The sequence below is a fragment of the Gigantopelta aegis genome, chromosome 10 (genome assembly GCF_016097555.1).
Source record: "Gigantopelta aegis isolate Gae_Host chromosome 10, Gae_host_genome, whole genome shotgun sequence".
Taxonomy (NCBI): domain Eukaryota; kingdom Metazoa; phylum Mollusca; class Gastropoda; order Neomphalida; family Peltospiridae; genus Gigantopelta; species Gigantopelta aegis.
Genome location: NC_054708.1, coordinates 49,280,404 through 49,404,195, shown reverse-complemented (window position 1 = coordinate 49,404,195; position 123,792 = coordinate 49,280,404). Strand labels below are relative to the sequence as shown.

The 123,792-nt window shown below is 35.8% G+C and overlaps 2 protein-coding genes across 2 annotated transcripts in view; both read left to right on the top strand.

Annotated features, from left to right (window-relative positions):
- Positions 1 to 6,529: 6,529 nt before the first annotated feature.
- On the top strand, positions 6,530 to 99,699 carry LOC121382754 (protein unc-80 homolog). Its single transcript, XM_041512332.1, has 60 exons — positions 6,530 to 6,743; positions 17,263 to 17,311; positions 26,469 to 26,975; positions 27,620 to 27,705; positions 28,144 to 29,467; positions 30,380 to 30,648; positions 31,355 to 31,596; positions 32,540 to 32,721; positions 32,877 to 33,043; positions 33,845 to 33,968; positions 34,298 to 34,451; positions 35,218 to 35,445; positions 35,740 to 35,918; positions 37,060 to 37,275; positions 38,277 to 38,412; positions 38,905 to 39,144; positions 41,829 to 41,954; positions 42,666 to 42,791; positions 44,404 to 44,606; positions 45,886 to 46,092; positions 48,553 to 48,729; positions 50,278 to 50,416; positions 50,540 to 50,648; positions 51,217 to 51,289; positions 51,702 to 51,836; positions 52,338 to 52,524; positions 57,653 to 57,781; positions 60,302 to 60,436; positions 61,957 to 62,057; positions 62,756 to 62,842; positions 63,666 to 63,749; positions 64,010 to 64,078; positions 65,241 to 65,339; positions 65,878 to 65,974; positions 66,129 to 66,250; positions 66,740 to 66,817; positions 67,226 to 67,333; positions 68,117 to 68,161; positions 68,704 to 68,888; positions 70,158 to 70,356; positions 71,365 to 71,472; positions 72,413 to 72,523; positions 75,661 to 75,818; positions 76,396 to 76,509; positions 77,243 to 77,459; positions 77,590 to 77,669; positions 78,521 to 78,644; positions 79,209 to 79,248; positions 80,611 to 80,666; positions 81,649 to 81,801; positions 82,612 to 82,735; positions 83,843 to 84,052; positions 84,683 to 84,778; positions 85,243 to 85,328; positions 86,232 to 86,406; positions 89,387 to 89,551; positions 91,121 to 91,309; positions 91,970 to 92,113; positions 92,909 to 93,282; positions 99,245 to 99,699. The coding sequence occupies exons 1-60, from the start codon at positions 6,652 to 6,654 to the stop codon at positions 99,683 to 99,685; spliced, it is 10,380 nt and encodes a 3,459-aa protein (XP_041368266.1). The 5' UTR covers positions 6,530 to 6,651; the 3' UTR covers positions 99,686 to 99,699.
- A 16,214-nt stretch (positions 99,700 to 115,913) lies between these two features.
- Positions 115,914 to 123,792, top strand: part of LOC121383667 (thrombospondin type-1 domain-containing protein 4-like) — a 34,729-nt gene continuing 26,850 nt past the window's right edge. The window contains exons 1-2 of the mRNA XM_041513760.1: positions 115,914 to 115,975; positions 116,559 to 116,662. Of these exons, the coding sequence (XP_041369694.1) occupies positions 115,914 to 115,975; positions 116,559 to 116,662 (166 nt within the window). The remainder of the gene's footprint in view (positions 115,976 to 116,558; positions 116,663 to 123,792) is intronic.

The following is a 123,792-nucleotide window of genomic DNA, read 5'->3' as shown; positions in this document are numbered from 1 at the left end:
ATATATATATATATATATATATATATATATATATATATATATATATATTCGAAATGGAATACGGACATTTGCCCCCCAGGACATTTGCCCCCTAGTCCAAAAATGGATAGGTGGACATTTGCCCCCCCCCCCCCCGTCGAAATGATGGCTAGGACATTTGCCCCCCAGTAGAAATGTTAGCTAGGACATTGCCCCCAGTAGAAATGTTTGCCCCCCCAGTAGAAATGTTGGCTAGGACATTTGCCCCCCAGTAGAAATGTTGGCTAGGACATTTGCCCCCCAGTTGATATCTACTATATTGATAAAATGAAACAAAAACACTAAATATTGTGAACAACTTTATTTTCATTTTGAGCACATGTTGAAAAAGCACATTAGAAAGCACATGGGTTAGGGTTAGGGTTAGGGTTAGGGTTAGGGTTAGGGTTAGGGTTAGGGTTAGGGTTAGGGTTAGGGTTAGGGTTAGGATTAGGGTTAGGGTTAGGGTTAGTAATTTAAGTTGTTAATTAAACCAATTTTTATACTGGGGGGCAAATGTCCTAGCCAACATTTCTACTGGGGGGCAAATGTCCTAGCCAACATTTCTACTGGGGGGCAAATGTCCTAGCCATCATTTCGACTGTGATATGGTCCGTTACGGATATCGTTCTGTGGGATATTGTCCGTGTGGGTTACTGCCCGTGTGGATATTGTCCATGTGGTATGTTGTCAGTGTGGATTATTGTCCGTGTGGATATTGTCCATGTGATATTTTGTCAGTGTGTCATATCGTCCTGTGGATATTGTCTGTGTGGGATATTGTCCGTGTAGAATATCGTCCTGAGGATATTTTCTGTGTGGGATATTGGACGTGTTTGATATTGTCCCTGTGGGATATCGTCCTATGTATACTGTCTGTGTGAATATTATCCTGTAGAATATTGCCCTCTGAGACATTGTCCGTTGGAATATTGTCTGTGTGGGATATTGTTCAGGGTTACACTGGAACAAATTTTGATTTATCCAATTTTCATATATGTAGAAAATTTGATTGAAAATTATTAAAATGTGGTTAAAATATTGTCCTGTGGAATATTGTCTGTGTGTGATATTGCATGTGTGTGATATTGTCGTGTGGAATAGGGGTAACTTCGGACTTTGGTAACTTCGGCCTGGTAACTTCGGACCCGAGTAATCCCGGCCCCAGGTAATCTCGGACCCCATCGGCTTAGTTAAGAGGAATTCCGATGACATTTTTCTACTGGTCTCGACGGTGCAGTGCCTAAGCAAACGTCGGTCTTACAAGGAAGACAGGTACAGGGTTCGCATCCCGGTACCGGCTCCAGCCCAGAGTGAGTTCTTAAGGGCACAACGGGTAGATGTAAGACCACTACACCCTCCTTTTTTTCTCATTAACACTCTCAATAACATATATATATATCTACTAACAATTAACCACTGAGGTGTGTGCCATAACAGGGTTCGCATCCCGGTACCGGCTCCAGCCCAGAGTGAGTTCTTAAGGGCACAACGGGTAGATAGATGTAAGACCACTACACCCTCCTTTTTTTCTCATTAACACTCTCAATAACATATATATATCTACTAACAATTACCCACTGAGGTGTGTGCCATAACAAGTGTGCTTGAACCTTAATTGAATATAAGCACAAAAATAGTTGAAATGAAATACGTTTTTTCATTTTATGGCATATGCAGTTCAAACGTTCATTTCAATACGCATATTTCTCCAAAAGTATGGGACATATACCCAGTTGTACATATATTTTATTTCTAGTAAATAAGTTTCAATTTCATATATATCTTTATTTTCAAAACATTTAAAAATATTTTGTTAAGACAGTTTTTACCAGTTGTGTTTAAAATCCAGTTTAATAGTACATACTCTAGAGATATCTGAGGGACAATTATCATCATACTTTACGCGTCGTGAATATAAAATATATACTAACCAACTATATATATATCTGTGTGTGTGTGTGTGTGTGTGTGTGTGTGTGTGTATATATATATATATATATATATATATATATATATATATATATATATATATATATATATATTCCAAACGTAAAAGTAAAATCCAGAATAAATAAATGTTGCGTTTTTAAAAATGTATATGCTTACATCAATAAACTAAAACAATTTGTGATAACATCAAATATTATATAAACGATTAAGCACTATTTTTATTAATCAGTAATCTAGGCATTCAGTTTCTAAAATTAAACTGAAAGTTCACAGTTGTCAGAGAATTGTAGACCACACGTCCAGATTACAGTTCACATACACTAAATGACCTCTCAATGCATTATTCACCAATGGCTAAATTCGGATTGTTTGATAGGTATTAAAATGCCGAGGATTAAAACATGCTTAATGTGGGCATAGCATCTGATTAAAATCAGGAACACCTACCAAATCAAGCCATAGTAAGAAGGGGACGGGGTATGAGCAGAATAAATGTTTAAAAGTTAATAAACAAAATATACACAACAAAATGTACAATGAATATATAATAATGTTTAATTAAATAACAAACTCATCTTGAAATAATAATATCAGGTTGTTTTAAACAAACTTTCGTTTGCGTATAACCCAGATATAAGTTGCTTTCATTAATACAGAGGCCGAGATTACCGATACGAAAAAATTACCTGGGGCCGAGATTACTCGGGTCCGAAGTTACCAGGCCGAAGTTACCAAAGTCCGAAGTTACCACGTTCCGTCGTGTGGGATATTGTCTGTGTGGAATATTGTCTGTGTGGAATATTGTCTGTGTTTGATATTGTCGTGTGGGATATTGTCTGTGTTTGATATTGTCATGTGGAATATTGTCTGTGTGGGATATTGTCATGTGTGATATTGTCTTTGTGTGATATTGTTATGTGTGATATTGTCTGTGTTTGATATTGTCATGTGGGGTATTGTCTGTGTTTGATATTATCATGTGGAATATTGTATGTGTGATATTGTCATGTGGTGTATTCTATGTGTGATATTGTCATGTGGGGTAGTGTATGTGTGATATTGTCATGTGGAATATTGTATGTGTGATATTGTTATGTGGTGTATTGTATGTGTGATATTGTTATGTGGGGTAGTGTATGTGTGATATTGTCATGTGGAATATTGTATGTGTGATATTGTCATGCGTTATATTGTATGTGTGTGATATTTTCCTTGTAAAATACTGACTTTGTGGATATTGTCATGTGGAATATTGTCTGTGTGTGATATTGTCTGTGTGTGATATTGTATGTATGTGATATTGTAGAATATTGTTCTTATGGAATATTGATTTTGTGGATATTATATGTCGTGTGGGATATTGTCCTTGTGGACTATTAACTTTGTGGATATTGTCCGTGTGAGATATTGTCTGTGTGGATATTTTCTGTGGGATTTTGCCTTGTAGGATATTCCCTTGTGAGGTATTGTCCTGTGGAATATTGTTTTGTGAGATATTGTACTGTAGAATATTATCCCATTGATATTGTCCTGTGAGATATTTTCCTATGGGATATTGGGCTGTGGGATAATATCCTATTGGATATTGTGCGTGTGAATATTGTCCGTGTGGGATATTGTCCGTGTTGGGTAGCTTGACTGTGTGGGATATTTTCCGTGTAGAACAGAACAGATAGCCCAGATAGATGAGATGTGTGGCCAGAACAAGATGCTGTACATAGCACGAAAATTAAGTTACTGTGAACTGAAATAAAACCATACGAGTACTGGTTAAAACTTGTGATACGCTTCTTGTTAAACAGCATCACTAAAGCACATTGAATAATTAATCATCGACTATTGGATGTCAAACATACGGTAGTTGTAGCCTACATGTAACACGTTGCTTTTGGAGGAAACCGACTACATTTTTCAATAAATTGTAGGCTACGGGATCTTTTATATGTATTTTCTCACAGACAGGACAGCACACACTACTGCTTTTGATTTTCGAGTAGTGGAGCATTGGTTGAAATGGGAAAACCAATGCAGGGATTCTGCGCCAAACATTAGTAATGCATGCACAATAAACACGAGAAGACTTTATCGACATCTTAGCACATGGCTACATGTATTTCGACACTAGGTTGAGAGAGAGAGAGAGAGAGAGAGAGAGAGAGAGAGAGAGAGAGAGAGAGAGAGAGAGAGAGAGAGAGAGAGAGAGAGAGAGAGAGAGGGGGGGGGGAGACAGACAAACAGATGGACAAAACGAAAGACAGACAGACGGAGGAACGACTACCTCCACGTAAACTACTACCGAAAAACAGTTCATGTACCAGTCGTGGTGCACTGGCTAAGATGGGGAGAAAGAGTAGGAGAGGGAGGGATAGCAAGACTCTCTTTTTATGATGTGACCGGCCTCGGTGGCGTAGTGGTTAGGCCATCGGTCTACAGGCTGGTAGGTACTGGGTTCGGATCCCAGTCGAGGCATGGCATTTTAAATCCAGATACCAACTCCAAACCCTGAATGAGTGCTCCGCAAGGCTCAATGGGTAGGTGTAAACCACTTGCACCGACCAGTGATCCATAACTGGTTCAACAAACGCCATGGTTTGTGCTATCCTGCCTGTGAGAAGCGCAAATAAAAGATCCCTTGCTGCCTGTCGTAAAAGAGTAGCCTATGTGGCGACAGCGGGTTTCCTCTAAAAAAAAATCTGTGGTCCTTAACCATATGTCTGACGCCATATAACCGTAAATAAAATGTGTTGAGTGCGTTGTTAAATAAAACACTTCTTTCTTTCTTTCTCTTTTTATGAATGAAATCTTCAATACGAACACTTAACATTAAAGGGCCATGTTTATACATGTAGCATACACACGAAAAGCAACAAGTGGAAGCGAATACTATATCACATGGACTGGTCCCTGTATTCTGTGCAATAACATTTCTGCAACAATTTCCAAACACCACACACTGAATACACGGAGTGTAACAACAACATTGTTGGGAGTATGATGAATTAATGCTAAACAGCATGGTATCATCTATAAGGCATTGTTGGTTAAGTACAATCGTACATCAGCGTTTCAAATTTGTTGTTTTGATATCCACATACACATATATAAAGAACAACTTTAAAAATATCTTCGAAAAAAGAAAAAATGCATATAAAAGATCCTATGCTGCTAATGGAAAAAATGTGGTGGGTTCCTTCTAAGACTTCGTGTAAAAAGTTACCAAATGTTTGACATCCAATAGCCGATGATTTATAAATCAATGTGTTTTAATGATGTTGTTAAATAAAAACAAGCTTTAACTTTTAACTTTATATTTATAGATAGGCCTGCCTAATGTATGAGCAGCCATTGTGTTATCTCTAGACGTCCAACTTCTTATTATTGCTGAGCATTTTGTGCCACAAACGTGATAAAATAATTTAAAAAAAACAACCTCCAAGGACTTCTTTGAAATGCTTGAAAATTTAATTTGAACGAAGACATATACATGTATATAAATTATTATTATTATTATTATTATTATTATTATTATTATTATTATTATTTTTTTAAAATTATTAAATTATATTTTTAGACACTTGGCAAAACAGTGACTTTTGAATTGCTGGAATTTGTCCTAGATGGCATAAATGCCAAGCTGATGTATGACATTGTAAAATATAATCAGGAAATTGCCTGACACTCTAATACATATACAAATATGATTTAACTGAGAATTTCTGTACCATCGTTTTATACATATAAGCCTACATCATTCAATTTGTCTATTTCAGTATTCCTATATCAGTGTATATGAAGATGAACTTTAGGGGGCATTATCATATAATTTCCTGTCGTTACATTTATTTGTGATGAATAAAATACAGGGGCGGATTCAGGATTTTACAAAGGGGGATCTATAACATTCTGCATTCTTAAAAGGGGTTTACAAATTTACAAATTAAGTTTGTCGAAAGCAAATGACCCGAGCTCTTAATGGGGGTGAGATCTGTAAGGGGGTTCCGGGGCATGCTCCCAGGAAACAATGATATAAAGATGTTCAGAGACGCGGTTTCAGGCCAATTTATTGCGAATGGTGAATTAAAAAGTACCCCCAAAGTAATTAAAAAGGGCACTTAAAACGGGCGGGGTGGGGTAGGTATGGGACCCCTGTGATCTCATCTCTGAATCCGCCAATTCGAGAATATAAACATTGTAAAATGTTCTATCAATGTATCTCCTAGCCTTGCAGACAGACAGAGATAAATAAATAAATAAGTAAATAAATAAATGAATAAACACATTCCAGAATGTTGTCTTTGGGCCAAAATAATAAATAAATAAATAAAACACCCAATTAACTAAATACTGACGACGCTTAGATGATCGGGCGGCGAAACGTAAAACTTCATTATGTCGATTCATACATAATGTGTTGCACACGAGCCAATAATAATGAAAACAAACTGAGAATCAATACACGGTTGGATTTGTTTATTTAATACTACCATTTAGAAAGTGGTATATTATGAAGATGAAGATGATACGCAAGGATGAGCACGTCTAAAGATGATGCATAATACACAAATATGGCTTAAACTGTATGCCATTGTGTTTGGAATGGAAATGGTATGGACCGAGCATGATGTTCAAGCACATGCATAATTCGTTCGTGTTTTAGGACGCCTCTACGCAGCCTTCGAAATGGCGAAGAGAAAGAGACTTGGTGGAGACGATCTTGACGGGGACCAGTCAGTGCCTCTTCCCATCCAGGCGTTTTTCTGGAGGCAAACCAGGTAAATGGTGTTTAATTGTAATGTAAATACAACTAAAAAAAGAAAGGAAAAAAAAAAAAACGAAGAAGAGAAAAAACCCTCTAAAAATAAAATTAAAATAATATTAAAATGAAATATATTTAATGTGGGGGGGGGGGGGAGGGGGGGTTTTTTGTGTCACTGTCCCCATCCAACTGAAACTGGAGGGGCCATATCATGCCCCCACCCCCTATTTGAAAGTTGATATAAATTTGTATTTGAATAGATACAGTGCTGTCTGGTGTATGGGGGCACCTAAGGGTATAATATCCGCCCGGTCCCCCCCCCCCCCCCCTTTATTATTTTTAGTTAGGGTTAGGGCTAGGGTTGGGGGAGGGGGGGTGACCGGGTGGATATTTTTCTGCAGTGCCAAATCAGAGTTCGGGCCTACACTATAAATTGTTTTATATCTGTAGTAAATAAACATTTAAAAATTATCCATAAATGTAGACACCCGCTTTTATCCCAAACGATTTGCATGTCCGGTGATTTGTCGCAGTAGATGTGGATTGGTGAACCAGCTATTTATAAACCGCCCATGACCTCACTTTGTAGCCCATAAACACTACACTATTGTCCCAGGATTATTTTAGTACTTTTTTGTTTTGTTTTGTTAAAAAATATTACTATATGAAAATGACCAATGACAGATGACCCATCTCGTGATCAGTTTCGGAATTGTTTTCTTAAGTATATAGAGTGGCACAGTACTGCAGATGCATACATGTTCATTGTTATGCATGGCTAATATGCCTACATGGATTTTTGTTCTCGTTTAGATTGTGCACATACGTGGATCTTATTTCGCTTTTATTATTTTTTGTTTTTTTGTTTTACAATGTAACAATTGTGAACTGGAATGACTGGCAATTAAGGTATAAAACTTTTATTTTGTTTGCATTTGTCTGTGTTTTCCATTTCAGTTTAAATAAAAAAACCTAAAAAAAAACCCAAGTTACTTTTAAAGTCAGTTGTAGTCTTGTTTATTAAACTATACCAAGATGTGGATTCAGGAGTTAGAGGGGGTCTGGACTCACAACAAAACTCTCTCTTTTTCATTTATTTTAAAGGGCCCAACAACGCAATCCTCGGTCGCTCATAGGCTGCAACAGTTCGCTTCGAGAACCACAACTATAGAAAGCATATATCGATTTAGGAATCCTCTGCCAATTAAACAACTGTCAAAACACAGACAAATCAAAGTAAAAAAAACAAACAAAAAACCCCCCAACAAATTACTGTCTGGAGACTGTTAATTTTTTTATTCATTTAGCAAGACAAACCTTGACCCACCTATACCCTGCAATTGTAACCAGCAGAAAGCTCCCAAACCCACATGTACCTTCCATACCCACATTGCCTGCAAGGAACCACTACAACCCCAAAAAGACAGAAAACCATGTCATAGCTAGGCCTTTTAAAGTGCAACGTGTTGCTGTGTATATATATAGCCAATCCTTAGTTGCAGGCCTCCCCCCCCCCCCCCCCCCCCCCCCCTCTGCAAAAAATCCTGGAACTGAGCCTGAAACCATACATCTGTTATCAAATGCAATATCGGCCTGGTGAGATATAGCTACCCAATTGTACGGACTTACCCGATATGGTGTATGAAATTACCTGCCTGGTGTATGACATTACCCGCTTCCAATATGAGACAGTAAACCGTTCGTAAACAATTTTGAAACAGAGCATACTCCAAATGTTCAACATTTTATGCTTAACAAAAGAGAGATCACTTAATATTAGTATTCTTTTGGCATACAGTTGGTCTAGAGTGTGCTGTACATGAAATTCCATCCAAACCTGTACAGAATTACCTGACTCGACTCTACCGAGCAAATTTCAAAATAAAGAAATTTTGGTACTGAAATTTTTTATTTGCCATTTAGTAAAGCATTAACAATATATCTGATAGATGAAAAGAAGAGAGAGATTAAGATTAGGTGAAATTAGTGGGCGAGACTTAACTCGGGAATGCATTTTAAAGCTGAGTATGCCGAAAATACAGCTTGATATTGATATTGTATCAATACTGAATACCGTAGCGATACCGAGGTAAATCACCCCAAAAATACAGATACCGAATTTGAAATTACAATACCGTCCCAGGGCTCGAACTTAAGAATTTGTCTCCCATGGCAGTTTTTAATAGAATTGCCATGGATGAAACAGCCCACCAGCAGCAATTGTGAGCCTGCATATGGCAATATGTTTTTAAAGTGACATTTGCAGCAAATAAACATGACTGAAAGGTTATTTTGTTCTATGTAGACATTTCAAACATGCAAATGTTAAATAATGGCAGTTAATGTACACCAGGTGTATATATTTTGCCATGGTTGAGGAACTTTACCGATGGCACAAAAGTGCTGTCAGTGATGCTCTCTACCTACGGCAATTTATATCAGTGACGGCATGTGCCATCGTTAAGTTCGAGCCCTGCTGTCCAGCTCTATTAGCCAGCTGGCGAGTACAAAATATTGGGCCTAGCAAGCATAAACAAGTTAAACATGCCAATGGAATCCTCAGTTATTAATGTCTTAGTATTGAGCATAACAGAATTTCAAAACAAATCATGTTTACTTCCTATATTACTTCACCAAACTCCGACTTATATCATCTGACTTTGTTATAGGCACATGTATTTTTATACTTTCTTGTCTGCACCGGAAAGTCGGATAGCTAATGTCCATTTTTGTCTTTGATGCATTAAACGATTGCTATACAATAGCTAGTATTCTTTAGACTTGGTGTTGTGTTTATTCTTTTAAATATCATAAGCACTTTATTAGCACAGGTGTGGAACAGAATACGATCAAACATTGTACAAAACAAAACAAACATTAGAGCAACAGCATCAATATTTGACCAGTACATGTATATATTTTGAACATTCACAGTAGGGTAAACAATCTTTCCTCCAACAGCGCTATATAACAGACAATAAACTAAAATAAATTGTCATAACTTTAAAGGTGACTTTCACCTTGTTTATAATTAGAAAGTGGTTGTATAGTGGGTTGTCTGGTCAGTTATTGCATACTGTTTATTGTGGCACTCAGATCATGCTCTAACCAGGGTATAATGCATAAACAAACAAAACTTGGATCCATTTCTTTGTTTCTTAAGTGGTCAAATACTGGTGGCATTGCCATACATTTATGTAAAACAGTGGCGAGTGCACAAAGAGATTTGTCTAGTGAATATATGTCATTTACTAGCCAGCAGCAAGTGAATTAAAAATTCTGCATTGAGCCCTGATATGTAGGCACCTACGTAATTTAATGAGACCAATAGAGCATGTTGATTTATTAATCATCAGCTTGGATGGTAATTCTGATATATTGTCTTAGAGAGGAAACCTGCAGATGTTTTCCATTAGTAGCTAGGGATCTTGCACCATCCCACAGATAGGATAACACATACCACAGCCTTTGATATTCCAATCTTGGTTTACTGGTTAGGATGGAGATTGATCCTAGACCGACCGCGCAGCAGCATCAGTTGAGGGTTTTAGCACCTGGCCACGTCCTGCCTCAGTATGAAATGAAGGATATGTTTTATTTAACGACACACTCAACACATTTTATTTACGGTTATATGGCGTCAGACATATGGTTACAGATCACAGATATTGAGGGAGGAAATCCACTGTCGCCACTTCATGAGCTACTCTTTTTGATTAGCAGCAAGGGATCTTTTCTATGCACCACCCCATAGACAGGATAGCACACATATCACAGCCTTTGATATACCAGTTGTGGTGCACTGGCTGAAGGAAGAAATAGCCCAATGGGGCCTCCAACAGGGATCAATCCCAAACCGACCGCGCATCAAGCGAGTGCTTTACCACTGGGCTACATCCCAGCCCTCTTTATATGTAATGAAAAAAAAAAAAGTTTGTTTTATTTAATGACGCCGCTAGAGCACATTGATTTTTTATCTTATCATCGGCTATTGGACGTCAAACATATGGTCATTCTGACACTGTTTTTAGAGGAAACCCGCTGTCGCCACATAGGCTACTCTTTTTACGACAGGCAGCAAGGGATCTTTTATTTGCGCTTCCCACAGGCAGGATAGCACAAACCATGGCCTTTATTGAACCAGTTATGGATCACTGGTCGGTGCAAGTGGTTTACACCTACCCAATGAGCCTTGCGGAGCACTCACTCAGGGTTTGGAGTCGGTATCTGGATTAAAAATTCCATGCCTCGACTGGGATCCGAACCCAGTACCTACCAGCCTGTAGACCGATGGCCTGCCACGACGCCACCGAGGCTGGTTTATATGTAATGAAGTCTAATTACTGAATCAGTAGTCCAGCTTGCAGTCAGCCATGTGTGACAGTTGCAGTGTCTTGCACCATTCTTATCACAAGCTAACACAATCTAGTATCTACCATATAATACAAGCATGAATGGATCACTAATCTGATGGCCAACTGTTGCTTTGTTTTTATTGTTTAGATAAATTGCAGCGTTGACTGCATACAACTTTGAGAGTTGTTCTTGCATTATCACTTTGAAATTGCCAATGCTGGGTACACAACTATATTGCTATGTCGTTAGTGAGTTAATTTCAGTGAACCGGTCTTGGTGGTGCAGTGGTTAGGCCATCGGACTACAAGCTGGTTGGTACAGGGTTCACTCCAACCTCGAGCGAGTTTTTAAGAGGACTCGGTGGGTAGGTGTAAGGCCACTACACCCTTTTCTCTCTCACTAACCACTAACCAACTAACAACTAACCCACTGTCCTGGACAGACAGCCCAACATGCTTGAACCTTAATTGGATATAAGAACAGAAAGAAGTTGAAATGAAATGAAATTTCAGTGAAGACGTTTGTATCTCAGATTGAATTGAAAGGTATACAGTAAAGTACTTTTAAAACGAACACGCTTACAACAAACTACCGGTTAGAACGACCTGATCGTAAAGTCCAGATTTTCCCCCTTATATAGTATTAATAAATTTCAATGTATAGAACAAACTATGTATAGCGAACCAATTTGTTTGGTCAAAATTGTGGATTTCAGTGTAAATTAGTGCATATACAGCGAACCGATCATATATTTTTTTGTATCTTATTTGTATGTTATCAATCAGTAGCATTAACGGCAATGTATCAAACACGACTATACTGATAAGATCAGTCAGATAACGTCCGTATGTATTTACGTAGTCGATTGGCATCAATTAAGGGAGTAATGTATTGAACAATTAACTGTATGTTCTCACTTCACTGCTATTGTTCGCTTGTTTAAAGGGACATACCCTAGGTTTTAAACACTAAGGCATATTTGTTTACTATTTAGAGCCGTTTTTGATAACTGAAATCATAGTTTACTTACATTTTATTGTTTAGATTATCCAGTTCTGTCCATTCGAAGTGTTTTTGGTCATCCTGGTGTTTTTAATATCACAAAATGCATTTCTCATACTTTTGAAAACGCACGTGCGTCTGAGAAGTAACAGTTATAGATTTCAAGTTTAGTCTATTTTTGTAGGGTAATTCACTATTTATAAGTCACAGACTCATGATTCTCTCAATTGTAACTTTATCCAAATGTGTTACAGGTTTGTAGATTAACTAAACTTAGTGTTAATTTTCACGGGTTGAAACTAGGGTATGTCCCTTTAACTAAACTTAGTGTGCATTTTCACGGGTTGAAACTAGAGTCTGTCCCTTTAACTAAACTTAGTGTTAATTTTCACGGGTTGAAACTAGGGTATGTCCCTTTAACTAAACTTAGTGTGCATTTTCACGGGTTGAAACTAGAGTCTGTCCCTTTAACTAAACTTAGTGTTAATTTTCACGGGTTGAAACTAGGGTATGTCCCTTTAACTAAACTTAGTGTGCATTTTCACGGGTTGAAACTAGAGTCTGTCCCTTTAACTAAACTTAGTGTTAATTTTCACGGGTTGAAACTAGGGTATGTCCCTTTAACTAAACTTAGTGTGCATTTTCATTGGTTGAAACTAGAGTCTGTCCCTTTAACTAAACTTAGTGTGCATTTTCATTGGTTGAAACTAGGGTCTGTCCCTTTAACTAAACTTAGTGTGCATTTTCACGGGTTGAAACTAGAGTCTGTCCCTTTAACTAAACTTAGTGTGCATTTTCATTGGTTGAAACTAGAGTCTGTCCCTTTAACTAAACTTAGTGTGCATTTTCATTGGTTGAAACTAGAGTCTGTCCCTTTAACTAAACTTAGTGTGCATTTTCATTGGTTGAAACTAGGGTCTGTCCCTTTAACTAAACTTAGTGTGCATTTTCACGGGTTGAAACTAGAGTCTGTCCCTTTAACTAAACTTAGTGTGCATTTTCACGGGTTGAAACTAGAGTCTGTCCCTTTAACTAAACTTAGTGTGCATTTTCACGGGTTGAAACTAGGGTCTGTCCCTTTAACTAAACTTAGTGTGCATTTTCACGGGTTGAAACTAGAGTCTGTCCCTTTAACTAAACTTAGTGTTAATTTTCACGGGTTGAAACTAGGGTATGTCCCTTTAACTAAACTTAGTGTGCATTTTCATTGGTTGAAACTAGAGTCTGTCCCTTTAACTAAACTTAGTGTGCATTTTCATTGGTTGAAACTAGGGTCTGTCCCTTTAACTAAACTTAGTGTGCATTTTCATTGGTTGAAACTAGAGTCTGTCCCTTTAAAGCCCCTATCGCTTCCTTTACATTTTGCCGCCATTTTGCCGGTATCCAACAATAAGACTGATACATGCAAACAACTTGCATCTTATCAATCAGTAGCATTAACGGCAATGCATCCAAAACGACTGCACTGATGAGTCCAATCAGATAACGTCTGCCTGTCCTTGCGTAGTAGTTTGGTATCAATTAAGGGTTTCATGTATGGAATGATCAACCATCTGTTCTCACTTCACTGCTATTGTGTGCTTGTTTAAGTGCTGGTATCCAACAAGAAGACCGACACATGCAACTCACTATACAGTCATTGTAACTAGCGTTAAATAATCAGATATTTTGTTTTGAAGGTAGGTAATACAAATATTATGAAATGTTGAATAGTATTCGGTAGATGCGCAATCATGATGGACAGCAAATCATCACGTAAGAGAAAAGTGCTTGATCTAGATATGAAATTCTAAATTATATTAGTTATTAATTTGGCCGAAAATCAAAGAAAGATATATAGCAGCCGAATTTGATGTTCCAATTTTGTTTCAAAACGTGACTGACTGAATACTCATTGGATTCAACATGCTGTATTTATTTGCATATTTGCTTATATTGGTAATAATAAAGGAAATATTAAAAAAACACCCCACTAATTCTTGTGTTTATGGTGTTTAAATTTGAAAAATCCAAAATGGCCGACTTCCTGATTGAAAATGACTAATATCTGTAAATGTTTACAATGAACTATACTGCTATAATGAACTGATGTTCCAGTTCATTATAAGAGTACTTTACTGTATAAACATTGATTACATCATACATGTACCCATTTAATCTTACTATAGTAAGAGTACTTTACTGTATAAACATTGATTACATCATACATGTACCCATTTAATCTTACTATAGTAACAACATACATGTACCCATTTAATCTTACTATAGTAACAACATACATGTACCCATTTAATCTTACTATAGTAACAACATACATGTACCCATTTAATCTTACTATAGTAACAACATACATGTACCCATTTAATCTTACTATAGTAAGAAAGACTCTAATGTCATGTCCCTAGCCAGAAATGACGTCGTGTTCATAGCATTCCTTCAATTCCATAAAATTCAACCAACTTTCCAGATGAAGTAAATTGTGTTATTTAATTAAAGTTTTGTTAATCATAATATAGAAAGGTGGTATGTAATAAATTTAAATACAACCACATATCAGTTATTTTGCCATGTTATTTATTGCACTCGTTTATAGTGTGCAAGGTTTATTCTTGTGCGCTATAAACTTGTCACGTCATGTCACATTTTAGTCTGACTACTGTCAGTGTCACTCATATTTAGGAATACATTAGTGATTTATAGTACCTAAGTATGTTTACATGTGTATGTATATGTGTATACTTGTGTATGTCTATGTATTAGTACTATTAGTGTATGTGTATGTAATAGGGCAGGACATAACCCAGTGAGCCCGACTGATGCACAGTTGGTCTAAGATCAATTCCCATTGGTGGCCCCATTGAGCTATTTCTCATTCCAGCCAGTGCACCACAACTGGTATATCAAAGTCTATGGTATGTGCTATCCTGTCTGTGGGTAGATGCAGTATATTACTTTAGCAGTGCTCTAAGAATGCTTGTTTTTCAATGCTCTCTTGATTTCACAGTACGTCATCATTAAATGTTGTTTTAGGAGACTAACTTTAACAGAAGTGCTATTTATAACTTGTTAATGTCATTAATGTTGGGTCCTCCATTTGTTGTCATGGAGGGGGTGAAGATTACTACAGCTGTATGGAGAAATGCTTGTAGACTAATTTCTTCAACATCATTTCCTAAATGTTTTGTCCAATTCCAACCAAATTTTGTTTGTAGCTTCCTGGGGCGGGACGTAGCCCAGTGGTAAAGTGTTCGCTCGATGCGCGGTCGGTGTGGGATCGATCCCCATTGGTGGGCCCAGTGGGCTATTTCTTGTTCCAGCCAGTGGTATGTACTATCCTGTCTGTGGGATGGTGCATATAAAAGATCCCTTGCTGCTAATTGGAAAGAGTAGCCCATGAAGTGGCGACAGCGGGTTTCCTCTCTCAATATCTGTGTGATCCTAAACCATGTCTGACGCCATATAACCGTAAATAAAATGTGTTGAGTGCATCGTTAAATAAAACATGTCTTTCTTTCTTTGTAGCTTCCTTGGCACATGGAGAAACACATTTTTAACTTGGTAATTTTGACTCCCCAGGGGCCTGAGGGGCATTGGGGGGGGGGCAAAAAGCTGGAAAATTGAATAGATTTCGTATATGTAAATGTCTATAGAATGTTTATCTAATTTGGTAATGTTTTTAATGTTGGGTGCTCCATTTATCCCTTGAGAGTAAAGTGAAGTTTTCCTATAGAACTTTTATGTAGAGAAATGCTTTTAAACTGTTATTTCTTCAACTTCTTCTCCAAAACCAATTCCATCCAAATTTTATGGGAAGCTTCATTAACTCATGGAGAAACAAATGTATGAATTTGGTCGTCCTGACCCCTCCCCCAGGGACTTGAGGGATGGGGCCTAGAAGAGGACAATTAAACCAATTAAAAAAAATAAAAAATCTCTCACTACTTGACAAATTCTAACAAAATTTTGAGCAAGGATCTGAGTGGTAGGGCTCAAAAGGGAAACCTTAAGCCAATTAAAAAAAAACCCTTCTCATCTTCCAGAAATGCTACATAACCGAATAGTCTTGATATTTAAAGACCAATATATAGTTTACACTTTTATCTAGGTCTCACTACACAGATGTCATCTGCCATTGAAACCCGTGTTAAACTGCCCAACTTCAAGCGAAGATTGCCCATAGAACGGGTTCTCGTTGGCACTAACAACATACACCATTGCGAACATACATTATATAAGCATTTATTTTCACTCCGAGTGGCGTCGTGGCAGGCCATCGGTCTGCAGGCTGGTAGGTACTGGGTTCGGATCCCAGTCGAGGCATGGGATTTTTAATCCAGATACCGACTCCAAACCCTGAGTGAGTGCCCCGCAAGGCTCAATGGGTAGGTGTAAACCACTTGCACCGACCAGTGATCCATAACTGGTTCAACAAAGGCCATGGTTTGTGCTATCCTGCCTGTGGGAAGCGCAAATAAAAGATCCCTTGCTGCCAATCAGAAGAGTAGCCCATGTAATGGCGACAGCGGGTTTCCTCTCAAAATCTGTGTGGTCCTTAACCATATGTCTGACGCCATATAACCGTAAATAAAATGTGTTGAGTGTGCGTCGTTAAATAAAACATTTCTTTCTTTCTTTCTTTATTTTCACTCCAAAATTGAGAACATTTCTGTCTCAGTTTTTTACTATATGACCGCAGGTGGTTCATTAACCGATTCACTCCGGCTGTCACTTGCGCTGTATACCCATGTCCCAAAAGGTCGATGCACAATATTACAAAATAACATGGGCAAAATACAGCCAGAAGGCTTACCATTAAACATGCATATTGTTTTAATTCTTCACCATTTCCTAAAAGTGAATATGTGAACCATAACATGTGTCACAATTAGGAACTATAGTGGACCGTGATCAATGAACTCTCACCCGGAAGTCATCTGTGTAGTGAGACCAAAAAAAACCCTTCTCATCTTCCAGAAATGCTACATAACCGAATAGTCTTGATATTTAAAGACCAATATATAGTTTACACTTTTATCTAGTTTGTGAATGTTGTTAATGTCAGACCTCCCATGGAGGGGGTAAGTTTACTATACTTATATAATACATATTATAATAAAGAAATGCATTTGAACTGTGATTTCTTCAGCTTTACTATTGTAATATTTTAATTGTTTCAGTCCATTCATCCGACCCAACCAGTCAAATCTGTGTGAAGCCTCGTGTGTGGTAAGTTATACATTTTATCTCTAGATACATGTAGTGATACTTTCTTCAAGAATGATAACACAGGGATGAAGGCAACTGATGGGACAGACAATGTAAAGCATATACACTCTCATTTCTACCTTTTTCTACCTTTAGTCTCTATATGCTAGTATCATCGATTACTAGTAGTAGTAACAATTCAGGTGAAACTGTCTGCCTTTGCTGTTCCAGCATTTTGTCTTCACCCCTGTATTAAAATGAGATTTGTCCAGCCAGTGCACCTTGACTGGCAGTGCTCAATTTTAAGGATTTTGGTTGCTTGCCCGGAGGGCAAGTATGGGTTCACCTTGAGGTTGCCCCTCCAAAAATTTGGTTGCCCTGATTTCATCCGTGTTTTGAAACTAGAGTTATATTTATATTCCTATAAAACAGTAACCAACAGGTTTGGAATTATATGTTGTCAATGTAAAATGTAATATGTACTGTCTAACAATAAAATGCATTACTTTTTAATAATGTTTTTAAATGTTTGTAGTTATACACATGTACACATAGAGCCTAATTGCTTAAGATTGTTATGATTTGGCGACACATCAGCTATTTTCTAATTGAATGCACTCTATGTTCCAATCGAATGCACTGGAATGTTTACTATTCGGAATACTTCAGCTGATTACGATTTTTCCTAATGTCTCACAGAATCGGCCGAGGAGTTCCGAGTGGCAAACAAACCCACGTGATTTCGACTGATGCTTTAGTAGAGGGGATGATTTTTTGTTTCAGATTTTGCCACATTCCGTTTCAGATATTTGCAAATTCCGTGGGTTTTTTTTTCCTTTTTGTGTGTTAATTAGTGTCATGTTTTATTATAATAAACTATATCCATTTGTGTTTTATTGTTCCAGCACTGAGCTTGTTGGCTATTGCTATTTTTTAAATACCTGTAAACATTTTTGTTGACACAAACTTAAAAAAAGAAGAAGTTAAGTAATGTTTACTTGCCACTAATAAAGACTAAAAAAGTGATGTACCATATTTTCTGTCCTATTACACGCATTGGTGTATAAACCGCACCACTTGGTTTTAGACAAAGTTTCAACCTTCGTTCGTACATAAGCCATAGTTAAAACAAAGTTACAAACTTAATTACTGTTAATTATTGTTTGTATTTAATAATAATAAAGAGATCCATTCTCCCTTAAATTCAAACAATACATAATTGTTGATTGTGTGGCTTTCAGTTTCATTTCATTTAATGGATTATGGTTAAGATTCATAAACAAAGCACACATTTGACAAACCCCGCTATTTTCATGAAAATATTAACAAGAACTTGGTAATGCATTGTTTGTAATCTTACATTAGTTGCCAAAAATATATAAATAAATAAATACATGATAACATTTTATTTGGTCCAGTATGATTACAAAACGTGAACCAAAAAAACAAAAGTGCACAAGTAAGAATTACTAGTACCCACTCGATTACACATGTATGTTTCTCTGTATCCTAACTAGCGTGCCGTGTGCACAAATTACATATTCAAACGTGGTCGGGTCAAGCTGGATATAGGCCAGTGGTAGTGAACCGACACTAAGCACTGTTCTGTCGATCGTTTACAGTTTCGACATTGTTTTATAACTTTTAAATGAAGGCCTTTAAAAAACAAACAACAAAAAACAAACAAACAAACAAAAAAACAACAACAATTGTTTAGAATTATGTATTCAGACCCAGTTTAAGGATTCGCTGGGCCAATAGCACAAATAACAGCGGGGCCCAATTCCCAAGATATATATTTTTCAACCCCTTCGGGGAGAGGGGATAAATTACCTGGGGAAAATAAATGTACACAATTACTCACCGCGGGACCCCCTGAAGTGCGGGGACGTAGCATGTTCTACATGTGCTACTAGAATAAACCAGTAAGAAGAAAAGTAAAATGCTATTTTTGTGTGCAATTTAGAAAACAATCGGTTCAGAAATAAATAATGTGTAGTAAATTCCATAGCATGAAAAAAGGTGTTCCCTGTGGGAGCGACTATAAATGTGAATTGCTTCCATACAGACAGATTAACGAATATGCCCAAAGGTTTACGAAATTATGTTTTCCAACGAAAGTGTTGTGTAAATCGGTTATGCTTACGAATCGTAATAAGTATTATTAAAAAATATTGAAATTGAACATACTAGAAATCTTGTTATATAATCAACATTCTAAAATTGTATTAGTTCATGTTTATTTTTATATTTCAAATTAAATTTTACTGTGTAAAGTGACACGGGTAAACACTCAAATGCTTTTGTTACAAGCTTACAGCGTAACTTCCGAGAATGAACGGTTCTGGTAGTGTTTAGGCATACGAAAGTTGGCATACAAAAACACTATATGCGTATATTATTAATATTGAATCTTAAAAGTACCAAAAAGATTTATAATGGTGCTTGAACCAGAAATACAACGTTTGAAGGTTATTTATTTTTTTAAATCGCGAATTCTGTTTCAGTTACTAAATTCCGCGATTCCGTCCGTGTTTTTCGTGAATCGGAAAATCATCCACTCTACTTTAGATAACGACAGTTTAAAAGCGATTGTGGGCAAGGAAACTGCACATTATTATGCGACACAACTCCTTTTGGTGTTTAAACAAAAGTCAGTCGTCCGACGGGCAACTAGTATCATAGAATTAAGTTGCCCGACTGAATATTAGGTCGTCACAGATGACCGGACGACCGTAAAAATTGAGCGCTGCAGACTGGTATATCCAAGGCTGCGGTATGTTCTTTCCTGTTTGTGGGATGGTGCATAATATAAAAATTCCTTGTTATTAATAGAAAAATGCAGCAGGTTTTCTCTTTAAGACTGTTTGTAAAAATTACCAAAAGTTTCACATCCAATGGCTGGTAATTAATAAATCAATGTGCTCTAGTGGTGTCATTAAACAAAACAAATTTTAAATTTAAAATGAGATTTGATCTACCAGGTATACAATTTGATGGTAATTTGTTAAGAAACTTTTTTCATTAAAAAAAAAAAAATACCAAAACAATTAAAATAATGTTATGAGGATTGGCTTGGGTAAAAAAACATTTGACATGTGGCGAAATATTTTCATCATTTTTATTTTAAGGAAATATGGCAAAACAGAATTGTGAAGCTTGTATATTGAACTGGTTTAAAACAGTTTTGGCAAACAGTTTGCAACCTCTCCAGTAAAATAACGGACTTGACCTATGCCATTCTCAATTTGCAACATTATCCATGTCTAGCTATGTAACATGCTGCATATAATTTTGTCTGAAAGCAGTTTTTAAAGCACTATGTATTATATTGCACTGCACTTCATTCTGTGAGAGAATAATAGATTATCTTTAAGTTTTGTTTGTTCCACAGTAATAGAGCATTTGGTTTTGTTAGTTTTAAAATGATGACTTGTAGTAGGATTTTCACTGTAAAAGTTACATGAATGAATGAAAATACAGTAATTGTGTTATAGAAAAACAAGCCAATTTTAGACCTTAAATTACTAAACTAAAATTTCAATATCCTTTTTGTCCAATCTATATTTTATACATATATGTGTGTGTGTGCGTCAGTGATAGAAATAAGGAGAAATTTTCACTAGTCCACCAGACAAATATATCTAGAAATCTACTTGTCCACCAATATTTTCACTTGTGACTTGTCCAAACAAGTGGGTTTTTTTTAATTCAAGTAGAAAGACAATGTTTTTGACTGCTCAAAATGAAAATGCATTGGACATTTTTACTTTTCCACAGGACAACCATTGAGATACATTTACTTGTCCGAGCAGATTTGCACTTGTCAGGACAAATGGACAAGTACTTATTTCAAACATTGTGTGTGTGTATTTGTGCATTTTAAAAGCCATAAGTCTATTTTAAGATAACTTATGTTATATCTTATTAAAGATCTGCTCTAGAATATCATATAATGAGAACCGTTTCAGTAATGTACAAGTCCACTTTACAATCAAAATTAAGGATATATCTAGCCTGGAGTAAATGACCTCTGTATTGGTTGAAATACATATCTTCCAATATTATCCATGCAGATTCCTCAGATCCCAATGAGAATACAATATATTTGTTACTAACAGGTTAATGATGGTTTTATTTGTCAGCAGAAATTACAATACATTATTGCTTAAAATTACTAAATAGTATTATGTCATGTTCAGTTCATAATTAACGTTTTCAGTTTATATGTGTTAATTTTGTGTGTGTTGAGTGTGTGCTTGTGTTTCAATTTCAATTTCAGTCGTCTGGTAAAACTGTCATTATTTACAAAGCAACAGCTCAACTCTTTTTTCCTTTTAACGTGCGGTGTTAGATAATTTCCATTGCCATAGCAACACTTTTATTCCATCTATTGAGAACATGTTACTAGCTAGTCTTCTGTGTGGATCGTGCCTGTCTGGCTAGCTCTCAAGCCAGTCTCCAAATAAACCATAATATTGATTAGTTCTGTGCTAAATCGCACAGATCAATTTTTTTTTCTCTGCCAGCTTCTAAAGCAATAGCTCTGTAATACAGTACGGAGTAGTCAACATGCAAGCGCTAAACATGTCTTTAATTACGAACTGAAACGTTACAAATTCATTCGCCAAGTATCCAGCAGTAGTCATCTGAATATAGACAGATAAATGTATTTTATAAGACCAGTTTCAATATAGAACAGTCGTAGTCAGAGGATATATCTAAATTGATGTGCAATTAATATGCTTAACATTTCAAAACATGTCATCATGGGAATGTTGTTATTGTACATTAAGTTATAAGAAAAGGGTGTTTGGTGTCTAACGTATGGTTATTTTGACACTTAGTTGAGAAAGAGAGGAAACCTAGCATGACGATATAGGTTAACTGAACTGAAAAATAGCAATGCATCTTTTATATGCATTTACATTCCTATACATGAATTCCTATATACAGAACAGAACATAACAGAGGCTTTTGTTAGGAACTGGGTGAGACCGGACCCCCCCCCCCCCCACCCCCCCCCCCACCTCCCCACCTCCCCACCTCCCCACTGATCATCAACGATGATGATTCTATGATCTATCACACTTCAGGCGAGTGCTCTACCATCCTGCCTACTCAAGATGGCAGTTGGTCAGTACAGTTAGAGATGGGTAATGTAATTGGGAGTTGACATGTTCTTAATACGATTTTAAAATCCACAAAATTACACTGTACATTGCAACTTAAGGGGAACTAAACTCAAACATGAGCCTTATGTGTTGGAAAGATGCATACCTGGACAACCAACACATACTGACACTTTAAGAATTAAAAAATGCATAATTTTAGAATTAATAAAAAAAAACCCGTGATTATTCCTGCTAACTGGGGGCATCCATTTTCTTTTGTTTTTGTTGCATCTGGTACTCTAGCTTGGGGCGAAGTGACGTCAGCTCCTACTAACTCCTGTATGCACAGTGTAAACAAACGCAGTAATTTACGACAAGGCACTTAGCTTTCATCAACTTGACTTGTAAAACAACATAAATGACTTGATAACATAACTATATAACTAAATATATTTCAATTTGCATTAATAGAATGAAATGGGGTTATAGTATTTTACTCTCTTTAAAAATCCAAAGAAAAATGCTTACTATTAGGCCTATTGGTAGCGTATGTTGGAGCAAAAACGACCACTCACAATACCCAAGTGATAATGTTCTTTTCTTTGGGACTGTATAATTGGTCAGTTCTGTGATTTTAGATGGGAAAGTCTACTTAATCAAGTTTTACAGAATTATTTACAGTAATAAAGCTTGACAGCTAATAGTAGCTGATAATAGCTATTACCATTTTAGGGGTGGCAGATATTTCCCAATACCCTGTGATGTTAAAAAAATACCACCTGTACGTAATTTTGTGTCTAGACGGCAGTAATTAATGGTTTGTCTACCTACCAAGTATACACCTGCCAATCAGGAATCACAGGTAGTTGCCACTGAAAGTATAGATCAGTTAACTAAGAAAACACTCTGTTTATCATTTCAGTAATTAGGTTAATGTGTGGACAAAACATGATAGAGTTATTTGGACACTGACAGTGGTGGTTTATTTTGTATTGTAAAATAATATATACTTATTGCTGGCTTACTAAAATGGATATTATCACAGAACATTGTGCAAAAATCAGGTACATTTGTTTCTTCAGTTCTGAGACTAATTCCTGACATAACACATTAAATATTACATAACCACCTGCTCACCAAAGGGCATATTCACTGGGATGGTACAAAATGGATGTGACCGTTATATATAATATACGTCACATTTACCCGTTTTATTAATTAAATATAATAATATACTTGTTGATATTAAGCAATAATTGTGTATTATATGTTGTTGAATATGCATACCAGTCCAAAAGCCTTGCACAAGCACTCCTTTAAGAATGTACACACAATAATAATTTAATATGTTGGTTTCCTTAAAACAATTTTAATCAGAATTCCAGGTAATGTTTTCTGATCCTGTTTCTTAGCACATTAACACAAGAGATAAGTGTATTTAAGAGATCTTTTAAAAATACATTATCAGATTCACATTGTTAAAGGAATGCTTAAGCATGGCTTTTGGACTGATATGCATATTCAATGATATATGATGCACATTATTGCTTAATATCAACAAGTATATTATTATATTTAATTAAGAAAATGGTTAAATGTGATGGCTATTATATATATCTGAATACACCCTCTGGCGAGCTAGTGGTTATGTAATACTGAATGCGTAATGTCAGGTATAAGTGTCATACTGGAGAAACAAATCTACCTGGTTTTTGCAGGATGATAAAATAGACATGCATTGCAATGTTCTGTAATAATATACATCCCAGTAAACCAGCAATAAGTATATTTTATTTTTCAATGCAAAATAAACCACCATTGTCAAAGTGCATGGATTAACCTATGTACTGAAATGATACACATAGTGTTTTCTTAGTTAATTGGTCTATGTTGTTAGTTGCCTCTACCTGTGATTCCTGATTGGCAGTTGTATATTTGATTGGTAACCAGACGAGCCAAGTAAATGACACTGTCTAGACACAAAAATACATACCGGTATTGTGTAATATTACCTGTCGCCCCTAAAATGGTAATGGACATGGTTTATTACTGTAAATAGTTCTATAAAACTATTGATTAAGTAGACTTTCCCATCTAAAATCACAGAACGTAGTCCGAAAGAAAAGAAAATTATCACTTGGGTATCGTGGGTTGTCGTTTTTGTTTCAATGTAGCATACCAATAGGCCTGATAGTGTACATTTTTCCGTTGGATTATTTAACAGAGGAAAATACTATAACCCCATTTCGTTCCGTTAATGCAACTTGAAATATATTTAGTTAAATAGTTTATTATATTATCACATAATTTATGTTGTTTTACAAGTCAGGTTGATCAGAGAGAGGCACCTTGTTGTAAATTACTACTTTAGTTTACACTATGCATACAGGAGTTGGTCAGGAGCTGACGTCACTTCGCCCCAAGCTACAGTACAGGACTCCTCAAAAAGAAAAGAAAATGGCTGCCCCCAGTTAGCAGGAATAATCACTTTTTTTAAAACAACACTAAAATTACACGTTTTTCATTTGTTAAAGTGTCAGTATGAATTGGTGGTCCAGGTATGCATCTTTCCAACACATAAGGCTCATATTTGAGTTTACTCTCCCTTTAATGTTAAAAGGAAAGGAAAGAAAAGAATGTTTCATTACATCTAAAGCACATTTTAGACTATTGCTGTTTAATCAGTAACTATGACACTTTGTTTAAAGAGTGAGAGAAAAAAATATAGTCTGTCCCACAGAGAATGCCTTTTTTCATACTTTATTTATTTCTGAGCTGATTGTTTTCTAAATTGCACACAAAAATAGTATTTTTTTTGTTATTTCCAAAACACTGTTACTTTTCTTTTTACGTCAAACCAAATTGAAATTATTTACCAAAAACATTTTTGTAGGGTGATGGGATGGACTATAGTGCTGCTAACATGTAGTCTACTCCAAATTATTCAGCAATTATAGGGGTCTTTTATATTCACTTCCCATTGACAGAGTAATACATACCACAGCACTTGCTACACCAACTGAATTAAGGAGCAGTAGTAAACACCTAAATGAAAGAGAATCAATTCCATGACCTTGAGCAAGTGAAAGCTCTATCAGTGAGCTGTATTCATAACATGTACTAATGCCAGAAACTAATGGCATTGCTCAAGAAAGTTGTATACCTCAGGCTCTATATTCATAAAATGGAGTCAATATATGAACAGTGTTTGAATGTTTACATTCTTAACTACATTTAATTGGGCTTCCAGTTCTGGTGGAAGTGCAGGTGGCTGAACATCAATGGTTGGGGACTGTCAAATGCCATGTACAGTGGGTTCGAATCCTGCCAAGTGACACTTTGTGTTTTTAAATCTGATACTTGTGATACATGTATGTGCCTACTGTAAGTCTAATAGATAAATATCATCCGTTGACTTAAGAACATTTATACAGATGTTTCTCTTTAATGGGAGCTATTACTCTTATTCCCCGTCACTCTCATCGAACTAGTTCAAGGAGAGTCATTTGTAGCTTCCCTTGGCATGTCAGTTTATATGGTGTAAATGTGGTAATACATGTATTTTAAATGGCTCCCTGTAATCTGGGGGTGGGTCATATCCCAGTGGTAAAGCACTCGCATGATGCACAGTCTGTTTGGGATCGATCCCCGTCAGTCGGCCCATTGGGCTATTTCTTGCTCTAGCCAGTGCACCACGACTGGTACATCAAACGCTGTGGTATGTGCTATCCTGTCTATGGGATGGTGCATATAAAAGATCCCTTGCTGCTAATCGAAAATAATAGTTCATGAAGTGGCGACAGCGGGTTTCCTCCTTCAATATCTGTGTGGTCGAAATAAACCATTTCCTTCCCTATAATCTGCTAGGGGATCAATTAATCACTCCACTCAATTTTTTTCACAGCAAGGTCTGATTATGAATATGGAGTCAGAGCTTTTCATGCTGTCATGTTACATACTATATAAATGGGAAGAGACTATTATTTATTTGTAAATGTATCAATAAATAATTTGTATATGAATACAGTAGTTTTTAGTATTTTAATTTTGTTTTATATTTCTAGTCTTTTGAGAGAGTGGTTGTCCAGAATATTCTTCATGGCTTGTCTCCCAGCCTGTGTGAAGCTATCCAGAGTGTGTCTCGATGGAAGACCATCCAGGCTGCATTCCCACACTTAATGCACGCATGTTCCAATCTGCTGCTCCAACGCAAGCAGAACCACCCGGACGAACGCTTCAGCAACAGCGAGACCAAGCTTCTGTACACCCTGCACTGGATCATGCTGGACGCAGCCTCGGAGTGTGAGGACGCCGACACCGAGAAGAACATCCGGCGGCCGGGAGGATCCCAAATGTACATGCATCCCATCGGAACCATCCAGCTGTTTGTATACCTGTTCGCACCGCTCATCCACACGATGAAGGATTCCGACTTCGACTCTCTGAAGCTGGAGAACGGCCTGACATTGTGGCAGCCCCTGTGGGATTACCGACAGCCTGACATTCCCTGTTTCTCAACCCCCGTCAAACCACAGCGCAGTGTGCTCAAAGCTCAGAGGAATCTGCTGAAGGTGAGTTGTGTAGGGGACTGATTTCTGTGTCGTAACTTTACCAGCTTAAAACAACACAAGTGCTTTTGGTATTTTGACGATCCAGATTTCCACCAAAAAAACCCCAACACTGCAAGGGGAAGGAGGAGAGTGTGTGTGGGTAAATAAATGTGTTATGAAGTTGCACAGTATGAGCACAGAAGTGGTTGGTTATTGCTCCTCCTAAAAAAGCCAGGAATTGCAGTAGTAGTAAAATTTCACGATTCTGAACATGAACATTAAAATTGGCATTCTTCCAGAATTCTACCATGCAAAGTTGAGGTGGGATATCTGCCTAGAATAGTTTGAGGGTGGATCAATCCTGTTTTTATCCTCATTTGGGGGAAACCATGTCAGTTCAGAAAAGAAAAATTGTGCTGGTTCGTGTTTGTAGTATCTTAAGACCGCAACTAAAGCATTGCAGTTTTCTGTATGTCAGTTCAGAAGAGATCATGTCTTACATTTATGATGGTCATCCACTGGTTATGTGCATGTTTATCCTATTATGTTGTTGCCAGAGACCGTGAATATGATTGTTTTATTTCACAGCCCTTGGCTGAGTGATTCATATGTTCATTTTGGTATTTTAAGAAAATGAAGTTGGTTTTATTGGTTTTACATTTTAGGTAAACACAAATGCTGCGAATATTTACATTGGAAAAGGCACATCTCGAGAAAACCTGTATTTCATAAACCCTGACCCTCCAAGCAGGTAACTAAATTTATCTAAATTGTTCTAAATTCATATCACTATAAAATGAAGTCATTACAATTCATAACTATGTACACATAATTTGTTGTATGGACAGAACATATGATTGTGTTGTGTTGTTTTATGTTTATTTGATTTGATGTGATGCCATGCCATGCCATGCCATGTTATGTCATGTTATGTTAAAATTTCATTCCATGAAGCTAACAACAGTCTTAGGAAATTGAAAAACTGCTTTTTCAAAGTTATATGAAATGAATTTGATCATGTTAAGTTATAATACGTTTTAGATTTGTAAAATCTAGCTAATATGAACACAGATCATTCAAGAACTATGCCAAAAACATCTAACCAAAATAGTTCTTTCAGTGTTAATATAGTTATTCTTTTAGTAGAAACATGTGTTATAAACAATATTTAAAAATAAATAAATTTCAGAGCCAGCATCCACGAGTCCCAGTCCCCGCTTGCTCCCATTGCCAGAATGAGTGACATATGTGCCTTGTCGGCAGCTGCTTCTGAATCCCAGACAGCGACGATGGAAGTTCTTTGTGAGAACTGCAACACTGTGATGCCCCTCAAGACCAACGACGGTCCGATGATATGCAAGTGTGGCCAGAAGGATACCCTAGTTGCCTTTCTTCCCGATACAAAGACGTATGCATTCCACAAGTTGACGTCGGGTGTTGACAAGGACTACGTGAAGCAGCAGCTGGCCAGTGCCGTTGCCAGTGGGAGGACCGTCCCGGGAGCTGCGGAAGCTCCCGACCTGCTGAGTGCCAGCTACTTCGACGTGGCCGTCCTGCGCTGTCTGTTCTGTCTCAACTGGAACGAGGACGGGATATACTGGGCACTGCGGTACGTCCATCAGAGGACCCTGGAGGTGTGTGACGAGCAGAATCGCATGGAGCACATGGAGCGGTCTCGCAGCAAATCGCTGCCCATTCCCATACTGCAGGTTCTCCAGAGCAAGGCATCCTCACCAGACGACCGGTCGAGTGGGTTCACTCCGGTCCAGAGTCCCGATTCTCGGTCTCCGTCGCCAAAACTGGCTTCAAATGTGGAGTCGAATCATCCTTTGAGTATGGGAACTTGCAGCACTCCTGAAATACGGCGAGAACCACCATACAAGAAAATCCGCGTTGTTGAGCTGAAGCAGTTTTTTGATACAGGGAAGTCTCACTTGAGAAGGAAAGAAAATGGAGAAATAGAAGAAAGTGGATCGTTGTCGTCAAAAGCATCAAAACATGAGCATATGTCTGGGAGTGGTCAGATATTTTCACGTGGCACACGGGACGATTCGTCCAGTTCGTGTACGGTGTCCACAATGGACACCGAACCAGACATGATACGACCCAATTCGGCGATTGGCAGCTATGGTTCCAGTCATCAGGACGAACGATACGGAGGTTTGGTGTCCGCGTATTCCGCCCAGCGTAAGAGCATGCCAACACTTCCACAGTCGGACAGAGAGTCTTTGTGCAGCAGTGGATTACAGAGTGGCCAAGACTCGTCCAATTCCTCACAGAATGATCTTAACATTCGGTCTGAGGTCGTGAAGAAACCCATCATTACCATCACAGAGCACAGTCCAGAACCAAAGAACATGTCGTCATCAAACTATGAGCTGTCTGGACAAGCGAACCCGAATCAGAAAGAGTCGTCATCACCAGAGCTACCCCGAAGTATGACGGACTCGAACATCTGCTACAAGCATGATGATGAAGTCCAAGAAGTGTCTGGATCTAAGCACTACATTCAGGTAGAATCATAGAAGTAGTATTACAGCAATATCTCAGTTACTTGTTGATGTACTGTTTAATAGGATCTATCATTATTTCTACTTGTACATCAGAAAAAAACATAAAAAAGAGTGGTATAAAAAAAAACTAAATAAAAATGAGGAGAGGACAAAATAGGAATTGTTCTGTTTACCATGATCATGAATGACAAATATCTTTTTTAGGTAATTTTCAACACAAAATGTTTCCTGTTAATTGTGACACTGCTTATATCCTAGACCATGTTCTCACCACCTACAAATCATCTGAATAAAATAGAAATGTCCCAGTATGAAGTGGCTGAATGCAAATCCATAAGTAGTAGCAAATGTAAATGTCGGTCATACACAGCCATTATTTCAACCTGAAGAAAAATGCAAAATATTTCAGCTATTCTAGAGTAGATTACATAGAGAATAATACATGAGTGGCCGTTAGATAGCATTTTATCTCACGAGTTGTTTTAAAATGTATCTTACGAGCGAAAGCGAGTGTGATACATTTTTAAATGAGTTGTGAGATAAATGGTATCTAATAGACACGAATGTATTATTCTATTGCTTACATATCTTCAAAAAAAACCTGGTTTTAAGCAAATTTTAACATCTTTTTTGACTAAAACATATTTACAGCTGTTGCACTTGTAGCTGACTTAATGTCACAGACACATAATTGCCAGGTTAACTATATGTCAGTGTAATCGATTTCCACTGTGCTGTTTTTTTATTGGACATATGGCATTGGTGACCTGGTCATCACCTAGAAGCAGCCAGTTGTATGTCTTGAAATTGTTAACACCTGTACGTGTGTAAACAACTACTGTGTTATCAAAAATAACACACAGTGTTCTTACCAACGGGAATGTAAAAAATTATGTTTATTCTGTGTTGCAGGACAATGGTTACATCAACTATAAGGTCGTGCTTCGTGCAGTTCACTTTGTGTCAATGAACGAGCGATCGCCAAGGATCTGTGAGGTCCTTCTTAACATCCTCAACTGTCTCCTGGACCTTGACATTATTGAATCCAACAGAAACAGCACACCACTAAAGCCTCTTATTACTCCAGAAAGTCAAAATACGCCAGCAGCTAAAGCAGTTCCTAGTAGCAAAGACAATGAAGAGATAACAGCACACAGTCTTGCCATGGATAGCCTGTTCCGGTAAGTAACTCACTTATTAATTTTCAAGGAGTGGGATGCAGCCCAGTGGTAGAGTAGTGTTTGCTTGATGCACGGTCGGTGGGTCCCATTGAGCTGTTTTTCGCTCCAGCCAGTCCACCACGACTGGTATATCAAAGGCCATGGTATATGATATCCTGTCTATGTGATGGTGCATACAAAAGATCCCTTGGTACTAATGGAAAATGTAGCTGGTTTCATCTTTAAGACTATATGTCAAATGACCAAATGTTTGATATCCAGTAACCGATGATTAATAAATCAATGTGCTCTAGTGGTGTCATTAAAAAAAACCCCACTAACTTTTTAAATTAAATACTGAAATATGCCAAATCATGTTTTTCTTTCCTATATGATATAAATGAATGCATCTGTCATGTTCATATTTGTGGTCTTAAAGAATGCTTCCAACAAATAATATTAAGAGAAAAATTTTGTTTTTAAATTCTAAGGTTTACCAAAATGAGTAAAACTGTTATGTTTGTTTTTTACTTCATAAAGGTGTGATATAGATATAACCTTTCCAATGGCGGAAATGGTGATGACATCAACTTTTGCGTTTAAAGTTTATTGTTAAGATTTCATGTTTAGATCAGTTTCTCATAAACTGTAAGTCCTAAGTCAATGAAACTTCTTTTTAGTTACCACTGAAACATTTAATTCCGAGGATTTCTTGTATTAATTTCAGGATCTACCAGCACCTGGGCTGCCCACATGGTTGTGGTGATGGGATCATTGGTGCCCAGGGAGATCATCTTAGGATTAAGGGTCAGAACTGCCTGCAGCAGCTGTACCGCCGCAACCCACCTCTCTTCCACAAGTTCCTCCGTGACATAGTCAAGAACCGGCACTTGCAGGAAAGTGTCGACTTTCTACATGCATTCCTTGGATTCTGCGTTGATCCAACAACAGTTCTACAGTCACCATTACGTAAGTGGTCTTACTTTCAGTTGTGCCATTGTATAACTTATGGATTTTCACCATTTACATGTACTTACTTAAGGACATGGACAACTTAACCTTTTTAAAATTTCCATGGATTTATGAATTTTCACCATTAACATGTGCTTACCTGGAGACATGGACAATTTAACCTTTTTCAAATTTCCATACCCCTACAAGACACCCAAATATATTAAAGGCGCAGACCCTAGTTTCAACTCGTAAAAATGGACACTAAGTTTAATTAATCTACAAACCTGTAAGTGTAACACATTTGGATAAAGTTACAACAGAGTGAAAGAAGAGTCTGTGATATTAAAACTGGAAAATATCCTTAAAAATAGACTAGAACTCGAATCAATAACTGTTACTTCTCAGACGGACATGCATTTTTAAAAATACGAAAAAAATGCATTTTGTGATATTAGAAACAACAGGATGACCAGAAACACTTCGGTTCTACGGAAATGGATAATCTAAACAATAAAATATAAGTAATGTTTGATTTAAGTTATCATAAATGGCTCTTATAGTGAAAAATATGCTGTAGTGTTTAAAAACTAGTGTCTGTCCCTTTAAGTGATGTATTTAGTTTAAAAGTCAATGTGTTTGTTGTTAAGCCTTTCAAATTTTGCATATTGTAGGGATATTTTTGCATATGGTTAGTTGTAGTGTACAGTATATTGCACCTGGAATATGGTGCATCTGTAACCCCCTTCCAAAAACAAAACAAAAATGCAGGTGTGTCAAAATTGGCAGTTTGCAAATTTCATTGGCTATTGTAACTTATGTACTGTGTGCATATAATATATTTTAAATTAATTGTTTAGTAAAGTGCTTATATATCCACCTACTTTGAATAAGCTGCCTCCAACTTTGAAACACAGTAAACAGAACACACTGAATATTTTTTCTCTATATTTCTTTTCAGCCCAGAAAAAGTCTGTTTCCCAGGAAAACTTGCCAAGGAATAGCTATGCTAACAACTTTGGTCACAGTATGAATGGCGAGGGATACCGAGGTGTGGAGGGCGTGCTGATAGCAAATCTTTTAAAGCCATTTATGTCCAGATGTGTTGACTGTGTGTCAGAACTGTATGGCCATGAAAACATTGTAAGTGGCTCCTTTTACTATTGGAGATAACTGTATCATGTAAATAATAAATTCATCCAATAGCTGATACTTAATCATTGTGCTCTAGTGGCATCATTAGACCAAAGAAACTTCAAATTTTTCTTTATAATAAATTGTTTTACTTGTATTTCTAGGGTTTGTTTTGTGATGTTCGCCAGCTGATGTCGTATGTTAAAGAAGTCCATGGAGGTCAGTTCCGCAAGGTTGCTTTAAGCGGGTTACTCGATCCTCTTCAGAAGTTGAAACGGCGCCAAGTGGAGAAGGAGCGAGAAAACAGAGTCAAACCTGTCCGACCTGTCAGGTTGGTTCAAAAAGAATACATTAATTGTTAGACAATTTAACTGGCCAATATAGAGCTTGCTTGATGCACGGTTGTTTTTGGATCGATCCCATTCGGTGGGTCCATTGGGCTATTTCTCGTTCCAGCCAGTGCACAACAACTGGTATATCAAAGGCAGTGGTATGTGCTATCCTGTTTATGGGATGGTGCATATAAAAGATCCCTTGCTACTAATGGAAAAATGTGGGTTTCCTGTCTAAGACTATACTTTCAAATTGCCAAATGTTTGACATCCAGTAGTGAATGATTAATAAATAAATGTGTTCTAGTGGTGTCATTAAACACAATGAACAGAATTTTAATCTAAAACCCCAATCTGACTACTTGTTAAATGAAAAACACAAACACTGCAGTCATCTTTGTGCCTGAAGATTAAATGAAGGCCACATCAGTCAAATGCCTGCCCACCCACTCCCTCTAAAAACGTTCTGACCTAACCACAAGATATAAGAACCGTATAACTAAAGACAACTATTAAATGTAGTTGTTTGTTACGTTTTTGTATTGAGCTCAATAAAACTTGTGGTGCACCTTTTGATTTTAATGTTGTTAGTGGTTGCAAAACTAGAATTAGATTAATCATGACATCATTAATGAAAAGTTTTTTTTTTAACATCAAACAAGACTTTTGATTCAATGGATACTTTGATTTTACCAAATAACTAACAATAATTGTTTTGCCTTAAAAACTGAACAAGTGGTGGGACGCTAGATGTAGTCTACTGAAGTGTCAGGACGTTCTATTGTAAACGTGTATTTCAGTCGAGCGACGTCTGTCACATCTGAGAGTGGTGATGAGCTGAGATCTCCGGGCATTGTCAACTGTGAGGAACCACACACCAGTAGCAAGTCAAGGAGGTCACTGTTCAGAAAGAAAATTAAAAAGGTGAGTTATTATATTAGCTATGCCAGATTTAGAAATGAAATATTACGCTCTGTATGACCCAAGGAATTAATAATCTTGGGATATAGAAGATAACACTTGTAGAAACCTGAATCCAAATATATATACTCGGAATTGTGAACATTTTAACATGGATGAAAAATCTCATGGATTTTTTTCCCAGAATTCCAGAATTTAGAGCCGGCTAAAAACTGTTTCTATTTTTCTTCTTTGATGAAAATCCCTATATTTCAAAACTTCCAGATTGTTTTTTTGTCCACTATAATTTTTATCTTTGTTTTAACACATGTATTAATTTCTCTGTCCTTCAGTCCCTGATGTTCCAGTATACTGCGAGTGACTCGGAGCTGGTGGATGATTTGTGTCACGGCAAGCTGAGTCCACGGACCAGCATATCGGCTGCTGAAGATGATTCTCCTTCCGGCACCAGCACGCCCAGGCGCCGCTTCAGCAAGTTTAACTTAGGCAAGCAGAGTACTGCCAGAATTCACTGTATTTTAAAAATACTGGAAAAGATTTGTGACTTTTATAACTACAGCCCAGTGGTAAAGCACTTGCTTGATGTGCGGTTGGTCTAGCATCGATCCCTGTCGGTGGGCCCATTGGGCTATTTCTCATTCCAGCAAGTGCACCACAACTGGTATATCAAAGACCGTGGTATGGACTACCCTGTGTGGGATGGTACATATAAAAGATCCCTTGCTGCTAATCAAAAAGAGTAGTCCATGAAGTGGTGACAGCGGGTTTCCTCTCTCAATATCTGTGGGCCGTAACCATATGTCTGACGCCATATAACCGTCAATAAAATGTGTTGAGTGTGTCGTTAAATAAAACATTTCCTCTTCCTCCTCTTCATGACTACAATCATTATGGTAGAAAAGCAGCCTTATCTTTTAACATATTTCATTTGAAATGGAAATTCTTTCTGGTAATTGTCATAACTTAATACATTTAATGTAGTTTTTATTACATAATTATTTACAACGTCTTTTCAAATTAACTCAAGTTTTCTCTGTGATAACTTTACATCTCTCTTCAATGCAAGGTTACTGTTTAGGATTTGGTTAACAATTCAATGCCTTGTTTTCAACCATAGTATTGAAATTTTTTATAAGATACAAATAATTAATAAAGCAAGACAATTTTATTTGAAAAAGTATAGTTTGTGTAGAAAATATTTCTGGATATTGATGCTGGGGTAGTTGTCTTATTTTGTAATCTCCATTTACAGGTTGGAAACGGGGGGCACGCTCTGATCATGAAGATGACGGGCCAAATGAACCACCCCCTCTTGACCGCCGTGAGAGCAAGAGTGAAATGCATGTGCATCAGCGCAAGGGCAGGATGTCCTTCAAAGCAGCCAGTCATGCAACCTTGACCTTCCTTAGTGCAAGGAAGAGATGTGAAGATGGCACGAAGGCAATGGGCAAGCATATTTCCAGACGAAACAGCGTTGATGGTAAATGGATTCAGATTGAAGTATTTTATTAATACAAAGCATAAAATTCACACAAGGATATATTTTGGTAAACAGCACTACCTAGTCTAAAATAACTGTGAAAAATGAAAAAAAATTTATCCAGCTAGACAAAAAGATCTTTAAAGACACTAGGTATAGCTAGACATGGTCATGGAAAAAAAAAAGTGCCATAATATTCTGTAGACACAAGATAGTTTTCCATTCGATTCACAACTTTGTGCTTGGAAAGAGAATTTTTTTTTTTTTGTATCTTAATTGCAATTTCTGTTTCAGATATCCGATGCCCGAAAACTGGAATGACCAGGGATATGATTATTCCACTGATTCGTGAAAAGAAACTTGTCGACAAATTTCTCATCAAATCTGGGATGCTACGGTTTTCATTCTTGCTTGAATGTTGCCATCCTGGATCCTTCCCTGATCCCCACCTTGTAGCAGCCATGTTAGATTTGGTAAATATTAGCCTAAAAAACAATTCTGTGGATTAAAAATTTGCTAGTTTACAAATGCTGTAGCTGTACACTTCTGTTCTTCATTTAAGGATTGTCTGTTATTTCTTTTACGTTCATCAGGGTATGAACAGAAAAAAATCATCCGCAAACTGTGTGAATTGGCGAAGCCGTTCTAACATAAGTTTGCGGATTTTTTTTTTTTTTATACCCAGTTGAACGTAAAAGAAATAACAGACAATACTTAAAATTAAATTTGAATCATACATGCTAATAATAACACTAATAAACGTCATACTTTATTTTGAATTATTTTTTATCCATAAACATCACATATGACGTTCCCTGACGATGTAATTTTTACGTTCATCGAAAAATGAACAAACTCCCATTGCTACGTCTGGACCAATGACATGACGTTACGTTGTAATGAATGTAACAGAAATTTAATTATTTATATGTATCAGTCAAAAAGGTAATTGTATGTAAAACATTATAATGGGAACTCCATTTACTTGACCGACTCCAAACCCTGAGTGAGTGCTCCGCAAGGCTCAATGGGTAGGTGTAAACCACTTGCACCGACCAGTGATCCATAACTGGTTCAACAAAGGCCATGGTTTGTGCTATCCTGCCTGTGGGAAGCGCAAATAAAAGATCCCTTGCTGCCTGTCGTAAAAGAGTAGCCTATGTGGTGACAGCGGGTTTCCTCTAAAAAAAAACAGTGTCAGAATGACCATATGTTTGACATCCAATAGCCGATGATAAGATAAAAAAATCAATGTGCTCTAGTGGCGTCGTTAAATAAAACAAACTTTACTTTCCATTTACTTGGTACTTAAGATCAGGTAAATATATATATACATTGAAAGATTGTTGTTAATAATTAAAAACAGCTGAGATTGAATGAATGAATTTTTAGGACATTCAGCCACAAATTTGCTCTGTTTGGTGAAAGGTAAATGAAACCAAAACAAATTGTATAATATTGCTTTCTTTGAAAAATAGGAATAGATCGCAGCTATTTGCAGTTCTGTATCTTTGTGGCACACCATGTTTATTATACAAACTTACTGTAAATGTCTAGCTTAGAACTTTATTTTGCTATCCAACTTTGTTTGAGCATTCACTTGTGTGATTTCAGGAAGCACCAGTGGCTGCGAGAGCCTCCCTGCTACTGGAGTGTTCCCAGTTCATTCATCGATGTAACCGTGGAGACTGGCCCAACTGGATGAAACTGAACTTGCCAAGTTTCCGTTACACTGTATCTGCGCTACAGAACCGAGGACAACCATCAGGATATCGACGAAATCTTTTACTTCAGCGAGCAGCGGGAAGACTTTTTTATTCTTGGGCTGAGGTCAGTAATAATTTTGATGATTATATGAAGAGTTAAATTTCCAAAATGCAATATATCTGTGTATGTCTCTTTGAGTAAAATATGATTTTACTACAACATGACATAGTGTATATCACACGAAGAAGAGTTTTAACACCCTGTTCAATGGGCATATGTCATGTTTTGACAAAAACTTTGTTGTTGTATTGTTGTCTTGTATTAACATCAGTACACCTTCACTGTTAACTCCAAACTTTCGAAATTGCTATTTATCATCCATTAAAGGATTTTGTAGGAGATATCGCTGGTACTATAATTTGTGATATCTCCTGCGATATCTCCGCAGGAGATATCTCTTCTTATGATCTTGATTGGTCAAATTTTAATCACAAGACAATGTTTTGTTACATCACTGTGTTTGTTTCAGCGCTAAACCTACCATTAGTGACCTCACACCACTGCTGTTCTGCTAGTTAACGAGTCTACCGCTGACATTCAACCCACATTACTGACATTGTTTACAACTGTCTCAAATGAAAAGAATGATAATGGATGATAAAAAGAATACCCCCGCTCGTGTCCTGTGATGTCATAATTTATCAGCACTCATTGATAAAAGTATAAAATCTTCGGCAAGCCTCGGTTTTCATACTTTTATCAACTTGTGCTGATAAATTATGATATCACAAGACACTCGGGGAGTATCCTCTATATGTCATGTTTTGGAAATTATTACTAACCATTACTATCTTAACTTAGGACTGTATGTAAAAATATGTCATGTCAGTACTGGATTTGTTTCTCTTAATTACAGTGACCTTTTTTAATGATCTATGTATGGAGAGTGCCCTTTAAAAAATATTATTGCAGATAGAATAAATATCTATGGAACTTGAAATGGACTATTCATTACTGCCACAACACAATATTTTATGTTATAGTTTGAATGTAAATTTGTCAGTCTACTGTGTCCATAGCACTTTGTTCTGGTGTGAACTTGGATCTTGATTATGTTTTTGCAGAATCTTGGAAACCAGATGGAGTATATTTTGGCCAAAGAGCACACAGACCGACTTGACATCATTAATGACATCAAAGATGAAGCCAAGAGAAAAGAACTCCGAACTGAAGATGAAGAAGAAGACTTTCTAGATGAAGGTAACGTGAAGAACTGTGTTAAACAAAAATGAGTAATTATTTTATATTGATTTTGAAAAAAAATATAGTAAGGTACACCCAAGTTTTGTAGAAAAAGAAAAACAAGTTTTGGCATTAAAACCAAATAAAAAAAATTGTTTTCAATAAAAATTTAATTTCTTTGAATGAAGTTGTGATTAATTCTTGAGATGAGTTTATAGGCTTCAAAACTATTAAAAATTAAGTCTCTAGAAACAGTTTTGTGATGATGTATTATTATGTGTAATCAAGAGAAAACTGTATTTATTTATTTTTTAAATTGATGTGTGCCATATTATAAGCAGCTTATATGAAGTACTGTGAAAAACCCCAACAAAATTCTTTGTATAAACAGCAAATGCATAAGGGCCAAATATTTTATTAACCCATAACAGTCATAGTTTTTCTGTAATTAACCAAACCAACATTTCTTCATGCTATAATGGAAACTGATGGATAACATTTTATTTTCAGCATCTGTGAACCACAGTGGAACAGAATGTCCGTATGCCCTCAAGATGCTGGCTTGTCTGGTCTTGTTGGAAATCACGACTTTCCTGCGGGAGACGTTTCAGTACCTGCCCAAGTCGCGTGGTCAGAAGCGTGAACACCTGTGGGAGAAGACGATGACATCACGACGCTTCAGCAGCATTGTCAGCAGTCCGGGCCACTCTGACAAGAGTTCTGAGAGCAATGTTGCGGAGTTGCAACAAAGTACTGGTAACTTTTAGCAGCTATTTCTGTTTAGTTTTATTTATTATTTTTAAATTCAAAGTACTGGTAATATTTAGCAGCCATTACTGTTTAGTTTTATTTATTCTTTTTAAATTCAAAGTACTGGTAACATTTAGCAGCGATTACTGTTTAGTTTTATTTATTATTTTTAAATTCAAAGTACTGGTAACTTTTAGCAGCGATTACTGTTTAGTACTTAACTTTTAGCAGCCATTACTGTTTAGTTTTATTTTTAAAATTCAAAGTACTGGTAACTTTTAGCAGCCATTTAGCAGCTGGTAACTTTTAGCAGCCATTACTGTTTAGTTTTATTTATTATTTTTAAATTCAAAGTACTGGTAACATTTAGCAGCCATTACTGTTTAGTTTTATTTATTATTTTTAAATTCAAAGTACTGGTAACATTTAGCAGCGATTACTGTTTGTTTTATTTCTTATTTTTAAATTCAAAGTACTGGTAACTTTTAGCAGCCATTACTGTTTGTTTTATTTATTATTTTTAAATTCAAAGTACTGGTAACATTTAGCAGCGATTACTGTTTAGTTTTATTTATTATTTTTAAATTCAAAGTACTGGTAACTTTTAGCAGCGATTACTGTTTTTTATTTTTATTTTTTATTTTGGTAAATTCAAAGTACTGGTAACATTTAGCAGCGATTACTGTTTAGTTTTATTTATTATTTTTAAATTCAAAGTACTGGTAACATTTAGCAGCGATTACTGTTTAGTTTTATTTATTATTTTTAAATTCAAAGTACTGGTAACATTTAGCAGCGATTACTGTTTAGTTTTATTTATTATTTTTAAATTCAAAGTACTGGTAACATTTAGCAGCCATTACTGAGTTTTATTTACAAAGTGGTAACATTTAGCAGCGATTACTGTTTAGTTTTATTTATTATTTTTAAATTCAAAGTACTGGTAACATTTAGCAGCCATTACTGTTTGTTTTATTTCTTATTTTTAAATTCAAAGTACTGGTAACTTTTAGCAGCGATTACTGTTTAGTTTTATTTATTATTTTTAAATTCAAAGTACTGGTAACATTTAGCAGCCATTACTGTTTAGTTTTATTTCTTATTTTTAAATTCAAAGTACTGGTAACTTTTAGCAGCCATTACTGTTTGTTTTATTTCTTATTTTTAAATTCAAAGTACTGGTAACATTTAGCAGCGATTACTGTTTAGTTTTATTTCTTATTTTTAAATTCAAAGTACTGGTAACTTTTAGCAGCGATTACTGTTTGTTTTATTTCTTATTTTTAAATTCAAAGTACTGGTAACTTTTAGCAGCCATTACTGTTTGTTTTATTTATTATTTTTAAATTCAAAGTACTGGTAACATTTAGCAGCGATTACTGTTTAGTTTTATTTATTATTTTTAAATTCAAAGTACTGGTAACTTTTAGCAGCGATTACTGTTTAGTTTTATTTCTTATTTTTAAATTCAAAGTACTGGTAACTTTTAGCAGCCATTACTGTTTGTTTTATTTATTATTTTTAAATTCAAAGTACTGGTAACATTTAGCAGCTATTACTGTTTAGTTTTATTTATTATTTTTAAATTCAAAGTACTGGTAACATTTAGCAGCGATTACTGTTTAGTTTTATTTATTATTTTTAAATTCAAAGTACTGGTAACATTTAGCAGCGATTACTGTTTAGTTTTATTTATTATTTTTAAATTCAAAGTACTGGTAACATTTAGCAGCCATTACTGTTTAGTTTTATTTATTATTTTTAAATTCAAAGTACTGGTAACATTTAGCAGCCATTACTGTTTAGTTTTATTTATTATTTTTAAATTCAAAGTACTGGTAACATTTAGCAGCCATTACTGTTTAGTTTTATTTATTATTTTTAAATTCAAAGTACTGGTAACTTTTAGCAGCCATTACTGTTTGTTTTATTTCTTATTTTTAAATTCAAAGTACTGGTAACTTTTAGCAGCGATTACTGTTTAGTTTTATTTCTTATTTTTAAATTCAAAGTACTGGTAACATTTAGCAGCCATTACTGTTTAGTTTTATTTCTTATTTTTAAATTCAAAGTACTGGTAACATTTAGCAGCCATAATTGTTTAGTTTTATTTATTATTATTATTATAAAATCTTTTTTAATATTTAATTATTAAAAACAAATATATTAACCCTGCTTCTGCTCTGTTTAAAAACAATTTCTGTGAATTCCATTCAGCCATTATTGAGTGCCATTATTATGATATAGGGAAATATTTTCAATAATATTTTTAAAACTTAGAATAACTTAACAGGTAAATGGTTCATGATATTTTTTAAAGAGACCAACAAAAAAAGTTAAATATTGACTTTTCATCTAATAGCCAATTTGTACAAGAATGCCTGAATTTAATAAAGTTATGAGGTGTTACGTGCAATGTTGTGGCACACAACAAGTAACTAATTCTACCTGAAATTAATCAAAATCAAAAGCAGTTTCAGAAATTTTTAGACATGATATTTTATTATCTGCTACATCTCGATATACTTGACATGTTTTTTTGTTTGTTTTTTTGTAAAGGTTATATAGGTTACTATTGTCAGAATGATAGCACAGTGGCAAAATGTTCTCTTCAGTAAATTGTATTTAAGATCATGTTTTTTTTTTTGTTTTTTTTAAATTTCATTTGACTTGTATAATTCCAGTTGGAAGTCCAGGAGACCGGAAGATCAGTTTTGCTGTCCTGACTGAACGATCTGATTCATTCCATAGTAGCACCACATCAATATCTGTGCTAGACCCAGGACAGGTCGATGATAAAAAAGAGCGAGGTAAGTTTATAGAATGTGTTTACCATTGTGTCTTTTATCTTGTATTTGTTTGTGAAGGGCAGTTAACGTATATCACTGTCAACTATATTAACTAACCTGTCACTCTTTCAATGTTTTTTTTTATCAGGATGACACATTGATTCACAATAATTTCTTGATGTTTATGGTGTTTGAAATATTTATTGCAAATCTTTGATTTCTACCAGATTCCTTTATTTTGTGTAAAATATTTCTCCAATTTAGTTATGTATGATAAATATATAGAGGATATTTCATGTTTTTTGTCAAATATGATTCATATCTCATCGAGTGAAGTTCGCAATCATATCTCACGAGTGCGACGAGTGTGATATGATTGCAAACTTCACGAGATGGGATATAAATCATATTTGACAAAAAACATGAAACATTTTCTATTTATTATATCACTTTTGGCAGTTTACCTTTATTTTTAAACTGCCAGCAGCAAAATAGTTCCTGCTTTCTTACATTAAAGATAACACTTTCTACAGTGATGATAACACATTTTAGAGTGAAATAGTGAAATTTTCACTCTAAAATGTGTTATCGTCACTGAGTGACTGATAACACTTTTATTTCACTGATATTTTAAGATATTTCACTAAATGTTATATAATAAATTGTCTCTATATACGTTATTATTACAAGAAATTGAGATATTGCCAGTGATTTGTGGATTTTTATCTTCAGGTCGTAGACTGGCTCAAGGAAGACAAAAACTGTTAAGACATTTCCGACGAGGATCGGGTCAGCACAACTCTAGTTTCCGACATAATCGCAGCTTCAAGCTGAAAAGACCAGAAGGAGGTGGAGGAAGTAAGTTTTCTAAACACTAGGTGTTGTAGGGTACGAGTATTCAGTCTTCTTCTTCTTTTCGTTCGTTGTCATCATTTGAAGATTGTTGCGTAAGCCCCCTATTTCTATTTTGCACCACTTCGGCTAGAGCTTTCCGACTTTGGCTGTGAGTTTTGTAGAGTTATCTCTCTTAGATTGGTTGCTTTACAGGGCTGATGAATCCATTTTATCTAGTGGGTTGGTTTGATTTTGTAATGTCCGTCTCCTAGATGTCTTGCCTTCCAAGGCTGATAAATGGCATCTGTCCAGGTTTTACTTTAGAGTTTTCCACCTCTTAGACAGATTGTCTTTTATGACTAACATACTCTGTCCGCCGTGCTATTTGTCCATAGCTGGAGCTGGATTAGTGAATGTCAGAGTGGGTCCATACGTCGATGGGTCATGCACACAGCACCTCTGGGGCTCCAGCTGTTCCGTGCTCCCCCTCAGTCTAGCCTGAGTCCGTAAGGGCCCAGTTACTGTGTTAGCAGGGGGCACTGAGAGAGTCTTGCCTGCAGAGAGGTTATGTACTGGAAGAGTAGGGCTTCTGTGCCTGAGCCTACCTTTTTGTCGTTAGAATATTCGGCGGCTGCAGCTGAAAGCAAGAAGGTCAAGCCAACTACTTAACTATAGCACTAAACACATCACACAGGCCTGTGGTTATCATACCACCACACCACCGAGTGTTCAGTCATTTCGACTGCTGTAATCTCGAGTACACTAGATATCTTGAGGTTGAAAAATGGTTCTAAAGCATAAATTACACCAACAGTTATGATGTTTTACCTTCAACCACTGACATTTTGGTTGGTCCTTTTGGTTGTTGTCTATTATATCTGGGTACAACAGTGTTTATCCATATCTGATGTGGGGTTTCCTCTCTAAGACTTTGTTAAAATTACCAAATGTTTTGACATCCAATAGCTGATGATTAATATATCAATGTGCTCTATTAGTGTTGTTAAACAAAACAAACTTTAACTTCTCCTGTGATGTTAGATACAGTGGTATCCTTAAACAACCATTCATCTTCTTTCCTTTGATGTTAGATACAAAGATATCCTTAAACAACCATTCATGTTCTTTCCTGTGATGTTAGATACAAAGATATCCTTAAACAACCATTCATGTTCTTTCCTGTGATGTTAGATACAAAGATATCCTTAAACAACCATTCGTCTTCTTTCCTGTGATGTTAGATACAAATATATCCTTAAACAACCATTCGTCTTCTTCCTGTGATGTTAGATACAAAGATATCCTTAACCAACATTCGTCTTCTATCCTATGATGTTAGATACAAAGATATCCTTAAACAACCATTCATCTTCTTTTCTCTGTTGTTAGATACAAAGATATCCTTAAACAACCATTCGTCTTCTTTCCTGTGATGTTAGATACAAAGATATCCTTAAACAACCATTCATCTTCTTTCCTGTGTTAGATACAAAGATATCCTTAAACAACCATTCATCTTCTTTCCTGTGATGTTAGATACAAAGATATCCTTAAACAACCATTCATGTTCTTTCCTGTGATGTTAGATACAAAGATATTCTTAAACAACCATTCATCTTCTTTCCTGTGTTGTTAGGCATCAAACAGATGGGCAGTATACGGTCGCGGAAGGTTAGCAGTCAGTCGCTGCAGTCGGAGAGTAAATTTGTGGAGGAGGAACCGGCAGCAGAAGACACTGAGTCAGTGACGATGATGAGCGACGACACACAGGAGAGTCCGGGAGACAAGGAGCAGGAGGTGGAGGACGAGCAGCTCTTCACCAATCTGCCGTGGATTAAAGTACGCTCGGACGTCTTTTTATCTCATTTCAACATTATTTCCGGGGCGGGACGTAGCCCAGTGGTACAGCACTCGCTCAATGCGTGGTCGGTGTGGGATCGATCCCCGTCGGTGGGCCCATTGGGCTATTTCTCCTTCCAGCCAGTGCACCACGACTGGTATATCAAAGGCCGTGGTATGTACTACCCTTCTGTGGGATGGTGCATAGAAAAGATCCCTTGATGCTAATCGAAAAGAGTAGCCCAGGAAATGGCGACAGCGGGTTTCCTCTCTCACTATCTGTGTGGTCCTTAACCATATGTCTGACGCTATATAACCGTAAAATAAAATGTGTTGAGTGCATCGTTAAATAAAACATTTCTTTCTTTCAACTTATTTTCGTGCTTCAGGGGTGGGAATTCTCCTCTGATCAGCTGTTTTCCTCTCATGAAACAGTGCGTTTCCTCGCATTTTAAATCGTCCTTTCCTAAATGTGTCTGATGACATAAATTTTAACCTAGGATTTCAAAATTTCCGGGACCCCTCTAGATTTCCTCTTTTTTACAGTTGACCAATTCCTACCCCTGGTGCTTATATCCAATTAAGGTTCAAGCACACTGTCCTTGGCACACACCTAAGCTATCTGGGTTCTGTCCAGGACAGTGGGTTAGTTGTTACTTGGTTAGTGGTTAGTGAGAGAGAAGAGAATGTAGTGGCCTTACACCTACCCACTGAGCCCATAAGAACTCGCTCTGGATTGGAGCCGGTACCAGGTTGTGAACCCTGTACCTACCAGCTTGTAGTCTGATGGCTTAACCACTGTGTCACCGAAGCCGGTGCTGTCTTTTAACTAACAAAGCTGTGTGTGTTCCTTTATTGTTTTGATTGAAGGTCATTAATCTATGGTGTTAAAAATGACTGTCCTGTCTTGTTTTGGAATAGGTGAAGTGTTTTTATGAAATGCATAAAGTCTACAATTGAGAAAAATGGAGAGAACCAGAGATACATAAATAAAAGATATACAGTGTTAAGAGAAACTTAGATGAAAAAACAAACATGGAGGGAAACTTAAAAGTGCCATGATATTGATTGTTGAAGCTTGTCAACACACCAAAAAAGTGCAAAATCAATTAGTATTGTTTAAAAGTATTTGTAACATTTCTTTGTTTTCTTTTCAAACTCTTTGTAAATAAAATGTGTTAAGTGCGTTGTTAAATAAAATAGTTCCTTCCTTCTTTTCAAACTCAAACCACTGATCCCATCAACTTAACAATTTTGAGAGAATTTGTTTGTTTTACAGGTTGTCATCCAGCTCGCCAATCTGTCAAACTTTATTTGTAACCATGACAACTACTGTCACCCTAACTGTTACGAGCGACAACGTCGCAGCTGCTCTCGTCTGATCACAGCACTGCGGAAAGTGTACGAGTCGACAGAGGAAGAAAAAGTGGAGCAACAGAAAACGGAAAACAAAAAAGATAACTTGAGAGATAAACTCAAGCGGAAGGTATGTTGATGTTGATGCTGCATGCTGCGTTTGCTGTGCATGGTTCTGTAGTATTCTTCATAAATTAAGTACAAACATGCTGACCTCAAAACCACTCAAATGTTCCACTTGAATTAAATTAAAATAACTTGAAATGCATTTCTGAGTATCCACAGCTCTTCAGCAGCTGTTATTAACATTACAGTAGTGAATTAAAAAAAACCTCACTGTACATAAAAAAAAAAAAAACTGTTGTAGCCACATTTGTGAGATCTACAGCCCTGACTGATGGTCCTATAGTATACTGTATATAAAACTTGCATTAACTCTAAAGAATGACATTGAAAACATACAGACTGAAATTAAGTTGAACAGAAAATGTTTTGGTAACGAAAGTACTGTAAATCAGGAAATGTTAGCGAGCATAAAATGTTAGCAAATTTAGCGAAGCCATACAAGACGCTAACAAAAAATTATTTCATGACGCTAAATTTAAAGAGAGATACAACAGACTGTTCCAAAAAACATTTGTGCGATTGTCTTGTCTATGATTAACTGAAGACACAACAGTGGTTACGTTATTGATTAAACCAAAAGGATAGCAACAAGAGTTAGTTATCATGCACATTACTGCAATATTCTACTAAATCCAAGATGTCTGTAAGCTGCATAATCGTCAACATTCGTCAAAAACATTATTTCAGCTGATCCTACAACTTAAGTTTTTTTAATTTCTGATATGATAACCTCGCTAAAGTTTTATGTCGCTAATATGTCACTTATTTGGATTTCGACCAGCCTCGGTGGCGTCGTGGTAGGCCATCGGTCTACAGGCTGGTAGGTACTGGGTTCAAATCCCAGTCGAGGCAATGGGATTTTTAAACCAGATACCTACTCCAAACCCTGAGTGAGTGCTCCGCAAGGCTCAGTGGGTAGGTGTAAACCTCTTGCACCGACCAGTGATCCATAACTTGTTCATCAAAGGCCATGGTTTGTGCTATCCTGCCTGTGGGAAGCACAAATAAAAGATCCCTTGCTGCTAATCGGAAGAGTAGCCCATGTAGTGGCGACAGCGGGTTTCCTCTCAAAATCTGTGTGTCCTTAACCATATGTCTGATGCCATATAACCGTAAATAAAATGTGTTGAGTGCGTCGTTAAATAAAACATTTCTTTTCTTTATTTGGATTTCGCTAAATTTTAAGATCGCTAATATTTTATGATTTACAGTAACTTATTTAACAGTTAACCAGAAACACAAGCGAAAAGTAAAAAAATATATCCTTTCTTAAGGAAACCACTAGTTGACCATGTGACATGCATGTTTATATTTAGTCTGTGGTCATCAAACAGTTGGATTAACACGTTTTAACACATTCTTTCATAAAGTTGATGGGTAGGTACCTATAAATGTCTTTTGTCTAATTTGACACGCATCATATGACTGGGATGAGCATGCATACATGTAGTTGCATTTTCTTGTTTATATAGTGGGTAATGGACTTTAACCAGTCAAGAAATATAGATATATTTTCAACAGAATCTTAGTTTAAATTATGTAGGTTAATGAAACAGTACATATCTAGAACTGCCAGTGCATTTTTGTAGTCATGCTTCATTGTTCAACCTGTCATATTTTAAGTGAGAGAGAGGAGACCAAAATGAAAACAGTATTATAAGTCAGTCAGTTATATATTGTTTGTGTTTATGTGCTGAAAGTACACCCTGAGACCAAACAAAATATTTTGAGATCTATTTTGCTTATTACATGTACGTTCAACAAAACTTGTACCAGTAATTTTACTAAACTACTTATATTGCAAGCTTTCGCTATCAAATTTAAGGAGCTTTCCACAACTTTTAACATTGTTGAAAAATTTGTTGAACACAAAGTATTGAGATCTTGAGTTAATTGTTTATTAATTGTATTTTCTATCGGAATCTTTTCAAATCTAAAATAAATAAAATGGTCACTGACAGTTCCTTATCCTAAATATATTTAATAGTTTCTTATGTACTCAGCAGGGGTGTTGGCAAGAAACAATTAAAAAAAGTATTGATTTTCATTAAATCATATCCAAATTTCATGTATTTTATCAAACATATTGATCTTTGAATTGCCTGAAAGTAAATCATATAGCACTACTCACATAGATATATTTGAAAAATGTTCCATACTTCTTGCAACAAAAGGAGGGATACTCCATTCCACACTCATACCCTCCTCCTTCCCAATGTTAAATTCCTTCCGATGTACCTATCAAACATTTTTTTTCGAACCATTGCTTGTTTATTATTTTCACAGAAATAGAACATGAAATTCGTTGGCAAGAATGACTGTATGTTTGCTTGTTTAATAGCTTTGCTTGTAGTTGTATGTTGTAAACTAGAGTGAATTAATGTAGAAGCCTCTCCTAACAGCACTTGCAACCACTGCCTGATGCCTCAGTAGTTTAGGTAGCATTTGACTTATTTTTCAACAGGAATCCATCTTACAGATATCCTCTCCAGTCCGGCGAAGGGAGAGCACTCCATTACTGGAAAAGATAAAAACGGATGTGTCTATCACAAAACTGAAACTGAACACGACGTGGAAGAAAGAAGATCGACCCAAGGAGGTCAAGGATGACCCTCCGATACTCAAGTATCTCACATCACAGGTGGTTCATTCACTCATTTGTTCAGCTAACCATTTTTTTTTAACAGTGAGTCATAAATTACTTATTGTAACTATAGGATTATGGTCTTCTGTTTTTACCTAAACCTGTTGATCAGTTAAGCTGTATCCTAACCGGCTGTGATCGATGCGAGCGATTATTTTAGAAATCATTGATTTCAATTGCAGTATTCTAACCGGACGCGTGCATCGCGACATATTTATCTGTCACGTCACATGCGTGTGGTTAGGATGCGGCAATTGAAGTCAATGATTTCTAAAATAATCGCTCGCGTCACTTGCGGCCAGTTAGGATACAGCTTTACAACCAGTTTTCTTATATCTAGTTGAAGTTAAAGGTTTGTTTTTTTAACTATCCCACTAGAGCACATTGATTTATTGATCATCTGCTATTGGAGGTCAAACATTTTGTAATTTTGATATATAGTCTAAGAAAGGAAACCCACCCATTGGGCTATTTCTCGTTCCAGCCAATACAGACTGGTATATCAATGGCCATGGTTTGTGCTGTCCTATCTGTCAGATGGTGCACATTAAGGATCTCTTACTACTATTTGAAAAATGTAGCGGGTTTCTTCTCTTAGACTATATGTAAAAATTACCAAATATTTGTGATCAATAACCGATGATGAATAAATCAATGTGCTCTAGTGGTGTCGTTAAACAAAACTTTAACTTTATGAAGCCGTGTTTTTAACAGTGAGGTATAAATTATTTATCGTAACCTATATGGTTATGGTCTTCTGTTTTTACGTAAACCTGTTGATCAGTTAATATCAATTTTCTTAAGTCAACTGCAGGATGTCGTTTAAAATGTGCTGTGGTATTAGATATTCTTTCCCTTTTGTTTCATCCATAAACATATAAAAAATAACATCTCCTTATGCCATGTTTGATAGATCTACTATTAAGTTTTTAACTTGACTTATCTTACCAAACAAACAAAAATAAATAAATAAATTTAAAAATTCACTATGATTAATAACAAATGTGAACTCAATATATTTTATATCTTTAAAAAAAAAAAATCATCACAAAATATCTTAAATCCTATTTAGTTAGAAGTAATCTAAGTTACATAGGTTTTTTTCTCTTTGGCTTGAAGACACTTGAGCCGTACCAGCAATTAAATAATAATTCCATACTAAACTGGCCAGGATCTAGCTTAGTTGGTAGAGCATTCACCTGAGGTGCTTGCATCATAGGCTCAAACCACCTCAATTGATCCATTCTGTGATTGGATTGTTTTCCTGTCACAACCAGTGCCCATGACTGGTTTATCAAATGTTATGGTATGTGCTATCCTGTCTGTGGGGAAAATGCATAACAACGAGCCCTTGCTGCTAATTAAAAAATATAGCAGGTTTTCTCTAAGAGTGTCGGAAATTACCAAATGTTTGACATCCAATAGCTGATGATTAATAAATCAGTGTGCTCTAGTGGTGTCATTAAACAAAACAAACTTTTAACAAACATCTGGTAAGCTTGCTAAGTTTAGTTAATATTATTCTCGACTGTTGTATCACTGCAGGCTCAGCGACTCACTCAGTGTCCAATGGCTATTTTGACCAAGGCAGCCCCAGTGCTGCGGGTGGAGAACTTCATCGACATCATGCCTGTAGCATGGGAACTTCTTTTAGAATGTGATCAGGAGCTAGCTGCTGCTGCAGGTAAAACATGTTTTATATTTTTGTTTGTTTATTTCTACACTATTACAGAATTAGAGGTGTGAAAGGGTTTCCTGAATTTATTTTCAATTCTCTGAAGCTTGAAGTTAAAGTTTTTATTTGCAGCCACCGTATTCCTGCTGTCATCAGTGAAGTCGCCAGACAAGGCTCGCAACATGATGGTCAAGGAACTGCAACATGAGGAGACCAGTCAGAGGATCAGTGCCATTCTCAAGTTAGTCTTTCTTACATATGGGGGACGGGATGTGGCCCAGTGGTAAAGCTCTCACTTGATGTGCAGTCGATCTAGGATCGATCGCCGTTGGTGGGCCCATTGGGCTATTTCTTGTTCCATCCAATGCACCACAACTGGTTTATCAAAGGCTGTAGTATGTGCTATCCTGTCTGTGAGATGGTGCATATAAAAGATCCCTTGCAACTACTGGAAAAATGTAGCAGGTTTCCTCTCTATATAAGACTATATGTAAAAATTACTAAATGTTTGACATCCAGTAGCCGATGATTAATAAATCAATGTACTCTAGTGTTGTTGTTAAAGAAAATAAACTTCTTCTTTTTCTTAAATTTGATTATCAATTACTGTATTATCTGGCTGATATTGTAAAATAAATATTTATGTCAAGTGCTGACAAAATAATTTACTCACCAAAAGATAAGTATTTTGTAAATTTTAATTGCTATTGCATAGGCGAGTGTTTTACGTGCAATATTGCACACTGTAGCTTTATGTTATTGACCAGATTAGTGGGTTAAATATTAAACTACTATCTACATGTTGCTAGATTTGGTGCTTTGTGGAGGTTCAGATATCAAGTATGGCCACGGATGGAAGAAGGAGCCAACATGTTATTCAAGGTATATTATTCTTAAACTGCTTTATTGTTGGTACAAGTAGTCTTTTGAGTTAATTACAAAGATATTCAACTTCAAACAGTGGTTACTGGGTCAAATTAAAATAAAAAAGTGCTTAAGGAAGATACAAGCAAAAATCATGTATCTGTTCTTGAATTTGGTTTGAATCTAACGCTGAGGTTATGTTCTTTTTTTCTAGTGGATTCTTAACTTAAAAAGAATCCATAAAAGGAAGGAAGGATTGTTAATGGTTGAAAGTAAGTAAAGACAAAAATTATATTGAGATAGACATAAAATTTAGGGATACTATTTGCCGATATGTCCTTTGCTTCTTTCATGTGCAGAGATAAAGCTTGAATATGCTATTTGTTTAAATCTAATTTAATATTTTGTTTCTGCTAATCGGTTTATTCAGGTTCCGCCCCCAGGAATTGACTTCACTTTGCCATCTCCAACTATTGGCTTGCCAAACTTGACGGTTGTCGATCCTCCGTGGATGCCTCATTTCAAAGCGAAAATTGAGGAGGTCACTTTAAACCTAGAAGATTCTGTAAGTTCTTAAAGCACAGTGTTGGATACATTTTAAATATCTAAACATGTCGAATTGATAATAATCAGGGTTGTTTTTTTCTCATAATACATCATTCTTATGTTGTGGCCTATTCGTTTTATAGTGAAACTATGTGAGTTTGTTAAATTGCAGTTGTGTTTTGAATTAACAAAAATTATGAAATGATGGTAATTTATCCTAATTAGTTATTTTAACGTTATCACATCAGTGGATTGTGGATTTTGCCGACAGATATGAATATCTCTTCAGTTCCTAATTAAAACTACACAAATCTATCTCCAGGTTTTTACATGTGATAGAATTTTATTTCTTACTCACTGGACTGAGTTAGCCATCCTGGGACAAATTTTTGTGTGAGGGCCGAGGTTTAAAAAAACTAGATTTTTTCTCTCGGGTTGGAATTACCTTGTTATACCTCACCACGATGATAGATTCTATTCTGTACCTTATTTATAAAAATGCCATGATAACTGTTGTTAGAAATCCTTGGTAACTGCAACAACAACAAGACGAAAACAGCAGCAGGAAATGATACGCAGGGCATTCCAGGCCGAAGAAGAACGGAAGCGAATTGGCCGTGAGAACTTTCCGATGACGTCCGTGCCCGTGGTCCAGCTGGCCGCGTACGAGCCAGTGCTGCACCACGCGACCGAAGACCACGAGGAAGGTACAAAGGTTGAGGCTCAGGAACGAATGCACTTCCACGGCTACCGGGGATCATGTCAGTCACTTACAATCTTAACAGTAGCAGCGCTGTCTACTTGCCAAGGAAAATGTCCCTTATCGATTAGTTCTCTGTCTCTCTCTCTCTCGGACAGCTGCTTTATTCTACAGTAATCTAATCTCAGGTGTGAGGTAGTTCATAAGCACCAGATTAAGGGAGGTGAATGTAATCATTAATGCTTAAACAGTTTTATTTCATTTGAAAATTTATATTTTAAAGGAATTGTAATGTAAAAAATTTCAGATGTGAAATTAATAAAATTAGCAGTTGTGGCACTATTACACTATAATAAAACATGAATTTAAGCATTATTTTTGTTTGTCTCTTATCATACAAAGATACAGGAAAGTTATAACTTTTGTTTTGATTTCAGACATTTTAGGGGCATTAAATTATCTATTTGCAAAGATTTTAAAACTTGTTTCAAAACATATTTTAAATTATTAACAAAGTTGGATCTTTTCAAATTGCATGAGCTCCATACTTACAAATACTAAAATTATTAAAATGATTTTTAAGCATAATGGACAGTTCCTCTTGGCATTAGTGGGCGTACAGAAGTAGCTAGGTTAGACTAGAAGTAGGTAGTAAGTTACAAAACAGGTAGTAAAGGTAGCGGTAGCATAGAACCCAAATTAAAGCCCTGCTTAGATAGATAATGTAAACTGGACAAGCTTCAAATGCTGCTGTATACATATTCTGTTATACGTTTATCACACAGATAGTGCTGAAGCTTCTGCTTGCATTTTTGAAAGCTGGAAATTTAAAAATTAACACAATATGACCATTCTTGCCTATTATATTCCTTTTTCAATTTTGTTGCATGGTATCTTTATTTTGTGAATTGGTTTTGAACATAAATTGAAAAAATATAATCAAATTGAGTATCAGTGCAAGCATTATTTAGAGTTCCATTAAGTGGTCAGGTTGTGTTTTTCCCATCTTACAGATACATTTAAGCTATATTGTGTCTAATAGTATATGTAGCATATTATTTGGAGCTTTTCCAGCGTACATGTTGCTTTTCTTAATACTTATTAACCAATTGTGAAAATGATTTGTTTATAAAAGTCCCTGATAAACTTACTGAAATTATTTTTCAGGCTTTGTCTTCCTATTTATGTTACTAAATTGAATATATGGCAAATCATATTTTAAAGGTAGTAAATTAAATTTAAAATAAAACAAAATTTTATGTTAATTAAACATTATATACAGTTAAAAATCATGCATAAAATATTTTATTCATCCTGGAGTATGTTGCAATATTAATATTTTAAAATGATATTTTCCGAATAAAGCAGCTAATATTGGCACGGGAGTGATTTTTGTAGTTTTGTTGATTGTTTGCTTAAACATCAATACAATTAAATACAATTCTGGCCCCAAAAATGTTTTTAAAGTTGTGTCTGCCTTTGCAGCTTTGAATTACTCCAAAATATTTTCATTGTTGAGAGCAACCAGTTGACCTTGGGTGTTAAACTCCTAATGGTAGACTTTTCGACTGTACTGTTAATGTTTGTGTAAGGTTACATGGTCCAATGCCAGTATGGTAGTGACATTTTAAAAACACTATGACTTGATGTAAAGTATCCTCATTATATCATTGATATATGACAGTGGTTAAATGTACCTAGTACATTTACTTTCTGTCCTGTATGTGCTAAATTAATGATAATTGTGTTAATGCACGGACTGCTTGTATGTCTTCAAACAAACAAACAAATGTTGACGGACCAGAAATATATAAATTAGGGAATGCCACTGAATTGTCTGTCCCTACTTTGGGCGTTGTGCCCAGTACCCACAATTGGAGTTTCAAAGATGAAAATGCTTAGAAAAGAAAAGGAAGAATTAAGAAGAAATGAATGCAATGATTCATTCAGGATTGCATTCAGGTTTTGTTGAGAGCACCTGTTAACAGTTTAACTTGTTCCTGGCATATCACTTTCATGTTTTATTACACCACTCAGCATTTGTATCGTTTGAACACAGACATGTAAACTACCATAAATTAGAGAAATATTTTTGGGCATCTTTAACCGTGTAAAAGAGGCTGTCCAAAAGTGGTCATCAAAACTTTAAAAATGTATGCTTCATGACCAGAACCAATACATTATATTATATCATGTATAATTTAATACATACATGCAGATCAGTTCCAAAGATCTGTGATCAGTGGATTTGTAGTGTACACAGAGTGGTCCTGTTTGTCTTCATGTTGCTAAGTAATGCATTCAAGACTCTGTCCATTAAGGGTTTAGAACACAAATGCCTGATGTTGGCAGGACTCCCTGTCTGTAAAGCGATGGTCACAAATTAAGTAATGTAGTTTAAACAAATTTTGTTTTCATTATGCAATTAAAGCTGCAATCTGCGAGTATATTTGTAATTATTAAGCATTTAGTTTTCCACATTAAGATTTCCCCATAACATGCAGTTATTTAATTTAAATTGACTTTTGTCATCAATCTAGGTGACAAACAGTAAATTATTAACCATTACAAAGCTGGGAGATGTTCTCAGCGCTTTAGTTATATAATGTACTATAAAGATAGTGATGAGACTTTTATATTATTGTTATACCCACTGACAGCAAAAAACACAGGTTTATTAAAACGTACAGTTATGTATTAGTAGAGGATGTTAAAGGATTTGCAGGCAAGATTGCAGCAGCTTTAAGTATGTCATGGTTTACGTTAAATACATTCCTTATTTACTTGCACACACATGGGGAAGAAACTTAGCGAATCAGTTGATAAATCTGTAATAAAAGATAATATATGGTGCATCGTTAGACTTTTGCTTTAACCCTGTTGTCATAAATGTTGCACAATGTGTATGTCTCCTGCAACCATTGCAAATGCCCGAATTCCATTGTTGTGGAGAAATTATAACAGTAATAATAACAACTGGCTATTCATACTACAATGTAATGATTTTCTTTTGGAAGTTTATTGTCTGTAAAATTGTAAAAGTAAATTTTTATTGGACACTGCATTGTTGTGTTTAGTAACAAATAAGAGATAAAATATGTTATATTTGAAATATCAGTATTTTAATCCAGTTCCATTTTGCATAACTACCATTTTAAATAGAGATTTTTTGTTTTGCTGCTAACAGGAATTAGGTGATGATTTTCAGAAACATATTATACAACTTAAAAATAATGGCCCAACCAAAATTTAACAAACAAAAAAAAAAGAAAAAAAAGAAAAAAGGATGCTAAAATAGCTTATTTTCATTTCAAATATATATATATATATATTTTTTTTATTGATGCTTTACATTGTATATATTTGAAAGTATGCTTTAATATCCCTCCCCCATGCAATAATGACTAATTGGTTGTTGTTTTCAAAATACCCATGTCTGAATATTAACCCAGTCAGTGGGACTGCATTCAACAGATGCTGTTTCAAAATACCCATGTCTGAATATTAACCCAGTCAGTGGGACTGCATTCAACAGATGCTGTTTCAAAATACCCATGTCTGAATATTAACCCAGTCAGTGGGACTGCATTCAACAGATGCTGTTTCAAAATACCCATGTCTGAATATTAACCCAGTCAGTGGGACTGCATTCAACAGATGCTGTTTCAAAATACCCATGTCTGAATATTAACCCAGTCAGTGGGACTGCATTCAACAGATGCTGTTTCAAAATACCCATGTCTGAATATTAACCCAGTCAGTGGGACTGCATTCAACAGATGCTGTTTCAAAATACCCATGTCTGAATATTAACCCAGTCAGTGGGACTGCATTCAACAGATGCTGTTTCAAAATACCCATGTCTGAATATTAACCCAGTCAGTGGGACTGCATTCAACAGATGCTGTTTCAAAATACCCATGTCTGAATATTAACCCAGTCAGTGGGACTGCATTCAACAGATGCTGTTTCAAAATACCCATGTCTGAATATTAACCCAGTCAGTGGGACTGCATTCAACAGATGCTGTTTCAAAATACCCATGTCTGAATATTAACCCAGTCAGTGGGACTGCATTCAACAGATGCTGTTTCAAAAGGAGTACAAAATGTAGTATTGTTACTTCCATAACTGGGAGAAAATACTATACAAATATTTTATATCGTCATTGAAACAAAATGCTGATTAATATAATCTATTGCTTTACAAAATTAGTTGGTTTGCTTTACCTCCTGTTTTAAATAAATAATATATATATATTCTAGATTTTATTTCATATTTTAAAGCATTGTTTGCTGATTTCGTTTGTTAAAAGTAATTTTTTTTTTTTTATAACCCATCCACTTTCCCCTCGTATTCTGAAATGTGTGTTCTTATAAATAAATCCTTTGTAAATTAATGAAGTAGTAAAATAACAATCACGTTTACATACTAACCACTACCTTTGTGACATGTAACAAGATGCATGCTTCTTGATTGTGGCATTTTTGTGTGCCCTTCTTCACTATGCTGTTGTGATGCGCCCCACGGCACTGCGTAATGTTCAGACATGCCTTGTAAACCTTCTATTAACCTTCTTATGTTTGTGATACCATGATAACAAGGCTTAGTTAACGTTCCAAAATTAGTTGTTTTTACTATAGCAGTACTTGCTTCTCCGATTTTACCCAAAGTTACTCATTGTTTTCAATCCTTGTACTTTTATCACTTAAAATATATTAACAAGTCTGCTCTAACCACTAGTTAAAGCTATTTAATGTTTTCCATACCAATAATTGTTACCACTTGTATTTAAAGTATCTAAACAAAATTGTTCCAACCACTGGTAAATAAATATTAAAATAAAAAAATTTGATTTATAAAATACATAAGTATATATTTACTTGATATATAAAACTTTTTCAAGTTTTCTTTTCAGACTAAAAATTTCAAAAAATAAAATAAAAATTGGTCTTATTAATTGTATTCTAATTTGTGCTTTCTGTGACTTCTTGTCATGGTGTCATTAAAACCAACAACCTGTTTCTTTTTGACGGCGTTGTGAGAATGGTGGACAAGCGATGTGTTTTGTCGATTGTGCTCACACCACCAATATGTATGCTTGTGTAATTGGCACTGCTTTCCTACCACACTAGCAACGCAAGAAGAAATTAACCTGGCTGCCAGACGTGTCTCTCTTGCTCCCGTCAATCGGGCAAATATCCAAAGTCGTAGCATGTCATGGAGAAATGGTAGCTTGCATTGGGGACGACTTGGCACTGAAGGTACCTGAAGTCATGTCATAGTCATGTCATAGATAGTCATGTGGTAACTGGCTTTTTCTCAGACTATTTTTGACTTTATTTTAAAAAATGCATCTTTTTTATTAATTGTTTTTTTGAAATTCTGTGATACATTTTCAGAAAAGGAAATATTTTAATGTTCTTTTTACCCTATGTTGTTGTAGCCTTTTATGTACACATTTTTATTATTTGTTTTTAACATCATAATTGTGGTAAAAAGCATGGTGAATTATTATCAGAGGATTATGATTAAAATAAAATTGGTTCCCAATGTTGATACTTTTAGGTTTTTGTGAAGTTATGGCCTGTAGGTCATCCTTGTTTCAATTCATATATAGGTATCATTTTTGACAGCAACTTAGTCTTATTTCATAGGTTTATCATTTAATATGACAAATTGTCATATCTGATGTTGCTACATCCAATTTTCATAGAGACAGATTCATTATGGATTTTGGGAGATTTCAAGTTTAAACTGTCGCAAAAGAAACACTTGATCAAGCAAAAAGGTGTTTCTTTGTGAAAGCCTTTTTTTTAAAATGGGTAAAACAAGGTTATCCACTTCAGTGTGTGTTTGTTTTTTTAGCTTTATGTGAATTTGATTCAGCCAGAATACATATTCTTTGAATGCTGATTTTACAGTCGTTAACAATCTACTAAAATGTGTTTGTTCATAGACTAATTCACCATTTGACTAGAATCACTAATCCTATATTAGAGCATGCACAACGTCTAACTAATAGTAATACTAGTATGGTAGTCTGTTTAATCTTGTTGATTTATATAGACAGTGTCATAGAAGCATTTTATTATATTTTTATGTTTAGATTATGTATTGTACTTTGTAACTTGAAGCTCATTATATATTCTTTATTGACTTATCAGAATAGTCTTGATTAGTAAAAAATCTTATCAGTGTTGTTTAATTTCTCAAATGTGTTTAGTTATTTTGATAAATAGAAGCTGAAATTATGTCTTTATATGGTAAAACATACTACAGTATTGCCACTTGCACATTGTATAGTAAAATATACTAGTTTTGCCAATGTTTGTGTTTATATGGTAAATATACTACAATATTAACAGTGTATTGAGTTATACTGTGAAATATATCAAGAGTATTTCTACTTCTATGTTTAGTAAACTATATTGATACCACAGTATTACTATTTCTATTTTCACTTTAAAAATATTGTCTGTTTTACAACAATTAATTTATGATGGTCTCTAGTTGAAAGTTGGATACTGCCATTCCCCTTTGCATGTATGTTAGTTTAGTTACTATGTTAGAATAAGTTCAATGCAAAATGTCCCAATATCAGATAAATTGACCACTGCCAGTATCTGAATTATAAGTCAGCTACAGATAATCAGTATATTGGGTACATTGACCAAATTTTTTTTAGTTACCCACTCTGAATTCAGAGCACTGTGTTATTTTGCAGTTAAATGCCATTTTCAAGTGTCACCACGCAATATCACCATATCTACAAGTATTACTACTGAATGTATTAGTTACTTAATGGTTGGTGTTAATATTAATTATGAATGGATATTACTTATTAATGTTGACATTGATAGTGACAGTGATATTTATTATTTTAAATGGGTATTAATTATGAGTGGATTGTGGTGGTCAGAAAGGCAGTACTTAAACACGGTCAGTTGTATTAAAAGTCCCAGACCCTAGTTTGAAGCGGTGAAAATGGACACTAAGTTTAGTTAATCTACAAACCTGTAGCACATCTGAATACAGTTGCAATAGAGTGAGTCTGTGATGTTGAAATGGGGGAAATACTCTCTAAAAATAGACTATAGCTGTCCTCTATAATATTTACTTCTTAGTGGTGCGTGTGTTTTTACAATTATGACAAATATATTTTTGGGTATTACAATCACCATAAGGGCCAGAAACACTTTGGATGTACGAAAATGGATATTCTTAACAAAATGTAGGCAACTTCAAATTTAAATGATCAAAAGCGGCTCTGATAGTGAATAATGCATCATAGTATTTAAAAACTAGGGTCCGTCACTTTAATTATTTGGAATGGCAGTGTTGACTGTAATATTAATGGCAGTGATATTCCGTTAATTACTGGTTAATGCTGTTGTTATGTGCAGCACCCACGTACACGTTCTCTGTTTCACCATTTCCTTTCACTGTGTATTTATAGTCGCACAGTTTCTTTCTGGTGTTGTCAATACATGTTCAGTGTCAGATTAATAACACAGATTTACAAAGAATATAAACTTTTGTGATGAAATCTACTAATGTTTTGTAGGTCTTCCTACAAAATTATAGCATTCTAATTCATTTAGTAGAGTACTCCATTGAATGTTCATATTACAAAGCTATGTAATTTTGTATATATGTGACCTCAAATTAAGAGCAAATGTTTTATAATGCCTTCAAACTGGATCTATAGTTTTAATTTCTAAACATCATCTACATGTAGGTAACAGGATGCTTTGTTATTGTTGACCTTTGACCTTCTCCAGGTGATGAAGATCGCCTTGATCATGGCCACCATCTGCACATAACCCAGACATTTTTCCCATCATGCATTTGTGCGACCGTCCTGCCGATACTGCATCTCCTTGTAGACCAGGATGTGAATGAAGATGGTATTGCAGGTAACTGTTGACAATGTTTTTGTTTTTTTTCAGGATTTAGTCTGATAACATCTTTATCAGGTGCAGATCTAAAGGAGAGGGGGTGATGGGTTTTTGCAATCTCTCCCCACACTTTAAAGTAGTAGGTGAGATGATTGGCTGGGTGTTTCTGGATAGGACTTTATTATTCATGTGATAACAGAAGGAAGGAAGGAAATGTTTTATTTAACGACACACTCATCACATTTTATTTACGGTTATATGGCGTCATACATATGGTTAAGGACCACACAGATGTAGAGAGAGGAAACCTGCTGTCGTCACTTCATGGGCTACTCTTTACGATTAGCAGCAAGGGATCTTTTATATGCATCATCCCACAGACAGGATAGTACATACCACAGCCTTTGTTACACCAGTTGTGGAGCACTGGCTGGAACGAGAAATAGCCCAATGGGGCCACCGACGGGGATCGATCCTAAACCGACCGCACATCAAGCGAGCGCTTTACCTCTGGGCTTCGTCCCGCCCCATGTGATAACAGATGAAAATGCATATAAACATAAACTGAAAGGACAGTTGATTGTTGATGTTGTTATAACATAATAACTGGTATTATTACATAATGAAAATACATCTGTATTTTTATTGGTCAAAAACCCAGTCACATGACCTTACGTAAATAGTGATATTGCCCTGAGACAGTCCCACCGGTCTGATCAAAAGTGATATTGCCCTGGGAGATTTAACCAGTGAAAATAAAGATGAAACGTAACGCAACGTCAACTGCTAATTCTAATGTACACATCCACAAACTTGTGACAAAATGCTTTGCTGTCCTTCAATAAAAAGATAACATCTTTATTTATACCGAGTTTAATTCCGCAAATATAACAAAGACAAGGTCAGTAATCGTCAAATTGTGTAAGGAATATCTCGCAGGTTTAAAAACATACATGATACATTGAAATGCATTTGGGGATCGGCACTCTTAGGATTTTATGTTACAAATAAAAAGTGCATTTGGAGGTAATCAGTAACTGTTCAATATAAATGTATGCTCAGATTTATCACATCTTGTGTTTTATTTTGGTGTTAATATGATTTTGACATGAATTTGATTTTTGTCTTGGTAATGGTTCAACTGTTAATTCCCGCATTCCTCTGCGTGTTATACGTCATAGGATTACGTGACGTCACTAAATCCCATCAGTTTTAGCGCATTGTGGGAAAATATAAGCATTGGTGTATTTTGATTCTGATAAATAAAGCAGGAATGTATGATTCTTATGAATAACATTATGTAATAAAACAATTATTGACTACATTTTGGGCAATATAATGTTTTATGGACTGAAGAAATTGATAATATAAGCAATTTCTTCGTTCCATAAAACATGATATTTGCCCTCAATGACGGTCAGTAATTGATAATAATTTATGCTAATACACAGTCTTGTGAAAATATATCAAACAGTATTTATTGGTTATTTTGTCTTTTTAAAAAATAGCAATTTGTTTTTAATTATTCAATATTTCAGTTTCTGAGGTTGCAACCAAGATTATTTGGGGATGCATTGTGGAAGACCCGATTTTGTTTCTTCGACATTTTCTTGAAAAACTGACCAATAAAGACAGACAGGTCAGTGCATAGAAAAGATGAAAAATAGATGATGATTTCACTATTAAATATAAAAAACAATGACTAGTTAAGAAAGTTTTTGTGGAAATTATAAGATTAAATCAGTTTTGTTAAATTATGTAACATAATTTATTTATATTTTTAGTTAAAAAACATAGATACTGAATTACATGAAGGTTAAACATCATTCACTTTTGCATGCATTTCAATACCATTTCTATGTCAGAATATATTCTGTGAAAAATACAACAATGTCGATATTTTTAGGAAGTACAGTCCCTTGGTAACTAACATTAAACAAAAGAAAATCAGTATAGGTTGATTGCAGAAATTTTAAGTTGTGTACCTTCAAGCTAGAGTTGCATATCATTTTGTTATATAAGTGGTGGCACAGTTATCATTTAGTAATAAAAATAAGTAACTTCAAACCAGTGAGTTACTTAAATACTAAATTGTGATAATTCAGTTGGAAAATGATACAAATGATGACAAATTACAAACAGAGCAGGAATTTGGAGCGAATTTAGTGCGTATAAACCAAGACCGTAAACTGGTGTAATGTTCATGGTTTTAAGTACGTTATTGTGTTATTCCACTACAAATATTGTTATAATGATAGATTTCTTTGTTAAACAACAGACAAGATCGTTGTAGGACGCTTGACGTATCATACTATGTGTTTTGTTTTTCTGTTGCAGGAAGAGCTGTTGTTCCTCTTGAGGAAGATGGTGTTATTTTTCGGACAGCTTCCTGCACAGACAGCCCATTCCATGTTTAACTATCTGGTAAGATGTTCATAGCACTCAATGATCCCAGGGGGTTAGGGGGCCAGGGGGCCATCGGCTAAGCCCAAAATTACTTTAGTTTGACAGCAAAAAGAATGCATGTTTTAACATGGAATGACCACAGGCTAAACATTTAATTTTCAAGGAAGGTGCTTGCTGCAAACTCTTTAATGTCTGACTATTTATGTTGGTCTTTGTTTGAAATAATTGTCTTTGTTCTTACTCCATTCTGTATGCCTTACACATAAGAACATAGCCTTAACACCCAGTTATAAACAAATGCCTAGAAGTAATTACTATTAGATAACAAAAAAGTAAAGTTTGTTTTATTTAACGACGCCACTAGAGCACATTGATTTTTTATCTTATCATCGGCTATTGAACGTCAAACATATGGTCATTCTGACAGTTTTTTAGAGGAAACCCGCTGTCACCACATAGGCTACTCTTTTACGACAGGCAGCAAGGGATCTTTTATTTGCGCTTCCCACAGGCAGGATAGCACAAACCATGGCCTTTGTTGAACCAGTTATGGATCACTGGTTGGTGCAAGTGGTTTACACCTACCCATTGAGTCTTGCGGAGCACTTACTCAGGGTTTGGAGTCGGTATCTGGATTAAAAATCCCATGCCTCGACTGGGATCCGAACCCAGTACCTACCAGCCTGTAGTTTGATGGCTTAACCACGACGCCACCGAAGCCGTTATATATTAGATAACAATGCAGTGTAAACCCCCCCCCCCCCCAATATTTGATATGGATATTAACTATCAAATGTGTTCTGAGGTTTGAGTTGCTTGATTAAACTGATTGTTGTTTCAGATTGGCTACGTGATGTTCTATGTGCGATCTCCGTGTGAAGGCGGACAGGAAGCAATAGCAGGAGCACTCTCGCTTCTTTGGATGGTATGCATCGTACTTCTTGAAGATATCTTGTCATATGGTTAAATAGTCTATCTTTTGGAATATAATAAGGATTTTGAACACAAATTCCTCATTGATTTGAAAAATTAGTCTGGTGTTGGCTTCAGACTGATTGTGTGAAAACATTTTGTTACTCTTAGAATATTTCTCATTGCTATTCCATTGACACTGGTACAACAATAATAAAATAATAATGTTAGCTGTGTTATTTTATTTTATTAAGTGTTGTGTTTCTTTTGCAGGTGACTCCATGTGTGGAAGGAATCTATTTTAAAGATCTGAAGCAGACTCTTAAAAAGGAACAGTGTGATGTAAGTTGACAATATATGTTGGTCCCTTCTATCTCAGAAATTAAAGTTTTCTGCATTTATCCAGAATTCTGGATTTTTAATTGTCAAAACAATGTTTCCAGATGTTTCCACTGTTTGTCAAAAATATTTCCATATTCTCCATCCACAACATAAGATATGATTTGCCCTTCTGTATTCGGCAGATGCTTTGCATGCAATCTGAATGGGCAACATCGTTATTTTATATTGGAAATGTTTGCTTGTCAAAATTACTGAGTTACTGTTTGCAGAAACTAGATTTTTCCACGTCGGCTTATACTCAGTTGATGGTACCCCCTCAAACAACCTCCATTCTACAGAAAAGAAATAGCAAATGAAGACCATTTGAATATTTGTGTGCCAGTTTGCTTGCCAGTCTCATTACCTGACCACTAATATTAAAATTTCCAGACACTTTTTTTTTTTTTCTCCATAATCCACTTTCATGTCTTCAACATCAAGATAATAAAGTTTGACACTTTTTTTAAAAGGTGTTTTCTTACATTCTGGAATCCATGTACTCCAGTTTGCAATAAGGAACACTTTATATAACGGTCAGCATACCACGACTTGTATATTAAAGGCCATGGTATGTGCTGTCCTGTCTGTGAGATGGTTCATATGAAAGATCCATTGCTACTAATAAAAAAATGTAGTGGGTTCCTTTCTAAGACTGAAAATTACCAAAAGTTTGATGTCCAATAGCTGATGATTAATAAATCAATGTGCTCTAGTGGTGTCGTTAAAAAAAAAAAACTTTAACTTTTTAATTTTATGACATAATGAAACAGGGAAAATGTCTGAGCCAAAGTAATGTTCAAAACTGTTAACAACCCTTGGTCTTTTGATATGGCCCATTGGGCTATTTCTCGGTCCAGCCAGTGCAAAACCACTGGCATCTCAAAGGCCATGGTATGTGTTATCCTGTCTATGAGATGGTGCATATAAAAGATCCCTTGCTACTAATGAAAAAAATGTAGCGGGTTTCCTCTGTAAGACAAAATGTCAGAATGGCCGATGATTAATAAATCAATGTGCTCTAGTGTTGTCATTAAACAAAACAGATAAAATATTTTGATATGTGTAGGATAGTCACATCTAATGGTATTTTCACTTGTTACACGTTTTTAATTATAATTTTCAGCCCTACTTGCTGGTATCGGCCAATGTGGCTTGTGCAAAGAAGATTCTTGTTCATGGCCCTGATCTGTCTAGTATTCCATCTCAACTTCCTATTCATGAGGTGAGTTTCATTCTTCTTAGATACAAATTCTTCACCGTTTTTCTCCAGTGCTCTTGCTGTTGTTTGCTTTTGATGAAATAATGAAATCAGGGCTTCTAGATTATGGTAGCCCCACTCCCATGGCTAGTGATATTCAATGTTGGGCTAGTAAATAAATACTATTGCCATGCCCGACGGCTAGTGAAAAAAATGTTCAGTCAAATTTTGCAGTTAAGTCTGTTTTGTAAATATGAATATCCTTTCCCACCCCAACCCTCAATGTTAGTGTTTTAAAGCTCCATCTCCCTGTTTAGGTGACATATCTGATTATTACTGTTGCCCGGTATTTAGTAAATTTAAGTAAAGTAGGGCTAGTGAATTTTTAATCGTGGCTAGTAAATTTTAAAATCACTGATCCCATGGCTAGTGGATTTTATAAAATTTCTAGAAGCCCTGGAAATACACCATTTCTTTTAACTGTATGTTTACAATTTGAGAAAAATGAGATTGACAAAATTAAAAATGTTAGTAATATACCAGTATGATTGTTATTATTCAGGATACCCAGTTCTGCCACATTCTTCAGGAAAGCTTGGAGTTCTTCAACATTCCAGAAGACCAGCATGATTCTCATTTCCTCGTAGACACGAAAACACGTCAGTATTACTTTAAAGAATGTTTAACTTTGCTATATACATCAATTTATTAGCAATTGGACTTTATTTTAAATCAGAAGGAAATAGTTGCATGATTTTTATGTTGAAGTCATTGGAATCTAAAGTTTACTAACAATAGTTTTTCCTGTTGCAGATGAACCACAGAATATGAATGCCTATGTGAGGGATTACTACTTCTTCCGACGTAGTTTCTACCCTCAACTTAGCTTGGTGCACATGAACCCAGACAGTGCCTTCTTGGCACTTCAGAAACGAGTGAGTTGGCATCAGTATTTGTGGGGTTTTCTGCATTTTTTTTCTTTCTTTTCTTTTATTTTGACTTTCAGGCAGGCCCAAACAAGATGGGTGCCCCATATACTGACATAAGCCTACCTATTTAAAGTTGAACTGGGTCGTCTTAACTGAATAAAATTAAATATATATAGATAAAAGAAATCTATGTTGTTATGGTCGGTTATGGGTGAATGAATTTGCTAATAAAACATTTTAAAGATATTTTTTTTAAACGTTAGGTGTTGGTGCATAAAGTAAGCTTAATTACAGGTTTGTTTTTGTTTTTGTTATTTGAGTTTGTTTTTGTTTTTTGTTTTTTTTTCCAAACAATGATGTTTTTTTATTAGGCAGTTTTATGAATACAAAAATATCTGATAATAGCCAAAGTTAGCAGTATTCTTTTTTGGGTGTGGATGGAATTTGTCATGATAAGTTTCACATCAGTTTTCATTGTATTTCCTATCTTTGCAGGTTTTCACACTGAAGTTTGTTGAGGTTGGAAAAGTGTTGTTTACAGCAACAGTTCTGGAAAGCACATCCAACCACCAGGTAAAAGGATCTTTTATTTCCTTTCATATATTGACCTGACCAACTTTAGTGCATTGGCTGTCAGGATATTGGACCAGTCCATAGAATAATAAGGGGTGCATATGCACTAATGTTAGAGGTCAGGTCAGATATTTCTTAAACAAACAAAACACTCAAAAGTTTCCATTATTTCTAACCAATTGTATGTTTTTACATCGTTTCTATATGATATGATAACACATTGTGACTGACATTTGAATTCATTTATTGATTTTCTGCATGTGCCACTTTTCACATGGTCATATGTTTTGTAAGAACTCCAAATCAAATAACATAATAAAGGACAAAGTATAATCCTTACAGACACTTGGGTGCATAAAACAGTATATGTTATGTTTCATTATGTTATGTTCAAAAATGTTATTTCAGATACAAAATCATGTGGCATTTCTGCATGAAGAATTTCTAAAGCATCCAGCATTTCCACGCAAGGCGTTAGAAGCCGAATTTGACATGTATCATGGAGCCTGGGGCAAGGTATTAATGATTCACAGTGTTACCAGTTAGTATTGGGAAAGAAACCACTGGAATTAAAGAGACGGTCTTGAATTTGCCACTATGGTAACAGCTCAGAAATGGCAGCAACTGAAGACTCTTTTAATGTTTTATATTTCTTTCTAAGCAAGTTCTTGTCATCATGAACAAATAGTACCCAGGTATTTTGTAACAAAATATCATTTATTACACAAAACAATTTTGCTAAATTAAAAACAAATTACGCCAGTTGTTTAAAAAATTCGCAATTTTCGAATTTGGCAAGTGCCAGAGATAGCTCTGATTATAAGTAGGATTTTTTGTGTGGATTTACTAATGATTCCACAAAATAACATGCAGTGTATTTTGAATAGTGTTACAAATTTACCGGCCTCGGTGGCATCGTGGTAGGCCATCAGTCTACAGGCTTGTAGATACTGGGTTCGGATCCCAGTTGAGGCATGGGAATTTTAATCCAGATACCGACTCCAAACCCCGAGTTAGTGCTTCGCAAGGCTCAACCGACCAGTGATCCATAACTGGTTCAACAAAGGCCATGGTTTGTGCTATCCTGCCTGTGGGAAGCGCAAATAAAAGATCCCTTGCTGCTAATCGGAAGAGTAGCCCATATAGTGGCAACAGCGGGGTTTCCTCTCAAAATCTGTGTGGTCCTTAACCATATGTCTGACGCCATATAACCGTAAATAAAATGTGTTGAGTGCGTCGTTAAATAAAACATTTCTTTCTTTCTTTTTTTTACAAATTTATTTTTATTATATTTTTCAGGAATTATACGGATTGGATACACTCCACAAGTACACATGGGCAAAGGTACATGTATTGTAGTTTAAAATATTGGGTCAACTAGTAATATTTAGAACTTGAAAAATACAGTGTTGAGTGGTTGTTGATTATTAGGGTTGATTGCTAATTTTTTTTTTTTTTCTTGCACACACATTGGTGAGAACATTATTCACTATTTTTATAACACATACTGTTAACACATATACATGTGATAACAATATCAAGACACAGTTGATTTTAAAATGCAGTAAATTATTACATGCAAACACATACCGTATACTCTTCCAAGATAAATCTTGTTCCAACCAGTGCACCACAGCTGGACAAAGGCCGTGGTATGTGCTTTCCTGTCTGTGGGAAAGTGCATATAAAAGATCCCTTGCTGCATTAGGAAAAACGTAGTGGGTTTCTTCAGATAACTACTAGTCAGAATAACCAAATGTTTGACATCCAATAGCTGATGATTAATAAATCAATGTGCTCCAGTGGTGTCGTTAAACAAAACAAACTTCCATGATAAACACACAGACATTTTAAATTGTAATTAATTTTTAGTGTTGATTTTGTAGCTGATGACCACCATGTTCAACTCAATGTCAAGCACGTTTGCCTGGTCAAACGATTTGCCATTGTTCCTGAATGTGATCAATGGAACAATTGTCTTACTGTTTGAAGACACTGCCATACTGCGATACTGTCTGGCTTCCATCGTCAACACGTCCAGACACTTCAAGCACATATTTTCATCAAATGGGTAAGTATTACTAAAGATTACACTTTGATAACTACAGTAAAGTACACTTATAACAGACACACTTAGAATGAACTACTGCATAGAACGAACTGATCGTTAAGTCCCATTTTATCTCCTTATACATTAATAAACAAATTACGCAAATGTGTACAACGAACTACTGCTACAACAAACTAACTATCATGGTCCCTTCTGGGTCATTATAAGAGTATTTTACTGTAATTATAAAAAAATAATCACATCTGCAAGGTCGTTAAGATTGTATAGAAGCCAATATATGTTTGTGTTCTGAGATGTCATTACGCATTACACGTTATTAATCATAATTCCTCTCTTTGAAATACCTACATTTACTATTAAAATGAATGTCAGAATTGCTGTTTATGTTTTCATCTGAAATGACTCGCATCCATTGTAAAAATTAGTTGTTGAACATTGCTGCAAAACATGGTGGTGTGTCATTAAACATTGATTTATTCCATTCCAAGTCTATAGGGTGTATACTAACAAATCGAATTCCATAGATGACAGTAGTAACATATGTGGCTAAAACTATTTGAGTACTTTTTATCACAGGTACCCCATACATGTTTCAAGCACAAGACTACTTGTCACAGTAAAAACTGTATACATTTTTTGCCCAAATGAAACTTACTTTCTTTACAACCAACACACTCACATTTATCACCAATCACAGGACTTGTGGTGTTCACTTCTTTATCGATAGTTGGGTGCACCTTGAACTTTGTCCCAGCCGGAAGTTATTTGGTTTAGTACTACCAGTAATACCCATTAGTTAGGTGATGAAAAACATTCAAAATTTCTCGAATTATTGATTTTGGTGCCATATCAAAACTGTTCCTGTCTCCTTATTCCCGGCCAAGGGGCAATAATAAGCTTATTTGGTAGATCGCTCACCTGAGGTGCTTAGATTGTAGGATCAAACCCCATCAGTAGACCCACTGTTTTTTCCCCAGTCTAGCCAGCGTCCCATGATTGGCATATTAAAAGTAATGTGTTTATGGGAAAGTGCATATGAAACATCACTTACTGCTGATGGAAAATGTAGTGGGTTTTCTCCAAAGACTATGTGTCAGAATTACCAGATGTTTGATATCTAGTAGCCCATGATTAAGTGGAGTTGTGAAACAATACAAACTTCAATGTTTATTATTCCTTGCAAAGTTTTTGCCATTTTCTGGACCATATTATTTTCATCTCTGATCAGTAGTGTTTTATTTGTTTTTAAGTAATGGACATGTGTTTCAGATTTCTGTATGTGATGCCGACATTGTTGCGAGTGTACAGCAATAACCAACCGAACCTGGTGTTGAAGAAAGCCATCCACTTTGTGTGTCGACAGTTCTACATTCTTCACCGCAAACCGTTCATACTGCAGATGTTTGGCAGTGTGGCACCCATTCTGGACATGACATGTGCTGCTAATGGGCTTATTGACTGTAATAAGGTTAGCTATTGTTCATAACAATTTGTACAACAAATCAGTAAGGATAGATATAGTTCATAATGATTTGTACAACAGATCAGTAAGGATAAATATAGTGATAAAGATTAGTACAACAGATCAGTAAGGATAAATATAGTGATAAAGATTAGTACAACAGATCAGTAAGGATAAATATAGTGATAAAGATTAGTACAACAGATCAGTAAGGATAAATATAGTTGATAAAGATTAGTACAACAGATCAGTAAGGATAAATATAGTTGATAAAGATTAGTACAACAGATCAGTAAGGATAAATATAGTTGATAAAGATTAGTACAACAGATCAGTAAGGATAAATATAGTTGATAAAGATTAGTACAACAGATCAGTAAGGATAAATATAGTTGATAAAGATTAGTACAACAGATCAGTAAGGATAAATATAGTTGATAAAGATTAGTAGAACATATCTGATGTTAAATTTCAGGAAGTATAAATATTTTCGTTTTATTTGTGTAGTGGTTTAAGCTGAAATGAAAAAAGGCAAAATGCCTACATTTGGTCAGAAAATCAGTAGCTAAATTCCAAGTTTCAATGAGCCAAAACGCCAAAATGATGGTAGCTGTACAAACAGCATGTGGTTATCTCATTAGCTTTGTGGTGATTTAATACTAGATTCTATTCAACAAATTCAGTATTAATTTGCATTTGGTGATTTCGTGAATGAGTTTAAATTCAGTGATATTGCATTCAGTCATTAATGTTTGCTCCATTATGTTTCCAAATCTCTATTATGCGTAACATACATGACTAAATATAAACAGAAGAACAATGTAAATTTGCAGACGCTGATAATGTGAAATAAAATATTTATTTAGTTCTTGATTCTGCAGCTTGCCATGACAGGTCCAGCTAGAAATAGTGTCCATACAGAATCTGTAGCTTAGACTATTATATGGACTCGACATTCTATTTGTTCACCCATAATATTAACAAAAATGTTGTGTTTTTTTGGTGTTTTTTTAGGTTCAGCCAGATGCATTCTTTAAGCTGCTGGTATCTCTCGAGAAAGATTGTCCTGATAACCTTGGATTGCTGGACCTTGTCAAAGGACCTAAACCACCAACTGCTCTGGTGAGTTGTACCACAGTATTAACGTTACTGAAGACAGTACAGTAGATTAAGCTTCTTTTCTAGCATTATAAGTAATATTTACTGTGAGAAAACCAGTAAATGTTTTGTGTCAACAGTTAGTTTCTTTATGATGTTTAGTAACAAGATATAGGTGTTACCTTTTTGATTGCAGAAAGAAAGAAAGAAATGTTTTATTTAATGATGCACTCAACACATTTTATTTATGGTTGTATGGTGTCGGACATATGGTTAAGGACCACACAGATATTAAGAGAGAAACCTGCTGTCGCCACTTCATGGGCTGCTCTCTTCGATTAGCAGCAAAATATATTTTATATGCACCATCCCACAGACAGGGTAGTACATACCACGGCTTTTGATATATCAGTCGTGGTGCACTGGCTGGAATGAGAAGCAGCCCAATGGGTCCACCGATGGGGATCGATCCCACCCCAACCGTGCATCAAGCGAGCGCTGTACCAACGGGCTACATCCCGCCCCACTGATTGCAGCAGTGGCGGCGACAGTGTCATCTTGTGCTTCAAAGTTTAACATAAACGTTTCTCACAAGCTATAAGTCCTAGGTCAGTGAAGCACAGTGCACCGAAAAATGTTTATAACAGTCGAGACATTTAATACTGTGATATTCTTGTTGATAGGGCCATTTCATACAAAGGTCTACTTTTGGTCCTGTCCAGAACACTTATGTTTATTGCAAATGATTTTAAAATGTCTGAACATTATAAAAGATGGAAAGTTGTGTAAATACAGCTATGGCCCGGGTATAAGGACTAAATCGCACAAGTTTGAATCAGTGTTCTAGTTTTAAAAATGATTTGCAATAAACAGAATGTTCTGGATAACTCTACAAAGTCTATAATAGATTTGTTATTGTGTAGTTTATTTATTACATTGTTAAGTGTTGTGTTTTTTTCTTCAGGACTTTTGCTACGAGAATGACCCAGACACACTGAACATGCTGGATATGATAGACATGTGTATAACGGTGATCGCTTATGCTCCCGAATCTTACCGGAGCAGTCAGATGCTGGTAAGTTAAGATTGGTATATCAAATTTCTACCTGAGAGGTATGTCAAAGTATGTGGTATGTTCTAGCCTCTGTGAGAAAGGAGTCTTTGTTCAATGACATTTAACAATTCCGCAGTACATTTTAAACTCTGGTAATTTTGTGTCTATCACATTGTTATTATGACATTTGGTCCATATAGTCAGTGAAGAAACCTGCAGCCACCAAATAGCCTAATCCTGCTAAATAGCAACAGTGAATGTTTTATATGTGCATTCACACAGATAAGACAGCACATACTGTAACAATGGGTCACTGGATGGGATTGTGTGGGTGATGGGTCACTGGATGGGATTATATGGGGGGTGGGTCACTGGATGGGATTGTGTGGGTGATGGGTCAGTGAATGGGATTGTATGGGGGATGGGTCACTGGATGGGATTGTGTGGGTGATGGGTCACTGGATGGGATTGTGTGGATGATGGGTCACTGGATGGGATTGTGTGGGTGATGGGACACTGGATGGGATTGTATGGGGGATGGGTCAGTGAATGGGATTGTATGGGTGATGGGTCAGTGAATGGGATTGTGTGGGTGATGGGTCACTGGATGGGATTGTGTGGGTGATGGGTCACTGGATGGGATTGTGTGGTGGATGGGTCACTGGATGGGATTGTATGGTGGATGGGTCAGTGAATGGGATTGTGTGGGGGATGGGTCAGTGGATGGGATTGTGTGGGGGATGGGTCACTGGATGGGATTGTGTGGGGGATGGGTCACTGGATGGGATTGTGTGGGGGATGGGTCACTGGATGGGATTGTATGGGGTATGGGTCACTGGATGGGATTGTATGGGGGGATGGGTCAGTGAAGGGTGACAGATCCTACCACCCATTATACAGCTCAGGCAAGCACTCTACCACTGAGCTACATCCTTCCCCTTAATTTAAAAGAATTGTATCTGGATTGCAGCAGTTTTTTGTTCTCATTCGTAAGATAATATATCATAGTTAGTATTTGATTCATAGTGGCCGTTTATCTTTCCATTTTACATAACAATTTTACTGAATGTCACAAATCTAAAAGTGAATAATATTAGTATTTTGGGAAACCAGAATTTGTGTTTGTATATTAACCTGTGTCTTCCCCACCCACAAAATACATCAAGTAATATATATATATATATATATATATATAAACAAAAAAAGAAACTTCCGATTTGTACATATAGTATTTGTTGTGTTAAAGAATTCATTGTGTAATGAAATTATATAGGTAGTATTAGCCTTGAGCTGTATTATCAGGATTCATGAATGTTATCGATTATTTTTGAACTGTTAATCGTCGACAACGTGAAATTCAATTTGCACATGCATGCATGGTTCGACATGTCCCGTGTAGTATTCGGTCAATTTGTTTTACTTGTCTTACTGACATTGTTGTCAAGTGAACGAAAACTCTTCAAAATTTGTAAAAAAATTAAAGTTTTTTACATTGTATCATTTTTAGTATGCAAAGAATACCCAATAATTTACGCGAATGGGTGATTGGCATGCTTGATGCTGGCATGTCGACAGAAGACGTTGCAAGGCATGTTGGGAGTTCTAGTCGAGCGATACGAAATCTTCGCGTAAGATTTCGGACGACAGGAAGCACCAACGACTTGCCACGTCATGGACGTCCACGTGTTACAAAGCGTGGTCAAGACCGCTATATCATGAACACGCATTTGCGCAATCGATTCCAAACTGCCACTGCTACTGCTGCTAACACACCTGGGCTTCATAATAACCGAATCAGTGGGCAAACTGTTCGTAATCGTCTGCGGGAGAACGGTTTACATGCACGACGTCCTCGTCGGATGCATTTTAACGCAACGTCATCATCTAAATCGTCTTAATTGAGCACGTGTACACACTCGTTGGATACGGCGATGCTGGAATACCGTTCTTTTTTCGGATGAATCCAGATTTTCTTTACAACGTGGTGATGGCAGGGTGTGCGTCTACCGTAGGAGAAATGAACACTATGCTGACTGTTGTGTTCTTGAACGAGATTGTTTTGGGGTTGGGGATTGTGTCATGGTCTGGGCAGCCATTGCCCATGGTTATCGTTCACCACTAGTCGTCATTGATGGCAGTTTAAATGCTCAACGTTACCGCGATGACATTCTCGCTCATCACGTCATTCCTCTGTTCCATAACAACGCCAACATCTCGATTTTTCAGCATGATAATGCCACCTCTCATACAGCTAGAGACACTGTAAATTTTCTTAGGACAAATAACATTGATTTCATTGATGACTGGCCCGCTAAAAGTCCTGATCTCAACCCCATCGAGCATGTCTGGGATAGTCTGGACAGACTATTAAGGCGTCGTCCCAACCCACCCACTAATGTCAACGAACTTCGTCAAGCGCTCATTCAGGAATGGAACAATATTCCACAGGCAGAAATCAACACTTTAGTCAATTCTATGCGCCTGCAATGCACTGCAGTGGTCAATTCAAGAGGTGGTCATACCCGTTATTAAGTTTTTTTTTTTTTTAACCCCTACCACACTTGGTAAAAAATTCTCCCAGTTTCTGTTAACCTATGGCCATGATTTTTGCACCAAACGATGCATCATGGAACACTCTTTAAACACATATATAACAATTATTCCCCTGGTTTGTTTTCATCAAGTTATGTTCAAGCAAAGTTAGCGGAAGTTTCTTATTTTGTTCAGTATATATATATATATGAAGGGTCCACAGGAATAATCTTTGATGATGATGTCTAAACAGATAGTATTATAAAAGTTGTGTATGTCAAGGTCACAATGACACACTAAAATTAAACATGGTAGGCCATTAAAAGTAGTTGGTAAATTATGCTTTCTTAGGTATAAATATTCCACGATTGCAGAGTTGTAAATGTTAAAATTTAAAAATATCACCTTAACAAAAATGTGACATCACAGGTTATTCCCTATGGACCCTTCATATGTTTTAATCCATCCGTCTGTTTATTTCTTGAACACTCCTATCACCCATTTAAAAATGAACTGTTTTCATTGCATTCCAGTTCTTCAAAAACAAAACGATTTGTCCAGGCAGATATTTTTCCATAATTAGTTAGATGTAATTAATTTATGTTCTTGTGGTTTCAATGTTTCAGATAATTCTCGAGGTGATCGTGCCCAGGTTTCTACAGAACCTCAAGAAGGAAACCACCCAAAGAGACAACCCAAGTTCTGCTCGATCCGAGATTGCTACTATTTCCAGTATCGCCACAAGCTTGAGAGCTCTGATTGGCTGTTGTGAATACTTTACAAGGTAAAGTTTGATAATATTATTGTTTAGCCTTTACAAAGTAAAAATGCGAGATATAGGTTTTACATTTCCAAGCCACTATTTCCAGTGTTGCCACAAGCTTGAGAGCTCTGATTGGCTGTTGTGAATAGTTCACAAAGTAAAGTTTGATATATTATTGTTTAGTCTTTATGAAGTAAAAAGGCGAGATATAGGTTTTACATTTCCAACACTGATGGCTACGGCATCAACTTTTGCATTATGTTTCACATCGAGATTAGTTTCTCACAAACTATAAATCCTTAGTCAGTAAAACTTGGTTTATAGTTGCATCTATGAATTTTCATCACAGTGCACCGAAAATGTTTATGGTAGGTGAGACCTTTGTTTCTGCAGAATTCTTGGATTTCTTTTTACAATCCTTTTTCTACTAAAAACTTCTTTAATTGCTTTCTAGCCTTACAGTTAAATTTTACTTAACTTTTGTGTAAAGTTATCTTCGAGAAAGACAAAGCTATGAAAATTGCTTTTTTCTGTATCATTTATGAATAATGCTTGATTCCATTAACCTTAAAAATGTGACCTTCTTTGGAATTTCTAGAAACATGGCTATACCACAGCGAGCCTTTGACATAGTGACTTCCAACCTGAAGCCAGTTCAAAACCACAGTGTGCATTCACTGACTGGTGACGATCGGGAAGATTCACATGCAAGGTTAATAGAAGTATTTAATATTGGTGATATTAAAAATAAGTGTAGGGTCATAATTTTGATTGGTTGAAAAAACAAACATTTTTTTCTTTCTAGTAATCAAGTGATTCGTTCACTTTCTCAGTTTAATACCCAGTAGCAAATGCATTTCCATGTGTTAGGATGTGGTTAAACATTCATTTATTCATTTGTTTGTCTATTGGCTCATTTGTTCTTTAATTAATTAATTAATCATTCCATTCATTCATGCAATCATTTTTTTTTTTGGTACATTAATTGCTTAAATTAACAAAATATACAAAACAGATTTTTTTATTAAAAACATATTTTATTGCATAAAATACCTCAAAAGGATTAGGCACAAGTTTGCCAACTTACTAGGCCCTCTACTAAAACAGATGGTAACCGATGTAGTTGATAATTTAAAAAATATATTTTGAATTTCATTTTGTATGCATTATCTTTACATCAAGTGTATTTTTATTATTTAAAAATTTAAAATAAACCATCAACATTAATTTTCTAATCTTTACGTCAAGTGTATTTTTATTTTAAAATTTAAAATAAACCATCCACATTAATTTTCTAATTTTCTTATTGTCGGATTCCATTCTTTGAAAGCCTTAGTATTTTACATTAGGAAATAATGTTATAATATTGAAATGTGAACTTTAAGAAAAAAAATCTATAAATATATTTTAATGTATACAAGTCATATTGCATGTTCTTTTTGCAGTTATACTCGGCATATGGAAGAAGGTAGAAAAAAGACGTATGCTCCTGATCCAGAAGATATTGAACTGCGAAATGAATTCCGCAAACCACGGGACTCACTGCTTGCCATTTTAGCAGAGTTTTACACAACATGCGTAAACCGACTACGGGAAATACGGAAAATTTTAGCCGATCCATCCTTCAGACCACCAGAACTGTTTGACCACAAAACTCACAATGTAAGAATTAGGTTTTAGTGTGTTTACTATTAGAAAACTATTCGTTCTAGTTTTAATTGCATTGTAAAAAATTGTGAGTTGTCTGAATTTATTGTTTGTGTGGTCTTACACCTTTTTTTTCATATTTCAGCGATTGGCTGAGATTGCACACACAATGTTGAAGCTTGCCCCGTATGATCCATTAACCATGGCATGTACTGGATTGCAGAGGTATGTTTAGCTTATGTTAAATATTTATTTATTTTCACGAGAGCACTTAATATTTCCTGTCTTACTGAACCAAGAAAATCATTCTCTACCAGTATGTCTGCTGAGCACCAAGACAGATTGTCAAACATTTTGGTAAAATATTTCTCAAGCATTGTTAAGAAGAAGAAATTTGTTTCGTTTAACGACACCACTAGAGCACATTGATTTATTAATCATCGGCTATTGGATGTCCAACATATGGTCATTTTAACATACAGTCCTGTAGAGGAAATCTGCTACATGTTTCCATTAGTAGCAAGTGATCTTTTATATGCACCATCCCACAGATAGGATAGCACATACCACGGCCTTTGATATACCAGTCGTGGTGCACTGGCTGGAATGAGAAATAACCCAATCGGCCCACCGGTGGGGATCGATCCTAGACCGACCACACATCAAGCGAGTGCTTTACCACTGGATTACATCCTGCACCCTAATCATAGTCAAAGTCAGCATAATGAAAATCATCATTTCTCATTTTCTGAAATCTACATTACCTTTAATGCTATAAATGTGTATATATGTGCTTTGTATATGAATTTGTATTGCTGTGAATGGAGTATCAAAAAGAAACAAACAATTTATCTTTTGTATTTACACACTATTCTTAAAAGATTAAAAAACATTGTAATGAAATAGCATTTATTTTTCTAAGAATATTTCCAGTGTATGTAATTTTCTTAGAAATTATGTTACTTTATCAGTTGTAAAATGTATTGCCTGTTGCTGAACAAAGCATTAGTAAATTTAAAAAAAAAGAAAAAAAGTTAGTAAGTGTTATTTTATGTTTTAAAATGTTGTTTTGACAGATATATGACTGAAATCTTACCAACAACTGACTGGTCTCAGGAACTCATACGACCGGCTTTGAATCTCATCTTGAGACGCTTGGATCGACTCTTCACAAAGGTCTACAAGAAATCTGTACTTAGAGTGAGTATTTCATAATTAACAAAAAGTCTGACCCTTTTGGAACATGCAAACACATCGAGCAAAATTGAACACTTGACTTTTTAAGCAAATCTAACATAAAGATGATCTAAGTAAGACTAGATACCATATTGTAAAATGAACACAATCTACTTCATAAATTCCAGTTCCGTTAGTGTATAGAAATGTGCATAGGTCTGTGGATTCCCCAGGTTGTTTACAGGCTGAGTGCATTCCAAAATACATTGAAGGTCAATTCATAACGATGATCACTGCAGGTTGATAATGGCATTGTAAACTCTAGGACTTATTATTGACACAAATTGATATATTTACTACTCTGCCATACCATATTAATATCTAGATGAAGAACCTGTTTGGTTTTTTTTGAAAGCAATACATCTTAATCATTAATGAAGAAAAATTGTAAAGATAATTGGTGATGTTCATTTTGTTTTATTACTTTGCCATACTACTTTAATATCTAGATGAAGAACCAGCTTTTAACTTGAAAACAATACATCTTGATCAGTATGTAGTAAAATTCATCATTTTCTTTTGTTACAGAAACAGGTAGACTGGGAAGCAGCTGCCCAGATACTTCGAGGTAAAGTAAAAATGCTGAGATCCAGTTAATCTTGTTATTCATGTAGGATGTAACCCAGTGGTAAAGTGGTCGGTTTGGAAGCGATCCTTGTCGATGGGCCCATTGGGCTATTATTCGTTCCAGCCAGTGCACCACAACTGATATATCAAAGGCTGTAGTATAATAGAATCTATCACCGTTGTGAGATCTAGATAAGGCAATTCCAACCTGAGGGACAAAAACATTTTGTCCCGAGAGTTGGAATTGCCGTATTATCTATACCTCACAACGGTGATTGATTCTTTTTCTTGCCCATTTAATTACAGTAACAAAACATTAATTTTGTAAGCTACGTATGATTTGTTTATTGTTGAATGATTCTTAAACATTTCACCTACAACAAACAATGGAACTCATTTAATCATTCGCTGAAAAATGTAGTCCAACTTTTGCAATGACATGAAAATGCAACAACTTAAGAATAAATATAAAGTTGACAATATTTTTAAAACTGATGCAACGTGAAATGACAAACAGAATTTTGAAAATCATGAGTTATGACGTCAATCGTCATAAAACATGAGTTATAACATCACGCGTATGTAGAAATCGTCTAACCTCGGGTCGGACAGATTTATCTAACCCTAGGGTCAGACAGATTTTTCTAGCACCATGCAAAAGCTGGATAACCCTGTCCAGTGGGCAAGAATGTGCTATCCTGTCTGTGGTATGTGCTATCCTGTCTGTGGTGTGTGCTATCCTGTCTGTGGTATGTGCTATCCTGTCTGTGGTATGGTGCGTATAAAAGATCCCTTGCTACTAATGGAAAAATGTAGGGGTTTTCATCTCTGAGACTATATGTCAGAATTATTAAATGCTTGACATCCAATAGCTGATGATTAATTAATAAATTTGCTGTAGTTGTGCCGGTAAACAAAACAAACTTTAATGTTATTCTTGTATGTCATACTTTTAAAGAGCCTATGAAGTGACAACATTACAAGAAAAACATGTTTTTCTTTTTATAACCTTAACTCTGACCCATAAGGGGGGAAGTGTCTAAGGTCAGAAGTTGGATTAAGTATTCACAAAAAGAAAACAATCCAAATTTTCTTCAATTCTTTTAGACTTCCTTAAGCTTAGTTGGAAATGGACCAAGAGTATTTATTAGTAACTTACAAGAGTTATGTAGAGAAAACCTGTCATATTGTGCTGTGTAGTGATGGAAATCAACACGCTTGGTATTTGTTATAAGCAGAGACAGAAGAACAAAAATAGAAAAAACATTAATGTTAAAAAAGAAGAAAGAGTAGTACTGTATGTATTACTTCACTATCTTTACTTCTTTTTTTAATTAAACATGCTTTTTGTGTTATTTTTCAGGGGTGTATTTGACTTTGAGGAAGTTTCTGTACATAGCTCACTTGCCACACCTCAAGGTATTTCTCCTACCATTTTTCCAAATGATTAATACAATAGAAAAGTACACCATAATAATAAATAAAAAATTTATATTATTACTTACCATACTGGAGATCAATGTTGAAAAAAAAGAGTCTTGCATTGCTTGCCATCTTTGAAATATCTTCGAAAATATCTAACAGAGCTTAAAGTCATAACAGCATAGGTAATAAAATGAGTAAACCTAAAATTACCTACAAATAAATACATTTCCTTTGTCCCAAAAAGTACTTTTATTACATATCTATTGATTCAATCTTACTACAGTGATAAAGACATTTTCAATCCGTGGTATAAATTTATCTTGTATCACACATATTTGCGATCTGGGCAGGAACTTGTAAATGGAGAATTCTTTTTTTTATTTTTACTGGAGTTGGCGTATTTATTACTTTGTATGATTTACAAATTTTCAAAAATTACAGAAGATTGCCGCAGAGTATGATTCTTAACGTAAAGTAAATCCATGAAAGGAGGATTGATTAATAGATTTAAGAAAGAGTTGTTATAACGTTACATTAAAAACTGTTTTTGTAAAACATAAACGTAGGTATGTAATAAATACAGAACTTCACATACATTGTTTTCGCTTCCTATCTATTGCTCTCATTTATTTTGCACAAGAACATACCATTCGACCACTGGTTGTTACGATATTAATGTTTAGTATTCTAAGTGAGTATAATTATCATCAAGTATTAGATTAAAATGAATCTTGTTATCCATGATAATATACCGTTACAGATATCTAGAGTTGGGTGGGGGTGAAGGCACAATCTCTAGTAGGAGGGCACAGTCTGTAGTGAGGGAACCCAGGCCCCTACCCCACCCCGGCCCCAGTCCTATTGGCTTGCATTTAATTCGTTCACATTAGTGCATTTTAGCAATTTCGTTTTCTATTCACATATATTGACATCTATAGACAGCTGTGTATTGATAATAATCAACGTTTGTTTTCAGACCCTGGTGAATGTTCTGATTAGCATCCTACTGTCTGGAGGAGTTTACACTGACAACCTGGGCAATGTACACAGTGCCTATGATAACGATGTGCCTCCAATCTTCTGCTCCTCCGTCGTCAAGCTGGTTGCCATGCAGATGATGGCACTTGGGGTTAGTGTTGAAACAGAATATTGTTTACTGTTAACGAAGGTTAAAAAATGTGTGCATATAATTTTGTGTCATTTTCACCCGAACCTCAAGTTATGAAATTTATAGACACGTTCCAGCAATTGCACCACAACTGTGGTATGTGCTATCCTGTCTGTTGGATGGTGCATATAAAAAATCACTTGTTTCTAATGGAAAAATTATGCAGTTTTTCTTGCTAAGACTATGTCAGAATTACCAAATGTTTGACATCCAGTAGCCCATGATTAATAAATAATTGTGCTCTAGTGGTGTTGTTAAACAAACAAAACAAAGGTTATACACACACATTATATGCATTGCAGATACCAATGGTTCTTTCTGAAATTTACATATTGAAAACGTGCTAAGTTTGGTAATCACGAAAAAAACATGTCGCAATATTAATCTGGTTTACAGTAATTTTCTTTTTTACTGATATCGTAAAAAAGACTATATACAGTGAAACATATCTCAACCGGATCCTGAAGAACCCGGAATCCTGGTAAAACTGACCAAGTTTCATGGTTTCGAATTTTCTAAATTCTATGACGCGATCCTATAAACACCAAACCCTGTCTAAATCAGGTGATCCGTTTTAGACAGGTTACACTTTATATACTTTTTTGTCAGAGTTTGTCAGGGTGATTAATAATATAGATGACTATGATGTTGTTTTTGTCACATGTATTTTGAGGTAGAGGATGTAGTTCAGTGGTGGAGCATTCACTTAAAGTGTGATGGGTTCTATAATCTATTCCTTTCCTTTACATACTTGTATTGTGTGTTTGGCAGGATCAGTGTTCCCTGGAGCAGATCTGTGGTGGCCCAGCTGCGTTTCAGACGTCCGACCGTGTGATCAACCTCCTACTGAACTTCATCCTTCCACTGTCCATCAGAGTCGGGTGTGGGCGCAGAGGTGAGTTACATTAATACTCATATAATAGTTACGAAATTTTACTTGTAAAATGATAAACAATTATCACATGCAGAATCATTGTCTTTTTTTTTTTTTTTTTTTTATTGTCCCCAGAAACATAAGCAAGGTCAAGGTTGGGTCCTTAAATTATTGCTGTACATGATATTGTATATACATAAACTATACATAATTAAAGCTATACACTCGTATATAATGCATTTATTAAATAATATATGTATACATATATGCATGTGCGAGTGTGTGTGTGTGTGTGTGTGTGTGTGTGTGTGTGTGTGTGTGAGAGAGAGAGAGAGAGAGAGAGAGAGAGAGAGAGACAGACAGACAGACAGACAGACAGACAGACAGACAGACAGACAGACAGACAGACAGACAGACAGACAGACAGACAGACAGACAGACAGACAGACAGACAGAGAGAGAGAGAGAGAGAGACAGAGAGAGAGAGAGAGACAGATAGGCAGATAGACAGACAGACAAACTCGGACGTGTGTAGTAACAGGGATGAAGCCGAAGATAAACAAAAGGGAACACAAAGGGCGTGAGACGTATGCACACATGCATAGTATTCAATATTAAGATGAAACAGATAGGCTTAACATAATACTGTAAAATGGGATATTAGCAATGCAAAAGCCTTACATAACTGAAGGGGATGTCTGTGTGGGGTGCCAGTGTTACTTTGCATATTATTAGACACAGTAATCAAACACATAGGCTGCTTCAGTCAAACATTGGTTATATCCTTAGATTTATTTCACTTTTGTATTAAGGTGTATATTCATGAAAATGCTGTTTTGGTCTATAGAATTGTAACATCACTTTGTAAAACAGCTACAAAAGACAAAGCATACCTCAAAACAGTGAGAATAAAACCATATTTCTTAGTAAGACATTAAACATAAAAATATTCTTTTTATCATTACCAAGGTCATGTCATGGGGTTAGTGAAAAAGAACATAGCAATAGAATATCTTCTCCAGCTATCAAAATAGGGTACATTTAATGTTTTGGTGGGGGAGGCAAGGCCCTTATTATTACTGATTACACAAAGCACTAGTCAAATACTTCTATATTTTCTCCTTTCAGATACTCCAAAGCTATCGGAGACTGATGTTGTGTTTGTTCTGAATGCTGTGATAGGGTTGTTGACCCCAGCGTACCACAAGCCCACCATTCAGAACAGCACCAAGATTCACATTTCTGTCAATGAGTACAGCCGCAGTGGTAGCATCTCTCACGGGGAAAAGAGCTTCACTGGAGTCAACAATGAGCATCAGTTATATGTGGCATTTGTAGGTGAGCATCTGGAGGGGGGTTACAGAGTGGGAGTAGGAGGCAGACAAGCAGTGGATCAGGTTTTGAAGGAGGGGGTTTTATGTATTTATTTATTTAGGTATTTTTAAATTTACATTGGCATAATGATTATTCATCTGAAGGGAAAATGATCTAGCTCAGTTGGTAGATCACTCACCTGAGGTGCTTTGGTTGTGGGATAAAAGGACTTAGAAGAACCATTCTCTCTTTGGGGTTTTGTCCCATCCCGACCAATACCCCATGACTGGTGTATAAAATGCCATGGTATGTGTTGTCCTGTCTGTGGGAAAGTGCTTATAGAAGATCCGTTGCTACTGATGGAATAATGTAGGTTTCCTCTAAGACTTTAGCAGAGCTATCGTATGTTTGATGTCGAGTAGCCAATAATTAAATAAATCAGTGAAGTCTATTCGTGTCGTTAAAACAAACGTTTTGGTTCATTTGTTAAAATCATTTTGTTTACATAACTTCAAATTTCTTGACACAGTTAATTTGTTATGGTAAACATTTTAACTAAAAATTAATTTAAAATATCATTTTTGTTTTAGTTGTAGTTTTACATAAATTTGGGTATGTAAAATATTTTAAAATATGAATATATTTTTGTTTTAGGTCTGGAGATTCTATTGATATGCTTTGATCGACAGCTGGCTCCAGAATGGCATAGAGTAGCCAAATGTATACAAAGGCTTGCCACGAAAGGAAAAGGTAACATTTGGGATATGATCATTGCATTTTGTTGTCATTTCTAACATATAGCAGGACATTTATACCAACAAATATTATGTTATACGTTGTAAGCCTAAGCAACCAGGGTTTGACCAAGTTAATTATAATTTTCTTTCATTTACATAAGTTACAGCCCTATCACTTTATCTCTGCACAATGCAGAGTCCAATGGACATTTGGCAAAATAGTGATTAATTCCATGAATCTCTATCTAGTGCCTCATCTATAGGACAGCCATTCCTGGGGAGATCATTTACTGGAGATTTCATCTTTCTTGCACTACCACAAAGAGGACTGCCACTCATAGACTAGTTTACTAAATCCAAACTAGCACTGGCCAGAGCTCATTGGAATAGGTACAGTTGTAATGACATCCAGTCATGAATCACTGTCATAACAGTCTGTAACTTCTTTAATAGAAATAAGTTTTCTTCTTGTTCCAGGACTGCCACTGTGGAAGTTCCTCGACTTCATTGTCACCCACCGACCATCCCTGTTCCTGCTGTTGCAGACATTCATTCAGTTCAGGGTGAGCATTTGCTGTACCATCACACTCCGCTGAAGCTGAAATCAAACAACAGACATGTTGATTAGTTTTTGTATTTTGTATAAATATTACATGTCCTTTACATTTGAACCATGATGAATGTTTTTGTCTCTACTACGTAGTTCCAGTTTGCTTCAAGTTGAAACTTTCAAAGAATACTTTACCATTGAAAGTGCAGGAATATATATTTTACAATACCGTAACACAGAACATTGTCTAAACATTTTTTGTAACATGTTGTGCAGGGTTAGATACCTGAATACAATAGGGTTTTCTCAAAATGATTGCCTTGTTATCTCTCAAGGATATTATATAACCATCTTAACGATGTTCAAAGCTATTCTCAAAGCCTGACACTGACATGGTCTGTAAAAAAAAACCCTTAGAAAAGTGGTTACCAGCATCATGATACTGTTAAACACAATTCATTGTATTCAGTAAAATGTAGTTTTTGTTACAGTGCAAACCAATTTCATTTTACCATCTGGCTTGTAACTAATACATTCATTCAGCTCTCCTCACTGATTCTAGATAAACCAAAATGTCACACTTTCTGAAACTTACTGCTGCAATGTAACTCAATTGTACATCAAAGGCCATGGTGTGTACTAGAAGATTTTCTGTCTTTCAGCCAGGTGTCAAAATGACACTAGCTATAATTTAAAATGACTATATCATAGACACTAAATAGCCGTAGTTTAAATTGGACATGTTAGACACCAAATAGCTGTAGTTCAAAATCTTCTGAGGTGTTGTTGAACAAATATTCATGTCATTTTTCCTTTTTGAAACTTACTGTTTTCAATTGTTGGAAAATTGCATTAATCACATGAATATGTTAACCATTTGGTTTCGTCCTGACTAATTGAACTGTTTGCTGTCTAGATGATGCGAGTGAACTGCGATACAGCTCAGGAGTTCTATCTGCAGACGACCATCAAAGATAAGCTGAAAGGTTTCAGCTACATTCATCCCAAGTCAGTTGGGACGATTCTGCTGCATCTGGCGACAGACCTGAAACAACTGAAGGAGGAGATCTCCCACGTTTCTACAGGCATCAGTGAGTCACATGTCTATGGTTTACTCTTTTGAGAGTGGAGGGCTCAGTGGAACCAGGCTCGCCTGATGCACGATCCATCTAGGATTGATCCCTGGACTATTTCTCACTCCAGCCAGTGCTCCACAACTGGTGTAACAAAGGCTGTGGTATGTACTATCCTGTCTGTGGGATGGTGCATATAAAAGATCCCTTGCTGCTAATTGGAAAGAGTAGCCCATGAAGTAGCGACAGCAGGTTTTCTCTCTCAGTATCTGTGTGTCCAACACCATATAACCATAAATAAAATGTGTTGAGTGCATCGTTAAATAAAACATTTACTTCCTTCCTTTTGAGAGTTGGGGCGAGATTTAGCTCAGTTGGTAGAACGCTCGTCTGAGGTGCTTGCTTCATAGTCCTGATTGAATCGCCTCAGTGGACCCCTTCTGTATTTGGGTTTTTCCCCCCCCCCCATCCCAACCAGTGCCCTATAACTGGTATATCAAAGGCTATGGTATGTGTAGTCCTGTCTGGGAAAATACATATAAAAAATACAGCTGGTTTTCTCTAAGACCATATGTCAAAACCACACAGTCTTTGACTCCAATAGCCGATGATGAATAAATCAGTGTGCTCTAGTGGTGTTGTAAAACAAAACAAACTTTACTCTGGTGTAAGTCTGTTGGTTCTTTCTTACTGTTTACTGTTGTCTTCTAATGATGGTTTATAACTGATTAAAACAAAACAAACTTTACTCTGGTGTAAGTCTGTTGGTTCTTTCTTACTGTTTACTGTTGTCTTCTAATGATGGTCCATCAATTTAGTACATAACACTAGGTTTATAACTGATTAAAACAAAACAAACTTTACTCTGGTGTAAGTCTGTTGGTTCTTTCTTACTGTTTACTGTTGTCTTCTAATGATGGTCCATCAATTTAGTACATAACACTAGGTTTATAACTGATTAAAACAAAACAAACTTTACTCTGGTGTAAGTCTGTTGGTTCTTTCTTACTGTTTACTGTTGTCTTCTAATGATGGTCCATCAATTTAGTACATAACACTAGGTTTATAACTGATTAAAACAAAACAAACTTTACTCTGGTGTAAGTCTGTTGGTTCTTTCTTACTGTTTACTGTTGTCTTCTAATGATGGTCCATCAATTTAGTACATAACACTAGGTTTATAACTGATTAAAACAAAACAAACTTTACTCTGGTGTAAGTCTGTTGGTTCTTTCTTACTCTTTACTGTTGTCTTCTAATGATGGTCCATCAATTTAGTACATAACACTAGGTTTATAACTGATTAAAACAAAACAAACTTTACTCTGGTGTAAGTCTGTTGGTTCTTTCTTACTGTTTACTGTTGTCTTCTAATGATGGTCCATCAATTTAGTACATAACACTAGGTTTATAACTGATTAAAACAAAACAAACTTTACTCTGGTGTAAGTCTGTTGGTTCTTTCTTACTCTTTACTGTTGTCTTCTAATGATGGTCCATCAATTTAGTACATAACACTAGGTTTATAACTGATTAAAACAAAACAAACTTTACTCTGGTGTAAGTCTGTTGGTTCTTTCTTACTGTTTACTGTTGTCTTCTAATGATGGTCCATCAATTTAGTACATAACACTAGGTTTATAACTGATTAAAACAAAACAAACTTTACTCTGGTGTAAGTCTGTTGGTTCTTTCTTACTGTTTACTGTTGTCTTCTAATGATGGTCCATCAATTTAGTACATAACACTAGGTTTATAACTGATTAAAACAAAACAAACTTTACTCTGGTGTAAGTCTGTTGGTTCTTTCTTACTGTTTACTGTTGTCTTCTAATGATGGTCCATCAATTTAGTACATAACACTAGGTTTATAACTGATTAAAACAAAACAAACTTTACTCTGGTGTAAGTCTGTTGGTTCTTTCTTACTGTTTACTGTTGTCTTCTAATGATGGTCCATCAATTTAGTACATAACACTAGGTTTATAACTGATTAAAACAAAACAAACTTTACTCTGGTGTAAGTCTGTTGGTTCTTTCTTACTGTTTACTGTTGTCTTCTAATGATGGTCCATCAATTTAGTACATAACACTAGGTTTATAACTGATTAAAACAAAACAAACTTTACTCTGGTGTAAGTCTGTTGGTTCTTTCTTACTGTTTACTGTTGTCTTCTAATGATGGTCCATCAATTTAGTACATAACACTAGGTTTATAACTGATTAAAACAAAACAAACTTTACTCTGGTGTAAGTCTGTTGGTTCTTTCTTACTGTTTACTGTTGTCTTCTAATGATGGTCCATCAATTTAGTACATAACACTAGGTTTATAACTGATTAAAACAAAACAAACTTTACTCTGGTGTAAGTCTGTTGGTTCTTTCTTACTGTTTACTGTTGTCTTCTAATGATGGTCCATCAATTTAGTACATAACACTAGGTTTATAACTGATTAAAACAAAACAAACTTTACTCTGGTGTAAGTCTGTTGGTTCTTTCTTACTGTTTACTGTTGTCTTCTAATGATGGTCCATCAATTTAGTACATAACACTAGGTTTATAACTGATTAAAACAAAACAAACTTTACTCTGGTGTAAGTCTGTTGGTTCTTTCTTACTGTTTACTGTTGTCTTCTAATGATGGTCCATCAATTTAGTACATAACACTAGGTTTATAACTGATTAAAACAAAACAAACTTTACTCTGGTGTAAGTCTGTTGGTTCTTTCTTACTCTTTACTGTTGTCTTCTAATGATGGTCCATCAATTTAGTACATAACACTAGGTTTATAACTGATTTAAACAAAAGGTTTTATTTTATTTTTAATGTAGGCTACATAGTTAAAATTCATTAATAATTTTCTCTGTTCAAATTCAAAAGAACATAGATTTTTTTTTTTTAAGCTTGGATGAAAGCTTGTGTACTGGACAAAAATGTTTGATTTTGGGTGTTTTGGTTTTTTATCAACACCTGACATATTTTTTGTTTATTTCTAGGTGGTTACAGGTCAAGGACAGCAACGTTTGCCACAGACCGGTCTGATTTCACTTGTAACCAGATCCCAGAGCGCCACCGGCAGACTAGCGTCACCGAGTTTGCAGCAGAGATTATCGGCGTTCCAAAACCCAGTCTGGGTGGTATCGGCAAACGAGCCAGTAGAGGTGAGCTAAAAACAAATGTTAACCAAATAAAGGCCCCGTCGGTGGGCCCATTGGGTTATTTCTCGTTCCAACCAGTGCTCCACAACTGCTGTAAGAAAGGCTGTGGTGTGTACTATCCTGTCTGTGGGATGCTGCATATAAAATATCCCTTGCTGCTAATAGGAAAGCCACCCATTAACGACCGTGCACTTGTCAGTGTGGGTGGTCCTTACCAGAGTTGTTTGATTTAAATTATGATTTAAATCACTGCAAAACAATCATGCATTTCGATTTTTTTTTTTTTTAATTATGTTTCATTTGATTTTTATGATTATTGCATTTATTTTTATTGATTATTTTGTAAACGTTATTTATCAATTAACTTGCAGTACAAAAAATTAAGTGTTATTTAAAATCAATTGTTACTTACGCTAGATAATTATTTTTACATATATTTATAATTGAATTGCAATTAGATTTCAACACCATGTAGTCTAACAAGTCGATCAGTGACAATTCCCCCAAATCTATGGTTGGGATGATCCTGGGAGATCAACACAATAGAAGGTGTCAAGTGAAGCCACTCTGCTTCAATGTGGTAAATTGGATGAATTTGGGGATGCTCTAGAGTCAGATCTAACAGATGTGACTTGAAGTCACTGACTTCACGTGTCAAATCACCTTATATAGCCATCCTGGCTAAACACCAAGTACTTACACATAAACTCAATAATCACCAAAATGCATTTTGTTGCCTCATTTCTAGATGTTCGAGGTATTTCCTTTCAGAATGCAGTGAAGCTTCCAAATTGTGTATTTAATAGGGAGCAAGTATTCAATTCAGAAGCTCCAAATTAAAGTAAAAAAAAAAAAAAATCAAATAAATCTGATTTAAATTTAAAAAAATCTGATTTAAATTTTAAAAATCCGATTTTTTTTATTTAAAAAAAAAATTCATGATTTTTTTCAACCCTGGTCCTTACTCCCACCCACCTCAAACCCTTTCCTGTCCTGGATAGAGGAGCCAGCATAAGACGACACCACGTCAGGGCCTGGTAACACAAAGCACTCGTAACACTTACCGTACGTCAGATGTACACCATACATAATGTGTGGCGTACGTCTGATGTAAGTGTTACGAGTGCTTTGTGTTACCAGGCCCAGGTGTGCACTGTATCAGCTTACTCTGAATGTACATGTTAAGCCCTTTGACCTGATCTAATAGGAAAGAGTAGCCCATTGCGTGATGACAGCAGGTTTCCTCACTCATTATCTATGTGGTTCTTAACCTGTCTGACGACATAACCATAGTTAAAATGTGTTGTGTACATCGTTAAATAAAACATTCTTCTTTCCTTCCTTCCTTCCAGTTAAAGAAGTTTGTGATATCAAGGTTCTTTTAAATATTTAATTCTTATGTATGAGGCATATGTTTGTTACAGTCAATTGGAGCAGTATATTTCAGTTAAATTCCTGTATTTTGGAATGGGTGTGGGTGGGGTTCTTTAGCACTATTATTTACATTGTGTTATATTGATATCAATTGTTAATAAATAACTTGGATTCAAGAAGCACATGGTGTATTTTCAGGCACTATCCTTTCTCAGTCGAGCATTACATCCAGCCCACCAGTGAAAACTGTTACGATTGGATCAAGTAATGGCAATGGGAGTCCATCCATTGGCCGTCGCAAATCGAGCAAACGTATCACAGCCAAGGAAGGCAGTAGGATCCTTGAGAAGTTCAGTCGTAAAAGTACGATAGAGGATGAATCCCCAGGTATTACTAGTTGTAGTCCGTAGGGATTAATATTTCATGCAAAACTGTTGTTCTGTTCGTGCATCAGTGATGCAACTTATAATTGACATGTACCATCAGTTTTAAATAAGAATTGTTAGCCATTTTTGCAGAATTTATCAATGTATAACAATCACAAATTGTATAAAATCATGTAGTGTAGTGAAATGATTTTATACTAAATTTGTGACTGTTGTACATCGATAAATTCAGAAAAAACAATTCTTATAATTACAGTTCAAGCACAACTTAATTAGTTAAAAACACACTTAAATCAGTTCTATGTAATGGCGTCCCATTTGGCATAATTAGATCCCATTTGACGTAATGCCATCATTTTCTATGGTTTATTGGAGGATAACATTCAGGTTTTTTAGTGACATCGTCCAATCAGAATAGAGTAAATTGTATAAGAGTGGAAAGTTTGTAATTATATTTAAATGTTGTAAAGTGTCAGGTCACCAAAACTTCATATATTTAAAAAATCCAGGTAATTATTTTCTTTTTTAATGTTGGACACTTAATGTGCAGCACAACAGTAGTCAAATTGAAATCTCTACCTGAATATTCTTCCTGTTCTTGTTCTGTATAGTTGAACAAATATTTTGTCGAGTGTGAGTTCAATCCTCGTTTTATTTTCAGAACCACCGACACCAACCTCACCATCTCGTTTGCAACGTCAACCAACGATCTGTTTACGAGGTCATCTGAGCAAACAGTCTAGTCAGGAGGAGCCTGCCAGAGTTATCTTTGAGAACGAGGAGGAAGACACGGCTAATGGAGGAGGTAAACAGATTTTACATTTACATCACTTTGAGCAAGGAGCTCCAGTGCCAACTAGTGCCCCATGACTGCTGTATCAAAGGCCATGGCATGGGCTGTCCTGTCAGAGAGAACGTGCATGTAAAAGATCCTTTGCTGCTAGTGGTGTCATTAAACAAAACCAAGTTTAACTTTAATAAGAAGATCTGTGCAACTTGTTCAAATAAAGTTGATTGTTGCAGTGATTCCCCAAGTCCCAGTAGCTGAAGGAAAATATATTTGGATTGAAGTCTTGTAACAAGTAGATCAAAGTTTCAGTCTGGTTGTTGGATTTGTGGGCATAATGATTCACATTTTCTAACCTTGTAATGGGCTAAGTCGTACTAAGCTAAAAGGTTATGTTAATGTATAAAAGAAATAAAAAAGCATTTTGATAAAAAAAAAATGTTTTCATGAATATTTAACTTTACCTTTCTGGGCCCATATTTTCGAAGCCATCTTAGCGCTACGAAATCGTAAAACCGTCGTAGGTTGTGACGTCACTACAACACACGCCATAGTGATGTCATAGCTTATGATGATTTTACGATTTCGTAGGCTAAGATAGCTTCGAAAATATGGGCCCTGGTCTTTACCTTTCTGGTCTTAGCCCATTCAGTCTATCTTTTTCCAAAACAAAGTATTCAGTGGAAAATTATAACCTGTCCATAAAGTGGGCAGGTCCCAAATGATTATATAAGGTAGAGGTTAGGTTAAGTATTCATTTAAAAAAAGAGATAATAAAATGTTCTTCTATTTTATTTATTTTCATTTTGGCAGCTCGCGGAAGAATCCACGATGAAGATGTTGTTGATGCCCTGATCACTGTGGACACCGAGCCTCGTGAACATCGTCTTCAGCGACAGGACGCCAAGAGTCGGAAGACGTTTAAAATAAAACGCCAAAAAACGAAGTCGACTGCTGTGCGCCGGTTTATGTCGACACGTCACGGTCGTCCGGCCGACTCTAGCGATGGCGATGCCGGAAGCAGCGAAGACTCCCCGATTCGGACTGCTGCATCAAGGGCAACGAGAGCACAAAGGGCGACTGGCACGGCAGTGGTGTTTAACGACCACAAGACGTTTAGTTTGAGAAACCCGGCAGCTGGTCTAGCCCGGTCAGTGGAGACTATTCCTGAGTCGATGGAAATGAAGGTACATCCAAACGCGGCTAGAGTTTAGCTTGTCGCATGCTGCTTTGAGGCATGCTGTGCAAGAAATAACTGTTTATCTTGTTACACAGTGTGTCCAAGAATTACTTTTTCTAGAATTATCATAGGGAATGGCTTGGTTTTGATTTGAGGTCATATTACTAACATGCTAGCTATTGTACAGGATAATATGAGACACTGTCCAAGAATGGATTTGCTTGAGTTACAATAGGGAGTGGTTTGGTTTGATTTGAGATTAAACTACTAACATGCTAGTTATTTATAGGTTATGTGAGACATACTTTTCAGTAGTTTCTTGGTGTGGTTTTATTTTCTGCTTAATGAACTTTTGTCAAAACAACATTGGGATCAATAATTTACATCAAGGTCACTAGTTATAGTTGAATTGTTTGTTGGGTATTCACAGGTTTTAAAAGTGACAGACCGTAGGTTTTAAAAACTACAACTTATTTTTCACTATTCGAGCCATTTTTGATAATTGAAATTGGACATTACTTGCATTTCGTTGCTTAGAGTATCTATTTCCGTACATCCAAGGTGTTTCTAGTCATCCTGGTGTTTGTAATACCACGAAATGCATTTTTATAATTCTAAAAATGCATGTACCTCTGATAATTAACGGTCATGGATATGAGCTCTAATCTATTTTTAGAGGGTATTTCCCCATTTCAACATTACAGATTCTCATTTCATTCTATTGTACATATAACAGTATCGAGACGTGTTACAGGTTTGTAGATTAACCAGACTTAGTGTCCATTTTCATGGCTTGAAACTAGAGTCTGGGACTTTAATCTCAGTTGTTTTAATATCGTTTTACTGATATTTCATACTCTGGTGTTATGACACAATGATACAAAAAAATAAATGAAACCTCAGACAACAGTTTTAATTCTAGGTTTAAAGCTGTTGGTTACCTCGATCCAGTCACCTGACTGGTATTAACCCATCTGGATACAACTGCTTTTCACTATATTATGTTTTTCTTTAAAGGAGCAATTTGACGCTCTGTATTATTGGTCTGCTGAAGTGCCAGAGTTGCCTTGTCAGAAGGCATTGTGCATTTGGTACTTACTTTATTAAATAAATAATCAAACTGCTGATATTTTCCTCCAAATTCATTTATTAAATGAAATGTCTGTGGTTAAATGTACTTGTTGAAACCAACAAGTTTGTTAACATTTGGAGTCAATTCTTTCAATCATTTTTAACATAATGCATCGATATATCAGGGCTTCTAGAATTTTTATAAAATCCACCAGCCATTGGATCAATGATTTAAAAAATTTACTAGCCACAATTAAAAATTCACTAGCCCTACTTTTCTTTAAGTTAATAAAAATTTACTAAAGAGGGAGATAGAGCTTAAAAACACTAACTTTGGGGGGTTCGGGCTGAGGCAGGACATTCATATTTACATAGACTTTACTGCAACATTTGACCCAAAACAATTAACTAGCCATCGGACATAGCAATAGTAGTTATTTACTAGCCCAACATTGATTATCACTAGCCGTGGAATGGGGCTACCATAATCTAGAAGCCCTGGATATATGTCAAATACTTTAAATTCATTTGCCTATTATTTTTTCAATGGTTGCTTTTGCAGCCTAGGGTGCAAGTTCTATAAATATATGTTAACGGATAGCTTTTATCTTTGTGAACTCTTAAACCTTGGTGCTCTTCTTTTTGGTGCTACATTTCAGCTGTAGGGATCACAATAAGAAGACAACTTTTGGATTTTGTTTTTGACTTTGTTAGTTAAACTCAGGGGTGTTTAAATGGGATACTGAATTAGATACATCATTGCTGTCATTAACAAATGGGCTAGAAATAGATTCTGAAATAGTGTTTGTATTGACCTTCCGTCCATCTGGGTTCATTAGCATTATTAAACATAGAATTCACAATGTAGGTGTGCAGTGTAACAGTTAGGTTGTCATAACCTACTTTCCATGTTAAGAAATGTGAAAACCCCACCTGTCCTGATGTTGATGTGATATCGAGTTGGATTAAGTTGCTAAAATATGGTAGTAGGTAAGATACTAGTAGTATGTGAATGACTCTGCCTGATTAATTGAGCAGGAAATAAATGGTTACAAAGGACTCAGTTGTAAGTAGTAAATTAGAGAGATCAACTTTGCAAGTTAAATTTAACACACCAATTTAAAATTCAAATTTCTTGTTTTTGTTTTTGTTTTATCTAGTGTCCTTTATTGCTAAGAACCATCTAAGAGAAACTGGCCATTAAACAAATAATACTTGGAACTTACAGCTATAGTGACAGGGCTTTAGATTGCACCAAAACTGAGGTGATAAAGGTTGTGCCCAAAACATGTATGCCCAAAATTAGTACCGGTAAGCCCAGTTTAAGTACAAACCAACTAAGCTCAAACATTTCACCTCACAATCAATGGAATGTTTAAGCTGTAATTAGATTAAAATAACTTGAAATGCATTTCTCAATATGTACAACTCTTTACCAACCATTAGTGACATTACTGCACTAAAAGTAAAAAGAACTTGGTGTGCTCAGAAGAGACAAAAAACCTATTGTGCCCAAATTAGTAAGATCTAAAGCCCTGAGTGATAGCTACTTGACAATCTTGGCTGGTTGGATAAAAAGAAACACGAAGAAGCTAATTGTACCCACAAAACTCCTGCCCCGGAATTGGTCACTGGCGAAGTCAGAGGCTAAATCTGGGGTGGGCGTGCCTGAACCTTGATTGGATAGGGGCACGTAAATAGAGTCCCACTCCTACAAAACACCTCCCTCCTGCTCCGGAATTAGTCACTGGCGAAGTCAGAGGCTAAATCCGGGGTGGGCGTGCCTGAACCTTTGTGGATATGGGCACGTAAAAAGAGTTCCCATCCCATCCCATCCCATCCCACAAAACATTACTGATTATATTTATACATTACTAATTTTATTACTGTTTACCTGGATATATAGCTGTCCTTACTACCGGTGTGTTTTTCTCTATTGCACATAGTAATTCAGAATAAGTTAACTTGCAGGGACTGCCTTTCACAGATTAAATTCATACTTTGGTTTATGTTCATTTGTGTAAAAAGTTTCCACTTGGATATTTATTGGTTCTTACTTTGGTTAACTTAGATGATGTAGTTACTGGTGTAAAACGTAAAAGAGAGAGGAACAGGTGTAAAAAGTAAGAGAGAGGAACAGGTGTAAAGAGTAATAGTAACATGTGTAAAAAGTAAGAGAGAGGAACAGGTGTAAAGAGTAATAGTAACAGGTGTAAAAAGTAAGATAGAGTTACAGGTGTAAAAAGTAAGAGAGTGGAACAGGTGTGTAAAGTAAGAGAGAGGAACAGGTGTAAAAAGTAATAGTAACATGTGTAAAAAAATAAGTGAGAGAAGAATAGGTGTAAAAAGTAAGAGAGAGAGAAGAACAGGTGTAAAAAGTAATAGTAACAGGTGTAAAAAGTAAGAGAGAGAAGAACAGGTGTATAAAGTAAGAGAGAGAAGAACAGGTGTATAAAGTAAAGAGAGAGAAGAACAGGTGTATAAAGTAATAGTAACAGGTGTAAAAAGTAATAGTAACAGGTGTATAAAGTAAAGAGAGAGAAGAACAGGTATAAAAAGTAATAACAGGTGTAAAAAGTAATAGTAACAGGTGTATAAAGTAAAGAGAGAGAGGAACAGGTCTGCTTGTTCTGTGATGATGGTTTAGTACCCCATTATCAAATGAATTGATTTTTGTGTGTAGTGTTTGATAGATAAGTTGTTGTCTTTATTTCCCTGTCTGTTGTACATGTTAAATTTTTGCAACAGGCTTACATCATGCATAGACATACACATTAATATATGGCAGCTGCAAAATGTAAATTTTCTACTCTTTTATTTATATCCTAATCATATGCATTTCAGCTTTGCTATTAGTGTCTAAACATAGGTTTACAAATTGTTGTGAATTAATGTTGAATAGAAACTTATTATTCTTTAGCTTTGAATTATGTAAAGGGTATTTCTGTTATTCTGATGTTTGTGATAAATGGTTGTGATTTGTTAATAGTTTATACAAAATTTAAGTTGTTACAGAATTTAGGTTTTATGTTATATGTTATGATCAACAAACAAGGTATTTGATAATTTTTTCAGGATGACGTAATGTTTTGTTATTACAAAATATCTTACCTTTTTTTTTGACATCCAACAACTGATATATTGTTTGTGCTGGGGTGTCATTAAACATTTAGTTATCCATTTATTAGAATAGATCCATATATATGAAATGTTGAATGCTTTTCCCCAAAGGTTACACATCACCACGAAACTAAAACTTTCTGGAAATTATTTGATTTATCCAATGTATACAAATGATTCTGTAACGGAAAAGGTTTGTATTTTGTTTTCAGCAGTATTTTATATTAATAGTGCATTACATATTGGTTGCTACATAAAAATGTATAATATTGTTACTTTTTCACTAAACTTTGAGGAATAAAAATTCATCTGGTTTTAGTGCATGCATTCTAATACATTTCTTTCACTAATCTTTGGGTAATAAAAATTCTTCTGATCTTGATGTATGCATCCTGTCATTGGCATATTATTTTACCACCAAATATTTTAATTAATTGATACTAGTAATAATTATGACTCAAACTACATTTACTTGCACTTACATTCTAAGGGCAACTTTTCATAATTACATATAATAAAATGAAAATTATGTCAGTTAGTTTATTAAGAAAAACCTGTAAATGAATCCTTTAATAGCTAATTATTTGGTATCTGTAGTTTAGTATACATCAAATACTGAAATTGGTGCACATTTGAAATCAGAAATATTAAAAAATAACGCCTGTTAGAGCACTTTTTATTTAATTTCTTGTTTATGGTTGACCTAACAAATCCTATTTGGGTCACATTATCCTTTCATTTTTACATCTCGTATAATATTTAAAATGCAGACAAAACCATGTTTAAGTATTTATTTTCTACACCAAAAATACATTAATGTTTGAATAACTAATAGGCACCTGTACACCTTTATATCAGTATTTGCATGTTAATATGTTTGCACATTTTTCTTACCCACTGAGTGTTTCCTATATTTTCTTTGGTATGTGAAATGTTGTCAACCCTTACTTCCTGTGCTACATTTTCCTCTCTTAATACTAATTTCAACATATTCCACTTACTATCGTTACCAGCTAGTGATTATCAGCGAGTGACCTCCCATGAACTGCCTCGTTAACCTGTTGGATGTGTGGGCATGTGCATATAGCTAATTAACTCTAATAATTCTAATGGTAGTTTGTCAAATTATTTTTATTCCCATAATATTAGTTCTACAAGTCTGTATGACTTTTATAACATTGGAAAACATTTATTGATAAAGTTAATTGGTTGTACATTTTAAAATTTAAGTTAATTGCTTGTAAATTATACTATTGGACATCAAACCAAGGGTAGATCCAGGAAATTTTAAAATTTATTTTATCTTTGCAGAAAAAAAAGTTTTCGAAGGACTGAATTTTTATACAATATATTTTCTTTTGACTTTGTCATCATGGCAGAACAAAAATTTAAGAAATAGCTTTTATCATGGTTCAATAGAACCAACAACTGCTTGGTTATTACAAATAGATTAATTCATCACTAACTTTATTTGTTATGATGGTATTGTTTCAACTTGAACTATAGAATCAGTAGATTTTTAATGCTAAAAATGGCTATTTAAAAACAAAATCTTCAATAAAATGATCTTAAGTTACTGTACGAATGTCTTTCATTTGTGCTATACAAACCCCCAGAACTCTGCTAATATGTGGTAACTGACTGTTTTACTTCCTGGATCTGTCCTTGCTTTCTTTAAAATCCTTTCTTCCGTCTGACAACATTCCACAAGCTTTCTAGTCTGCCAATGTTGTTTCTTATGCTGCAATAGCTTTTTCTGTCTGTTTCTCTCTTCGTAGCCCAGTCGTCCCCGCTTTGTTCCACGGTCACGGTCACATGACGACCCTTCATTTGATTCTCACCCACACGCTGTCCATGGTCGCATTTGTCGTCAGGGTGCTCGCATTGTACGGTCACGCTCTCCTTCCATAAGTCCTGTGCTTTCACGCAGACCTATGCCTACTTCAGCTTCAGCCTCGGCCTCAGCCTCAGCCTCAGCCACGCCCAATTCAGCTTCAGCCACACCCACCTCACCTTCAGGTACGCCCACTTCAACGGCACCTCTCATCGGCATGGGCAACAGTCCGTTACGGGCATATGCCGTTCGTCGGTGCGACTCCTCCGATTCGCTGAGTGCCAATGAGAGTTCGGCACTGCTGAAGGACGAGGAGAAGAGCAAGTCACTTAGTTCGTTGTGTTTGTATTATGCAGATGAAGACGTTCCAGCTACAATTGTGTAAACAAAACAAAAATTGCTATTTTTTTCCATCAGATATTTTGTTTATAGCGTTAATCAAACCTGATTGTGTATGGTACTTGCCTAAACATATGTGAATGTTTTTATTGCCATTCACAGTTACTGATATGTTTTAGGTGGGTGTTCCTTTTTCCCTTCTAAAAGTATATATAAAAATAATGTACATTTTCAAAGGAATGTTTTATCAACAGCGTCTGTTTTAAAAATATACAGGGTGTACTCTTGTGAAAATGATAATTGTGAATGGGCCCTCGGTTACACATGTTAAAGAGTGTATTATGATGTTGATGTTCATTTACTACTTCCATGGGATGCAAAATATTGGTGTATTTTTAATGTCTGGTTTAGATGCAATGTAACCATGACATTAGTCTTATTGCACAAGAAAATGTTAAATTTGTTGTTTTTAGATTATGTAGTTTTAGCAATGATATTTTCTTTAGCAGATGGAATGTATAGATTGCATTTGCTATTTTCAAAGTGTGCTGTATTTTAAAATGTGTTATGTTGACTGTGGTACCATTTAAAGTTATATGTGGTTGAGTGAACATTATTAAAACATTTGGAGATTTGCATTCAACCAAGCAATCAAGAAAGTATTTGCCAAACAATGTGTCAAAAAGAGTTATTATGTCCATCAAACTTTGATATTTTTGTTTGGACTTGAGTTTTTACAAATTCATATTTACTTCTCCAAAATAACCGTTATTAAGAGCAATTCCTGTTGATTGAGAAGATAAAAAACAAAAAGCAACCCCAAATTAAATGGGTATGACTAGAAAAATCTTACCCTACTTTATTGAAATTATCAATATTGAATACATAAGTCGTTTTATCACTGTTATGATATTTAAATAAACATTTCTAAATGTCTTAAGTGTGATATTAAGGTTTGTGTATTTTATAACTATATTTGTTATCCTTGATGTTAATTTTTTTATGATCTGATTGTTCAGCTTGTTAGAAATGACCTGCATCTTCAGGTTGTCACTGTTGAGGTGATTTATTCTCCTTGTGTGTTTTGGACAATACTCTGGATTATTTGGAGGAGTTTTTATTTTTATTTATTTATTTATTTATTTATTTTATTTTATTTCCCTTTGCATTCTGAGACTGACAATATTACATTTGTCTTATGTATTTGGTAATTTGACAATATATTTGTGTTGAACACTGATATTTTAACAATACTTGATATTTGTGTTGGACATTTAGTATTTCGACTATGTTCATGTCAGAACTTTGCTATTTTTGACAGTATTACTATTAGTGTCAAACATTTGGTATGTTGACAAAATCTGCGACAGATATTTTGTGTTTTGACAATATCTGAGGCCAGCATATGGTATCTTGACCATATTCATATCAGTCCTTTAATATTTTGACAATTTTTATGTCTCACTGGTATCTCGACAATATTCGTGTTAAAACATTTTGCATTTTAACAGTATTAGTGTCATGTGATATTTTGACAATGTTATTGCAAGATATTTGGTGTTTAGACAATATTGTATTTGTTTTAGTTGGACATTAGGTACTAGTATTTGGACAATATTCATGTCAGACACTTGGCATTTTGACTGTTATATTTGTGGTAGATGTATTTTGACATTTGTATGGGAGGACATTGAGTTTTGTAACGCAGTAATAATATTATATTACGTTAAATGACTTCAATATTTGATATTTTGACAATACTATGTTTGTGTTGGAGGACATTTTGATATTATGACAATAATATATTTGTTTTGGAGGACTTTTGATATTTTGACAATATATAGGTTTTGGAGGACATTTGATACTTTGACAATATATAGGTTTTGGAGGACATTTGATATTTTGACAATATATTTGTGTTGGAGGACATTTGATATTATGACAATATATTTGTGTTGGAGGACATTTGATATTTTGACAATATATTTGTGTTGGAGGACATTTGATATTGTGACAATATATATTTGTTGGAGGACATTTGATATTGTGACAATATATTTGTGTTGGAGGACATTTGATATTTTGACAATATATTTGTGTTGGAGGACATTTGATATTTTGACAATATATTTGTGTTGGAGGACATTTGATATTGTGACAATATATAGGTGTTGGAGGACATTTGATATTTTGACAATATATTTGTGTTGGAGGACATTTGATATTTTGACAATATATTTGTGTTGGAGGACATTTGATATTATGACAATATATAGGTTTTGGAGGACATTTGATATTTTGACAATATATTTGTGTTGGAGGACATTTGATATTTTGACAATATATAGGTTTTGGAGGACATTTGATATTTTGACAATATATTTGTGTTGGAGGACATTTGATATTTTGACAATATATTTGTGTTGGAGGACATTTGATATTGTGACAATATATTTGTGTTGGAGGACATTTGATATTGTGACAATATATATTTGTGTTGGAGGACATTTGATATTGTGACAATATATATTTGTTGGAGGACATTTGATATTTTGACAATATATTTGTGTTGGAGGACATTTGATATTGTGACAATATATTTGTGTTGGAGGACATTTGATATTGTGACAATATATTTGTGTTGGAGGACATTTGATATTGTGACAATATATATTTGTTGGAGGACATTTGATATTTTGACAATATATTTGTGTTGGAGGACATTTGATATTGTGACAATATATTTGTTTTGGAGGACATTTGATGTTTATTTGATGATATTTGATATTAATTGTGTTTGGAACAATATTGATATTTGTTAAGGACATGATTGATATTTTGACAATATATGTGTTGGAGGATATTTGACAGTGTGACAATATATTTGTGTTGAAGAATATTTGATATTATGATAATTTATTTGTCTTGGAGGACATTTGATATTTTGACAATATATGTGTTAAGGACATTTGATATTTTGACAATACATTAATTAGTCTTGGAGGATATCTTAGTATTTTGATAATAATATATTGTTGTTGTGTTGGAGGACATTTGATATTTTGACAATATATGTGTTAAGGACATTTGATATTTTGACAATATATGTGTTAAGGACATTTGATATTTTGACAATATATGTGTTAAGGACATTTGATATTTTGACAATACATTAATTAGTCTTGGAGGATATCTTAGTATTTTGATAATAATATATTTTTGTTGTGTTGGAGGACATTTGATATTTTGACAATATATGTGTTAAAGACATTTGATCTTTTGACAATAATATGTTTTGTTGTTGTTGGGTTTTTTTTTTGGGAGGGGGGACATTTGATCTTTTAACAATATATTTGTGTTGGAGGACATTTAATATTTTAACAATATATTTGTGTTGGAGGACATTTGATATTTTGACAATATATTTGTGTTGGAGGACATTTGGTATTTTAACAATATATTTGAGTTGGAGGACATTTGGTATTTTAACAATATATTTGTGTTGGAGGACATTTGGTATTTTAACAATATATTTGAGTTGGAGGACATTTGGTATTTTAACAATATATTTGTGTTGGAGGACATTTGGTATTTTAACAATATATTTGTGTTGGAGGACATTTGATATTTTGACAATATATTTGTGTTGGAGTACATTTGGTATTTTAACAATAATGTGTTTGTTTAGAAGGACATTTGATCTCTTAACAATAAAGTATTTGTGTTTAGCTATGGTATTTTGATAATACTATACTGTGTTGGAGGATATTTGGCATTTGCTATTTTTGGACTTGATGTTGTCATTTTGTTAGGCAACATTTTCTTATCTACACCGATAGGTTGGTGACTGCATGTGAAACTTGAGTTTATAGAATGTGTGTTTGAAATGTGTTGTCATTGTAAGCACTGTACAGGGATGAAGTGTGTAATAAAGTGATAAGAAATTATTTTTAAGAATTATAGTTATTACACAGCACTTGATATAAATGTGTATTCATTTAATAATCCATTAATTATGTGACATGTGCTTTGTGTATGCTTTCTTTCTTAAGAGTTTTCTGGGAAAATGTGTTATGTTAAAAGCAAAAAGCAAAATTTGTAATATATATATATATATATATATATATATATATATATATGCATGCATACATACATACATACAAACATACAGGTAATGGGAAATGTACCGGTAACTTTGTATTTTTGTTGAAGTCTGTCAGCCATATATAATATTAAGTAGTGTTACTTTTACCTTAAAGAAATATTTTATTTCCAACATCATGGTTTAAACAGTATGATCAGTATGATGTAGATAATAGACAAATAATGTGGGGTTGTTGTTTTTTTGTGGGTTTTTTTTGGGGGGGGGGGGGGGGGGGGGGTCACACAATGTTTGGAAAATATAAACAAAAACATTATTAAACATTCTATGTGATGACCTCATGAACGTAATGCATATTTCAGAAATTTGCTTTTTAAACAGGAACATTTAAATTGCTTTGACCTGAGACTGCTATATTTTATAGTTTCCTCTAGTTGATGAGATAAAAGTTCGCATTCTATACCTAACACATTTTATTCTTAGCTAGTCTGGTTACCAATTAGGTTATTGGAAAGTTTGTGCAATATTCTGGTCTCTAAGTGTATACTGTTTTATTCTTTCATGCTTTTATCTTTGTTCTTTTATATTTTTACTTATTCTGTTTGGTATTTGAACCTGTTATCTTATATTTCTTTGGATTTATGTCTATTTTATAAAATAAGCTAACTGGTTTATAATACTTCACAATATCCACTTAGTGATTAAGATAATCAGAACTCTTGGAAAGAAAATATCTCTAGCTAAAGCTAGCAATGATGCAATTTAAATAAACTTCATACCTCGTTTGTTAACTCATCATGCAGACATGAATACAAAGTTTTCTTGTTTTTACCTTTATTATAGCCTGTTGCACATGCCTAGATTCTTCTTTCAGAAATAGATAAAGGAGTATATGGCGTAGTCAAATAAACTTGCTAATTGGTTTTTTGTCTTCAGATTGCAACTGGTATTGCTTCGGAGATTATCTGTAAAAGGAATATTTGGTTCATAATTTACTTTAAAAAGAAGTTTAATGTCATCAATGTAACCCGAATGTTGATGTCACATTCAACATTAAATGTTTACAGCTAGTTGTTTCTGAGTATTCAGGTATTTCTAAATCATCAAAATTAATTCAGATATAATGTGGGGGGTTTTCTGTTAATGCAAAATTTGAAAGACATATATTTGAGTGCTAATTGAATCTATTAATAAGAATGCTAATTGAATCTATCTTGTTTCCAAATTTTATAAAACATAATGAGAACAATAATAGTTTTAACTACCTGCAGTCCATACCATCCACAAAACTGTAGCCTATTTAATTTATGTTTACCAACATCATTTATATTTTATACTGACATACAAAACCATTTCAGTTTGCTATATTTGTTACTGTGACCAATATATTAATACACCAATACCATAATGTATACATTATTTGAAATCTTTACTAATTTTATTTATAATATTACTGTTTTAAAATGTTCCTTATTCATCAGTGTTCATTTTTATTTATAGTAAGAGATTTATAGGTGAATGTATGTTTTATAATTAAACATTGAGAAGCTGTAAATCTATAACAGTTTTGCAATATATGCAGGTATACTAGTAGTTTTATTTATTTAAATTTGTTAAATGGAATTTCTTGTAGTGTTATTATCCTTCTAGCTATAGTTTTATCTATAGTTTTATTTATGACTTTATCTCTAGCTCTATCTAGTTCTGTCTGTAGTTATATCTATAGTTTTAGCAATGGGTTTCAGGTGGCCATTGCTCAGGTATCTTTGGATTTGTTGTACATCGGGATATCCACAATACGTGGTCCATTCAGATACATATTGGGGGTTTTAAATTACTGAAATATGGATTTTTTATTTTAATGTATAATTGTCCTTATCAAACAGTGCTCATAGTAACTCATATTTTAAATTTGGGCAATAACTTAAAAAGATAATTCCATCATTCAGCCTGATTCAGGTGCTAGTGAATGACTGCAAAATTAGGGCGCCTTAATATCAGAGAATTGAACTCTGTAATTAAGTGTTTATTTTGTTTTTGCTTTGTGGCTAATGCTCAGAGGATTAATATGACAATCAAAGGATTAATATGACCGATATGTATAAATACATTTTTAACCCAGCCTGTGTTTTTGGGGTTCAGTTTCTTATCTTGCAAGTGGACACATTGCACATTGATACACGCTGACTGTACGATAGATGGTAAGATAACTTTGTTAGTTATTTTTATTGATATTAAAACCCTCAAAACCCTATTACATTGCCAAAGTGAAAGAGCTTGCTTTTTCCTCGAAACCTTTTTCATTACCCCAAGTGCTTCCTTAATCTTCCATTGTCATAGAATGGCCAAAAAGCAAGCACTTATTGAATTATTTTCTTCTGTTTGGGATATTACAGTTATTACTCTTGTATTGTTCAACTAGCTAGTATTTATAAATAATGGAACTGCATGATTTGCACACACATCACAGCACACACATTTGCATGAAAGCACCTTTGTGCACTATTGAAGGATTGTCACCAATATTGGTTAAATGTACACTTAACAAATTAAGCTGTTAATTTGTTTTAATTATTATTTTAAAACAAGTTGTTTTCCAGCTAGAAAATCCAAATATGTTTGTTGTGCCTTTTGCAGTCAGCAATAATTAAATAGAATGTTGCCAATTTTGATATATAAAAAGATTAGTTCAACTTGTTAAAAGTACAATTAGCAAATGCATATTGTATCCAATATTATACATTTTTATAAAAGCTACATTGATAGTAGTGTTGAGCTGGCCAAGTTTGGAAATTGCTGTCCTTTATGCAGAACTGTTTTACTCTATATTTGCCTATCTATATAAAATCAAATGAGCAAAACAATCATATTCAAATGCCATAAAATAATGACTGTACCACATATACTTGAATGTGAAAGTATGTCAGTGTTTTAAAAAAAACCCCTATATCCTTTAGTGCTATGCACAAACCATCCATATCCTTTAGCGCTATGAACAGACCAAACTTGGCAATAGCCATAAGCATAATTGCCATAAACAAGACTGAAAAATTGTAAAACTTTGGAGAGTACTTGAATTAGCCGAAAGTGTGTAAGGAAACTAGGTGTTATAGCAATTGTTTGATTTTAATAGTGACATACTCTTTTCTTTTTCTTTTCTTCTTCTTCCTCCTCTTTCTCTTCTTTTTTGGGGGATGTGTGAGTAATAGTTTAAACTATTGTGTATGCGCACACATGTGCCTAATTAACATTTGTGAATCAGTAGACCTGTTCTAGTGGATTAAGACTACTCTTTGTCATACATGTATTAGGTTTTACATGAAGTGGTTCAGAGTTGATTCACCTATTACCTCAGTAACCTACATTTCTCACTTTCAGTTTATTGCTGTAGACATGCTTTTAAAGCAGGATAATTTGTATTAATGATTAACAGTAATGGCCCCATGAGAGAAGAATACTTCAAATAATATTGTGAATATGTGATGGATTTGGATATGCTAATGATTTGTTGTTTGAATAGACACATGAACAGTGTATTTTACAAGATGTGCAATAATAGTAGGGTACAACATCATAAGATATTGATATGGTACACGATGTGCAATAATAGTAGGGTACATCATCATAAGATATTGATATTGTACAAGATGTGCAATAATAGCAGGTTACAACATCATAAGAATTAAGATATTGATATGGTACATGATGTGCAATAATAGTAGGGTACAACATCATAAGATATTGATATGGTACACGATGTGCAATAATAGTAGGGTACAGCATCATAAGATATTGATATTGTACAAGATATGCAATAATAGTAGGGTATAACACCATATGAATTGATATGGCAGTGTGCTGAAAGAACAATTTCAAAGAAAACAAATCAAGATTAACAATTCAACTTAATAACTTGCAGCACATTAATAAATGTCATTGAAATCAATATCATTCTGGCGTTGTACCCAGGAAGTAATAAAGGGTTTTATTTATAGAATGTTTTGTTTGAATAATGTTTTTTATAGTTAAAAAAATATGTGATTTTGTCTTCCTGAACTTGTTTGTTGATCATAACTAATCTAGTCCAGAAACTGCTCATACTGGCTCTTGCTAGCTCACAATATACAATGTTTTTATAGTCGTACTTTTTTTGTTACATGTTGTGATATTTATTGTAATTTGTAGCATTGTTACTTGGCTGTTCAAACCATACGTGAGAAATAAAAGTTGTTAACTGAACGTTTTCACTCAATACATTGGTTTTTATTCATTTTATATTTGCACTGACCAATTGATTAAATTTGATCAATGAAAAGTGATTAAATTTTGGCTAAACATATTTTCATATTTGACATAAATCTGAATGACCAAATAATTTACTGCATTCCAAATCATATTTCAATATAATGCCGATTCAAAAGAATGTTTTTACTGTCGTTGATCCAGCTACTGACATTTACTTATCTAGAGGACTGCCACTCAGGAGGTAACTGATCCAGTTAATCATTTACTTATTTAGAGAGCTGCCAACCTCAGGAGGTTGTAATTGATTCAGTTAGTTATTTACTTATCTAGATGACTGCCACCCTCAGGAGGTAATTGATCCAGCTACTGACATTTACTTATCTGGAGGACTGCCACTCAGGAGGTAACTGATCCAGTTGGTCATTTACTCATTTAGACTGCCAACCTCAGGAAGTCATAATTGATCCAGCTAATGTCCTTTACTTATCTAGATGACTGCCACCCTCAGGAGGTAATTGATTCAACTACTGTCATTTACTCATCTGGACGACTGCCACTCAGGAGGTAACTGATCCAGCTACTGTCATTTACTCATCTAGAGGACTAGCACTCAGGAGGTAACTGATCCAGTTAGTCATTTACTTATCTAGAGGATTGCCACCATTGGGATGTTGAAACTGATCCAGTCATTGTAATTTACTTAGCTAGAGGATTGCCACCCTTGGGAGATCAAAACTGATCGTTATTGCCGTTTACTACAGGACTGGCACACAAGAGAATACTGATCCAGTTACTGTCAGTTTGCTTATCTAGAGGACTGCCACACTCAAGAGGTCATAACTGATCCAGTTAGTCATTTTATTTTCTTGACGACTGCCATCCTCAGGTTTTAACTGTTAAAACACTTTTTAACTATATAGAGAACTGCCACCCCCAGGAGAATACATCCTTCCAACTTTGAAGGGACAATTTAGCGAGTTTGTTTTTCTTTCTAATGTTTGACATCCAATTAATTATTGTCAGTAGGAGGAATGACATTCCCGTGAGGTCACATGTTCAACAATCGATGTTGTGAACATGACACTGTCATCCGAAAATAGCATATGTTTATTTTATTCATTTATTTATTTACTTAACTTTTTTTTATTAAAACAATAACTGGCAATATGATCGGATTCCCATGATTGTTATATAGCAAAGACTATTTGGAAGATATAATTTTAGCCAGGAATATTTCATCACGGAATAAATTTACAATCTGTATTTTCGTTATCACTACAGTTGACACCTTATAAATAAGACAGGCAAGTTCAAGCCTTTTAAAAACGACTTTATTGTGCTCTGGTCTTAGTGTTTGTAAATTTTTAGTTGTGGTTTTCTTAATATATCACAGGCTTGATTTAAAATATGACACCTATTAAATAGCTCCAATAATATCGGACTTGGTAGTGTAGATATTTCACGGGAACATTATCTTGCCAGCTTTTCATTTGTCACTAAAATTGATAACGGGGTTTCGTGTCGACCTGTTGCAAACATCAAAGGACCAAGTTCTTAGCATTATTTTATCAACCACGAGGAACAAAGTCACTTATGGATAACTCGACTTCATATATAACTTCTAAACAAAATGATGGAGACAAATTCTAGTGTCTGAGCACGAATGTCTTTGTTGGCGCAATAAATTGGCGTAAAGGTTGGGTACTTGACTCCACCAACTACCTGCAATGTCCATTATATCTGTACCTTTGCGCTTATTCAGTAAATGATCAAAGAGCCGGCTGGCGGTTTAAGACAGGTGCGAACCGCGTACACAAGCGAGCATTATGCGAGCCGCTTGATCACATAGCAAGAGTCGGAAAGTCGAGAACTGGACACCCAATACGGAGACCCGCCTGAAATAAGACTTGGAAAGAGAAAGAAAGAAGAAAAAAAGAGCTCGTAACTGACATGCAACGTGTGATATACTGCCATGTGCTTTGAACTAACTAAGCTGAAAAGACAATGAGAGTCGAACGACGTTTGAAACAAAATCCACACCATCAGCGCGGCGTAACCATGTGTCGCTGACGTCCACATTTTCTCTCTCTAACTTTCTTTCTGCCAGTTCTCTTTTATAAAAGCTTTTCTCTTCGCAAGAAATCTCAATAAGAGCGTCTTGAAAGCCACATGTTGGATGGTTGTGGGAAATTAAAAAAGGAAAGTATACACGCCTGTTTTCTGTCGGTGGTTTGGCTAACGGAGTCGAGGAAATGAACCTGGGAATCGGCTGGGTGTGGGCGATTTTAATTATAACCAGTTCAGGTGTCCAACAGACGTCAGAGGTGACTTCGCCAGTACTCCGTAGACGACCCGCACACCACAGAAAGGTAATGTGTATAGGTTTTATTCACATTTTAACAGGCATTCAGTTTAAAAGTTATATAAGTCGTGAATATATATATTTTTTTATTGTCAGGTTAAATTTTTTTTTTTTTTTTACAAACAGTATTTAAAATAAATATAGTTATATAGTTTATGCTATACAGTATTTTGTCCGTTATTGTTAAAGTTGTTCATTTAAAGCCCCCTAACCCCATTGTGTGTGTGTGTGTGTGTGTGTGTGTGTGTGTGTGTGTGTGTGTGTGTGTGTGTGTGCGTGTGTGTGTTTGTTTCACTGGAAGTATTTTTGTCAATAGCTTTTTTTGTTGCTTAATATATAAGAAAATAGAAAGCAGTTATCGAAATAAAACAATAATTCTAAACGCGACTCGACGAATTGTTATAACATTCAACTGCCACATTTACAAAAGCCGTTTTAGAAACCATGGTAACCACAAATTTTAACTTACGACATAAAATGTTACAATATCTGTCGTATGTCTCTATAAACTAGTGAAAAGGGTAAACAAAAGTTGTTTTATATTTATAAACGTTCAGGCAAACAATAATAAAGTTTTGCTATTTGAAAAAACTTCTTATATACACGTACCCTACTTTAACTGCAAAACATTTCCGAGCTATTCATTAGGGGCCTATGTTATTCTGCACATTTGGTGACATGGACTTTACCTTTAACTTTCAAATATTTTTTTCTCAGTTTTTGTTCTTTCTTTCTTTCAAATATCTTTTACAGAGTTTAATAGAAATCTATCATTCTTTAAAAGGCAACGTCGACGAGGACCAAAGTTTATTAACGTCTCTATAAATTTATGTTCTCGATTATTTTTCTTTCCTCTTTACAACAAAAATAAACGTAAATGTTTGACCCGTTCATATTAATGAATGAATGTTTATTGACACTCCAGCACAAAAAAGTACATCGGTTATTGGGTATGAAACGAAAGTAAATACATGTGTATATGAATTCCTATTCACACAGTCGCTCCTACCGACGCACAAAAATATAGTTCCCACTATGCAAAGACATGCACGTAAAAACCTGACTATAAATATTAATTTGAAGACTTTAATTGGTACATTAAAGAATTAGTCACTTGCATTGGCGAATAAGCGTATACAACAAGAATGATCAACACAAGGTGACGTGTTCGGTCGTATTTTGTTCGTCACCCTGCATATTTAGAAATTGTATAAATCCAGGCTTGTGTGCAGGAAATTTTGGGTGGTGGTGGGGGGGGGGGGGGGGGCGGTTGTTTCTAGACTGGCGAGCTACGTTTCTTTAAAGGGGGGGGGTTTGGCCATGCTTCCCAAAAAATAAATTGAAAAGAAGGGCAACATCAGCCCCCCCCCCGTCTCTCTCTCTCTCTCTCTCTCTCTCTCTCTCTCTCTCTCTCTCTCTCTCTCTCTCTCTCTCTCTCTCTCTCTCTCTCTCATCTCTGCACATGCGCAGCTGTTTTGTGATTTCGGTAACTTAGTACAATTCAACACGGGTCATTAAATGATGAAAACGAACGTGTGGTTGTATGGACACTGATGGTGTGTTCTGGTTGTGTTTTATCTTAGCAGTAATCCGCTAACACCTTCTTGATAATCCCCCAACCGTCGGACTGAGTGGAAAAACATCAGTTCTGCTATTGTGGGGAATGGGCGTTCGGCTGACCGATATACATCTGGGAACACACGGGTGTAAGTAGGATTTAAAGAGGGAACGTGGTGCTTCAAAGAGGGACCTCACACGCACATACGTCCAACTGCTTATTACAGCAGTTGATTATGAGTCATGTAAAAAACAACAATACCCAAACCCCCCACAACCCCCCCCCCAACAAAACAAAGCAGCAAACGAAAACACAAACGAAAACAAACTTAACAAAAAAAAAAAAAAAAAGAAAAGAAAAAAAAAAAAAAACCCCAAAAAACCCCTACAATAATTATATATGTTTTAGAAACATATTTAAGCCTCATTGCACGGCTATAGGGCGTCTGCATCAATGTTCGTTCCAGAATTGATCGTATGGTGTTGTGTGTGTGTGTGTGTGTGTGTGTGTGTGTGTGTGTGTGTGGTGTGTGTGTCACCGTAATGATTGTTTTATGGGTGGTCTGCCACACCATTTTCATTATAAACACGTATTTTAAATACAATTTTATTTTGTAAGGAAAACTTATGTTATTGATTGTGGAACACCCCTATAAGTTAGTTAAAATTTTATTTAACGACACTACTAGAGCACATTGATTAATTAATCATCGACTATTGTATGTAAAACATTTTGTAATTCTGGTAATCTTCAGAAAAAATCAGATTTTGTTTTCATCAACAGCATGGGTTATTTTGTGTGCACTTTTCTACATACTAGTCGTGGGCACTAGTTGGAACAAGGGGACCGGACGTAGCCCAGTGATAAAGCGCTCGCTTGTTGCGCGGTCGGTTTGGGATCGATCCCCGTCGGTGGGCCCATCGTTCCAGCCAGAGAACCACGACTGGTATATCAAAGGCCGTGGTATGTGTTATCCTGTCTGTGGAATGGTGCATATAAAAGATCCCTTGCTACTAATGGAAACATGTAGCGGGTTTTCTCTCTAAGACTATATGTCAAAATTACCAAATGTTTAACATCGAATAGCCGATGATTAATAAATCAATGTGCTCTAGTGGTGTCGTTAAACAAAAGATTGTTTTTTGGTTGGGACAAACAACAACACCCCCTCTAAAAAAACATACACACAAAACACAAAAAACAAACCCCACAAACAACAATCAACCTCTCCTCCCCCAAAAATAACAACAACAACAACAACAAAAAACAACAACAAAAAAACACACACAAAAAACAAAACAAACCCAAACAACAACAAAACAAAACCTCCAAAACAAAACCCAACAAAAATACAAGCAAAAAACAAACAACAACAGCAAACAACAACAAAACAAAAGCAAAATACCAAACGCATAAAACAAAACACAAACAGTCAGAATATGGTTCCACCAAGGGGTTTGATACCCTTCAACTCAGCACGATTTTTAATCCAGATACTGACTCCAAACCCTGAGTGCGTGGTCCGCAAGGCTCAATGGGTAGGTGTAAACCACTTGCACCGACCAGTGATCCATAACTGGTTCAACAAAGGTCATGTTTTGTGCTATCCTGCCTGTGGGAAGCGCAAATAAAAGATCCCTTGCTGCCTGTCGTAAAAGAGTAACCTATGTGGCGACAGCGGGTTTCCTCTAAAAACAGTGTCAGAATGACCATATGTTTGACGTCCAATAGCCGATGATAAGATAAAAAATCAATGTGCTCTAATGGCGTCGTTAAATAAAACAAACTTTACTTTCAACTCAGCACCTCAGCGAGCGCTTTACCGATCGAACTGCACCCTGTACGTATGCTAAATAGTAAAGTAGACCTACTGGGATATATTTAAAATGATCTGTGTATATAATAACAAAGCGCATGTAATAGATCCCCGCATGCTAATAACAAATGAGTGACGTCGATCTTAGACAGGCTGCTATATGTCATGTACAGGATAGCGTACTTGGACCGTATAACATAAGCACAAACATTGCTCTATCATGCCATGCCATACAAAAATAAATACAAATCGGAAACAAAATGAATAGTTAATAGTTCACGAGAAAACTTCCCAGTTACATTAGTTCCCACACGGCGCCAAGTACTTTATGTATGGCATACATATGTACACATTGTTCGGTTCGGTGATGACAGAAGCGAGTTATGAAATATGAGAAACACCCACGGGCGTAGAAAGGTGCCAAAAAGTGTGTATGTGTGGGGGTGGGAGTGGGGGGGGGGGGAGGGGGCATAAATATATAAAAAACATCGCTTCTGCTGTGTGACGGGGGGGGGGGGGGCACATGCCCCCCTTGCCTCCTCGCTTCCTACGCCAGAAACACCTGTCTGTAGACTAGTCTAAATACACGGTGTTTTGTTGTCATGTAGCAGTGAGGTGATTTAAAAATATGAAGCACAAACCTGCACTGTCGCCCCATAAAACTGACGATGACAGGCAGGACCATGCTCTTCCCCCACCAATTACACCTCTTTTATATTTGTCTATTGCTCCATAACACGACTCATAGACAGTGTAGTTTCCCCCAATGTGGGTGGCCCTCCCAATATAAAATCCTGTCTACGCCAATGCCTTCAGACGAGTGTGTAGAAATAGGGTGCAGGGGAATCTAGACTGGCAATCAAAATTTTTAAGGGGGTGGGGGGGGGGGGGGTCGGATTATGCTGCCCCGGAAAATATACTAAGAAAAGAAAAATTCGCTTGGAGCGAAAGTGATGGTTGTGTGTGTGTGTGTATATGTATGTGTGTGTGTGGGGGGGGGGGGTCGATCATCACTCCCCTCTGCACGCGTGCCTACCCCCCCCCCCCTATCTCCATATAAAATCTTGACTAAGCCAATGCAAATCTGTTGGACTTTTTCACAAACCAATAGGCGATGTGTATGTTTGTGCTGAGGTGTCGTTAAACATTAATTAATTAATTAATTAATTCATTCATTCATTCATTCATTCATTCATTCATTTCACAAACCACAATTAACGTCACGGAATTACAAAGACTGTCCAAGGTCTCCTGATATTGTAGCCACTGGCGTAGCGCTCAAACTTGATATTTTCGAAGCTATCTTTGCGCTACGATATCGTAAAACCGTCGTAAGCTATGACGTAACAACGACGCATGCCACAACCTACGAAGGTTTTACGATATCGTAGCGCTAAGATAGCTTCGAAAATCTGGGCACAGGATATTATATTGAAGGGGGCCTCCCCGGCTTTTCTATGAGTCTGTCACGTCCCATTTTAACGTGGATCCGTGAAATAAGCGGTTGACAAATGAAAACCGTTCAAACTTAATTACTTTAATTAATTTAAAAAACCCAATAACTATGTTGAACCTTTATGCTGTTTAGTTAGGATGGAAAGATAAGCGAATTATACAGGCCCTTCAGAGATAGTGATTCTCCCCAAGAAAATGATATATTGATCCCCCATAACACGATCTTGACGTGTTTTCTACTGCTTTTGCGAGTTTTAAAGCCACGGTTTTGGGTTCCCGAATAACCGAACGCCCTTCGTAATACCTCAGTCACAAATAAGATGCCCGTACGATGTGTGTTTTTGACGATATCCTACGAATATCCTACGGGCATCGGTGACATCCTACGGACATCGTTGAGTTTTTGGCCGATTTTGGGGCATCGTAGGGTCATCGGAAACCTTTAATGCGGAATTAATTTTTTGAAGACCGTACGATTTTTAAAATCAGAAACCCACCGCAGACATACCGCAGGGGCACCTTGCGGCCTTGAGGTGATCTTGCGGTATCTGGAAACATCGCAGGGAGGCCACACGACGACCCTACATGTCGGAACAACGTACGGGCATCATATGGTGACCTTACGGTGGCAGTAAGGTCAACTTACGATGCCCATACGATGCCCTTAAAATTTAATGGCCCGAAAAAATGTGTCAGCCCGTAGGGTCCCCGTAAACACACCGTATCTAATGTGACCATGGCAAAGATTCTTAGGAGAACCCTACGATTCTTTCCCGATGTCGCGGACGCCAGGACCCCGTACGGTTACCGTGACTGAGGAATAAAAGATAGTAACATTGTGTGCGGTATAGAATCTAGAGTCGATTTGCAAGCAACAGGCCCAGTCGGAATTTTCGTTATTTTGGAAACGTTCATATAGAAGATCTCGTATTTTACTGCTAATGAATGAAGGTACAGGGTTTCTAACCCTGACTGTATCAGAATTATAAAATATTTGACATTCAATAACCGATCATTTATAATCAATGTGCTCTAGTGACATCGAAGTAGTCAAATAATGTTTAACCACACTGTTAAGCTGTAGTTTATAACTAAACGCCAGTGGTAAAGCTTTCGCTTGTTGCGCGGTCGGTCTGGGATCGATCCCCGTCGGTGGGCCCATTGGGCTATTTCTCGTTCCAGCCAGTGCACCACGACTGGTATACGAAAGGCCGTGATATGTGCTATCCTGTCTGTGGGATGGCGCATATAAAATATCCCTTGCAACTAATGGAAAAATGTAGCGGCTTTCCTCTCTTAGACTATATGTTAAAATTACCAAATGCTCTAGAGGTGTCGTTAAACAAAACAAACTCCAACTAAACGCACGTCTTTGTTTCAGGTTTCACAAGACTACCGATGGAGTGCCTGGGGAGAGTTTACACCTTGTTCTCGTTCCTGTGGTCTCGGGATCCAGTCCCGTCACCGCACCTGCTACGAGTACGGGTATGTATTTCGTATGTATTATTTTTATTCGTCCTCAACTGGTCCAACTGGAGAGGACTCTAGATTTTGTCTCCGTCCGTCTATCCGTCCGTCCGTCTGTTTGTTTCCGGACTTTTTTTTTTTGGCAATGCCTCAAAATGTTGAGCTGTAATTTTGTGTATCTATAGCATTAGTATGAAGAATTACAGATAAATTTTGACTTTCATAAGGATTTACCCATTTTGTTTACAGAGTTATGGCCCTTGAACGTAGGAGATTTGTTTCGACCGGTAGGGGACATGACCACAATTAATTTCGCTATATGTTTCTATATAGCCTTAGTGGCTATAACATTTTTATTAATATCAGCAGGCCCGTGGATTTTTGTATGTACCTTTGCCTGCCTGGGGGACACATACCCTGAAAAGGACAACCCCTGTTGTCCAGCTCTTTCTCCCAGCATATTGGTTTAACCAGACACACCCTCTAAACCAGGCCGGAGTACTCCCATTTTACACAAAAAGCACTACTTTTGCATGGGCCGGAATTACCACAAACAAGTCTTCAATGTCAACAAGTTACACATGTTTACAAACTACATGATCTCCCCTGTCACTTCAGTCAAATAGTTGCCACTTCATAGTTGTCTGCCATGAAATAATCACAGTCAAACAGCACACTACTTGTGCGGTCAAATTTCCGGCCTATCGCTTTAGCAGTCCTCTCAGAATGCTTGTTTAATATGAAAGAAAAGGGTTGTTTGTCAACACCCAATAACCGATCTGTTTTTGTGCTGGGGCGTCGTTAAACATTCATTCATTCATTCATTCATTCATTCATTCGTTCGTTCGTTCGTTCGTTCGTTCGTTCATCTCACATATGCTAGACATAGAGAATACAGCTTGGTTGGTTAAGGCCCAGTACACACCGACGTTGGGTTTGGGTCTGGATCTGGCGAGTGTAGCGCTGTCAAAATATGTTGTCTTTCGTTTTTTGTTGCCAGATCTGTAGTTCGAGCTAGCACAGACATGGGTTATATTTTTTGTTGTTGTTGGGATTTAGTGGTCACATTTGATTTAATGCATTTGTTTAGTTCCAAAACACACCGGTGTTGGATCTGGGTTTGGGTCTGTGCTTGGCAACATAGTACCAGTCGAAAACAAGAAACGCACTTAATCGAATGTAACAAAACCTAATCCGCCTCAATCTATGTATGTATGTATGTATATATGTATGTATGTATGTATGTATGTATGTATGTATGTATGTATGTATGTATATATATATCCGTCGTTAATATTCGTTATTCTAATATTCTAATATAATAAATGCTTATGCAAATTCCATTATTACAGAAAATTGCTGTACAAGACGAGTCCAAAAGATATTTTATACTGATGATCATGAAACTTTCTAACTTGTTAAGATGTGAATTATTTTCACTACAATTTCTGAACCTGTATTTCCTGAGCAGGCTGTGGACCGTAACTTGACAAATTATGTATCTCGTTCCCCAGTCGTAGCTATTTGAGCTGGTTTATGACTTGTAAATAACCACCCGAAACCGTCGTGTGACAAGCTAGGTGCTAGGTGATCACCGGACGGGTATACATACGTGTGGTGACGGAATGTTTCTGGTTTTAGCTGGCACCCAGCCGTCATTAGTGTGACTCTGGATTTGAAAGATAAAACATTCATTCAGATTATATTAAATTTTATCAAATGTCAAAGGTCAAAACATGATTATCCGAAAACAATATATTTTGAGCTAATTTTTCCGTGTTATCCCAACGTGAAATAAACACTAGTAATTAATATTTTAAAGGTGTTTTGGGTTTGTTAGGCTTTTTTGTTTGTTTGTTTTTTACTTGTGGTTTTGTTTTTGTGTGTTTTTTTTGTGTGTGTTTATTTGTTTTTTTTGGGGGGGGTGGGGGATGGGGGGGGGGGAGAGATGCATGGGTGGGTAGGGTATACCCACATCCCGCCTCTAGGACATTTTCAAGACAATGTTCTTTTTATGACCTTATACGATAACAATTTAAAATCTACAGACTAAGCCATATTTTAGAAAAATAGCTCTTCTAAAACATATAGCGGCATTTATGGGTACACGGAGGGGTGGGATTTAGCTCAGTCGCTCGAGGTGCTTGCGTTGCAGGATCGAACCACCTCGGTGGGTCCCTTCAACTGATTGGGTTTTTTTCTTCTTCCAACCAGTGCACCACAACTGATCAAAGGCCATGGTTTCCTCTAATGACTACGTGTCAGAATTACGAAATGTTTGACATCCAACAGCCAATAGTTAATTAATATATCAATGTGCTTTAATGGAGTCATTAAACAAAAACAAACTTTTATAGGTAAACATTACTATCATGACGTTTATGGGTAAACATTACTATCATGACTTTTACGGGTAAACATTACTATCATGACTTTTATGGGTAAACATTACTATCATGACTTTTTAACCTAATTTGGGGTTGCTGATAAATAAAAAAAGAAGAGTATTAGCTTTAAAGAATCTAGCTTTAAAAATCAAAGTCACATTCTTGGAGTACTTATTTATTAAACATTTTAAAGGAACATTCCTGAATTTGCTGCAATGTTTAAGGTGTTATCGACTAACAGAGACTTTTTAACGATTGTAATTACATATCAAATATATTTGTCTGCATACAATATTAGTGGCTATATATTAAACGTGTTTCTGATCGTTCTAATATTTATATTAGGTTAAATTTCATTTTATTTCCTAAAATATTTTTTGGGCTTCTTACAAATATTAAGACGGTCAGAAATACATTGAATATACAGACACTGATATTCTAAACAAGAAAATATATTTAATATGTAAGTTTAATCGTAGAAATATTTTATTAGTCGGAAACATCTTACAATGCAGCAAACTCAGGAATGTCCCTTTAAAGAGGTTTTGTCTTTGTATGGAAATGAAAGACTTCGGGTAAGGAACCCCAATATTGTGCAAATACAATCCAAATTGGATCTCCCCACACCACCCACACACCCCGTTGCATATACGCGTAAATGTCCTCCCACAGAATACTATGTTATAAGATTTATTGCCAACGGTCATAAAAACTGATATTACTATTTGCAATATGAAACATGAGACGCGATGGTGCAGTGGTGAGTAATTTAGGCAACAGTTCAAAAGACTCTTCTGTGCAGTTCGTATGACGTTTTATACATGTAATTGTAAGTTTACACGAGTCGACTTCTAGAATTTCGCAATTATCTGTAAGAGGGGCGGAGCTGCCCACCCGAGTTCACTGCACGGCGTCCCTGCGTTGTCGGGACCACCCGCCGTACCCAGGCTTAAAACGTGACTCAGAACAAGACCACTCAGACAGTGCTTGGTGTATGCACATACATTTATAATTCACACTATTTTCTAGTTTGTACAAAAATTGTAAAATGGGTATTCATCAGAACATGTTTTAGATAAAAGAAAAAAAAAGAAAAAAAAGAAGAAGAAGAAGAAGAAGAAGAAGAAGAAGAAAAAGACCCCCCCCCCCCCCCCCCCCCCCCCCCCCCCCCCCCCCCCCCCCCCCCCCCCCCCCCCCCCCCCCCCCCCCCCCCCCCCCCCCCCCCCCCCCACCCCCCCCCCCCCCCCCCCCCGAAAAGACCAACACAAAACAATTAAACAATATAAACAATTAAAATAAAACTGGCTTCAAGAAAATGAAAATGACGAGTTGAATTTGGTATACAAGTTGTATTTTTCGCCTGTTGTCTAGTCCCGTCTTGAATGTGTCAGAAACGTAGGCTATACGAATTGTATTATAACTCTATATGAGACAAATAGAAAATGATATATTGCAAAGCTAAGTCAGTTACATAAATAATTTTACGAATAAGTAAAAATGTAAGTGAATAAATGAAGAATTTTATTTTGTTTAACGACTCCACTAGAGCACATTGATTCATTAATCATCGGCTATTGGATGTCAAACATATGGTAATTTTGACACTCATAGACAGGAAACCCGCTACATTTTTCCATTAGTAGCAAGGGATCTTTTATATGCACCATCCCACAGACAGGATAACACATACCATGGCCTTTGATATACCAGTCGTGGTGCACTGGCTGGAACGAGAATGAATGAATCAATCAATTCATAAATTTATGAATGGATAGATAGATAAATAGATGGATAGATAGATAGATAGATAGATAAGATAGATAGATAGATGGATAGATCGATAGATGGATGGATGGATGGATGGATGGATGGATGGATGGATGGATGGATCAATGAATGGATGGATGAATGGATAGATGGATGGATGGATGGATGGATAGGTGGATGGGTGGATAAATGGATGGATGGATGGATGGGTGGATAAATGAATGGATGGATGGATGGTTAAGTAAATATATATGTATCAATTTGTGATTTGAATAAAACACAATCAAGCAAGAAAAAAAGAGAAAATCCCAGACAAACAAACACGCAAGCAAGGAAACTAGTAAACAAACATACAAGCAAGCAAATAAGCAAGAAAGGAAACACGCAAGCAAACATACAAGGAAACAAGCACACAAGCAAGCAAATAAGCAAGCAAGCAAACACGCAAGCAAACATACAAGGAAACAAGCACACAAGCAAGCAAATAAGCAAGCAAGCAAACACGCAAGCAAACATACAAGGAAACAAGCAAGCAAATAAGCAAGCAAGCAAACACGCAAGCAAACATACAAGGAAACAAGCACACAAGCAAGCACATAAGCAAGAAAGGAAACACGCAAGCAAACATACAAGGAAACAAGCACACAAGCAAGCAAATAAGCAAGCAAGCAAACACGCAAGCAAACATACAAGGAAACAAGCACACAAGCAAGCAAATAAGCAAGCAAGCAAACACGCAAGCAAACATACAAGGAAACAAGCAAGCAAATAAGCAAGCAAGCAAACACGCAAGCAAACATACAAGGAAACAAGCACACAAGCAAGCAAATAAGCAAGCAAGCAAACACGCAAGCAAACATACAAGGAAACAAGCACACAAGCAAGCAAATAAGCAAGCAAGCAAACACGCAAGCAAACATACAAGGAAACAAGCACACAAGCAAGCAAATAAGCAAGCAAGCAAACACGCAAGCAAACATACAAGGAAACAAACACACAAGCAAGCAAATAAGGAAGAAAGGAAACAAGGAAACAAAGGAGCAAACAAGTAAAAGAAAATCCCAAACGAACAAACATGCAAGCAAGGAAACAAGCACACAAGCAAGCAAATAAACAAACAAACACATAAGCAAACAATCAAGCAAACAAGGAAACTAGGAAACAAACACGCAAGCAAGCAAGCAAATAAGCAAACAATCAAGCAAACTAGGAAACAAAAACGCAAGCAAGCAAATAAGCAAACAATCAAGCAAACTGGGAAACTAGGAAACAAACACGCAAGCAAGCAAATAATCACGAAAATAAGCAAACAAGCAAATAACCAAACAATCAAGAAAACAAGGAAATAAGGGGAAAAAAGCAAGCAAACAAGTAAACAAATATCCAAGAAAGGAAACAAGCAAGCAGACGAACAAATTACCAAGCAAACAAAGAAACGAGGGAATTAGTAAATAAACAAACACACAAGCACACAAGTAAGCAAACAAGCAGAAAAAACAAACGTGTTTTAAGAACAGTAAATTAGAGAGGAAAACCTAAATAAAAAAACATTAAAATTCCAGGTAAAACCTTCAGTTAAATTCCGACTTGACAAAAATGCAATTAGTTCCGCCTCACCACGCAGAATGTGGTCGAACTGTCTCCAGTGTCGAGTTTAGCATGTTAACGATTGAACCTTTGGTGGAAAGGGGCCAAGTGAAAATAGTTTTACTTAGAGTATGACTCGCACCAACGCACTCTAGTAAACTCATAACCTCACCACGCCGAATGTGGTCGAACTGTCTCCAGTGTCGAGTTTAGCATCTTAACGATTGAACCTTTGGTGGAAAGGGGCCAAGTAAAAATAGTTTTACTTAGAGTATGACTCGCACCAACGCACTCTAGTAAACTCATAACATCACCACGCCGAATGTGGTCGAACTGTCTCCAGTGTCGAGTTTAGCATCTTAACGATTGAACCTTTGGTGGAAAGGGGCCAAGTAAAAATAGTTTTACTTAGAGTATGACTCGCACCAACGCACTCTAGTAAACTCATAACATCACCACGCCGAATGTGGTCGAACTGTCTCCAGTGTCGAGTTTAGCATCTTAACGATTGAACCTTTGGTGGAAAGGGGCCAAGTAAAAATAGTTTTACTTAGAGTATGACTCGCACCAACGCACTCTAGTAAACTCATAACATCACCACGCCGAATGTGGTCGAACTGTCTCCAGTGTCGAGTTTAGCATCTTAACGATTGAACCTTTGGTGGAAAGGGGCCAAGTAAAAATAGTTTTACTTAGAGTATGACTCGCACCAACGCACTCTAGTAAACTCATAACATCACCACGCCGAATGTGGTCGAACTGTCTCCAGTGTCGAGTTTAGCATCTTAACGATTGAACCTTTGGTGGAAAGGGGCCAAGTAAAAATAGTTTTACTTAGAGTATGACTCGCACCAACGCACTCTAGTAAACTCATAACATCACCACGCCGAATGTGGTCGAACTGTCTCCAGTGTCGAGTTTAGCATCTTAACGATTGAACCTTTGGTGGAAAGGGGCCAAGTAAAAATAGTTTTACTTAGAGTATGACTCGCACCAACGCACTCTAGTAAACTCATAACATCACCACGCCGAATGTGGTCGAACTGTCTCCAGTGTCGAGTTTAGCATCTTAACGATTGAACCTTTGGTGGAAAGGGGCCAAGTAAAAATAGTTTTACTTAGAGTATGACTCGCACCAACGCACTCTAGTAAACTCATAACATCACCACGCCGAATGTGGTCGAACTGTCTCCAGTGTCGAGTTTAGCATCTTAACGATTGAACCTTTGGTGGAAAGGGGCCAAGTAAAAATAGTTTTACTTAGAGTATGACTCGCACCAACGCACTCTAGTAAACTCATAACATCACCACGCCGAATGTGGTCGAACTGTCTCCAGTGTCGAGTTTAGCATCTTAACGATTGAACCTTTGGTGGAAAGGGGCCAAGTGAAAATAGTTTTACTTAGA

Excerpts from the sequence above, each read along its gene's own strand:
- LOC121382754 (XM_041512332.1), top strand. The coding sequence starts at position 6,652 with ATGGCGAAGAGAAAGAGACTTGGTGGAGACGATCTTGACGGGGACCAG. Across the intron at positions 34,452-35,217 it reads CTTCAGCAAGTTTAACTTAG|GTTGGAAACGGGGGGCACGC; the intron begins GCAAGCAGAGTA and ends CTCCATTTACAG. Across the intron at positions 79,249-80,610 it reads AGCTGCCCAGATACTTCGAG|GGGTGTATTTGACTTTGAGG; the intron begins GTAAAGTAAAAA and ends GTTATTTTTCAG.